The sequence below is a fragment of the Mustela lutreola genome, chromosome 1 (genome assembly GCF_030435805.1).
Source record: "Mustela lutreola isolate mMusLut2 chromosome 1, mMusLut2.pri, whole genome shotgun sequence".
Taxonomy (NCBI): Eukaryota; Metazoa; Chordata; class Mammalia; order Carnivora; family Mustelidae; genus Mustela; species Mustela lutreola.
The window spans coordinates 140,338,945-140,483,123 of NC_081290.1; the positions used below are offsets into that span (position 1 = coordinate 140,338,945).

General features: G+C 43.0%; 1 protein-coding gene across 9 annotated transcripts; it reads right to left on the reverse strand.

Moving 5' to 3' along the window:
* Positions 1–2,094: 2,094 nt before the first annotated feature.
* Positions 2,095–115,615, reverse strand: TRIM2 (tripartite motif containing 2). Of its 9 annotated transcripts, XM_059175252.1 has the most exons (13): positions 115,468–115,615; positions 56,722–56,906; positions 52,865–53,102; positions 39,926–40,077; positions 38,565–38,745; positions 36,738–37,461; positions 22,654–22,757; positions 22,244–22,411; positions 16,436–16,616; positions 15,239–15,309; positions 10,888–11,028; positions 8,106–8,206; positions 6,575–6,714 (listed from the first exon to the last, which is right to left on the reverse strand). In XM_059175252.1, exons 1-12 carry the CDS (start codon positions 115,495–115,497, stop codon positions 8,117–8,119), a joined length of 2,265 nt encoding a protein of 754 aa, XP_059031235.1. In that variant the 5' UTR covers positions 115,498–115,615; the 3' UTR covers positions 6,575–6,714; positions 8,106–8,116. The 9 variants fall into 9 exon arrangements, with proteins under 9 accessions (XP_059031227.1, XP_059031213.1, XP_059031222.1 ...); XM_059175244.1 differs by lacking the exon at positions 8,106–8,206 and having other exon boundaries at positions 2,095–6,714; positions 16,448–16,616; positions 115,468–115,614; XM_059175230.1 differs by lacking the exon at positions 8,106–8,206 and having other exon boundaries at positions 2,095–6,714; positions 115,468–115,614.
* Positions 115,616–144,179: the final 28,564 nt, after the last annotated feature.

Consider the following 144,179-nt stretch of genomic DNA (forward strand, 5'->3'; position numbering starts at 1 on the left):
TACCAAAAGTGGGGTGGCCTCAGGGGAGCATGCAGGTTTCCCCTACCCTGAGGGTTTTGCACAGGTCTGAATGGCACAGTTTCCTTTGTGGGGGTAGATGGATTCCTGTGGTGTGGCTCAGGGGTTCCCCAATCTGGAGGGCTTGGGGGTCAGACGCCTCTGGGGATGGAAGTCTGAAAACCCAACCTATGGTTAGGGTTAGGGCCTAAGGGCATGGCAGGCCCAATCTGCTGGCACTGAGGTGATCTCCCAGGGGTCCGAGTAGAGGGCACGGGACAAGTTGAGTATCAGGCTGTGGGTTTGTTTCCAGGGGGCCACCAAACGTTGGGATGAAATGTCGGGATGGCCTCAGAGGGTATGCAGATTTCTCCCACTCTACGGCTTTTGTACAGCTCCAAATGGCGTGGTTTCCTTCTGGGGGGCTATCAGAGTTCTGTGGTGTGGCTTAGGGTGCGGAGGCTGAGAAAAATTAAGGCCATCCCACCTCAGGTTTAGCTTTAGCATAAGTACAGCCATCTTAGCTCCGGCAGCCATCTCAGACCCCTGTGCCCAAGGGCTGAACTTCCCCTACTTTACTTTAGTTCTAAAGACCCCCCACCCTACTTTAGTAACAGGAACCCATAAATACCCCTGCCTTAACTAAGCTCGGGGTCCAAGTCCCTACTCCACTGTGTCGGGTTATACTTAGGCCCAAGCTTAACCCTTGCGTGATTGCATCGGTGTTAGCTCCTTGGTGGTCTCTCAGAGATGGAAAACTCGGATACAAGGGAATCCAGTGAGTTCTTGGCCTCAATCTCACAAGATCTCCTTCCAAACCCCGACTGCATGTGGCCCGAATCACCCCACAATGTAGGCCAATTCTCACCAGCTTTCTACCCAAATCAACATCGATTTGGGTAGAAAGCTGGTGAGAATTGGCTGGAATCCTCCGGTGAACTCACTTTAGATGGGGGTGGGCGGCGGGGAGCCTTCAGGGGAATCGCACAGGCTTGGTCCATAATTCCACCAGGTCTTGGCCCAAACCTTGAGAGAACTCATTCCAAACACTGAGCACATAAGGCCCAAATTGCCAGACAATGTGAACCAGTTCTCACCGAACCAATTCTCACCAACTTTCTACCCAAATTGATACAAGGCTCCTGAGAATTGGCTGGAAACCTCTGACCAACTCTCTTCCAATGGTGGGGTCACTCAGGGGAATCGTGCAGGCTCCAGCCATAATCACGCCAGGTCTCAGCCCAAACCTCAAGGGAACTCGTTCCAAACTCCACAAGGCCTGAATTGCCAGAAAACAAGGGCCAATTCTCAGAAGCTTTCTATCCAAATCGATATTTGGGCAGAAAGTTGTGAGAACTGGCTGTCGCCCTATAGCAATTTGGGCCACAGGTTTGGAGCGCTTTGTTGCGAGGTTCAGGCCACAACCACAAGGGACCATTGGTGGGGCCCAGGCGGCTCCCCTGAGTGTCCCCGCCATTGGAAAAGAGTTTGCCAGGGTGTCCGGCCTATTCTCATGAGCCTTAAGCCCAAAAAGATACCGTGAGAATTGGCCAGCGTTCTGAGGCGATTCCGACTGCGCACGCGCACTACTACTAAAGCCAGTAGTAGGATGCAGTCCCTTTCTAGTTTGCGGGCGCACCAATTCTCACGAGATTTCTGCCTATTGGTTTGTACAGAACACTCGTGAGAATTGGCTGGAAACCGCAGGTGAACTTGCTTCCCACGGCCCTGGCTCTCAGGGTAGCCACCTGGGCCCAGGCTATGGTCCTGCGCAGTCTCGTCCACACCTTGCGAGAACGTGCTCCATGTGACTGCCATGATTTTCCGAAGGTCCCGCTTGTGATTTTTAAGCATAGTGGTTTTGGTCTATTTGATTTTCTCAACATGTGCTAGGCATACTTGTCATGGTCTTCCAAATTCCTAAGATATATCCTAAATGGTAACCAAATTATTGGTATCATAAACGACAAAAATTTTACAAATTTAACAGTTTAGTTGAGGTACTGATACTTGCCCACATATTCTAGAACATTTCTTCATTCTCCGTTACTACAAAAGCAAACAATATGTAGAATAAATAAACATTCACCCTGGAAATGGAGAAAACAAGCTTTATTATAATGATTTGAGATTTTGTGTATGGTAAAGTTATACACACGAATCTTGTTTCTCCTAGGTTTTAAGACAGAATTAATTTAAAGTTTTATTGTAGACTAAAGCATCCAAAATACTGTGGTACGTATGCAGCTACGAACATACAAACACTTTGATGCACAGCGTTCATTCTTTTCTTTAAATAGGCAGTCAGCATTTCGATTCATAAAAGAACAAATGAGATATCAGTATCAATGCCAGAGAGTGCAAGACTTAGTGTTCTATACACAAAACGTATGCAACAGACCTAGAAAGATGGAATGTACAAAATTAAAAAAAAAAAAAAAAAACCGAAGCAAAAACCCTTAATACTCGTACATAGGACTGAAAGGCAATAGAATTGAGAAGGATATAAAGAATTCTATTACAAGAATACACTCTGTTGATGACAGAACATTCCTATGTCATAAAGCAAAAGCATTGAGTTTAAGGCTGTGTTGCTTTCGAAAGTTAATGGACGTGCTGTACATTCATTGGGACAACATAGCTGATTTATTAATCTATTTTAGAATATGAATAGCTCTCATACATTCTCCACAAACAGACCACACAATCACTGCCACACAGTTCATCTTCAGAACGTTTTAAGATTAACATCATGATTTGTAGCTTACTGTCATTTAAAACAAAACAAAACAAAAATCATTTATTTATATCAAACAAATCTTTAATGGGCACTTAGTTTTCTTTATGGCAATACTAGATTCCTAGTTATCAAAAATATTAAAATAATTGTAAAGTTTAAAACCCTGCAACATTGACAGAATGCAACAGTATTACGACGTTCAACTTTAAGCAAATTAGATGATGTTTGCAGCAAAGAGCTTCAATTTTATCCTACCTGGAAAGGTCCTCTTTTTAGATTATTAAACTAAAAATACTCCTCCCTCTTCAGAAGCTGGTGAATAGAGGGAATACTAGAGTCCTAATGTACAAAAAGGTATTTCCCGTTTGAAGTAATCTGCACAGTACCTAATGTTTGTTTACTATTTCCTCCAATTCCTCAGTAGGTATTACCAAAGCATTTATGTGAATCCTTCCCTGGGAAGGATCCAGAGACACTTGCTTCTGTACTACTATTCCAGTTAACTCCAAGTAAGGACATACCCTGTATATTTGGTTGTAGAAGCAAGTGTCTTCTAGTTGCATGACCTGTAGTATTCCTTTGTCTCGAATCTAGTCAAAGAATAAATGAAAATAAGGAAACTCAGGGACTTGTTTTGTTACTGGAGACAAAAGTTTGATCGAAATACTAAGTACCATTAAATCAATGGGGAACAGTCATAAAGGCTTTTTATTCACGTGTTTTCTGGATGGTCAAGTGACTACATCCCTAGAGCCCCCGCAGGGGAGGTCTGTATTGGGCAGGAATGCGGTCACTGACCTTTACATTCTCGAACTGGCAATCTTTTGCCGTTAAGTGCCCAGGGGACATTTGAATGGGTAGTTTTTCAGTGCTACTTATCATGAATGTATGACAGGTTCTGCACACTTGACAAAGAGAAAACAAACAATAATGATAATTCAGGGAAAAAAGTCACTTATTTTAAAATCCTTCTCAGTTTACCAGAAACCCTTTTCCATAGAATGTTGACAAAATTTCATTTAAATCTTGTCTATTTGTATCTTATCAGCAGCACTTCCCTCCACCCAATATGCTTACTAAGGAATACAGTAAATGCTCCTATGTATCCAAATGTGAAATGTTATCTATACTTTAACATACACAATTACATATTTTTTGGGGGGGAAAAAAGTCAGTGTTTCTTGCAGTGCCCATCACAAATGTTTTAGCAACAGATGATGGAAAAGGTCTGAATCAAAGTATCTAGTCTTCCATTCCAGTTTGTGTCAATATCGACAGATTAAAAAAAACAATTAGTCTTGTATTCAATCTATTATTGAGATAGCCAACCTGTTCTGGTATGATGGCTGGTTAATTTCTAAATTCACAAATACAATTTCAATGCTGTGAAAACAAACAAACAAACAAACATCTTTTTTAAAGTAAACTAGTCTTAAGACCAACAACCTGTGACAGAATCTAAATAAGAAGCCATTTTTACTTGTGAAAATAAACCAAAATTAATTGAACCAATATAAAAAGTTTTAAACAGTCTAGAAGCTATCAAGAGTCTAGCTTATCTTGAATGCAGAATGTTAATAAGTGGCAAAAGGAAATTCCTCCCTAGAGTGGAAGCTCCAAATGGGCAGGGATTTCTGTTGGTTTCATCCATCTCTGTTTCCCCAGTGCCCAGAAGGGTGCCCAGCACCTAGGAAGCACTCAGTAAATACAAAATGCTTTGTTTCAATTCAAAGACTTAGTTTGCTGATGTTAGGAAACAGTATCTTAGTTTAATAGTCTAAAAATGTTATTGAATTTTGTAATTTTGTCATAGTCTCAAATATTTTGAAAGCTCTAACTAAAAAAAAAAAAAAAAAGTAAACCTAAATGTAAATCTTCCTGAAAAATTTTCTTTCAGAGGTTGATTTGGGCATAATAAATTTGATAGACAACTGGAAGTAGCTAGTTTTCCCTTCTAACTTTAAAAAAGTCCTATATAAGAGAAAGACTGAATTATAAATTAATAAGCAATAAACATCACGTCATTATACATATGGGAAATGTTTTTCTTATAGTACAGTTCTAAGGTGCTTTCAGTGAAAAAGATCCCAAAGTCATTTTGAAAATGCCAAACATGACATCCTATTTGGTAGAACTGAGTAGAAAATTAAACAGTGGAAACAGACCACATCTTTTGTTACAGTATCAGTGACAGATTAACAACTGACTAAATTCTTCACATCTCTCCAAATGCATGTATACTCAAATGTAACTCAATTCATCGTTTCTTTTTCTTTCGACCTGTTTTTTTGTTTTGTTTTGTTTTTGAAAGCACAGAAGGCTGTTTTCTGGCTATAAAAGTTAGCCGGTATCATCATTACTGGAAAATGGTGAAAATTAAACCTGTTTTCAGGCTTACTCTATGAGGACGGCTTTCAATTGCACAGTAAAGGAATGTGCTGGACAATGCTTCTGTCTTTCAGAGTGCTGCCTATTTCAATACACCAAAGATTCAGCCATATATATATATATATATATATATATATATATATATATATATACATACACATATATATATATATGTGTGTGTGTGTGTATGTATTTATGTGTGTGTATATATATATATATATATGTGTGTGTGTATATATATATATATATATATATGATACATTCTACCTTACCCTAATCATGTATACATAGTCCTTTAATGCCTCTACTATTCATTAGACAATGATAAATAACCATAACATGCCCTTACCTGTAATGCTCTTGGGATAACACAACTTTGGTAACACTTGCTTTCTAAGGGGAAACCATTAATCATTCACATGCCTTTGGTCGACACCAACAGTCCTCCAAAGGGCTACTTATGGCTCTCTGTCCTAGGATACTGGTGTCCTACTACATGTGCTGACATTTTGCAGGAGGTAAAGCTTTCGCTTTCAGGAAGTGGAAGAGGAGAGACACGTGAGAACATTGGCACATAAAACGTGGCTAATTTTTTCTTGATTACATTCTAGTGCATTAGTCTGGAGTTGAGGGAGCTGTTTGTTTACTAAAAGGTAGCATTTGCTATTGTAATATGCTTTTCAAAGCATTGGGAATTTCAGGTTTCCCTGAAAATGGACTTTGTTTTTTAATACAAGGTGAGTGAGAGAAAAAGGTGAAAATAACACACAAAAAGGATTTTGGATCTAACCCAAAAAGGATGGGAAATTTGCAGTGGTTTTTAAGTGCTAAACTCAAGAGGACTGCCTAATCACAGCTGGGAGGATTCTGCAAGACAGTCTTGTTTTTTTCCTAATGTATGTGTAATTATCGATAACCCAAAAAATGTCACAGGAGTAATACCTACTGTAAAAGGGAAGTTAGAAGATCCCCCAGGTCTTGTAACCTTAGTTAAATAAAGTGTGTAACTACAACAGATTTTGTTTTCATTTTGTTTTGTTTTTGGAAATTCTGCACAAAAGCTACCATTCACAGGATTAATGAATACCTTTTAAAAGTCCAGGTTTTTTTTGTTCTATGTTTTAGTGTCTGTTCAATTCGCAAAATCAGTTCAACTACATAAATCCCTGTCCAATAAGCCATAGTTCACAGGTGTAAAACTTTGCCGTTTCCATAGATTCAGTAGAAGGGATTTCTTTTCTTTAAACCCTAAAAGGTGAATACAGAAATCAGATATGCAGTTTTTAAAGAAATAGTTACATTCAGAAATAACCTTGAAAAGTTCACCAATGATTCCTTCTAGCAAGGCAAGTCTAGTGTAATCTGGTCCCGCGTTGAGAAATCCATTCCAGTTTATAGTGCAAGACCTTTGTAAGGGGCTGTCCGGCTGCCCATCATTACTGTAAGTACCGGTACACCTTGAAACAGTGGTTTCCAGAGTCTGCAACCACGACATGGCCATCTGAAGTCAGAGCCAGGCCTTGGGGGCCGTAGAGTGGGTCAGCAGATGTGTTAATATAGGACAAAAATGATCCGCTTCCATCAAAAACCTATAAAAAAATAAAAAGCCAGAGTGCTATAGAAGTTATAGTAATATGATGAAATAGAGGAGTTAGAAAACCCTTGATGCTAATCTTTTCAGTATAAAAGCATGTGTGTAAGGGGCATGTCAGTTAGGCATCCAAATCTTGGGTTTTGGCTCAGGTGGTGATCTCAGGGTCGTGAGATCCAGCCCCGCGTGGAGCTCCGCACAGAGGACAGCTGCTTAAGACTCTCTCTCCCTCTGCCCCTCCCTCACTCTCCAAAATAAATAAAAATAAATCTTTAGAAAAACTGTGCATGTAAGTCCACAGGTTTGTTTAGGTCACTATCACATATCCACTCTTTTCCTCTACTTAACCTTGCTTTTTCCCTCTAACTCTCTATGCCCCAGAGTCACTGACAAGGAGGATGCCACTGGCCAACAGATTTCACTTACATTCTTACAGTGATCAGGTTGAGGGGAATAGCCTTCGATGGTACCTGAAAATGAATGACCCTTGTTTCTTTTTCTCAGCTTTCACTTTCCCTCCTTCCAGCCTCACATCCCTTTTTTATTCCCAATCGTAACAGAAAAACCAGCAACAGAGGTATGGTTGTCATAGTGGACTATGAGAAGATCATTTTTTTTCCTTTTCAGAAAAGAGGAGTTTTTGTTTTTTGTTTTTTAAAGATTCTATTTATTTATTTGACAGACAGAGATCACAAGTAGGCAGAGAAAGAGAGAGAGAGAGGGAAGCAGGCTCCCTGCTGAGCAGAGAGCCCGACGCGGGGCTCGATCCCAGGACCCTGAGATCATGACCTGAGCCGAAGGCAGCAGCTTAACCCACTGAGCCACCCAGGCGCCCCGAAAAGAGGAGTTTTAAGAAGTCAATGGTGTACAATGTACATTTGTGGAGTGGTTGTTTTTTTTTTTTTAAGATTTCATTTTTAAGTAATCTCTACACCCAACATAGAGCTCAAACTCACAAGCCCAAAATCAAGAGTCACATGCTCTAACAACAGCCAGCGGGACATCCCACAACATGTACATTTGTTTTGCTTTGTTTAATTTTAGGGGGAGAGAGGTAGGAGGAGAGGCAGAGAGAGAATCTTAAGCAGGCTTCATGCCCAGTGCGGAGGTCCATATGGGGCTCGATTTCACAACCCTGAGATAATGAGTGGAGCCGAAATCAAGAGTCAGAAGCTTAACCGACTGAGCCACCCAGGCGCCCCATGTCTATCTGGATATGAAGTCGTCTTCTTTGGGTCTGTAAGCTTCTGCCATGTTGAAATCAAAGGAACCCTTCTCTTTCTTAAGGCACAGGCTTATTTCTTTTGACCATTCTGTTAGGCCCACAGGTGTTTTAAAAGGCAGTGTGATGAGGCAGGTGCTTATGAGGGCCACACCCGAACAGCTTACCATCTGTGGTCTTATACTGAACTGCTTTGTGAACGTGGTTCCCTGTCTGGCTTCGGGCTTTCCAGCACACAGAGAATGCCTCTTTCAAATGTAGATGTCAGCTGGCATAATTAAGCAAGATAAATATAATAGAGAAATAAAAACATTTAGAGTTTCATTTATAGCCTCAGTCTTTCTTCTTCCTTCTTTTTTAAGATTTTTTTTTTTTTAAAGTAAACTCTACACCTAATGCGGGGCTTGAACTCACAACCCCGAGATCAAGAGTTGCATGCTCTAGTGGCTGAGTCAGCCAGGTGCCCCTCAATCCTTTTTCTGGAAGGTAAATACCTATATCAGATTCAAACTGCTGACTACTGCTGTCTTCGCAAAGACATCTGGATGCTCCTAGATTTAACCAGTGCATTCTGAGGTCCTAGGAGCTCTGCACAGGGCCACATTAGCAAGGATAAATAGGCCTGTCCACAGACGTATGTTTGGATTCATGGAGGTGTTTACACAGAGAAATCGGGGAGAAAGAATAACCTTTCTTTAGTCTGAGGATTCAAAATCTTCGTTCTTAATTTTTAAAAAAATCATACATTTTTTTGTCTAGCAAAGAAAGACTACAGACCCCGTCTGAAAATAGTGTTTTAATATTTTTTTCTAGAATGTAACCACTTTTATTATTCTTTTATACCCAACTAAAATGCCAAGTGCCATTTACGACACCATTATTGCTCAACCATGACAACGTATTTTTAAATTCATTATTATTTTTAAAGTTTATTTTTGTTAACTTTTATTTTATTTTTTAAAGATTTCTTTGAGAGAAAGAGAGAGAGAGAGAGAGAGAAGGGAATAAGAGGGGGAGGGCAGCAGCAAGGGAGACTCCTCACTGAAAAGGGAGCCTGGCTTGAGACTTGATCCTCCAGGATTATGACCAGAGCCACACAGGTGCCCTGTTTTTGTTAACTTTTAATTTTGAAAAAATTATAGATTCACAAGACATAGGAATCTGCACTGATAGTACAGAGAAATCCTGTGTACCTTTCATCTGGTTTAGTAGCACACTCTAGTAAAACTGAGTCTGGACATTTCTTCTTGGGGAGTTTTAAAATTATGAAATAAATTTCCTTAGTAGTTTTTGGGGTATTCAAAGTATTTTATATTGGGTGAGTTGTGGGATTTGTACTTTTTGAGGAATTTAAATCGTCAAATTTATGCCTGTAGAGTTGTTCACAGAATTTTTGTATGGCTGCAGGGTCTGTAATGGTATTAGTGTTCTGTGTCTTTTCCTTTATCAATCTTGCCAGAGGTTTTCAATCTTATTGATCTTTTCAGTGAACCAACTTTCTGTTTCATTATTTTCCATATTGTTTGCCTTGCATTTCATTGATTTCTATTCCTATCTTCACCATTTCCTTCCCTCGGCTTGCTTTTAGCTTGTTTTGCTCCTTGCTTCCAGCTTCTTGATGTAGGAGCTCAGAATATTGATTTCTGACTTTCTAATGTAAGCATTTAGTGCTACTAATTTCCCTCACATGCAGAATGGTGGTTACCAGAGCTGAGGAGAGAGGGAAAAGGGGAGAAATTGATCAAAGGGTATAAACTTCCAGTTAGAAGATGATTAAGTTCTGGGGATCTAATGCACAATGGGGGAATTATAGTTAATAAAACTGTCTTAGGTACTTGGAAGTTGCTAAGAGAGGAGATCTTTATGTTGTTCCCACAAGAAAGAAATGCTAACAATGGGATGGTGATGGAGGTGTTAACTAAAGTGATAGTGGTAATCGTTTTGCAATATATATCAAATCAACATGTTGTACACCTTTAATTTACACAGTGTTGTATGTCAATTGTATCTCAATAAAGCTGGGGGAAAAAAATCTCCCTCTCAGGATTGTCCTCGCTGCCCTCCAAAAACTTTGATATGCTGTTATCTGTGTTTTCCTTCCGTTCGATGTATTTTTTTTTTTTTTAAAGATTTTATTTATTTATTTGTCAGAGAGAGAGCGAGTGGGAGCGAGCACAGGCAGACAAAGTGTCAGGCAGAGTCAGAGGGAGAAGCAGGCTCCCTGCGGAGCAAGGAGCCCGATGTAGGACTCGATCCCAGGACGATGGGATCATGACCTGAGCCGAAGGCAGCTGCTTAACCAACTGAGCCACCCAGGCGTCCCAGTTCGATGTATTTTTAAGTTTTCCTTGAGACTTCCCCTTTGATTCAGGTTATTCAGCAGAATAATGTTTTTAAATGATTAAAACAAAATACATGGGGTTATAAAGGAAAACCATTATATTAAAATATAGTTATCAAAATTTTACAAAATGGCAATATAGTAATATGTGTACTTTCTTAACACAATAAGGTAACAAGAAATAGTGATGAGTCTAATATTGACTATTTTCAAAGAGTGAGATCTTGCAACTGTAATATGGAAATTTCTGTGATTCCTCATGGTGACAAAGTTATAGGTATTACTAAAACTCCTGTGACTATTGCCTATATTCATTGTTAAAGAAAATGATAGTTTTTAGTTAGAAGCTAGTAGCAATAGTAATATAATATTTTGGTTCAATGGACCTCTTGAGTTCTATCCACTACACACTTTAGGTTTCACTCTGGTAACCTGTTGATGTTTTTTCTACTCTACCTTCCTTAGTTCAGCACTTCTGGTGAGATCAAGTGGTCTATGGAGAACCTAACCCATGAAGAATGGAACACATTCTGGCTGGGAGACAGGTAATTCTTCACTTTCAACAAATAACGATCCCTCTCCACAGATACATTAGCATTTCCAGTTACCTGGATCCGGCTGTTTCCCCAGTCCGCCACAATGATGTTTCCATTTGAATCCACTGCTACACCTGTTGGAGCATTAAACTGCCCATTTCCTTCTCCATTTGAGCCGAACTTCAACATGAATTCTCCCTCCTGATTAAACACCTGTATGAGATATTTTTAAATGGTTTTTTTTTAATTGAGAACAGCTGAGCCAACATTATGAGTTATAAAAAAATATGTATTGAGCAGGTTTTTTTATAACAAGCCCTATGATTTAAGACATTCTTAAAAACAATCTACGAAGTAGACCCCACATAATTTATGCTTCCCCAATTTGCTATACAAATTTGATTTATTATTTGTTAAATCACTTATTTCTAACTTAACATCTGGTTTTTGAATACTTATATGAAAAATGCTTTTGTTATAAATTATAAAATATAATAAGTATAGGGTAGGATGAGAAAGTGGAGCTGTAATTTTCAACCATATAATTCTTTCTGCCTTTAAGTAAATAGCTAGTCTCAAAGACAGGCATCGTGTTTCTAAAGGATGGGTGATCAACAGTGGATCAGGACCTAGGAGTTTTCGTTAGGCCAGATGCTCAGAGTTTATTACCATTTTGCAAAGTCGATGTGAGAAAAGTAGGCCAGACTTCACACCTACACCAGGGGAAATGTCAGGTGTGCATATGCGCATGTGTGTCTGTGCTTAATGGCAAAGGTGAGGAATCAAAAGAAAGGCTTTTAATATATTTTTTCAAAATATATACTTAGCTAAAATAAAGAGTTTATATGCCCATAGGGCTTTGCTGGATGGAGTATACTGAGGGAAGGCAGGTTGACAGAAGTGGGCAAAAATCAGAATTCTTTGGCAAATTCTCTAATATCTGATATGGAAAAGCAATGGGTTGTTGTGGTTAATTAAATATTCTTATTAATGGAGTGTTACTGTATATGTAACAAATACAGATTATTGATTTGGAGAGAACTAAATTTTTAGTTCTTAAAATATGTTTAAATATAAGATAGAGCAAGCACAATTTTTATCTTGATGATTCAGACGATCGTTAATGGTTGTGAAGTATCTCTAGGACATTATTTTAAGCTTCCATTGTCATCTAGCCTACGTGCGTAAAAATACTCATTAACAAATGAAAAAGTATTACATGCAAAGCACCATGGAGAGTAACGGTTCCTAGTATGTGGAACTGAGGGATTTCACTACACCTGAGTGCAGATCTAATTGGAAAATGATCTCAGGGTCTTTTACAGATTCTCCTGTTGCCACTTCTGTGAATCATGAAAGATGAAAATGATTCTTCCTTTTCGTTATATGTACTGGGAAAGTGAAGTGAGACACTTCCATCTCTAAAGGCTTAAAACTTCATTTAAGATGAAAAAGAAGCACGACTGCTTCTTGAATTACCTAACTTGCCAAGTAAGCAAGCCACCTCTTTGGTTCTTTGCAAAGAATAAAACAAGAACCAGCTTTTACTAAGATGTTACAGCTTAAAAATCTTCCCTGACTACTTTTATCTCATTTCACACAAAACATTCTTGTTTTAAAGACCAGTGAGAGTGTTTGCTGGCGAGGACACAATCTGTTATTCTCTCATCTTTACAATAATCTTCTACCAATAATCTTTTTGTCTGTTTGCCCTGATCTCTCTGAGTAAGTATGTCTTCCTTGGCATGATCCAAATGGCTCAAACACTTCTGCTCTATTTTGAAATGAAGGAGAATGCCAAATTTAGTCTTACTTGTTTTGCTATGAAAAGAGAATGCACGCTGAAGGTAGCTAAAGAACTAGACCATTTGTCAGCCCTAACCTATAGGCAGAGAAGTGCCTGGGAAACTAAAGCCCAACTATTCCATAAAAGCTACATGGTAACAGCTATCAAAGAGAAGAGAAAAAACAAAATAGACTGGTCTTCTTAAATACGAGGAAAACTGAATTTCAGGAAATTCCAGTTTCAGGAAAACTGAAATAGTCTACCTCTACTGTACTGAAAACCTGAGGTATTATCAGAATCTTAGGAATTACAAATTTCTCGTAGTTTATTTTTCCCGCCTAAGACATCATTTAATTGCTTATAAATTATTCAGATGAAAACACATTAAGAGGCAGATGTGTGAGCTGAAATAGTTTTCACAGCAGTGATATAATGGCCAAGTTTTTTGGTAACTTTCATAATCCTTTCCTGATTTCAAAATCCCACTCACCTTAAATACCACCTCCACCTGGAAGTCTTCCCTGATAAGGCTTAGTTACAGAAATCTGCTCTTTGTTTTCTTCTGGATACTTAGAGACCTTTATATGTATCTCTTTTAAAGAAATCGCTTATTGCTACCTGCCTTGCATGTTGATTACTTACATCTGTTTTATTTCCTTCTACATTGTCAGCCAGGGCTGGTAAATAGGAGTCCTCCCACATACCAATGCCAGTTGGTTCATAGAGGCTGCCTGGAGCACTGGGACGGAAAGGCTCTGAGGCCACAGTTGCGCTTAGCAGAAAAGAGCAACTTGATTAATAGGACTGTCTTCGGGGGTGGGTGGGCAGCATCTATGCCAGGCGTTTGCTGGCCTTTGCTCATCTACACCGGTTATCTTCTGCTTAAATGCCCTCTAGTTGATTCTTCTACAAAGAGAGGGAAGGCTGGAAGCGTGCTACCAGACTGTGGCTCCTCTCGTCACTCTTTTCACACAGGACTGTTAGAGCCCTCTGGGAGGCCAGCCGAGAAGCCCAGTCCCTACGACCCCTTTGAGGTCTCCCTCCTCCCCACCACTACTTTTCTCACAGTCCTCTTCCGTTCACTGAGACAGGTCCTGTAGAGAGAGAGACTGAGGGCGGTGGAGGGAGTGCGGACAGAGGTCTACCACTGTGGCAGCAACTTGGGAGAAGACAGAAGGCAGAAGGCAGCCTGAGAAGTAAGCAACGGTGGGGGTCCCTTCTCCTCCTCCAGCCCTATCACCACAGCCCACCCTGCTCTAGTCTTTACACAGGGACTTGGTACCCACCCCAAAAAGCTCAAAACCTTTCCATCTTACTCAGGTTAAAGATGCCTTCAGGGCAAACTGGGGAAATGGAGCAGTGAAGGACTCAGGAGATGGGCGTTGAAATCTCATCCCTACGTTATTATCCCTACGCTATTCCAGTTATCAACAAGAACAAACTATTTTTCACTTTGGTTGCCCAATGGTCTCTAAATGCAAACTGCAGTCACTGGCCTGTATCACCTCTGCTGTTTCCTTATTATCCTTCCTTTAAAAATGCCTCACTTTAGGGGTGCCTGGGTAGCTAGGTGGCTTAAGCGTTTGCCTTCAGCTCAGGTCATGATCCCAGGGTTCTGGGATTGAGTCCACCGGGAGCCTGTTTCTCCCTTGATCTGTCGCTCCCCCTGCTTATGCTCGCGTGCACGCTATCTCTCCCCCAGACAAATAAATAAATAAGAGCTTTAAAAAAAAAAAAAAAAGCCTCACTTAAAAAAAACGTAAATGAAAATGGAAAACTTTCTATAATTTCTGTAAGAGTAAAGCAGTACCATTTGATGTAAATAGAAGGTAACCCTAAAAATAAACATATAGCTCTCCAAATAAAAATGTCTGCCAGTGCTTGGTCTGTGCCCACTGGCGTCCCTTCGGGGGAACATGTACCACACTTCGAGAAGCGTGGTCTAGAATGTGACAAAACATTTCTTCATTTCAGTAAAATGACAAATCTGTTCTGATTCATTTTTATATGTCCTGATTGGATCATAACAAACATCAAAATTTTTCCTCCCCGCTCCATACCTAGTAAGGAACCTAGTAAGGAACTATACACCAACTGTTCCAGGGAGCTGAATGGGCACTGTATTCTGGGAACACCCACACTGTGTGAGGGCATTCTAAGTATGAAATAGCTGTAGGAATGTATACAAGGGCTATTTCCCTCCCCAACTCTGGTTGTAGCAGAATTCTAATATCTAATTTTGTTTGAAAGGCATTACGGTGCAGATAATTAAAAAATAATTAAAATATGATCTAGTTTTAATTTATCGAAAAGCCACAAAATATGAAGCTTCAGAAAGTTCTGCCTAAGTTCAAGCGACTACTTTTTCAAATTTCAAATTTCATTCTGTAGTCATCACCATTTACACCTGTTTCAAATTAAGAAACTCACCAACCACCCTATTTTGTTCAATTTTCTGACTCTCCAAAGTCTGTATGTCCAAATTAAAACCTGCACCTCCGGAAGAAGCAAAATCTACTCTTTGAGGTTAACTCCTTTAGTTCCTGTACATATATAATCATTATTATATTATTTTCTCTGACTGATTTCCCAATAAATGCAGTTAAAAGATAACAATAATTGATGTGCTGATAGTACCTTGACAGAATGATTATGGAAATCCGTAACAATAATCTCATTATTGCTATTTACAGCTGCAAAATGGGGACCTGCAATAAAGGTGAAAAAAGTAAGTGATGACTGTAACGATAAAAATGATCATAGCAACACAGCAGTGACACAATTTAACCTATTTGATACTTAAGAAAGAACAAAGAATCAGTCTCCGTTCTTGAAAGATCAGCCAGAACTCTGGCTCGAGATCCCCTGGATCCTCTACCCTTCTACACTTGGGACTGTCCACTCTGGCTTCTTTTAGAGCAAGCTGAGAGCAGCAGCCCTAATGAAGTGGAATGAGCAGGAAGCATCAGAATTCATCCTCCAAGCCACCATCTGAAAGTCACATCTGCCAGCTTCCCTGAGGACACTTGAATCCTTTCAGGGCCCTCAGGTCCCCCTGAGGAGAGATGTGGTGATTCTCGGTCCTGGGAAAAAGACTCCAATATTTAATATTGTTAAAAAAGTAGAGCAGAAATCCATACTCGGTAATTTGGGGTGACATTCAGAACCTGGCAGCACTGGAGACAAAGCACAAAAAAAAAAAAAAGAAAAAAAAGATGATGCAAATTGTTGTCAAATGCCAAAAGCATCCTCTCAAAAAGAAAACATAATAAACTGCTTTCAGCCTCTTCTTGCAGATGTGAAAAACTAAGCAGCTTGTGCCTGCAAAAGGGCTACGCCAAAAAGAGAGGTAACAGAACTGCCCTTCCTGAACATTCTAAAGTCCTGCTCTCCTATCATCACCTATCATCACCTAGGAAGGTGAAAACAACTCTCATCCAGAAGCTCTTTTAGACAAAGCTACAGCTAGAGAGAATTAGGAGGAACACTACTATTCGGCAAACATCTTTATTTTTAAAAATATTTATCTTAAAATTTATTTTTACTTTTTATTTTTATTTTACTTTATTTTTACTATTTATTTACTTAATCCTATTATTCAAAGATCAGGCTTCTGAGTTGCACGCGGCTGCCAACAGAAATCACACATGGCCTGCAGCCCAACTTACTGCGGGTAGAGTCACTGAGAAGCATCTCACCATGCTTTCCCTTAGATTTCATCCCCAGTGTCTTTCCCAAAGCCGGCAGACACTGGGGATTGAGGCATCTTCCACATGCTCCAATATCATGCAAATGTGAGCAGAAGAAGCATAAAGAAGGGGGTTTACATATTACCATCGAGTGTACCTGCAAACTGCCTGTCCCCATTTCCTCGGCTACCAAACCTGGTGACTATCTTCCCATTCGGCTGGAAGATAAACACGCAGCACGCCTTGTTGTCCACCACGATGATGTGCCCGTTGCGGTCTACAGAGACTCCCTTGGGCCCCATCAACTTTCCGGATCCAATTTTTGTCTGTTAGAAACAAGTACAGAGAAGGAGGTTTAAAACACTACGGAACATGAAGGCAGACATCTGTTTTAGTGCAAATGTACCTGAATATTCAAATGGAGGGGGGGACAACTACTCATAGGTCACGGGCTTCTGTTTTTCATTAACTCCTACTAAGATTTATGCGAAATCCTTACTTTTTAAGGGGATCACCACCAAAAATGTTCTTGAATCCCCCTAGCTGAGGTCACAGTTCCCTTGTAGAGATGCAGTATGGTCTAGCAAAAGATCACAGGATAAGGAGGAGGGAGACATTCTACATCTGTTGCTTGCTTTAGACACACCTAGAATAGCACAAGTATGTTTGATTTCCTCAAGCTTTGGATTCCTTATACATCAAAAAGTGTATTAAAAAAAAAAAAGACTTCAGTAACTACCAGTGGCATTTTTGGAATACATACAAGTAAAACAATGTCAAAAGGTATTTAGTGTATAATATAGCCCCTATTAGGCAGTCGTTAAAGGGAAGCTATCGTTGTCATTATTGGGATCATAATTAATATCAAAATCACCAAGCCTCTGGCATTGGACTTCACCAGTGGTAAGTTCCATGATGGCAGGAATCATGTCCGTTTTATCCACTACCGTGTACTTAGAGCCTAGTGTACTTCCTGGTGCCCAACAGGGACTCAACAAATATTTGCTGAATATATGGACTTCAAGAGCCTAGTATTATTTAGGGTAACCATGATGATCGAATAGCTCCGGTTTTCAGTGTTTTAAGATGGGAGGAAAGCATCTGATTTCTCTCAAACACATACCGTATTCATTTTAAATCGTATTCATTTTTCTGAGTAGACTATATAAATGCCTGTTTATATACTTTTATAGCAACATTATAAAGAAATATTTTACTCATGCACCCATATAGCGTAAGTAAACGGAGCACCAACTCTGTGGCTGAGGGTTGCAGGCATTGAGTAGGCAACACCAAGACCAGCCCCTACCCTGGAGATGTCTCCGTCTCATTACAGAGAAAAATACGGTCACTGGGTCCTTTTTAAAGTGCCTGGTATTGAGTGTTGGATTTGGGAGACTGGGAGATTTGGGAGAATTCAAACAGGCGATGTCAGAAGCCAAAGAAAACAAAAACTTATGATCCTATTAAAAACTTAATAGGATGGGTCACTACAGACAAGGAGCACCCAAGGGGAGGGAGCCGCCGCTCTCCTAGGCACCGAAGCCTAGAGGGTAGAGTAGATCTCTGTGTGTTTTTATAAATGCTTCCTCAAACGTATTATTAAACAAACCAAGGTCCTGAACAATGGGTATAGTCTGAGCCCACCTGATTTAAATGGGTTTATGTCTGTATATGTATTCCTGGAAGAGAAAGTAAGAAGCTAGTGGTATTACTGCTGGCAGAAGAAACTCTTACTTTATATCTGATGCTCATCTGTAGGGTTATTTTAAAAACCTATCTGCATGTATTACTTTTTAAATTAAAATTTTTAATACCAAATTTACATTTCCATAGGTTCTGTTTTAGTCCTCTTATTTTCTCTCTGCCTGGTAGAAATATAACATAAGCCATATCTGTAATTAAGATTGTTCTAGTAACCAACATCAGAGAAAAAAGGGAAAAGTATATAAATCATATATTGTATTTGACCTAACATATGATAAACAGTTATCATTTCAGAAGGTAATATTAAAATTATGATATATTTTACTTTTTTTTTCTAGGTCTTTAAAATCCAGTGTGTATTTCACATGCATAGCATAGCTCAGTTCAGACCAGTCCCATTTCAAGAACTCGGCATCCACTGTGGCTAGTGGCTACCAAATTGGACAGCGTAATTCTCTACACTTCTTCTAAGACCTCCAAGCAATGGCATCAACTTTCACCTCTGTGTGTAAGTCTCAAATCCGTATCTTTAGCCCTGACCTATTTTGCAAGTTAGTACCCTAAACTCAACCAGTATTAAGCCAAATTCCAGCACTTAAAAAAAAAAAATTAGCACCTCCTGATTTCCTAGTTTCTTTTATGATACCACAGTTCATTCAAACTCAGGATCAAAATATCAGAGCCAAATTTACTCTTTTACCAGTTGGTACCTCAGTTTTCTCATCTGTAAAATGGTGGCTATTGCATTACTTCCTGGGTCATGCAGATTCTGAAGGACAGTGCGCCAAGCACAGCAGATGGCACAAAATCTCCTTCTCTCCACCCATTCCATTGCTGTCATACCTGCCACTCAAGTGTTAACAGAGACATGCAAGTTTGTGCAGAAAGAAGGTATGGAGAGAGGGATAGGGACTTTTTCAGAGTGGGAGTTCAGACAGTGTGGGATTTTTCATTCTTATAAGCTTATAGATGAGATTCAAATTTGTTCTCTTGAGTACGAAGAGACAGATTTACTTAGGAAGGAAACAACGGGATTCTTCCAAGGGAATCTGTTAAATAAATTTGATTCTGACTTTGTAAATTAGCCCAGAGATCAAAGAGGCTGTACCATAACGATCTGTAAAGATACTGTATTCTTTCATGTTTTAATGGAAGATATGTCAGTAGAGATCAAAAGGAAGTGAGGACCCTCTGATTATTACAGCAAGAATATTATTACCAGCAAACACTATGAACACTAGCTGTACTTTAGAATGACTCAGTCATAGAATACCAATAGATGGCAATTACATAGAACAAAGACAGAAAATAAAGGACTGATGCCATTCCATCATGCAGTAAGAGCCAGAGCAGGTCTTTTAAAAAAAAAAAAAAAGGGCAGAAAACCTGAGATGTTGAGTGCAAACCTCTTTTTCTCCTACTTTCATCACTCCCAGTGTAGCTGCACCAGATTTTACCATGTTAGTGTGAGTGTGAAAGTAATATCCACATGTTAATGTGAAACTAAGAGTTACTGCACTTGGCCTGACAACATGTCCCCTGTCTTAAACCCAATAGTGAGCAGAGGTATTTTAGACTCTGACTTTGAAACAGGTAAATAGAAGTATTTAACTCAACAAGTAGATCCTTAAATTGAAGAAGAAAGAGAGGAGATATTTTAGGATATGCTGGGGCCCCTGGGTCTGTTCTAGGGTTACAAGAGCCTCCTGAGATGGGCTGAAAGATGTAAATTGACAGAAAAGATGGCAAGGAAAAAATCAGAAGCAGAGAAGAATGAAAATTAGGGCTAAGAATTTGGTGAGTAGAAGAAAGAAAAGGGGATAAGTGGTTATGTCTCTAGAACTAACTAGGAACAAACACAAAGAATTCACCTTCGTGTGGAGGGTTTGTCTTTCTGAGCACGTGTTTAATTTTACTAACACCATGAAAAGAAAATGCGTATCTTTCAGTAAATGGTAAGTTAGATGAGCTCCTATTACAGTATTAAGGCATTTTTTAAAAAAGATTTTATTTATGTATTTGACAGACAGAGATCACAAGTAGGCAGAGAGGCAGGCAGAGAGAGAGGAGAAAGCAGGCTCCCCGCTGAGCAGAGAGCCCGATGCGGGACTCGATCCCAGGACCCTGGGATCATGACCTGAGCCGAAGACAGAGGCTTTAACCCACTGAGACACCCAGGTGCCCCAGTATTAAGGCATTTTTACTTGCTATCCTTTCACTCCCAATCAACACCTACTGAAAATAAAAAGGTATGCTGAAACTCTACCTATCCATCCTCTAGAGGGCACAAGCGTTCTTGTTTATTCCAATTACTACAACAGTATTCCAGCTGTGAGGATCTAGATCTCCCAGGTTAGTGTCTATTACATATAGACTATCGAAAAATTGAATGAAAAAGGCCTTCTCTCCTAAGTACAAAACTCCAGTTTCAAAATGTCTTAATATAGTAGATATAAAATATTTCAGTATATTAGATATAAAACTGTTGCCTTTATACTTGTTTTAGCATTCGTTTATGAAGTTAGAGACAGGTCATGATTTTGCTAGAGTATGCAACACAAGGCAATGGGCTGTCTCCAAATTAGATGGATGTTGCTGAACAGTTTTCCTTCTGTTCATGTTAAAGCTGCTGTATTTGAGTATGTCTCACCACAAATACAATTACAAAAACACAAAAAGAAGGGGAAGAAGTTAGAGATCTAGAAAGGCAAGAGGCCTTTCTGTGTACGTGGCCATCATATGGAGTCATCAAATTTGTAGTGGAACAAGGAAAAAAAACCTCAAGGGCAGCAGAAGAATTGTGTGGCATTTGAACTGAAGAATGTGGCGGAATTAGAAACTACAACTTTTGAGTCTCCTAGATCGAAAAGATGCTGCCCCACATAAAACAGAGGCTCCCATCTGAGGGTTAGTAATAATGGAAGTAACTTGTTTTAATAAAAATGAGGGCGTGACTGCAGTGATCCAACAACTTTAAAAAGGGACATATAAATTCCTCCAAAAAGAAACTACCGAGTGAACTTCGGGTAATCTTCAGGATCCCAAAATAGATTATGAAGAGCATCAATCTCTGAACAGAGATTGGTGTTCAATCTCTGTTCACCATCTGTGAAAAGAGAGTTCTGACCAAGTGCTGGCAAGTCCTGGAGTCCAAATCACAACTGATAAACAGACTTCATTTTTTGGACAGGGTTACTGGACGCAGATGCCTTTTTCATACAAGGCAATATAAAATCCAAAAATAAATCTGTAATCCTTACCCAAATCCCATAAAATATATATATTTTTAATCCAACTTTGACATAGGAGACTATCAAGGCTCAGGGAACTTATATCAGTAGTTCGTAAGGTGCAGACCTGGCATTCCAAAAGGTTGATTTGTCTGAGTAAAAGTACATGAGAAGCCTCTAGCAGGCTGAACAGGGCAATACAGGAGGCACAATGTTTACAGACTTTGAAAACATGTTTGACAAAGTATCTCATAATCTTCCTGAGAACAACAGAAAACAGGCTGCATGATAATATTCTTTGAGGACACCTTATAATAGAGATTCCTGGTACCCCTAGCGGGCTCTCTATTCTTCAGTGACTTGCTGAAGAAAGAGATGATGCTGGGGACAACAGCAAATATGTCAAGTGATGGGACCCCCCCCCCCCCGCAAAGTACAACCAAACTCCCCTTTTCTCTGTGCTGCCAGCCGCCATTTTCTTGTCCTCCCAATTCCCATTTACACATTTCACCAGTAGGTTTTCAGATTGCACCAAACAATGTATGACTGATTCGAGGCTGACACAAATGGTTTTGTGTCATTCTGGTGTCGTTTTTCCTCAAGAGGCTTATAGGTTTTTCAAAGATACAAACCAGGTCTTACAATTCTGGTTCTCCCATATCATCCTCTATCATAGGCCTGAGACAGTAGAAGGCAACTTCATGCATGCCAATCTGTGGGTTCAGTGGGGAGATATCAAGGGCCCCTTCGATACTATTTTCTAATAGCTATTCTTCATTGCATTTAGGTAAATATGATCATACGTAAAAACAAAGTGACTGAGCAACCTAACGGCTTGACAATATGAAGCCGCTATTTCCTATATATAAGATTTATGACAATATCACTGTTCCTCTCCATAAAAGTTAGATGGAACAATGTGAACAGGTCTTTGTATATGAGAACTTGTCGAAGTTCATCTTTATAGTTCCTATTTCTCTCTACCGGTTAGCAGCCACCTGGCAGCTTAATCTTACCTTAAACTTGCCATCAGAAGAGAAAATGCTAACCCACTTATTATCATAGTCTGCGATGATTATGTCCCCACTGGGATGCACAGCCACTCCTGTGGGCCGCTGCAGCTGCCCAGGAGAGCGCCCTCGTATGCCAAACCGACTTTTGAACTGGCCGTCATTGGAAAATATCTGCAAAACAGAGGACATTCCTTGGAACGTGAACTTGCACAGAAATGAGTGAGGAAGAAACAGTCAAGAACACGCCCGTCATATGTACTACAGGCCAGGACAAGCAAATCCCATTTGAAGAAAAGCCTATACCCGATTGTAGGCTTCTCTTTCTTTCTTTGTACCGTAGATCTGAAGTCTTAAGTAGGAAAAAATGCACAGGTATATGCATATGCATATGAAAGGTATATGAGGGGCCATACCTGTACACATTGGTTGTTGCTATCTGCAATTAGTATCTTTCCACTTGTAGATGCAGCTACCCCTTGGAGATTTGTAAATTCTCCTTTATTTCTTCCTTTGGTACCTAGAAACAAATTATAAAACCACAGAGATTAAGCAACAGAGAATTAGATCTTCCCGTTTCTTCAAGAGAATTAGCCAGGCTTCCATAGGGAACCTGAGAATGTATTTTTTAAAATTATACTTAAAAAAAAAAAAGCACCTCTCCCACCATGACCTAATGTATAGGCTCCTAAATATCTCTTCCAGACCAATAAAGTTTTTGTAAAAATCACTTTTTTAGGCAAATGCAATCTTGTCTTAAGCTGTAACTACATATTATTTTAATATTATATTAATAATCATATTTAAATATATGTAAGATTTCACAATCAATAAAAAACCTAATACTACAATCGATGAGAAGCAACAGCAGAGGGCCTTATTTTAGAGTTTTGCTGAAACCCCACCCTCTCACTCAGCAGCTTTTGGAAGAAACCTGACTTGAAGAAGCTTCTAAGAAGAAGCTTTCAGTACATTTAACAAACCACAGGGCCTCAGATGTTATAAAACTAGCAGGCTGATGGTCATGTAATGATTAACTTATGCATTATTTTCAAAGACTCAGTATCTCATAGCGCCTTCTGGATTAAATAAATACAAAAGGAAAGTTAATTAATCGAATAATACTCTCAACCATACTAGGCTTTTCAATGAGAGATGAGGCAGGAGGAAGAAAAAAGCCAGGGCGTCTATGGGTTAACAGAGGTCTCTTTTTGTTTCAAACAAATATTTGTAACTTATTTCAATAGGACCGTGTAAATGTGTAAATATTAAAGGACAGAAACAGATTGAACTTTGCTCAGAAAGGACCAGGGAGGAGGTTTAGATTTTCACAATTAGAGAGAAAAAGCTACATCTCAGCTTTTAGGGAGGCACTTTTTATCATTTCATTTCACCCTATCATTTCATTTTTTATCCTACTCCAAAGAGCAATGTGATCTTTTAGCTCTAGGCATGAACGTGGTGCCGCAGGCACACCGATGGTGGCTGGCGTCAGACGCGGGCTTACACACTGCTCAGACGTGGTTAGACTCTTCTGAAACAGACCTGTGGGCTTATGAAGTGACACTGGCAATGGAATTCAGCTCGGAATACACTTGACAGCAGAACTGCTGGGCAGAAACATCTTACTTGGATCACCTGGTACTCACCATGTAACCGAACCCAAGTTCATTTGCCTGATGTACAGCAAAGACAGACACTCTGAGACATGGGGTAAGCCGCAAGGAAAGGGCTACTCTAGAGGCAGCCATTGGAGGAAGACGGCGAGGACAAGCCTCCTATCTGCCTCCCTGAAGGAGGAGAGGCAAGGAAATTTAAAGGCAAACAAAGGAGGTCTGGGGAAAAAGTTGCAGCTATACTTCTTAGTCTGCAGCTTGGATCAGTCCAGTGAATGCTTTGGTTATTGGCTTCAACCCGATCCACAGCGCAGTTTGCTGTTTTACCGGAATCCAGGACCCTCCCAAGTTTACTCACCACCTCTATGTCTCATCTAATCTTACTAACACAAAAGAAAAGTTTGAGATCCAAATTCTCAACAGAACATCTTCCACGTTATGGAAGAACGAGTTCTATTTGATTTCAAACGTATCAGAAGAGATGATCTTTTATACTTCATCTTTGGAGAATCCCTACAGTTAAGCACGTTTATGATAACAGCTAACACTCTCTTAAAATGACACGTTGCTGTCTGTTTGTGGCAGGGGAGGGTGTGTTTAACTCTTAAGGAAGGCATGTGCCAACATGGTATTTATTAGCTCCTGGGCATTCCTGCTGATGTCTGAATTCAGTTTATATATATTTAAAGATTTTATTTATTTTTCAGAGAAAGAGAGAGAGAGAGAGAGCGCACAAGCAGGGGGAGTGGCAGGCAGTAGAAGCAGGTTCCTTGTCGTGGGACTCGATCCCATGACCCTGGGATCATGACCTGAACGCCGGAAGACAAGACACCTAACGACTAAGCCACCCAGGTGCCCCATATACATACTTTTTTAAAGGTATTGGGGGCAAGGTCAAGAGTTGCTCAAGAATGAGACTTAATTTGTCAGGAATATTTGATAAAAAACAAATGTGTTTATAAGCAAGAGGTTATGAGCAAGAGGAAGAACTAGGGACCAAGTAAAGAAACACAATAAAAAAGCAAGGTTCTACAGCTCAGATTGGTACATAAACAAAAGTGCCTCCATGAAGAAACACCAGGCTGTTCTAGGTCCTTCCTTATGTAAATTGGGGAGGGCACCCATGGCGTGGAGGACACACTGGGAGGGGAAAGAAATACTGAAAATGGGGAGGGGCATAAGAAACACCTGAACAGGGTAGATGGACTCTGGTGCTGTCCTTCTGGCCCAGGCAGGGACAGAAACCTGCCTGTTGCCCTCTTTTATCTAACCGTTTGACTGACCTGCTCAGGACAAAGCCTATTCTACTCAGAGAAGGTTCTGCAGGCAGCAGGTTGATGTTTGAAAGGAAGGGAAAAACCATGGGGAGAATAGAGCTTTAGCAGAAGCTAAGGGGTGCCTTAGACAAAAAGATTTCATTTTCCTTCTGCAAACGTTGAAGGAGAGAATGTACATGAGCAAAAAATACTAACACTTTCATTTTTGCAGAAATGAACATACATTTCTGAGCGTAGGCGAAACTTGGGAAGACATTTCTTTGGGCTCCACGTCAATGCCGTCTGGAACAAGGAGAAGGAAGACTCTGCCCAGTGTGAAATGAACGGAGATGCTCAGTGCCTACCAATACCAGGTCATGAGAGCAATGGAAACTTGGTGCTAAAGACCATGCTGTTAGACAGACTCTATAGCCTCTTCTAGGCTCCAGTGCTCCGAGCTGGCCCAGCTCTTATTCTCGGTCTCAAGTTAACTCGAGCTTGAGTCTGCTGCCCCACGAATAGATAAAATCACAGGGTCGAAAGAACATCCATTAGCCCAGGGGTGTGTGTGTGTGTATTTTTAAAGATTTTATCTAATTATTTGAGGGATGGGGGGAGATAGCACAAGCAGAGAGGAGGGGGAGAGGGAAGGGAGAAGCAGGGAGCCCAACTTGGGGCTCCATCCCAGGACCCTGAGATCATGACCTGAGCCAATGGCAGAGGCTTACCCAACTCAGCCACCCAGACACCCCTTGACTATATGTTTTTGAAAAAGCTAGATAGAGCAGACACTGCCATTTCAATTTTACATTTATTTTTAAAAAATCTTTTTAAGCCACGTGGCTTAGTATTCAAACAGCTGGGGTCGGCCTGACTGGTAATACCTTCTGATTCTTAAGGGTATCTTTCATCTTGCTAGAAAGTATTGATCATTTTTCTAAAAAATCTATTTGAGTTTTTAAGCATAGCAGGATCACAGTGTTATTCCTGAAGATCAAACAAAACTACCAGCATATTCTTGAGGGATAGCTAATGCTATCTTCACTAGCAGTTAAGCTTCAAAAATATCGAGGGTGTGTAATGATGTGGAACTACAGCATATTATCATGCTGAAATGCCCACAAGCCAGCCGTTTATCAAGTATGTTGGGACCAAAATAAAATAAATTCCACAAGTTAGAAATAATTTGGGATCATGCTTTACTCTTCAAGATTTTTAGTATATTCTGTTCGGACTACAGAAAATCCCCCTCCAAAGTATTCTACATAACTAAAACTAGTTCTTTTGTAATGAATATAAATGTAACATAAATACACATAGTACTTATAAAATCTTTTCCTGACTATGTTGATTCATTCGGTGGTTATGTTTTGGCTAGTAAAATGAGTAACACCAGTCTTAAAAGTAATTATAAACAATTTGGCAACAATTCCATAAGATAATTAAACTGGTTTTTCCCAGATGTTAAACTAGCCCATGAAGCATGAAATGAATATTTAAGCCAACGGCTTCTCATCCGTGCTTTGCCGGGGACACCTCCACCCATGCCCCGGGAAGATCACTCAAGGAAAGCCCCTGGACTGAAATAGGGATAAAGAACTGCGGATTTCCTCCCACCCCCCACTCCAACCTAATAGGAGAATTAACACTAAACAAATCTAGATACTCCGAATGGGATAATGCAAGAGGATGAACTCAAGCTAAAAACAGGGTCTAATAACACAGACTCTTCAAACAAGTAGGTGCTTAGCCAATAATTTGTCGAATGCGTGAGTGCACGGATGAATTATTAGCGACGGAGTAAATTACACCCTACGTTACATCATGGAAAAACAAAATGTTCAGTAATATTTACAGCATTTTCATAGTATATTCTCTTAATGCACTCCCTGGAACAATCCCAAGAGTTAGCAGGACAAATATAACTGTTCCATTTTATAGATGAGAAAATGAAGCTAGACACATCACAAAGGTAGTAAAGACAGAGAAAAGAATAAAACTCAGGTCTCCCGCTCTTACACACAGCCTTCCCTTTTTTTTTTTTTTTTTTTAATTTTAAGTGACCTCTACACCCAACATGGGGCTTGAACTCATGACCCCAAGATCAAGATCAAGACTTGTATGTTTTACTGACTGGGCCAGTCAGGACTCTCCCCCGTTTGCCTTTTTAAAGATTTATTATTTGAGAGAGAGTGATAGAGAGATAGAAAGAACCAGGTGGGGGGAAGGGGCAGAGGGAAAGGGACAAACAAACTTAAGGAGACTCCCTGCTGAGTGAGAACTCCCACGCAGGGCTTGATCTGGACCCTGAGATCACAATCTGAGCCAAAGCCAAGCATCAGCCGCTCAACGGACTGAGCACCAGGCCAGGTGCCCTAGCGCCCCTGATTTTTTCCAATTAGACTTTAGCATACCAGGTTCTTTTTTTTTTTTTTTTTTTTTTTTAAGATTTTATTTATTTGTCAGAGAGAGGGAAAGAGAGCAAGCACAGGCAGACAGAATGGCAGGCAGAGGCAGAGGGAGAAGCAGGCTCCCTGCTGAGCAAGGAGCCTGATGCGGGACTCGATCCCAGGACACTGGGATCATGACCTGAGCCGAAGGCAGCTGCTTAACCAATTGAGCCACCCAGGCACCCCAGCATACCAGGTTCTAATTAGACTTTAGAATACCAGGTTCCTGATTACCTCTGGGCTCATATGGCTCGTGCTTTCTCTCTAAAACCCTTAGGAACCCTAAGGGTTCCCTAGCACATGGCATTTTAACTGTTTAACTCTCCCTCTCTAAACGTTAGTTCTCCAAGGGCAGGGGCAACATCTGTCCTGTTTGCTGTGCACCCCATACCCCAGCACAGCGCCTAGCACTCATGACATCCCTCTTACATTATAAGAAAGCCCACTAGAATACGAAGAGTACAAAGGAGTGTTCCATTCCATTCTTCTCACTGACACATTAAGGTATGGTGTATGCATTACATAATTTGAAACAATTCAGCTGTGATTCTTTCACTCCCTCCCACGTCTTCTGGCTTCCCTTTCGTTTAATGATTTTCTTTAGTAGCTGACAAAACCAGCTCACCGCTTCTAGTCAGCAAACTCTAACAGTGCAGGGGAAAATAATCCCGCTGTTTCATCAACAGATGCTCTAAGCTACCTCCCTAAACTCATTCAGGATTGTTTTCCAGCACAGTATCAGAGTTAGCACAGTAACTCATTCACAGTGGGCATATAATTCAGTTTTCAGGCGTGGGAGGTATCAAATCTCTCAACTTTGGAAAACCATGGTAGTTAAAAGACATTTAAGATGAATAAGAATCGTCATACAATTAAAAAGGCAGGGGTTGGGACACCTGGGTGGCTCAGTGGGTTAAGCCTCTGCCTTCGGCTCCGGTCATGATCTCAGGGTCCTGGGATTGAGCCCCTCATCGGGCTCCCCCCTGAGCAGGAAGCCTGCTTCCCCCGCTCTCTCTGCCTGCCTCTCTGCCTACTTGTGATCTCTCTCTCTGTGTCAAATAAATAAATAAATAAAATCTTATAAATAAATAAATAAATAAATAAAGGCAGGGGCATCAGAGGCCCAGGTGTCTTGGGACCTGCCCTAAAGCTTTTGGAGCCCCCATTTCTTCAGGAGGAGGGATAGTTATATGTAGCGGTAATTTCGCTCTTGAGGGGTAGGAACCATGGGAAGAGCTCGGACTTGTAGCTCTCGCCCACTTCTGTAGTGTAAATGCTCCCCTCAAGGCTGATGTCCGGCTTGGTAACATGAAATCACGGAGCCCAGAGTTAGGAGGTGGTGTGCACGCCAACATGTGCCTCCTGTGTTGTGGTAGATATTCTCTGCTGTGGGGGCATAAGGAGCTGGAAGGGTGTCGTCCCTACCAAAGATTTTAAGTAAGATTTTTAGTAAGACACCACATAGAAATGGACTGCACAAAGCCTGGCTCAGAGAACGCTTAGTCCTTCCTTCTCTTCCGCTCCCCATCCTTCCCTCCTGAACCACACTGAAGCTGATGATTTAAAGTAACTTCCTTATACGTCTCACTCCCAAATGGATCTCTAGCCCTGGTTTCTTTGCTGAGCTCCAAACCTACACTCTAAAGGGCCTAGGGTACACTTCAGCCTGGTTGATCAAAACTGAAATCCGCCCCCTTTCCTGACTATCCTTACCTGGGTTGATGAGAATAATAGTAACAACAACAGCCAACATTTATTGAGTCCTTACTATACACCCAAACTCTGTGAATACATTTTACATATGTTATTTTAATCCTTTCCAGATCAAGTACACCTTAATACCATCCCTATTTTATAGATAAAGGAACTGAGGCACAGAAGGTTACATAATTTCCCCTAAATCATATAACTCATAAATAGCAGGCTGGGGTTTAAATGAGGGAGTCAGTTCTTGACTATTCTTCAAGACTTAGGTTAACTCTTACTTCTATACGACAGCGACGAATAAAATGTCAATTAGGGGGCGCCTGAGTGGCTCAGTGGGTTAAAGCTTCTGCCTTCAGCTAAGGTCATGATCCCAGGGTCCTGGGATGGAGCCCCGCATCGGGCTCTCTGTTCAGTGGGAAGCCTACTTCCCCCTCTCTCATTGTCTGCCTCTCTGCCTACTTGTGATTTCTGTCTGTCAAATAAATAAATAAAATGTTTTAAAAAAAATGTCAATTCGTATTACCTCCCTTTGCCTCTCTAAAGTGGACAGCGCATCATTCAAGTACCAGTCGTTATTCAAAGCCCCTAGGAGGCGGGTGGTTCTTCTCCTACCCATTTTATGGAGGCCTCTGAGGCACTGAGAGAAGAAACTTAGCCAGGACCCCACAGATGAGGAAGTAGCAGTGCTGGGGGCTAGGACCCAGGGCAGCCGGCTTCAGAGTGCACAGCCTTAACTGCCACTCACTCTACCCGCTCACGTCCCTACAGCACGCAAGTCACACACCGAGAATTCAGTCTGGTCCCGGAGCCTTGCCCTCTCTGTTCGGAGCATGCATGTATTTATTTGTTTGCTTATTTATTTATTTATTTTTAAGATTTTATTTACTTGAGAGAGAGAGAATGAGAGAGAGCACAGTGGGTAGGTGAAGAGGTCAGAGGGAGAACCAGACTCCCAGGGAGTCTGCTGCAGGACTCCATTCTGGCACTCCAGGATCATGACCCAGGATCATGACAGAGCTGAAGGCAGTGGCTTAAGGAAGGATCTGAGCCCCCAGGCGCCCCTTCCTAAGCCTTTATAAATTGGCCATTTCCTCTTCACTGCACTGAAACACTCTGAACCCTAGCACTTGAATTAGCTCAAGTGGACTACTGCTTCCTGGGGGAGACTTTACATGACCTAGAATGCCTCCAGGCTCTCTGGAAATAAACAACTTAGTAAGCCACCACACTACATCACCCAGCTCAGAGCCTCCCCAGAGACCCGGCTATGGGTCTCAAACTCCAGTGAGCATAAGCATCACTGCGGCTTACAGAAACCATCTCCCTGGCCCTCCCCAGAGATTGAGACCAAAGTTCAAGCTCCTTATCAAGGAAAACACGACCTTCTCTCTGCTTCTATTTCATCTGAGGCTCCAAGAGGATGGCATCATTGACGGTCTTGAACCGCTCAGCTTCTCACCTTCCTGCCTTTGCACCTGCTCTCCCTTCATCTGAAGCACCCTTTCTTCCCTTACATCTGACAGTCCCTTTCAGAGCCAGCTTAGGCTTAGAGGCTATCTCTGGGAACCTTCCGGGACTCCTTGCCACTCCAGTGTCTGTGTCTTGATTGAAGCTGAAGATACATTTTTGTACACCTCTGTCTCTTTTGGATGGTCGTCTCCTCTAAATCACAGTCAGAATCTCATCCCTTTTTGTACCGTGACCCAGCCAAGTATCTGGCACATAGTAAGGGCTCAACAGCAGAATTCCATCTAACTTGGGGGCTGGATAATTGGTGAGGAGGGTGAAAATGGGAGTCAGATTTAGCCCTGAAAAATCCCTTCCATCACCGAGAAAGTGGGGATTCACTCTCATGAGCACACAGAATCAGCACATTATTTATGGTTGTTGAATGAACCCTCATACATGTGTTATGAAAACTATACATCCTGGGGTGCCTGGGTGGCTCAGTGGGTTAAAGCCTCTGGCTTCGGCTCAGGTCATGGGATTGAGCCCTGCATCGGGCTCTCTGCTCAGCAGAGAGCCTGCTTCCCTTCCTCTCTCTCTCTGCCTGCCTCTCTGCCTACTTGTGATCTGTCTGTCAAATAAATAAATAAAATCTTTAAAAAAATAAAAAAATTTAAAAAGAAAAACAACAAAACAAAACTATATATTCTGAAGCACAAATTGAGGGCCTTGAGTATGTGTGAGACCCGTTGAGCGAACAGTAGAATCGTGGTTATCCTGCCAGGTGTATAGCTGAATTTCAGTGAATTTTGGGTTACATGTGGCAGGCTTCAACACAGCACAGAGGGACTGGTCAAACTGTGAGTTTTTTTTGTTTTTGTTTTTTAAATAACATTTTAAAGGTGTATTTTATCTTTTTTTTTTTTTTGAAGATTTATTTCTTTGAGAAAGAGAGAGACCGTGACTGGGGGGGAAGAGCAGAGGGAGAGAGGCAGACTCCCAGCTTAGTGTGGAACCCAAAGCAGGGCTCCATGCCTTGACCCACAGATCTTGACCTAGCCAAAGAGTCCTAGGCTGTATGCTTAACCGACCGAGCCAACCCAGGCGCCCCCCAAAATGTGCATGTTCTATTGTTATGCACCTAAACCTGACTTGTACAGAGAAACTTAAAGTTCGAAAACAAAATTATAGGGATGCCTGGGAGGCTCAGTCAGTTAAGTGTCTGCCTTTGGCTCAGGTCATGATCCTTGCTCAATGAGGACTCTGTCTCTGCCAGCCACTCCTCTTGTTTGTGCATACTCTCTCTCTGGCATATAAATGAATAAAATCTTTTAAAAAAAATAATAAAGTTACAATTGTAAAAAAAAAAAGTTGAAAGTCTTCTAATTACTAATATAAACTCTACCTGCTGTAGCCTACAGTACAGACGTCAAGAAGACAAGTTCTTAGAAGGCCAGCACTGTTTGTCTGACATTGTGTAGCACAGTTCCAGACATGGGGATACACGTGAATGACTAGCCTTGGGCTTAGCGCCGGGTTGTCTGGTCTGTGTGTTCTTGGATAACACTGAGGCCTGACAGTGGTGAGAGGGAAGTTAAATCACGTGGAAGGTCACAACTGGATCCTATTCAAACGAATAAAGTACTTATGCCAAGTATTCTTTGGGGTATTGCTGGACATCATCTTTGACCTCAAGCCATTTGTAATCTTACTGGGAAATGAGGCCCATGCACGAAGAGTAATCATCACAGCAGACTCCAAAGGAGAAGGTGAAACTTGGGGAAAATTGAGGAAAGAATTCAGAGACCAGGTGCCTGGTATGGCAGCCCAGAGGGTGTTCGGGGAGCAGTGGGCGCTGACACTGACTTGGCCAGCCTTATCTCCAGCCAGTGCCTTCCCCACATCCCATGGCGCCGACCTTTGCTCCCCTGCATCTTCTCACAGGATGTGTTGCTCAGAAACCTCGCTCAAGTTCACTCCTCTTCGCCAAGCCTTTCCTCCTTGCACTGGTCCTTCGACTGGGAGTGCTACTTCCACCTGTCAACCTGGATAACTCCTCTTCTTTACATTCTTTCTCCTTTTCCTAGCTTTCCACCCCCTAACCCATGGTATTAAGGATAGAGGCAGCTTTTAGGCAACAGGCTTGAGCGGTGGGAGGCAGAAAGGGCCCCAGTGAGCACCTGTTGAATACAGACACGCCCCCCAGATGACCCACTTCAAAAAAGCCTCAAAACACCCGGAGGCCCTAACTGACCAATGGGCTATTTACAACTCAGCCTGGCTCCCCAAAAAAGGAAGAGTTCATACATCCCTGTACCTCCTCAGCTTTCCTCTTTAAAAACGAATCCTACCCACTGCCTCAGTCTCAGTCCCGCCCACTACTCCAGAAACTTCCATCTCCCTTGTTCTGCCTCAGGTGAATTCTCTCACCTCCTGCTCATCTGATGGAGAGACTGATGCGACACCACATTTAGTCACTCAGTCATGCATCTACGACCCAGACTGTAAGCTCCTTGAGGGAGATCTCGTTTCTTCCACCTCTAGATTCTCATCACCTGGCATAGTGCACAGAGGGGACCAGGTGCTCTAGAAACGTTTTTTTTTTTTTTTTTTTTTTTTAAATTTATTTATTTGACAGAGAGAAATCACAAGAATCACAAGTAGGCAGAGAGCCAGGCAGAGAGAGAGAGAGGGAAGCAGGCTCCCTGCTGAGCAGAGAGCCCGATGTGGGACTCTGATCCCAGGACCCTGAGATCATGACCTGAGCGAAGGCAGCGGCTTAACCCACTGAGCCACCCAGGTACCCCCTAGAAACACTTTTTGAGCCAAATTATTGCACCATGAGTGGTTTCTTTTGGCTAGCTCTGGAGTAAAACATAAAGTTAAGGAGAAACAGGCCTGAAAGATCTGCTTTCCTTTCTGCCCTTACGTCTGGGCTGAACCCTCAAAATTCATGTTCCAATCTCCAGTACCTCAGAATGTAAATGCATTTGGAGAGTAGGTCTTAAAAGAAGTGATTAAGTTAAAATAAGGCCATTAGGGTGAGGCCCTAATCTCTCACCAGAACAGAGAAAAACACCAGGGGTTCTGCATATACAGAGGGACAACCCTGTAAGGACAAAGCAGCAAGAAGACCACCACCTAGAAGACCAGGAGAAAGGCCTCATAGGAAACCAACTCTGGCACCACCTTGATCTTGGACTTCCAGTCTCCATAATTGTGAGAAAATAAATTTCCTTTGTTTAAGCCACCTAGTCTATGGAATTTTGTTACGACAGCCCTGGCAAATTAAGACAGCATCTTTACTTCATGAATAAGCTCAGACGCAGTGCCGTATGCCAGGCACTCTTCTAAGTTCTTGACGGATGTTTAAACATTTAAACACCTTCCCACCTGTGCCAGTGAATCACCAGTGAATCCGCAATGGGCAGGAGGGAAAAGCGTACACCCTCTTCTCTGGTGGGAGCTGGGGATTCAAAATCAATATGGTGGAGGGAAACACCGAAGAGGTCAGGTGAGAATCACAGGTGGTGATGATGGAGATTAAAATTAATAGCAATAGGAAAATAACAGCTACCAGAAACTGAGCACTGGGTTCAGAAAAGGTAAGCTACTTGCCCAGCTGTTAAGGAGAATCAGAATTCAGACCCAGATCTTTGTCCTTTTCCACTTGGCATACTGCCTGGAGAAATAGGCTGGGATCACTTGGCTGGGGGAGGAGGTCAGGGGAGAAGGTTGGTGGAAAGGGTTACGCAGGAGACCCACTGAGCTTGTTCTCAATGCAGGGGATCAGTGGGGGGCAGGAAGGTTAAAAAAAAAAATTAGAAGAAAAGGAAGTAGGGAAAATCTAAGGACCTTCATTGCCTGTGCAAACCAATAGCTCTCATTTATTTAACTCCGACAGCATACCAGGAGGCATTAAGCTTGAAACTCACAATGGCTCTGAGGGAACAGAAGGCTGGCTGAGGACAAAGCAAAAGGCTGACACCCTGCAACCTTCCCCCACCCCCACTCCTGGGTAGGACATGTGACATTCTTTAGGAATCTCCCAACTATCTTAATAGCTTGCTAAAAAGGGCAAAACGACCTTGGCAATGGCAAGGGCTCTGGTATCTGGTATCTTGTAGGTCCTCTTTAGCATATGAAAGTTCTACTGAAACCTCCCTTTTCCTTCCCCCACCCCCATGGTACATAAACTGCCACCCCTCACAACCCGGGGGGCAGCAGCTCTTCCTGCCCACGGGTCCTGCCCCCATGCTTTAATAAACCACCATTTTGCACCAAAGATGTCTCAAGAATTCTTTCTTGGTCATCGGCTCCAGACCTCACCCCACTGAACCTCACCTATATTCTAGAACTTCATCAGCTCCGCGAGACAGGTATTTCTTCTATTCTCATTTTATGGACATGGAAACTGGAGCTCAGAGAAGCTGAGAGACCTGTCTAAAGTTCAAGTCGCAGAACCAGAACCGGAGCAGCAGACCTGGGAGGCTCCCACTCCTGCACCTGCCCAGGTCCTCTCCCAGTTCCTCCATCCCTCTTCAGCAGGCAGATCTACAACTTCTGCACACATGTGGCATATACAACCAGTGAAGGGAGGAGGGCCTCTGGGCTGTGAGTGGACAACTTATATGTCTCATCGTGGCCTTTACAAGATGCAGTATTAACACAAGAGCAGCAGCTGACCAAGGAGGTTCCAAGGAGCCTTTGTTTCCCAGGATGTGCCATGGAAAAAGTTCTCTGCTTAGGAAAGCTTTGTGGAAGTGCTGCCTGTTATCTTCTCCTGCCTTGGAGACTTACAGGGCACACTGGCAGATTCTAAAGGTTCCGGGGTTAAAACACCACCACCAACAACAAAAACTTTCCTTAACTGAAGCTAAGGTCTCCCAATCTATTTGAACCCCAGGCTTCATACAGTGCCCTTTCGGAGATTCTGCCCCACAGGACTTAAGAGGCAGAAAGATAAGCAGGATATGACAAAGTCCATTCTTTTTTACCTTTAGTTTGCTTTCTACTGAGAGAATCAACAGTTAAAATCGGAGGCAATAAAGCAGACGAGGGAATTTGAGATTTGCATTCTCCACAATCTATTGGCTCATCGCCTGGTTTCCGCCCCAGCCCCATTCCATTCTCCGTATTTTCCACCCACCCTCCCCTCTTTGGGGCTGCTCTCCAGCTACACACACCTGGAAGTGACCCTGACTTGCACTGCTCCGTGTCCCCCATCCCCAGCCCTATGGTACCGAAGCGGTGACAGGGAGGCATCAGGCCCTCCCCCCACAGTGCAGCCCGAGCTGGGATTCAGAGAAACAAAGGAGTGATCTCAAGTAACAATCGCTCTGCCTTTAGCTACTGCTTAAAGACATTCCTTTGGCGGGAGTTGGGGGGGTCAGGGGGCGGTGAGTTGGTCAACACGTCCTTCAAAATTTCGGGTTGAGCGCTGTGATTTTTTTTGCTATTTTCTCTTTTTGCTTATTTTCCGTTTCTAATTTTCTACAATGATAATTTTCTACAATGAATATGCAGCACTAGCGTTACAAAGGAGGAGGTGGGGAAGGAGCGGCGAGGAAAGGGGGAGAGAGGAGAGCACCTGGAGAAGCGGGGCAAGGGAAGGTGGAGAAAGAAGGGAGCAGAGGGAGGGAGGGATGGGGACCAGCGAGGGGGCCAGAGAGGGGGAAACTGAGAGATGGGGGCGGAGGGTGGAGAGGGCTTGCGGGGAAGGAGGAGGACATGGGGAGAGAGGCTGACGGGCCGGGCGAAGAGGAAGGGAGGCAGGAAGAGAAGGAAGAAGATGAGGAGGGAGAGAGGAAAGAGGAAGGAGGAGGGAGGAAAGGGGGGGGGAATAGATCCTAAAATCCCCGGATTAGACTGCCTAAGCTCACCTCATCAAATACCCCAATGTCCCGCAGCGCCTACAGGTCCCAGTCCGGACCCGCAAGGTTCCCATTTGCCACAGCCCTCTCCCCGGCGCCCCCGAACCCGAGCAGCGCTCAGACGACAGGGCGCGGCGGCGCCTTCTCCTTACCCACTCGGAAGATCAGATCGTCTTCGATGGGATTCTCTTTTCGCTTCCCAGTGCTGTACATGCTGGCGGGTCTCTTCACCGCCTTCTGCTTTACATGGCCGCTCCCCGGGGATTTCACGCGCCTCTTCACGCCCTCGGTGGTGGGAGACACGTCGGCCGACCGGATCACTTTCAGCTTGAACGGGCTGCCTCGGATGTGCTGGTCATAGAGCCGCAGCGACAGGGTGAAGTCCCCTTCCTTCTGGACGGTGTACAAAAACTCGTAGGTGCCGTTCTTGTTGTCGAGGATCTCCCCGTCCGCCACGCTGCCGTCGGGCGTGCTCAGCTCGGCGGTGATGTAGGCGTTGCCCGTCTTGCACAGCTCGCCGTCTTTGTCCTTGGTCGTTATGGTGACGGACATGGGCTGCCCGATGATGGTCTGCCGCAGCCCCTCGCCCGTGGCCACCGTCTCGGAGGCGACGGCGTTGGTGGTTAAAATCGTCCCGAGGTTGTGGATGGACTTCTTGAGCCCCTCGGTCTCCACGATAAAATCCAGCTGATCGTTTTCACGCGGGTGCAGCGGGAAGTCCTGGTCGGCCAGTTCGTTCAGCTTCTCGCTCATCTGCTTCTTCACGAGCAGCACCTCCGTCTCCGTGCCATGGTTGAGGGCCTGCGCCGTGAAGTTGCTGCAGCTCTTTATACTCTCCTGCCCCTCGAGCAGAGTGTCCAGCTGCGACTGAAGGACCTGCGGGGGTGGGGGTGGGGGGGTGGGGGGAAGCGAGGTCGGGTGAGCGCTCGCCGCGGCGCACGAGCTCTGCCCAGCGAACGCAGCGCGCCGGCGCGCGGGGGCACTGCCCTCCTCCGGCCTCCACCCGACCCCCACCTGCCCACGCCGCTGGCTCTCCCAGGGGGAGGGGGAGGTACTTAATCCCGCCCAGCGAACCCGCTTCTAAAGCCTGATTCTGAATTGCGTTCCCGGTACCTCCTCTCTCCCTTCCTCCTCGCCCGGACTCTCCCACACACATATTTGTTGGGTCATGTGTTTTTGATGGGGCGAGCGGAAACGTCACCACTAGGAGCCGGGAAAACAAATTGCTATGCCCGGCATCCGAAATATTCATTATTCAATATCTCTTCGTAAAGTCCCCAAATCCCCTGTTGCCACCTAAAGGAACAGAAACCAGACTAATGAAAACCCTCCACACCCTAATAGCAGAAGCTTTTGATCCCTGGTTTTGTGATTGGACATGTTAAAGGCCGCAGTCAGGGTTCTCTTGGAAGTTGACTAACAGGTTGGTGTGGATGAGAGAGCAATTAAGAGACTATTAGACATTATAATCAAGGAAGGAAAATAATCCAGCTTAAACCTAAATCCTGAAAACATGACTTTATATTCAATCTTGTCTTGGGTCAAATTATAAATTGGACCTTATGGTTACAGAATCATAGAACTTGGCTGAAAAGAGGAAGGAAAAAATAGCTGGATGTGCCATTAAATGAAAAGTACTGTTGGGGCAGGAGGGTGGCTCAGTTGTTTAAGTATCTGCCTTCAGCTGGGGTCATGATCCTGGGATCCCAGGATCAAGCTGGCAGCAGGCTCCCTGCTCAACACAGAGCCTGCTTCTCCTTCTCTCCTCCTCTCTCTGTCCCTCCCCCGGCTCTACTCATTCTCTCTCTCTCTAAAATAAGTAAGTAGATTGCTTAAAAAAGAAAACTACTGTTTACTATGCAACAGTGACGTTAAGGACCCATCTGAGTCCCCTTTGCTATTATTAGAACACAGTAAGCTAGTGCAGAGAGGTGCCCAGGTCTCTTACTGTGTATCTATGAGAATAGCTGGAATCTTACTTTATGTTTGAGGCCATAGTTGACTTCCAGTTCCATAAGCAGCACACTTTTGCGCACGTTCAGAGTCTTCTGGAGCTCATCAAAGGTAGAATGGATGTCATCCACAATGCTGGTCTTTTGGTTGGTTAACTGATGAATGATTTCTGAGATGAACTGAAGGGCAGAATCGATTTCTGGGAGCCTGGAGGACAGTCATTAAAGATCATTATTTAACATCAACCCAGAAACAGAGAAACATCTATCTAAACACTATGTTTTGTCAAAAAACATTTTCTTTGCCTTTCATCATCTTCAAAAAAAGTAATAGCGGAAGAACAGAATAAATAAGACATGACATAATTAACTGCTTTTGAGAGAAGAGACTTTGAGGGTCCACGTCTACTTCATCTAATCAATCATCTAATTTTAATTATTGATGGTACAAAGTCTTGAGGCTCTCTAAACACCATGGCTTCTCCTCATTCTGAAGCAAGCCGTCTCCAACTTGACACTGTAACATTATAGGCCACGTGCTTCTTTGTTGCAGGGGACTATCCTGGGTGTTATAAGATGTTTAACAGCATCCTGTCTTCTGCCAGATGCCAACAGCACCCCCACACGCAACTGTGACACCAAACTGTCTGCAGGTCATTGCCAAATGCCTCCAAGGGTAGAACTGCCCACAATTGAGAACCATTGTTCTAAATATATAGCTGTTATCTTTTCACCTAATCATATGAAAAACTTATCCAGACTCTGAGTTTCCTGGGAACATTTGCAAGCTTCCAAGTTCCTTTAATTATTATAGAATAACCACACTTTTCTCACTACAACTGTTGGTGATGATAGATTTTCAGTTGGTTGTTTACTTCCTTTCTCTTGTCTTTCTCATGTATCGCACAACTACCCTGTCCCCTCTTTTTCATGCCAAAGAGTAAGGCTGGAAGCAGGGAAACATAAGGAAAATTGAACAATCACTGGTTGGTACTATTTTGCTGGGCTCAAACAGAGACAAGCTAGTGACAGTCAACACAATGGTCCAGTATACCAGTATATGTCAGAAAGAGCAACTAAGAAAAACTCAGCCTGGTTTCAGGCATGGATTTCAGGGATCTCCCGGGAGCATTTTCCCTGAAAGTATTTTATTCTTTTAGTCATTCAAAGGTACTAAAACAAAAATGCCACCACTCATAACATAAGGAGGTTAGAATTTTACCAAGGGGCAGGGGATGACCCTTATCACTCACTAGTTTATGACTACAGATCCACCATCAAAGGAGAATTTATTTAGGTAGCGTGAACCTATTATTCCACTGAGGCCGGAGATCCAGAGGCCAAGCCTCATGCTCAGCCAGTCGGGAGTCTGGGGGACGCGTGTGCACCTTTTGTTGACAGCGTCCAGCTGGACCTGGAGTGAGGCCTTGTGCTGCTCCACCACGTCCTTGAGGGGGACTGTGGGGTGTTCCGCATGCTCCCCCTCAGTGCACTCCCGACACATTGCGGTCTCGCAAGACTGGCAGTAAAAGTCCATCACCTGTGGGTAGCACAAAAACAAGGTCTGGTTCAATACTACTAACCGGGTGCTAACTATACGCTAGGCCTTTAGTCGGCCTTCTCATGGAACACTCATGGCTTCCCCGGGATGTAGGCAGTATGTCCGATGTCACAGAAGTAAAGGAAGGGTATACTGTCTGTGCAGATCTCAAACAGAGGTGGGCCAGACTCCAAAGCTGCTGCTGTCCTCACAAAACCAGCTCTTCCGTGGCTATTATCTGAGAGCTGAATAGCATGGGACTGTGATGCTCAAGCTCTGTGATCTTAGGACACTTTCCCACTCTCTATAAATGCCTGAGGACTCCAAAGTGCTTTTATGTATGTGAATTGTATCTATAGATATTTATCTGAAAAACTGAAAAATTATAAATATTAATTTATCAAAAGCAATAATAAGCCCACTAAATGTTAACGTAAACAATATGATTCATGAAAGATAACTCTATTTGGCAAAACAAAAAAATGTTGTGAGGAGAGTGGTATTGTTTCCCACTTGTTAAATTTCCTTCAGTGTCTGGCTTAATAGAAGACAACTGGATTCTCATATCTGCTTCTGCGTTCAATCTGTTGTGACAGCACAGATCATATTGTCTCTGGAAAATTGCACTGTACACTCCTGAAAGAATGAGAGTGAAAAAGGCGTATAATGCCTTAGTATTATTATAAATATAGTTTTGATCTCTGGACTGCCCTCCCCACAAAGGGTCTTGGGTCCCAAAGGGTTCCTGAACCATACTGTGAGAACTGATACTCTTTCTATAAGAGATAAGCTATAGGGAGCAATTTGTACTCTGGCTCTACCACTTAGGTAACTTCACTGTGTCTCAAGTTTTCCTCTGTCAAATAAAGACAATAATAGTAACCTACTTCCTAGGCTTTGAGAATTCAGTAGGTTAATATGCACGAAGAAGTAGATGATGCTTGGCACTGGCACGATCAAGCAGCAGCAATGACGACATGATGATGATGATGATGATGATGAAGAAGATGATGATATCATCCGCTTCCATGAAAATAAAGCCACTTATCCTGATTATGACGAACTCTCAGTAACAATATAACATAAAGCCTTTCAAAAGTCAGTTTCCGGGTGAAGGCATTCCCCTATTCTCTCAGCTGAAAATAACTTCTTCCAATTTTGAATTCCCGAAGTGCTTCTTGGAGGGAACTTTTTCTTAAAGTATAAGACACATACAGAAAAGGGCAAAAGTCTTCCTAAAGATTGGTGGATTTTCACAAAGTGAATGTTCCCACCAAAGCACCTTTATTTATACCCCATTTTATGAACTGTTTATAAGATATTAAGTTCCTGAACATAGGAAGTCCCTTACCCAGAGCCTAAGTAATTACTTGCACAAAGTAAGTATTCAAAAATTGCTCTTTGAATGAATTGTATGCTGTCTATAAGAGTCTCATTTTAGAGTCAAAGACACAAATAGATTGAAATTAAAAGGGTGAAAAAATATTCCATGCAAAGAGTAATCAGAGGAGAGCAGGAGCGGGGTGCCTGGGTGGTTCAGTTAAACACGGGATGCTTGATTTCAGCTCGGGTCAGGAACTCAGGATTGTGAGATGGAGTCCTGGGTTGGCGAGCTCCACCCTAGGTGTGGAGGCTGCTGAGGATTCACTCTCTCTTCCTCTCCTTCTGCCTCTCCCTGCTTCCCCCTCCCAGAAAAAGAAACAGAGAGAAAGAGAGACAACTGGAGTGGCTATTCTAATATCAGACAAAATAAACTTTAAGACAAAAGTTGTTACAACAGATAAAGAAGGACATTATATTATGATTAGATGATAAATTTATCAAGAAGATATGACAATTACAAGCAAATGTGTACCCAACAACAGAGCCCCAAAATATATGAAGTAAAAACAGACAGAATTGAAGGGAGAAATGAACAGTCCAACAATAGCTGGAGATTTCAATACCCCACTTTCATTAATGATCTAACACTTAGATAGAAGATCAATAAAGCAACTAGGCCTAACAGCCATCTATAGAACATTCTATTCAATAATAGAATATACATTTTTGTCAAGTACACATGGAAAGTTCTCCAGAATAGACCATATATTAGGTCACAAAAGTCTCAAATTTAAAAAGATTAAAATCACACAAGTATCTTCTCTGGCCACAATGGAATTAAATTAGAAATCTGTAACAGAAGGAAACCTGGAAAATTAAATAACCTACTCTTGAACAATGAGTCAGAGAAGAAGTCACAAGGGAAATTAGAATATACTTTGAGATGAGTAAAAATAAAAACCCAATATACCGAAACTTATGAGACAGCACTCAGAGCAAAATGTTAGTTATAAATGCCTACTTTAAAAAGAAGAAAGATCTCAAATCAATAATCTAAATTTCAACCTTAAAGAACTAGAAAAGAAGAACAAATTAAAACCAAAGCAAGAAGAAGAAAGAAAATAATAAAGATGAAAGTGGAGATAAACAAAACAGAAAATGGAAATACAATAGGGAGAATCAATGAAACCAAAAGTTGGTTCTTTGTGAAGATCAACAACATTGACAAACAGGATACTAGGGACAGTTGTATGCCAACGAATTGAATAATATCGATAAAATGGATAAATTCTTAGAAACACACAAACTACCAAAGCTGACCCAAAGAAGAAACAGAAAACCTGAACAGACCTATAATCGGATATTGAATCAGTATTCAAAAAACTTCCAACAGGGGCACCTGGGTGGCTCAATGGGTTAAAGCCTCTGCCTTCGGCTCAGGTCATGATCCCAGGGTCCTGGGATCAAGCCCCACATCAGGTTCCCTGCTCAGCAGGGAGCCTGCTTCCCTCTCTTTCTCTCTCTCTGCCTACTTGTGATATCTGTCAAGAAAATAAATAAATCTTAAAAAAAAAAACAAAAACCTTCCAACAAAGAAAAGTCCAGGACCAGGACCAGATGGCTTCACTGATGAATTCTACCAAACATTTAAAGAAAAATTAACACCAACCCTTCCAAGCTCTTCAAAAAATAGAAGATGAGAGAACATACCCTAACTTATTCTATTACGCCAACAACCCCCAACACCAAAGCAAAAGACATCACAAGAAAAGTTCACATTCCTTGTGAATATAGAGGCAAAAATCCTTAACAAAATACCAGTAAACTGAATCAAGCTGTATATTAAAAGGATTATACAGTATGAACAAGTGAAGTTTAACCCAGTACTGCAAAAGTGGTTCACATACAAAAATTAGTATATGTAATACACCACACTAATAGAATAAAGTTGGGGGAACCCACATGGTCATCTCAACTGATGCAGAAAAAAAAAAAAATTGACAGAATCTAATACCATTTCATGATAAAAACATTTATCAAACTAGAAATAGAATACTTCCTCAACTTGATAAGGGGTTTCTACAAAAATCATACAACTAACATAATACCTTATGGTGATCCCCTAAGATAAGGAACAAGACAAGGATGACCACTCTTGCCATTTCTACTCAGCAATGTACTGAAAGTTCGAGCCACAGCATTTAGGCAAGAAAAAGCAATAAAATGCATAAACTCTGGAAAGAAAGAAGTAAGAATTTCTCTATTCTAAGATGATAAGATCTTATATACAGAAAGCCCTAAAGAATACATCCTCCACCCAGGCCTCCCTCCCCCACAAAGCTATTAGGACTAACACATGAATTCAGCAAAGCTGTAGGATACAAGATCAACAAACAAAAATCAGTTGTATTTCTAAATACTTTGCAATGAATAATCCAAAAATGAAATCAAGAAAATAATGCCATTTATACTAGCATCAAAGGACTAGAAAATACTTAAGAATAAATTTAACCAAGAAGGTTTAAGATTTGTACACTGAAAACTACAAAACATTGTTGAAAGAACACCTAAATAATGGAAATTAATGGAAAAATAATTCATGCTCATGAACTCGAAGTCTTAAAACTGTTAAGAGGGCAACATGCCCAAAATTGATCTATTGATTTAGTGAAATATCTATCAAAATTCAAGCATCCCTTTTCACGGAAGTGAACAAGCTGTTCCTAAAATTCAGATGGAATTACACGGGACCCTGAACAGCCAAAACAATCATGGGAGGAAAAAAAATTGTAAGATTCAGACTTCCCAATTTCAAAACTTAGTACCAACATAGAATAATCAAAATACTATGTTACTGACATGAGGCTAGACATATTGAACAATGGAGTAGAACTGTAAATCCAGAAATAAAACCATATGTTTATGGTCAACTGATTCTTGACAAGGGTGCCAAGACCACACGATGGAGAAAAAAAATAGTCCTTTCCGCAAATGATGCCAAGACCACTGGATATCCACATGTAAAAGAATGAAGTGGAACCTTTACTTTGCTCTAACTACAAAAATTATCTCAAAATAGATGAATGGCCTAAACATATAGGCTAAAACTATAAAACTCCTAGAAAAAAAAATAGGAGTAAATCTTTACAACTTATGATTTCGCAGTGGTTTCCTAGATATGACACCAACAGCACAAGTTACAATAACAAAAAGCTGATAAATTGTACCTTATCAAAAAATCTTGTGCATCACATTGGGGAGGAATGTGCTAAGGTGAGTGCTGTGAAATGTGTAAGCCTGATGATTCGCAGACCTGTACCCCTGGGGCTAGTAATACATTATATGTTAATAAAAAAAAAAAAATCTGGTGCGTCAAGGGCACTATCAAGATACGACCAAGAAAATAAAAAGAGGGGCACCTGGCTGGCTCAGTCAAGAGAGGATGTGACTCTCCATCTCGGGCTTGTGAATTTGAGCGCCACATTGGGTACAGAGATTGCTTAAAAATAAAAGCTTTAAAAGAAGAGAGAGAGTGAAAAGAATAGGAAAAAATATTTGCTTGCCATAAATCTGATAGGATGAAGTATCCAGAACACATAAAGAATCCCTACAACTCAAGAACCCAATTCAAAAATTGGCAAAGGACTTGGAGAGACATTTCTCCAAAGAAAATATACAAATGGTCAATTTGCACAAAAGAAATATGCTCAACATTATTAATCACTATGGAAATCCAAATCAAAACCATGAAGAGATACTCCATACCGACGAGGATGGCTAGACTCAAAAAGTCAGACAATAACAAGTGTTGGTGAAAATGTGGGAAAATCAGAACTCTCCTACTTTGCTGGCAGGAATGTAAAATGGAGAAGTCACTATGAAAACAATTTGGTGCCTCCTCAAAAGCTAAGTACAGAATGATTATGTGACCCAGGACTTCCACTCCTAGGTATATACCCAAGAAAACTGAAAACTTACATCCACACGATAACTTGTACACAAATGTTCAAAGCATTATTCACAACAGCCCCAAAGTGGGAACAACCCTAATCTCCAACAGTTGATGAAGGGACAAGTGAATTGTGGTATATCCAGATGATGGAATATTATTTAATCCATAAAAAAGGCACAAAGTTCTATATACTACAATGTAGATGAACTTTGGAAACATTATGCTAAGTGACAGAATCCAGATTCAAAACAGCCCCTAATTTATGACTGATTTATATCAAATGTCTACAATGGACACATCTATAGAGATAGAACGCACACTGGTGCTTGCCAGGGGTTAGGAGAAAGATAGAATGGGGAGTGACATGATGAAAAAGTTCTGGAATTAGTGGTGATACTTGCACAACCTGTTGAATATACTAAAAACCACTGAACTGTGTATTTTAATTTTTTAAAATTATTATATTTTTATGGAGGGAGAGTAAGTGGGTGGGAGGGGGGTGGGGAGAAGAGGCAGAGGGAGAGAGAGAATCTTAAGCAGGCTCCATGCCCACTGAAGATCCTGATGTGGGTGGGGCTCGATCTCAGGACCCTGAGATCATGACCTGAGCCAAAATCAAGAGCCGGCCTGAGTTGTATAACTTAAAATGGTTGATTACTTTTATGTTATATGAATTTTCCCTTAATTAAAAAAGAAACGCATCTTTGAAGAGATAGCAGTGTACCTGGGTAATTGTCCCCGGTTTGGTCTCCTAAGTGTTTCTTGGAAACAAAGGCCCTAGAATCATTCTGAAATGTGAACAAACGACCAGTCATTCTCAAATGCTTGTGCTCAGGTTCTGACCTCTTTGACTGAGAGGTCACTGTTCGAAGTGTGAGACTCAGCGGAGCTCATCCATTGTGAGTGACATGATGCTGGTGTTCCTAGGGTGGATGGGCCAGAGGCTAGGACTAGCTTATTTTTGTTGACAGGTAGTTACCATTTGTGAAAGTGACAAGGCAATAAGTATGCATTACTAACATAGTGGGAAGGGTGGTCAGGGCCTTGTGGCCATTCTGGAGCTTGTGCAAGTGGGAACTTGTTAGTAATAGGGCATTCTTTTTTTTTTTTAATTTAATTTATTTGACAGAGAGAGATCACAAGCAAGCAGAGAGGCAGGCAGAGAGAGAGGAAGAAGCAGGCTCCCCGCTGAGCGGAGAGCCCAACTCGGGGCTCGATTCCAGGACCCTGAGATCATGAACCGAGCCAAAGGCAGAGGCTTAACCTACTGAGCCACTCAGGCGCCCCAGTGGTAGGGCATTCTTAATAAGGCTCTCTCCTTTGCACCTCTTAACATCCTCGTTAGTAAGGTGCCTAAGCAAGCCATAACAGGGTTTAATGATCATTTGTGTTCCAGGGACCACGAGCATGAGCGCAAATGTCTGCTTTACGTGCAAAGAACCTCTTAAACCCCTGACCACTATTCCCATTCTTCTTTGTATTGGATAATACAGCCATGACAGTTTAATTAGAAGACAGATAGTGTCACAGCACTTAAAGCAAATGACAGGCTTTCATCCACGTGTGCTAATCAGCACCAGGCAGTTATGAGGACAACATCCTGCTTTATTGTTAATTATCTGATTTTATTAACCTTCAGATGCTTGAATTGTTTTTAAAGATTTACCCATGGCAATTAACTGCAGCAATTTATCTGCAATACTCATGTATTTGACTTGACTATGCAATGAGGACCCCTGTTTCAAAGCAGCAGCAGTGAACTCCTACAATCTTTGATGAAACAATAGAATGATTCAAGACACATGCTGTTAATTTCCAAGGCCTCTTGCTAGTTTATAAATTATATGATTACAGCACAGAGAAAGCACCCAAACAATGCTTTATTTATTTTTTAAACTTTTTAAAAAAGATTTTATTTATTTATTTGAGAGCGAGAGGGGGGAGAGGGTCAGAGGGAGAAGCAGACTCCCTGGGGAGTTGGGAGTCTGATGGGACTTGATCTTGGGACCCTGGGATCTTGACCTGAGCCAAAAGCTAAAGGCAGACGCTTAACCAGTTGAGCCACCCAGGCGCTGCCAAAACATGCTATTTAAATAGCATCATCTACCTCAAGGAGGTTCAAACTCTAGATAGATTTAATTTTTAGTGGATTTGATGTGATGCGTTTTTTGTAGAGGGACAAGACAAAGTTTTAACCTAAAGGATTCTTTAACTTTGCTGGAATCACCATCTCTAAGAGTGATTCTGCTTAGCAGTTTTGCGGGATCCAAGGGTCTCATTTGCTGAGCTGTGCTCAGGAAATACATCTTTTTTAGAAATTCTGTTTGTACCTCAGGTGGCACAGAATATCCTTCTCCCTTCTATACTGCATATACAGGGTGCTCTTACTCATTAAACACAAAGGTCTATATAAACACACAGTCATACTCACATATGTTACCATAACATCAATTTCAGTGGCTACCCAATAATCAGTTATAGGGACTTAACCATAACGTAACCATTTCCCTAATATTGCACGTTCAGATTATTTCCAATTTTGCTATCACATAAATTTTTCAATTAACATTCTTCTATCTTCATTCTCTTCTCCAGCAGTTTCCTCAGAAATATTTCTATTCATGGAATTACTGAATGAAAGGATAGGAAGTTGCATAAAACACTCATTGCAGTTCGACAAACTGACACAAATGTTCTGTAGAGCAATTCACACTCCCACCCACAGCATAGGAAAATGTCTCCCCTATCCTCATCAGCACTACCTATTATCTTTCAAAACCTGTACCTAATTTGAAAAGATGTGATTATTTGTGAAGTTTGACATTTTTTCTCATATGGTAATTAGTCATTTTATATCCTCTGTGAATTTTCTGAGTTCTTTGCCCATTTTCTCTCATGATATGCATAATTTTCTTTAATTATTAATGCTTACATAATACGAATTTGCTGGGGCATTTTAATTAAGAATTTTACAGTTACTGTTGGGGTGCCTGGGAGGCTCAGGTCATGATCTCAGGGTGCTGGGTCCAGCCCCAGGTCTGGCTTCCCACTTAGCAGGGAGTCTGCTTGTCCCTCTGCCTCTGCCCTTCCTTCTTCTCATGTACTAGCGCTCTCTCTCAAATAAATAAATAACTCTTTTAAAAAAATCCTTTTAGCTGTACTGATATCTCTTTATTAGTCCTCATTTGATGCAGTCACATTTCCCTTTTGTTGGTTTATCAGGTGTCAAATTATTTCATTAATTAAAAAAACAGCTCATAGATTTATTAACTCAATTGTTTTATTATCTTCAAACTAAGTTTATCTTTATTATTTTCTTGCTCTTTGGTTCCATATACTTACTTTGTTTTCCCTAACTCTTTGAATTGAACTTTTTATTTTATTTTTTTTAAAGATTTTATTTATTTATTTGACAGACAGAGATGACAAGTAGACAGAGAGGCAGGCAGAGAGAGAGAGGAGGAAGCAGGCTCCCTGCTGAGCAGAGAGCCTGATGCGGGGCTCGATCCCAGGACCCTGAGATCATGACCTGAGCCAAAGGTAGCGGCTTAACCCACTGAGCCACCCAGGCGCCCCTGAATTGAACTTTTTAAATAAAGTTTATTTTCATAAACCTATAAAATTTCCTGAGTACAGATTGGACTTTACCCTATACATTTAATAGATAAGGTTTTCACTTTCACTATGTTGTAAATCGTCTAGTTTTGCAGGGTTTTTTGATTAAATAATTATGAGCTTTTAATAAAGGTCTGGGGTTTTTCTATAATGTATGTTACTAATGCAACTTCAATGCATTGTGGTATATGAACTTGGTCTACACAAGGGAAAAAATACTGATGGATTTTAATGACCTAGTTTATGACCAATTTTAATGGCTCAAATTCTCATCGTCTTAACAGCTTAGTTGAACAGATTTTAGCATATGACGTTTTATTTGTGGGAGGCAGATTCTCAAGTGAAAGAGTACTCTCTTCCCTGAAATTCATCCTCTCTTCTCCAGGCCCATTGGTGTCATTCTCCCACCCCTTAGCATCTCTTATCTGGATCACTCAATAAACTCAAAATTGATGTTGCAGCCTTGCATCTCTGCTACTCCGTAAGTCCAGGAAAATATTCATCTCCTACTCAAAAGGTTTTCATGTTTCCCTATTGCATACGAAATTTAGGTCAAACATTTTCCCCATGATATTCATAGCTTTCACAATCTCTCCCCAGTTGTCTTTCTAGGCTCCTCCCAGTATCCTTCAACTCACCTGTGCTCCCATGGCCAGCGCCCATCTCCATGCTCTCACAGCAAGGAGCTACAGGCTGTTGCCTGAATTCATGACACTCTTACTTTCACTTATTTTTATTATTATTTTTATTTATTTGACAGAGAGAGAGAAAGATCGCAAGTAGGCAGAGAGGCAGGCAGAGGGGGAGGGGGAAGCTGAGCAGAGCCCGATTCGGGGCTCCACCCAGGATCCTGAGATCATGACCTGAGCCGAAGGCAGAGACTTAACCCACTGAGCCACCCAGGCACCCCTACCTTCACTTATTGATGTATTCTTTACAGTTGTCAATATTTCTCATTCTATACAATTGCTCTCTACATCCCAAATCTAGACCAGTGTCTAGAGTAGATCTCCTAATATTCCTAAAACTTCACTCCTCTATCAAAGCAGATTTCCAGAGAGCTCCATGCCTGGACTAACTTCAAGACAACTTTTGTACCTGGTAGAAATGCCCTCACAGTCTAGTATTTAGAATGTGAGCTCTAGGAGGAGACGGCTTCAGCAGGAGCCCTTGTGAGAGACAGTCATAAGAAGACTGAGCTGGGTGGCTCAGTCATTAAGCGTCTGCCTTTAACTCAGGTCATGATCCTGGACTCCTGGGATTGAGCCCTGCATTGGGCTCCCTGCTCCAAGGGAAGTCTGCTTCTCCCTCTCCCACTCCCCCTGCTTGTGTTCCTTCTCTCTCTCTCTGTCAAATAAATAAATAAATAAATCTTTAAAAAAAATACTCAAACTAATTGAAAACATCTTTTAAAGTTCCTTTTACAAAACCTACATAGTAATTCTCCCTTGGAGAACATTGCATAGAAAACCACGGTTATTGACAGCCTAATGTGCTTTCAATTAAATAATGAAAGATATGGAATCCTCAATGTCTCTCTTATTTTGGCTACCTAAAAGCTCAGGATTTTATTGCTTCCTGGTCTAGATTTTACGATGTGTCAATCAGCTTCGGGACTTAAAACTGTTCAAACTTCAGTTTCTTGGTCTATAAAATGGAGGTAACTAAAAAGAAATAGACAAGACAACCAGATAAATAAATAAATAAAATGAAGGTATCTAATACCTACTTTGCAGAGTGGTGTGCACAAAGTCAAGCATGGTATCTGGCGCATTCATTCAACAAATATGTACCGACTGACTTCTAAGAGACTGAATTCACAAATGGATAAAGGCCAGATCATATATAAAAATAGAACCCTAACCCATGTGCTGTCCAGGAAAGCAACCCCTTTACCTTCAATAAACAAGCCAGGAAGCCAGCCTGCTACTTCCTACAGAATACTATCTCTACTAACAATCCAAAAAGCTAAGCAATAACATCTGTGACAGTTGGCCCCAAATGGCTAGGAATGGATTATGGAGAGCTTCTGTAAATTTGTCCCCACTTCCACTTAATATTAACCAGAGAAAACCAAATATATACCCCTAGCCAGTCACATGCAATGCCCCACTTCTAGTTAGCCTGCCTCCAGCTTCCCCATGCCAACAGAGTCCAGTCAGAGCAACCCTAAAGCCTTCCCTTTTGTTTCCTGTAGAGCTTTCCCATTCCTCTGCCTGCCTTTGAGTCTCTGCCAAAACATAAGCGGCTGACTCTTTGCTATAGCAAGTTCAGAATACATGGCCTCTGTTTATTTCTATATTTCCATGTATAAGACACTGTGCTTAGTGCTAGGAATATAATGGTGAACATGGTCCCTGCCCTTCTCGAGTTCACTTTCTTTTTTTTCTTTTTTCAAGATTTTAATTATTTATTTGACACAGAGAGAGAGAGAGAGTGAGTGACAGTGCAGGTGGAGAAGAGAGGGAGAAGCAGGCTCCCCACTGAGCAGGGAGCCCAATGCAGGACTCAATCCCAGGACCCTGACATCATGACCCGAGCGGAAAGCAGGCACCTAACTGACTGAGCCACCCAGGTGCCCCTGGAGTTCACTTTCTAAAAGTAACACCAGTGGATCAACTGGCCAGCAAACACACAGATGTAGGCAAGCAGAACCCAGTGAATGGCATGAAGGAAATCAAGAAAGTGATGTAAGGCCCAGGAACTGGGTGTCAGAGGTGGTCTGCCTCAGACAGGCAGTTAGAGAAGACTGCTCTGTGTGGAAGAAATTGGAGCTGAATTATGAAGGATGAGAGTGAGCTAGCCACATAGAGAGGGAACATGGAGCACTGTAGGCAGAAGGCTTAGAGAACAGTCAAGCCCCAGGGTGAGAAACTACTTGGCAAGTTCTAGGCTGGTGAGACTGGGGTGTAGTGGGCAGAGAGAGTGGTATGAAACGAAGTAAATAAGTAATAGTTATGGCTAATAATTATTGCTCTGCTCTAACAATAATAATTGATAGCTTGCTTGATAGTGATTTTATTATCTCTAGGCCTTCTATTATAAGCAGTTTCTAATACTTTTGCAGTGGCCATGATAAAGAAAAAAAGGAATAAAGTCATTGATAAGAAATAATTTCAATAGCTAACATTTATCAAGAGCTTACTACGACGCTTTCTGTGCCTTAAACATCTAATTCTCCAAGTAATCCCACACAGTAAATACTATTACTACTTCTTTTTTGCAGATGAAGATGTGAGTCACAGAATTTAATAAACCTGGCAGAGCTGACACCGGGAAGAAGTTGAAGAGCAGAATTTGAACCAGGCAATCAGAATCCAAAGCCAGTGCTTAGGCAATGCAGTCTCTTCAAGGGGCTGAGCTATTGTGAATCAGTGATTTGATGGTACACATGGGTCCTCCTAGGTTTCTAATAGTTATGCTTGCTACTAGCAGGAAATATGTTTGAAATTCATCTATAACCTATTATCAAGGATTCACACGTCTTCAGATTCTATGTATTATGAAGGATTAGGGCTTCATGGAGCATGGGAAACATTTCCCTCATAAGAAAAAGAAAGAACTCTAATTAACATTTTAATCATCATTCTCAATTTGGAGAATTTATCTATTATTGAGTCTTTATCCATAATTTACTCTACAGATGTTTATGTGGGTCTAAGAATACCCACTTTGCAAATATGGGTCTGTCTCCTGGGTGCTATTAGACCCAACGAAGACTGATTTTATTATTTACATGCATTTGATCAGAGCACATTAGCAGGCAAAACAGTCTGAGCTTTGCGAAGAATACCTTTTAACTGCCCATTTCCGGGATGGAGTTCTGAGCGCCTAACCTCTGACTGCCTGAAGACAACCCAGCTGGAAGCCAGGCCATGCCCCCATGCACTCACTTACATTCCCATCGTGGTTTGGGCAAGAGAGAGGCTTTCCCGCAGCCACGGCGGTGACTGTCTCCAGGATGGAGGACTCCTCAGCGTCGTTGCCCGGCGTTCGCTGCAGCACGTCCATCAGGTTCGTGATGAAGAAGTTGTTCTGGAGCGCGGCCACCCCCTTCTCGGGCAGGATGGAGGTCTGGCGGCACACGGGGCAGGAGAGGGTGAGGCTGTGGGCGGGAATGTAGTTCTGCAGGCACCTGTCACGGGGGCAAAAGCAGGGGGACTGTCAGCACAAGGGGCTCATGGGCTAGAACGGGACCACCTCCTTTCACGGGTAGCACACATATCCTCTGCACCTGTATGGGCTCCTTTGTAGAAATTCCCACTTGAGTCTCCTTTTCTAGGAAAATAGGATTTCCGGAACCAACTCCCATGGGCGCTGTCAGCTGATGGGATTAGTGATGAAGCTCAAGGAGAAGCATAATATCATTGACTCTGGTGGTGTTCCATGGAGCTTCGCCATGCTCAAGCAGCACTGGCCTCTCCAGGGAGTTTGGAGGGAAGTGCAGAATCTCAGGTCCTACTCCGGGTCTGCTTGAATCAGCTCCCCGGGGGGCTTTATGCACAATGAAAGGTTGGGAAGCACTGTTGAAGAATATCCAGTGTCGTGTTCACAGACTTGTGGACTTTTACAATGGGGAGAAATGGGTCAAAATTTTCCATTGGTGTTGAAATGTTTTTTATGTACAAATGCATAAGCAGATCTCAGATGTTAAAAACATATCCTGAGGGGTGCCTGGGTGGCTCGGTTGGTTAAGTGACTGCCTTCTGCTCAGGTCATGATCTTAGAGTCCCAGGATCGCGTCCTGCATCAGGCTCCCTGCTCAGCGGGGAGTCTGCTTCTCCTCTGACCTCTCCCCTCTCATGCTCTCTCTCACTCTCTCAAATAAATAAATAAATAATCTTAAAAAAAAAAAGAAAAGAAAAGAAAGAAAGAAAAGAAAACCATATCCCGGGGAAAATACTGTGTTTGAAGCAGGGATAGGACACCCAGAGACACATCAACATGATCTTTTCTCGCCTCTACTTAACAGGCAATTGATTAACTCAGTCATATAATTAGCAAGATGCATTGTTAATAATGACTTACATATGTGTTGCTCACTAGATTCAAAGTACTTGCAATAACCCCATGGAGTAGGTACTTTAGACACATGAAGGAACACAGGCAGAGGGAAGAGAAGTCGCTCTCAGAACTCCAGTGGAAAAGGGCACTGGGCAAACCCAGTGCAAATCCAGACAACCGGGCATTAGAACCTACGGTCTCCATAACTACTATGCACAGTGTTTCCCTGTTGCTCCACCAAGTGGAATTTGAAAACCTCTGATCTAGTCTCATTCCTCTTACTATGGACATAAGGAAACTGACATCAAGAAGGTTAATTGACTTTCCTGTGTCCCAGAAGTAGCTATCTCTGAATCAATACCAGAAACAAAACAGCTTTTGCTAAGGTCACTGAGAGCATCTACATCCAGACAATAGACATTTTTTACTCCTTTCTCAGTAGCACTCATCAGACTTGACCCACTGCCTCCCAGCTATTCTCTTTTGAAACTTTATCTTCCCTTGTTTGTGACAATTCACGTACTTGGTTCTCCGATGTGCTCTGTCTTTTCTGCTGAGCCAGTCTGTGTGTGTCTCCCAGGGACATCATATCCACATGCATGGCCATACGTACAACACTCCCATATTTCTATTTCTTCCACAGATGTCTCCTCTGAGCCCCTGATCTCTACACCAACAGCTTTCTTGGAATTTCCCCTTAGACGTCTCAAAGGTCCTAAAACTTGGTATGTCCAAACCCAAAGCTATGTTCTACCCCCAAATCAGGTCCTCTTCTCTCCAATGAGCAGTATCTCCATCCATTCATCTAGGCAAAGCAGGTACTGGGAGCCGTGCTGAAAACAGTCATTTCCTTAATGTCCATTTTCCACATCCAACCCACCACTGAAGGCTGGAAATGCCTAAATACCTTCCAATGTTTCCAGTTCTTGTTATCTGATTTACACATCCTTTCCTGGGTTTTCGGAATAGCTCTGTACACTATCATGCACCCTCAAATCTTCTAACCTTTCTCCATATTGCAACCATAGTGACCTTCTCAAAACTCATTCCGCATATTACATAGGGACTTGTGATAGGATCTTGAAAATCTCCACCACCAGCCATCAGATGGAGGAACCGAAGTGGATGGGGCTAGACCCAACCAAGAGGGCTGGGGGTAGACCCAGGATAGCCCAGAAGTGTTGCTTCTTCTTCTTCTTCCTCTTTTTTTTTTTTTTTTTTAAAGATTTTATTTATTTATTTATCAGAGAGAGAGAGAGCATGAGCACACACAAGCAGGCAGAGGCCGAGAGAGAAGCAGGCTCCCTGCGGAGCAGGGAGCCCGATGTGGGACTCAATCCCAGGACCCTGGGGTCATAGCCTGAGCCGAAGGCAGCGGCTTAACCGACTGAGCCACCCAGGCGTTCCAGAAGTGTTGCTTCTTACCTCTCAGAGCAAGTAAATGGGAGTCAAACAACTGCCTGGCTGGGCACTGAGCAAGGGCAGCTCATTCAAGCTCAGACTGAGTAGCCCTCAGTGCTGTATAGAAAGAGGCCAACTGCTGCACATCAAATAATGATCATACCAACATAAGCCCAGACATTTAGCTGGTGTTCATGTTTTAGATACACCCATTAAGTGGGGAAAAATCACTCTCCATTTAGTCATTTTGGAATATGAATTACAACGTACATACATCAAAGTATAAAATGAATAAAGTAAAAGGTGCTAGTGCCCTAAATAACACCATTAAAACAAACAAAACTCTGCACACACACATACACACACCCCAAAATAACCCTCTAAAAAGCAAACAGACAAAACCCCACAATGACCAGTAACAAATCCACCTTCTCCCTCTATCCATGGCCTGGAAGGTATGGTTATTCTGTTGCAACTGACATCTTCCAAAGTAAACCACCTTTAACAAATGTATATGAAATTGATGGCAAATGTAATTAGCAGTGATTTAAAGCCATTGGAAATGCCAATTTCCTCTTCTATAATAAGAATTAAACATTTTAATTATGTCTGTTTAATAATAATAGAAAATGTATTTAACAAGATGCTATAAACCTAATTACCATATTTGTTTTTAAGGAAAAAAAATACAACCTTATTACCTACAAACTTTATATGCTTAATTGCTTACATGCTAAGTTAAATAAGAAGGTAAAGATGTATTTTGATAACTGATTAACTCAATGGAAAAAACTATTCAAGAAGGATAAAGAAATGTGTTTTCATACATAGCAAATTGCATATTCAGGTAATTTACAATTATTTCATACACACAGTCTTTTCTTCATCTGAAACATCCTATGTTCCTTAGTATACATCTTCTGAAGTATTTTGAGAGGAAGCACTCCCTTTTAACTAACTCCTCAATACCTAGATATCTTACTGATGTGTTCTTTGGAAGGAAATAACGGATTTTTAACTGGCCCTCACCAAAGATCCTCTGTGAGGGAACTGTGGTCAGCAAAAATTGTTTGACAAAGAACAAAGGAAAAATCTTAAATTTTAAAATATTTAATGCTCCAAGTCCTGGGGAGATGAATCTGTAGCTACTGGATTGCTTTCTCTCACTTATAATGATTTAAAATAGAATAAATTATTGGCAATCCATGATTATGTTTCTAGATGTCTATCATAAGCACAAAAGACTTACTGTGCCCCCAGGTAAAAGGAGACTTCTGGAAAGAACCCTTTAGTGGGTTGTAAGAGATCGATCTGTGAACCTCTCTTCTCTGGGGACAAAGGAGGCTTACCTCTCGCAGAAAGTGTGCAGACAGGGGAGAACCTTGGGATTCTTGTACCGTTCCAGGCATATACTGCAGATCAGAAACTGCTTGTCAATCTGGCGCACCACAGGACTTGGGATGTTGGTGGCTTCACTGGCCATCCTAGACCACTGACATGGGAGGCCGGCTGTCTTTGACCCTGCACGCTGCTGCTGTCAGACAGGAAAGATACATAATAACTTGTAAGTACGCATTAATCACTGGTCCATTTCCTACAGGCGTTGTGCTATGAATACAGGAGAAGTCCATGCCGGTGACCTCAAAATGACCATAACCAACCCTCAATGCCTGTTGATTTTGTAAATCAGTAAAATGGCCACATGCTCACCATGCAAACGAAACAAATTAGAAGAAGTGTGTTGTCTAAAGAGGCATGTTTGCCAGGTTTCAAAGCAGACACAGTTGAGGGGATAAATATTTATATAGCTCTGCCGGTTCATGTCTTCATTCATGACTATATTTGACTATATGCCTACAGTCTTATTAAAATATAGTCTGTGAGGCGCCTGGGTGGCTCAGTTGATTAAGCGGCTGCCTTCGGCTCAGGTCATGATCCCAGGCTCCTGGGATGGAGCCCAACGTAGATCTCCTTGCTCAGTGGGGAGCCTGGTTCTCCCCTGCCCGCCACCCTCCCTGCTTGTGCTTGCTCTCTCCTTCTGTGTGTGTGTGTGTGTGTGTGTGTGTGTGTGTGAAATAAATAAATAAAACCTTGTATATATATTCTGTATTAGGGAAACCTGGGTGGCTTAGTCCTGTAAGCATTTACCTTTGGCTCAGGTCGTATCTTGGGATCCAGCCCCACTTGGATTCCCACATCAGGCTACCTGCTAAGCAGGGAACCTGCTTCTCCCTTTCCCTCTGCCTGCCCTTCCCCTTGCTTGTGCTTGCTCGCTCTCCTACTCTCCCTGATAAATAAATAAATAAAATGTTAAAAAATATATGGTCTATATTAAATAGTATTAGTCTCATTAAGATAAAATGTTTTCCCGACTATTGTGCTTGGAGAGGATCAAAATGTCACTCCGGAATACGCCATCTTGACATAAGGATTATTTTGTGCTGAGCGATTGGAAATCAGGAGACATGGTGGGAACATGATGGGGCGGCCGGAGGGGTTGCCAGGAGAGGGAAAGGGGGTGTGGGTACTCTGCCTCTCCCATCTTCCCCAAAACAGAGCATAGACTCCCCATTTGTAAAGGAAGCCCCACTCTCGCAAACGAAAAAGAGGAGACTTAATCATCCCGAGAGATAGCACGGGAGGGGAGTCTGTGTAACAAACCTTACTAAACACCCTTATGTACCATACATTTCCTGGTCACTATCCCACAATGTACTGCTCCTAAACCCCCCTTCCCTTTGTCTGGCCACTTCTCCACAATTTGTCATCCTTTGTTAAAATAGTACATAAGCTCCCAGGTCAATCTGCCTCTTTGGGTTTTCACTTCCTTTCTGTGAAGCCCGCATGCATGTAACACTTTAAAATATTAAATTAATAAACATCCATAGTATACAGTATGTATACTATTTTGGAAAAACAAACTACCAATAAAATGTGTACACCTTTTTCTCCTGATAGTCTTTTTGTCAGTTTAATTCACAGGCTTCAGTGATAGAATTTAAGTGTGGTCTGGACCCTATGTTTAAAGCTGGGCAATCCATCAAATCACATTTACAGAATCAACAATTCTACATTTTTTAATGGAAACTCTTTTCAAACGCGAATGATAGTTCCTTCTCCCCACCAAATCACCAAATTTTTAAAAAGCATGTCAACTTTTATTAAGAAAATTCTACTATTTATATGTATTTGAGTATAATTACATATGCGACACATCCATTTTCAACTCTATGTTTCTAGATAAGCTCATTAAAGAGCATGATTAATAAACAGATAGAACCTTGTGAAAGCACCTGCTATACAAGAGTGTCACGTTCAAGTAGAACTCTCTGCATTTGTTAAAACACTGTGTGACATATCTAATTAGCCCGCATTATCTGCTAGCTCTTTCATAAACTTTCTCCCCAAAGAACTAGCATAGAGAATGATATTCATTGATTGGATTAAATGTGGCTTATCTCTTAGGAGCTCAAAATGTTGCACATCATCTGCTTTTCTTTAACCACATCCCTGTGACATCAGAATAGGGAAGGGAGGGCGCCTGGGTGACTCGGACATTAAACGTCTGCCTTTTGCTCAGGTCATGATCCTGGGGTCTTGAGATAGAGCCCCACATCAGGCTCCCTGCTCAGAGGGAAGCCTACCCCACCCTTTCCCACTTCCCCTTCTTGTGTTCTCTCGCTCTCTCTCTCTCTCTCTCTGTGTGTCTCTGTCAAATAAGTAAATAAAAATCTTAAAAAAAAATAGGAAAGGGAAGGAATGGATTTGTCTGTTTTTAAGATAAGGAAACCCAAGCTGAGGGTTTAAATGACTTGCCCAAGGTCATCCAGTAAAATCAGTGAATCCAGAAGCTCAGATTTCAAGTCTTATGCCTTATCTGATACCTAATCTTAAACAAGTTTAACACTTTCCAGTACGGGGTGTGTGTGTGTGTGTGTGTGTGTGTGTGTGTGAGAGAGAGAGAGAGAGAGATAAAAATTATGGGGTGCTCACTGCAGTAGCACTAAAATTGGAATGATACAGAAGATTGGCTTGATTGGCCTGAGCAAGGATTGGCCTGAGCAAGGATGATGCCCAAATTTGTGAAATATTTCACATTAAAAAAAAAAAAAAAAAAGCATATGAACTTTTCAGTTAAAATCAATTAAAAATAATTTTAATTTTAATAGCTTTTGAAAAGTTTCATATCGCCCTTTGAGTTTCATATTGCCCTTTGAAATAATCAGTCATGCTGAGTATTGAAAAAAGAGAGAACACATCATATTGGTTTTAGTCTTTTTTTAATCTTAGAATTTTAGAGTTTCGGCAAGGAAAAAAAAAAAACATTTGTTTTAATCAGATGATATATGTCGGCTAAATGACATTTCTATCCTCAACACTGAAATAAAAACATTTCATTCTAATTTTTATCCTAATTTTATGATCATTATTGTAGTGGGTGAGAGTAAGTCCTTGTTAGTATTGCTAATTTATATGGTAAATTAAGTTTAGTCCTGAACACTGATTTAAAATCATGACAATACTACTGATCTGTCACAAGTGACTTGTTGAAGACATCTGGATTTGCAGGACTCTCAGAATCAACACCAAAGCTTTCCAAACCCCAAAGAGTCCCCAAACTGAGACTTTGCCAGGGTAATGATCATTCCCCGAGTATAACTGGATACCCGCAACAGAAAGCCACTTTGACTGCTCCTAAAGGAATAATGTGCTGAGGAAAATGGAGGCACAGAATGTGCCAATAAGCACCGTGGGAAGCTCTCCATCAGTCTGAATACACCACAAGGAATACACATACAATGTATGACAGCCTTTAATCACAGAGTTTGGGCCCTACCAGTTTCTGGTCGTTTTGATTAGAAAAGCAATAAATAGTTGTCTAGATTCTCGGCTCTTCTCCTTTCCCCCATGTTGGTCTCTGAAGTGTCAGAGATCCTTCTTACTCACAAGGCCAGCAGAAATAAGCACGTGATAGAGAGATCAGAACACTAAATGACTCTTTTCTTGGAGGCTCGCAAAATCAGTTTCTGGAGGGGCGCACCCCAAATTTACCACGGATGGACTTCTGTCTCTCAAGGAACCTGAGTCCTTTTGGATGTAGGAACTAGCACCTCACATACTGACAAAAGGCCAATAGAAAAGAAGTAGCAGAGGAGGGGAGGCAAGCCGAGCCATTTTTAAACTATATAAACAGCCCACATAGTGTGCTGTTGACATTAACCAGCCATGAGAGCTCTCCCTGAGTGGGGAGACTGGCTGAGTTTCCTTGTCAGGGGAAAACCAACAGCAATACTGCTTACAGCCCCTCCCCCCCATCCCCTGGAACTTGCTACCTCCTGTCCTTGCTCTGTGTCTCTCTGTAGCTCTGGTCACTTTCCGCTATAGTACGTAATATGCTTATCTGGCGCAGTGGCTCCTCCTCGTCTCCAGGATGTAAGATTCACGAAGGCAGGGATTTTTGTCTGATTGCTCACTGCAGAAGTCCCAGCACCTAGAACTGTTCCTGGAACGTGACAGACACTCCTTTCTTTGAAGGAACTGAACAAGTCAAGTGTCCCATGGGAATGGACTCAGTCCCAGTAGCAGAAAAGAGTGGCATGAGCTGACTTACACGACAAAGAGCGTGGTTGTCACCAGTCACGTGAATGTTTTCATTTGACATCAGACATTACCTGCCTTCCCGGGTGATCATCTAATCTCTAGCAAGATAAGCCATCAGCCGGAGGGTAAATAGTCAGGGACATACCTTAACACACTCACAAATGCAGAAAAGAAATTGAGAACCACTGAGGACACCTCCGCAAGGAAATACAAAATCTAAGGTTGACACATAAATTCCTCATTAGTGGGGTGTGCCAACCCAACAGCTTTTGAGGGCAACGGCAATGCAATGGGCGTGTAACAGAATCCTGGGGCATAGAAAAACCCCATCTCTGCATTTCTTGCTTCATGTCATCTCTGGTTTTTTTCCTGGCACACGTTCTCAAATCTCCTAGAACTTGATGGAAACTACAACCAAGTGGAAAAGCAGAACTTGAGAGGATGGGAGGAAACAAAAGCAAAATGCCTGTGTCCATAATTCTAGGGTTGAGACCACAATTCCCACCCCAGATTATACCATTTAGATCAGAAAATGATCCCAATGTTTTATTGCTGACACCAAAGTGAGGAAGAGCAGGAAGGGAGGGTGGAAGACCAAGGACCATCTGAAAGCCCTCGTCTTGAGAAGGGGAGAGAGTTGGTGACAACTTGTTGGCTGGGCTCGGAAACATGGTTGGGAAATAGGTCAAGATTCCTTTAGAAAATAAAGGTTGAACATGTGATTTGCGGGTAGGAGGCAGCATATTTGATTATATGCCATCGTAAAGGCCTTGGATTCCATTTCTATTTAATTTTATGCCATTTGTGGGTGACTGCTTCTCTTTGTCGCCACTTAGCCGGCTTTACCTATTAGCAATGTTACATTTTTGCTATTCTTGGACCAATGACGATGGTGCAGACACACTAAAATCAGCTTCCCAAGAAGTTAAAAATCTGACGGTGGATTTATAGAAAGAAAATCTCAAACTATTAGGATTATCTGTAACTCACAATGTTCTATCTTTTACCTGCCAGGACAGGCAGTACCTAGAACTCAAAGCACAGGTGAAAACAAGATTAGAGAAACAAGTATTCTTAGATTTCAAAATTTATGAACATATTATTATTCACCTGCAACTGAATTTGCATTGTTACAGAGGACTTGACTAGAAGAAAGAAAGGAGGACAATCTTCAGTGAAATTAAAACAGGGTGACCTATTTCTAGTTAAATCAAGTATCTATCCCAAATGGGCCACTTTGTAAATTAGAAGGCCAGATGCAATATCTTTTCTGATAGTATGTGCATAACATGTGTGTCTGGGGATAAGTGGGTGTATATTCAGGAGGCCTTCTGCTTTAACTTCCGTCTCCCCGCAAGGCGGTGCCCGAGCTTTCCAAGGGTTCCTCTTGTTTCCAGGATCAGATGTATGACAGCTTCCTCAGGTTGCTGGGTCTTACCATAGGGAAGCTGAATTTTGCCAAGTCCCCAACTTGTCTTTAGGAGATTTATACCTATTTCCTCCACCTCTTAGTATAGGTAACTGTTTCCCATTGCCTCCTTCATAGAAGTCCTCACCTTTTGCAACACCATGAAGTCAGTTCTTAAGATCTGCTTTGGGTTTTCTAAGTTGCAGAAGGAGGGATCTGTGTGATGGAGTGTTAAGTGGTCGAGCTAATTGACATTCATTTTACAGGGCCCTGGGACAGTCAAGACAGTGGGATCTCCTCTCTCCTTGCCACGCCTCCTCCCTTGCTCGCCTTTGGGACTACAAGGAGGCTGCATATTCTGGGACCACAAAAGAGGCAGAGGACGGACAAGGCTCTAAACTCTGGGAGTTGGGTGAGGTTAGCAAGAACGGGAAGAGAAATGTATTCCACATCAGAACCTCACAAGGCATAGTCCCACACAACAGCAAACCCCCTTTTGCCCCTGGTGGATAGGAAGTACATTATTTAATTCTATTGCTGATTAGAATAAATGTTTACCTTAATACGTTTTCAAGAAGAATAAAAAGCACTTAATGGAGAAATGGAGGCGACTGCAAACATGAGGGCAGGCGAGGGTAAAGTAAAAGAGAGTAGAAAGACTAGCACGCAGATAGCAGTAATAAAGCTATCCTCCATGGTGCACTTTGAATAATTACACTGGGCTCATTTTTACCTCAGTCTCCGGTTTAATCCAAGCCTCCACATTCGAGGAAGAAACCTGATCTGATCATTTCAGATAATCCTCACAATAATAATATTCAGAGAACTCCAATAGCCAACCCCATTATAGAACAAATTCTGTTCTGACACTAAAACCCTTACATAAGTAATAAAGGGCACAGATGGCATCAGACATTTAAAAAAAAAAAGCGATCACAGGTGTGTGCAAATTATAATTATGCCACAATTAGAAGTAATTCAGTCACATTTTTTAAACAAAAGAAGGAACTATGAGAGTAAATAATTTGGCAGCAAATTTTTTAAAGTTTGAAAGTATTTCTCTTCAATAATACATACAAATATTTTGTTAAAATCTTAGTTTTAATCAAGAGATAAGGAAGACAAGCACAAGGGAGTCTTAAAGATTAAACCTAGGTTAAATTTTTTTAAATTGCTACATAGTTATAATTTCTTTGACTTTAAGGAGATAGAAGAATCTATCTTTAAGTCAAAGAAATTATAACTATGTAGCAATTAATCATAAGTAGCAATTAATTCATAAGTCTGGAGAAATTAATGTCTCCAATATCCAAATGAAGTACATTTTCAATTCTTAGTAAGACAAAGAATGAATATTTTTATGTATTTCATAAGCAACAAAATCCACGAAGCTTTTATCATATAAGTTAAAAAAATAAGTCCTCTCAGGATTATAATATTAACTATGGTGAAAAATATGTTTGATTTTACTCTCCATTTTTAAAATATGTGGAACATATATCATGCATTCACACTTCTTGAAATAAGCACATTCTATCAGAGAACGTTTGTAGATTCAGTCCTATTTTAACCTTTCCAATGCAAATCACTTGGGTCTTTCTAGGAGAAAACTGGAAAGAAATACTTAGAGGTTTAGGAAAGGCCACTACTCATGTCTTTGTAACAAAAACCTGCTTTCACAGCACACATGAAACTTCTCATTGTGTGCTTGCTCGGGAGGGGCGTGCATTATTTAACATTACAGAGGGTTAGGACCTATGCTGCTAAAGCATGTGCCCGAAAATAATGAAAGGCACCAAAAAATAGGTTCACACTAAGCAGAACTGAATCCTAGTACTTAAGAAATCATTTTAAGAATCTGGACAAACAATGCCTCTCCTTACGTATTCTAATCTAAAAAAAAATAATAATAATAAACAAAACCATTAACAATTTATTCACAAGGAATAAAACCACAGTAATCCGATTGAAGCCAAAGAAACAAACTAATAATTTTTAAAATGCTTCATTCTGAATCTAGGTCTGCTCCTTAAAGCAGTGACATTGAATCTACCTTAAGACAGAAATATCATTTTACCTTTTGGTGCAGAAATCTGCTTATTAACATTCAGTATTTAGCTTAAAATAAATAACCTTTCTACTTGCTTTCCTACCCTCCCAAAATAAGGAATAATGACAGGGTGGGGCACACTGGTAGAGAAAGCTGTCAGAAAAATCATATCCAGTGTTTCAGGAAGCAAACCTACGGTTCAGACAGAGGATTTCTTTTTTTCTCCTGTGTAAAGCTACCATTGAACTCCACCCAGATTTGAGTCTACTTCAGCAGCAGGAAAAATGTCAAAAACACACACACAAAAAAAAACCAAAACAAAAACAAATCATCTTCTGCATATTTGCTGAACATCAATGGCATTCAGAATTCAGAGGGTCAGAGCCATGCATTATGAATGAATGGGTTTCCAATGGTAACTGCCCTCAACCCCAGAGTTCTCCGACAGAGGGACCGGGTGGGGGAAGGGTCGAATCTCACATTTTCCTCCCCCCTGGAGTATGGAGGAAGGAATCCTGTAACTAAAAAATTTCATCCCCATCTTCCCACCCAACAGAGAAATGCTAGGGATTGGGGGAGGGGGGGATTTTCTATTTAAAATAAGCTGAATACACATTAAAATGGAAGACAAGTAATAAAAATCTAATCAGATCACACTAGGAACTTGAGAAGAAAATCTTGCACGACTTTCTCCCTGTTCTCAATTTGGTGCCTTTGTTTAAGCAGAGTGGTCTCCCTCTGTCTGATAGTTACAGAGCATGCAGCATCGCCGAGACAGAAGGGCGGGGGAAAAAAAAGAAAGAAAAAAAGAAAGAAGGGAAAGAAAGAAAAAGAAAAGGAGGGGGAGGGGGAAAAAACAGGATAGAGAGAGCAGGAGAAATCAGTTATCCACCTGGCAATATACTCAGCCATCGGAACATTTAGGACCTACCCATTTCTGCAGACAGACTAATCAACGAGGCAAAGAATTAAATCCTCCCAAAGCCTGTCGCGGCAGCTCCGCGGCCATCCACAAGAACAATGCACCTTCTGCTAACCTCCCAAGTTTGGAAGCACCATGCAAAGAGACTGGTTAAAATTCCCTACCACGCAGTGCAGCCATCATCAGAAGCCCGGCATATCTTCTGCTCTATGGAGTGATGTGCCAGCTGATGAACAGAACAGAGGAGAAGAAAAATGGAGGAAAAGAGAGAAGGCTCAGGGAAGTCGGCAGGAATGTTTCTGGGTCATTAACAAGTGGGAGACCCCTTTCGGTCTTGAAACCAATCAATCTTTCTCTTACAGGACATCTTTTTCTCACTCAGCGTCTGTTGAAAAGACTGCAGCAAACCAAGCAAGGGATTGTGGGATAGGGATGCAGCAGCGAGCTGCAGTGAGATTCGCGGGTGGCTGGCTTTCCCCTCTGAGTCAGCAGTCAGCTGTTTCCACGCTCTCGCGCTGGGCCGCCCAGGTCCATCGCCCAGCATGGGGCTGCACGACGAACCCCGGGAGAGGCACCCCCACACGTTTGCCGGCGCCACGCAGCAAGGACAGGCACCCGAGTTGCCAATCAAAGAGGGGTCGCCGATGAGCAAAAAGGGGGGTGCATCGAGAACGTATTCTAGAAGGAAAACCAGGTAAATGAGGCCTCAGTTCCAATTTAGAGGTGTGTTTTGGGAGTGTGTGCGAACACATGCTTACTTCCCTGAGTTAGGAGAAACGCATCATCTGTTTCCTCCGGCTTTAAGTAGCTTGAAACACAAATGGAAATGGATAGAAATGCAATACAGCCCCGTTCAACAAGCATCTACTATCTTTTCCCCTCTTGGTATGTACCCAGAAACGGGTCTATAAAATACAGTTCCCCAACATGGAATAATGCAAATGGCATTCTTCTGCTTTTTGTGGTTCTAATCATTTGACAAAAATCATGCGGTGCATTCATTTGCTTCAGGGGGTAAACAGAACCGGTTGTTTTGCTGTTGATGGGAAGGTTTTTCAGTTAAGCGTTGAGAAACTTGACAAACCTTACATACATACATAACTTGCTTTCCTAGCAGGTGACTGAACTTATTTTTTAGAAGGTTTTACTAAAATAAAAATGATAAAGTAGCCATATAAAAACAATTAGATCCTCATATAACAAGTAATACTTTAGAATTTAAAAAGCTTACGTATCGGAATGGAACTTAACAATAGTTCCATTTTCTAGAGGAATGGAAGCAGGGAACTATATTGTATTCTATACGTTGCTTAGTTACTAGCTTAAAAGTGGACACTCAACATTTTATCTAATAATAAAATCACTGGGGCGCCTGGGTGGCTCAGTTTATTAAGCGTCTGCCTTTGGCTCAGGAAATAATCCCAGGGTTCTAGCATTGCGCCTGGTGTAGGGCTCCCTGCTCAGCGGAGAGTCTGCTTCTTCCTCTCCCTCTGGCCCTCCCCCTGTTTGTGCTCTCTCTCTCAAGTAAATAAAATCTTTAAAAAATAGTAATAATAAAATTGTTAATTCTCATATTTGATTACATTAATATTCATCACATTCTTTCCATGCAGTCAGGCACTGCATTGAGCCCTGTGATGGGGCAGTCAGCTCTGCAGAGCAGTTACAGTTTCCCTCCAGGGAGCAGGTCATAGAGAATCCAGTGAAATCGACAGACCCAGGACATGCCAATTTTGCCATGCTATTTCAGATGGTACCCAGTTCTCAAAAGCCCGGGTTAATACCCTGTTTTAGAAGTTATGTTCTGTGGGACGCCTGGGTGGCTCAATCAGTTAAGAGTCTGACTTTTGATTTCCGCTCAGGTCATGATCTCAGGGTTGTGGGTTCGAGCCCCATGTCAGGGCTCCCTGCTGAGTGGGGAGTCTGCTTGAGATTCTTTCCCTCTGCCCTTCCCCTCACTGATGTGTGAGCTCTCTCTCAAATAAATAAATCTTTAAAAAAGGAAGTTTTGTTTTGTTTTTTAATAACTTTACTGGGATATAATTCACATACATACAACTAACCATTTAAATTGTACAAGTCAATATCTTTTAGTATATTAACAGATGCAGGCAACCATCACCACAGCCAGTTTTAGAACATTTTTAACATCTCAAAGGAACTCTATGCCCTTTAGCTATCACCTCTACCTTCCCACAGCCCTACAGTCTTAAGCAACCATGAATCTTCTGTCTCTAAGTCCCCTCTATAGATTCTGGACATGAATTTGGAATCCTATAGTGGTCTTGGGTGTCTGGCCTTTTTCACTTAGCATAATGTTTTCAATGTTCATCCATATTGTACTATCAGGATTTCATTCCTTTTTATGGTTGAAAAATATTCCATTGTACGGGTTTAGCCTGTTTTGTTTATCCATCTATCAGATGATGGTCACTTGGGTTGTTTCCGCTTTTTGGTTATTGTGCATAAAGCTGCTATAAACATTCCTGTACAGGTGTCGGGTGGACATATGTTCTGTTGTAAAAGTTTACAATTTAAGTAGCACTGACTCCTAAAACTACAAGCAGGCTACCCCTGCTCCATTTTACCATCCTTGTCTTAAGACAGTCCAGCACAAAGGAGCCTAACCTGCATGATGGGAATGTCCCTCTTCTTTCCACTTGTGCTGCCACTGGCCCTTTCTGAAGCCAAACTCATTGAATGCTGACCTCTCCCCCAGAACATCCTTTTGGACTCTCTCCTCCTCTCTCTCCACTCAACCCAAACTCTGGGGCACACACCTGGAGAGCATCTCTCTTCTCAGAAGATGGCAGGAAAGCAAAAGAGATCCTTGGTCTTTTGGCTGGGCTTGTATTCACAAAAGGCTCACTTACTCATGTGGTCATTCATTCCAATGAATATTTATTAAATGTCCAGTGTGTGCCAGGCCCTGAGCAGGCATTGAGCATCTCAGCCCTCAAGAAGGTTGGTATCTGGTGCGGAAGGCTGATGGGCAAGCAGGCAACTGCTACACGGAGTGGTGAGCGCTTTGACAGGAAGAAGTGGAGGCTCTGGGAGCCCACAGGAGGGACACGCTGGGGCAGGGAGGTGTGGGGTACATTTCAGGCATAAAGCACAGACGGGCAAACACTTGACGGCAAGAGATAGCTTGCATGACTTGACAGCAGTAGTTCAGTGTGGCTAGAACCTTAGTTGAAGGTAGAATAAATGGTGGTCAAATGTGTTTCTGATCTTTTACCCAGAACTGGGAATATCTCTTTCTCAGAAACAGCATTATATAGGACAGTTGGGTTCCAAATACCTTCAGCACTATGGCTTCACTACTGTATGGGTAAATGGGTTTGGAGGGCTCAGTCTGCAACCTAACAAATATAACATTGTTTACTATAGGAAGATGCAGCCTCGTTTTTAGTGCATGTCTTGGCAAAGGACTGTAACTATTTATAAACTGGGCCTTGGGTTACCACGGGCTGTGTCAGCAGACCACAGCATCTTCTCCTTGGCACTCCCTGGCAACAGGTGGATGTTGGTGGTCGTAGCTGGTGGGATACCACGGCTCTCAGGTTCTTTCCGAGATGGAGCTTGCTTAACTGAGGCCTCACACAGCTAGACTGGAAGGCTGCAAGGGCAGAGAAGCGTCAGATCCTTGGGATGGAAGCTGCCACACACCTCCCTCACTTCTTGGAGCTGTCTCGCCCTTCCCCACTGTTTCCCTCCCATTGAACAGATATTAGTGAGTTAACTGTCATCAGCCACTTTGACCGTGATGTACACTCAGGAAGTACACAGAGAGTGAATATGAAAAGAACAGAACATGTGTCAACTAAATTGGGCTTGGCAAGATTCTGGGAGACAGAGATCCAAAATGTACTGACCATGTATTATGGGCCAGGTTCCACCCAAAGCCCTTTATATACAGCCTACCTACCCTTGATCAAGGAACTTTTTTCTAGAAAGTAAACTCCTTAGGATGGCATACAAGATTATTTAGGATCTGGACTCTGACTTCCCCAGTCATACTCCAGCTCCAAGACATGCATGCCACCATGCTTTCTTTAGTAGTGGCTCTCAACCAGAAAATGATACCTCCCCTTCATGAGGTGGTAGGGTACGCATTTGGAAATGTGAAGGGGCATTTTGCATTGTCATATCGATTGTGGGCTCAGGGAGTGAGCTGGTACTACCAACATTTAATAACTGGGGCAGGGATGCCAAACATCTTCCAATACATGGGAGAGCCTCATACAAGTACATTTGTGCCCTCCAATTACCAATAGCCCCTTTAAGAAACGCTAATCTCTCAGGGCGCCTAGGTGGCTCAGTCTCTGTCAAATAAATAAATAAAACCTTAAAAAAGAAACGCTAGTACTGGGAATGCACTTATCCTTTCGTGACTCCTTTCCCTGTTTAACCCCACTGAATTCTTCAGAACTCAGCAAAGACACCATTCACTTTAAGAAAAAATTCCCTGACTCCTTCTCCAATTCCAAATCCTCCCACCCCCAGTCTAGATTGGGATGACAATGGCCAGCAATTGACAGTCTTACGTGCTCCATAGCATTCTCTGCTAAAAACTACTGATGGCTTCATATTTTACCTCTAACTCCCCAGCCCCTAGTGTAGTGCCCGTCACACAGTACGTGCCCAGTAAATAGATACAGAACGACAAAAGTCCTAGAAACAAATGAGTAACATAATATGTTACAAAGGTAAAATTCATCTCCGAACTGGAAAATAGTTGGAGCATTAGGAAGAAGCAGCTCTTCATATCTGACTGGTGGCTTATAATTTATTTTTAAAAAATAATTATTTATTTATTTTAGAGAGAGACAAAGAATGTGAGCAGGGGGAGGGGCAGAGGGAGAGGAAGACAGAATCCCTAAGCAGATACCTGCTAGGCGTGGAGCCTGATTCAGGATCTGATCCCAGGACCAGGAGATCATGACCTGAGCTGAAATCAAAAGTCCAGTGCTCAACTGACTGAGCCACCCAGGAGTCCCTGATTGATAGTTTATAATTCAGAAATCGCCTTCATAATACCTTTTCTCTTGATCTGCAAAGCTATTCTAGAAAGAGAGGAGGCATCATCATTATTATAGTGGAAACTGAGATTCAGAAAGCTTACATGGGGCATCCGGTTGACTCCATTAGTTAAGCAACCTACTCTTGATTTTGGCTCAGGTCATGGTCTCAGGGTGGTAAGATGGGGCTTTGTGCTGGTTGTGGAGGCTGCTTAAGATTCTCTCTCTCCCTGTGCCCCTCCCAGCTGACACAGTGCTGACCCACTTTCAGAGAAAAGGAAAAAAGAAATGAAAAGAAAGAAAGGTTATATGACCAGGCATGGTGGAGTAGCAGTTGTGTGTAAATGTGAACTGGAGTTCAGCAGGGTCAAGCTCCCTCCAAAGACTTTAGGGGGCGATCCTTCCTTGTCTCTTCCAGCTTCTGGTAGTCCCAGGCACTCCTTGGCTTGTAGGGGCATCACTCCAGTCTCTACCACCGTTGTTACATGTCTGCCTTCTCCGTGTGTGTCTCTGTGTCTTCACATGGTGCTTCCCTGCCTTCTCTCTTTTTCCTTCTTAAAGGACCCATGTCTTACGGGATTAGGACCCACTCACATGAAGTATGACCTCATCGTAACTTGGTTGCATCTGCAAAGACCTTATTTCCAAGTAAGGTCACATTTACAGGGACAGTGTTCGGGACTTCAGCCTACCTTTCTAAGGGACGTAATTCAACTTACAACACCAACCATGGGTGAAAGGTTAACATGAGGCCTGGGCTGATGCAGGCCTGCTAGAGAATAATCTGGTTTTCCCACAGCAGTGTTCCTTTGAGAGCAGTAGAGTTAAGATTAATGGGGAAAGTTATGTGTGCTTCCTTTCTGGGGTTGCCAGTAAGACTGTGAAGTGGCTACATAACTCGAATGATATAAAAGACTGGTGGGAGAAAGGGGTATGACCCCCATATACCTTGGCTCTCATCCCTGGTACGTACCCTAAGTTGGTAAGGGAGCAAAGGAAGCTGCTTTGTCTCCAATGGGATAAAGGTGCCATGTGTCCTGGTCTGTATTTTATGCCAATGTTTCCTAACCATAAAATTATGTTAAAACTGTGCCTTGTGAGTCTGATTGGCAGCCGGAACCCACAACCACAGCTGCCTGCTGGTCAACCCAGTCTGACTTCCTTCCCATTGATCCTCCCAAGCCCCTTCTCAGACTGAAGATGTCCCTTACAGAGAAGCCTGACAAAAAACGCAAGGCTCTGCCATCCATGGATATATCAGACTACCCAGCGCCACACTCCCCCTTCTTATTCTTTGTCTTGCTCTGACAATCGCAAAAATAAAAAGCAAAAGCAAGCAAAGCACTCTTTTTCTGCCATTGTGTGGCCTGGATAATTCAAAGTTGACTTTATCTATCCTGAGTTCGTCCGGAAGATAACCTCCCAGTCTCCACTGGACATTACATTAATGTCCACACTGATGGGCATTATCAGTATCAAGTGCTGTTTTTCCCTTCAGCGGACTTTCATGATCACACTTTTCATTCTGACAATTAAATTCAAGGCGGTGCCAAGTTCCTGCGTGCTTGGGTGGTTTACCATGTTTAATTAATCAGTGCAGGGACTCAGACTAGCAGGTTGGGATTGAGCTAAAGTCGGGGACTCTAGACCGCAGATGTCTCTCGCTGGCTGAGGCCAGGCCCAGATCTGAGCAGGACCGCGCGCAGGAAGCCCGCTGGTGGACGTGGGCGCGCCGCTACGCAGGCCTCGCTAGGCACTGCCTCCCCTTTCCCCACATTGTTTCTTCTCTACCCCCATAGAACGGACTATATGCAAACCAGCAGGTAGTGCAGAGGGAATCTGGGAAATGTTCATATCTGTCGACTGGATGGTGCCATGGGTAGCACCCTATTCCAAGGTAATAGTCACAGGCACCGGACAGTCTCACCCCACCAGCTGGGCTTCCCAGGCTCGGCGGAGCCCCGAGAGCATTCAACGCAGGGCGGGGCGCCGCCTGCGGTGGTTTCCAGGGTAACAGGCTCCTCCCCCAGGGCGCCGAACCCCGCCCCCGCCGAAGAATAGCGTCTGGCCTTCCCCACTCTGGCGTCCAAAGCTGTGCTTGCATTATGAATCTCTCTTTTCCCCCTTTCTCTGTAGGTTTCCTCCCCCCCCCCCTTTTTTTTTTTTTTTAAAGATTTTCTTTCTTTATTTGACACAGAGAGGGATAGCAAGAGAGGGAACACAAGCCCAGGAACGGGAGAGGGAGAGGCAGGCTTCCTGTCCAGCGGGGAGCCCGATAGGGGCTCCATCCCCAGGACCCTGGGATCATGACCTGAACCAAAGGCAGACATCCAAGGACTGCGCCACACAGGCGCCCTGCAGGTTTTCTTTTGTAACCTTATTTCTCACCGGGGAAGAGGACCACTCTGTAACTGGTTCAAGTGCTGGCAATAGGAAAGCCCTGGGAGAGAAGGGAGTCAACCCGGGGGTGACAGCAATAAAAGCTGTGAGCTGGGGGATCGCCCTGCCTGGCCACCCTCTGCATATGGGTGTCCCAACTGTGGCCCTTTCCCATTTCCTGGGACGGCGGCTCTCCTGCCTCGAGCCCTCCTGCGCTAACATGACCTTGGTGGACAGAGTTCACATGGGACTTTCTCCCGTCAACACGCCTGCATGCCAGCATTTAAGAGGACTTCTAGAGCTCAGTGCTTTAACCTGGATACTAAAGTAGGAGTCTGGGCACCTCGTTGAAGAAAGGTAATATGACGATATAGGAACTTGACATCACCGGTCAAAGGCTGCCTCCCCCATACATGGTGGAATCAGGCGAGAGTAGGATTAGAATCAAACTACCGTCATACCCTAATTCAGGCACAGACTCTGGAGACACATCTGTATCTGATCTCTCTGTAGGTTGCTCATTGCCTCTGTAAGCTCGTTTATAAAATATCATCTCATGAGGTTGTCCTGATGGTTAAATAGTATAGCATCAAGGGTCTCAGCACTGTGCTTAACACACAGCAGTCTCAGGTGCTGTTATGCGAAGCTGTGTGGTGTTGACTATGGGCCCCAGTGACCAGCTGGGTTTGAATCCTGGCTCTGCCACTTATGACTTTGAATAAGTAAATTAACCTCACTGGGCCTCAATTTCCTCATCCATATAGTGGGAATAATAACCTACTTTGCAGTGTCATTGTAAGAAATAAATGGTTTCATCTGTGGAGAGGACCTACCATAGTGCCTGATATATAGTAAGCAGTCAATACACATCTTATTATAGTAGCAGTCCTAGGAGTATTGCCACTAGGAGATTTCTGAGTTCTTTTAGAAATGCCTAATGATTTACTTTTGAATTTCTAGAACCTGGCTTATGTAGGGGTTCAATAAGCATTAATTAATTAATTTTTAGATGAATGAATAGGCTAGTTAATACACTACTCTCCATTAATTCTTTTCTTCTGCCCAATAAAATCAATCAATCAATGAGAGTGGGCAGAGTCATGCAAAACCAGGAAAAATATATCTATACACTATGTTATCACCCTCGACTGGACACAGCCTCCCTTGGCCTTCTTACCCACTTAGTGCTGGCTTGACACAGTTAAGTGAGAGGCTGGAGCGCTACTTTGTTGCTCTTAGTGAGTCCTTACCCTAACTCCGAATCCCAGGCCAGCCCCAGGACCTGCTGCTTGTTCTTTTTTTTTTTCCCAAAGATTTCATTTATTTATTTGACAGAGAGATAGAAGGAGAGCACAAGTAAGCAGAATGGCAGGCAGAGTGCAGAAAGAAGCAGGCTCTCCGCTGAGCAGAGAGCCCGAGGCAGGGCTTGATCCCAAGACCCCAGAATTGTGACCTGAGTCAAAGGCAACCACCCAACCAACTGAGCCACCCAGGCGCCTCTGCCGCTTTGTTCTTATGAGAAACAAGCTCTGTTACTTTGTGCTATTCATGGGCCCTTGGAAGTGAGTCCTCCCTCACCAGCCAGCTTCTTGCCTGTAGAGTGGGCAGCCTCCTTGGAAATATATGACAAGAATCGATTCCTTATGGTACCTTTCCGGAGTCCAAGTTTTCCCCTCTGATGACAGTCATCATCTCTGGACATGAGAATGGGAGGCCTTGCTTTCTTGTCCTCCTCTGAATGGACATGTTCTAATACAAATACTAACTTGCCTAGCTCTATATCCGGAGGCTTGCCAGTGTGTCTAGGCCAGATGCCAGGAAGCTATGGGACTGCTGGAGGCAAGGGGAGCAGGAGCAGAATAGTAGAGGTAGGCCAGGGCAGAGGGCAGGGGAGGTATGCACATGGATCAAGTTGGGCCTACCAGGCCCAGGGTATCATACTGACACCTGTGGGCCCTGGTATGTGGTGAGCCAAGTGTAGCCATCCATGGACGGGGGTCCAATGATGGGGGCACCTCAACTCTTCCTTGATAATATTTTCCCCCTTTCTCTCTCTTCTTCTCCATTTCTCCTGCCCTCTCTCTACTCCCTGCCCACTTACTCTGCTCAGCAAGCTTTTAATTTAGCGTCTACTATGAGCTGGGCACCGCACTGGCATTAGGTCACTATCGTTAATGAACATATGCACACTCGTGAGAGAGACATAAACATAAATCTCAAATAATAAATTGACCAAAAAAAAGTTTGATCTCAAATAAACAATTTTCATCTGCGGCCACCACCTCAGACCTGCTTCATGGGTGTTGCTCCCCAATGGGATGGTTTTCTGTGGTGGGAGTATCTGGACTCTGGAATCAGACAAATTTGGGTTAAAAAAAAAATCCCAGCTCTGACACTGACCAGCAGTGTGATTTGGGGAAAATGACACAACCTCTTGACTCTGCTTGTCCTCATCTGTAAAATGACAGTAAGAGTATACATCCTAAGGTCACTCTGAGGATTACATAGGACAATGTCTGGAAGCTTCTTAGCATAGTGCCTTGCTCGAAAGAGTCAATTGCTGTTGTTCTAATTACTCAAACCCAGTGGCCAGGAAACTTTCTCTGTATATGGCCCCCATTTCCGTTACAGGTTTTGTGGGCCAAACAGCCTCTGTGACAACCATTCAACAATGCCGTTGTGTGAAGGCAGCTGTAAACAGTATAGAAAGGAATGTAGCTGTGTTCCAATAAAACTGCGTTCACAGAAACATATAAATTTTTTATAAATTTATAGAATATCATTTCCCTTTCAGTTTTTCACCAAACATTTAAAAATGTAGAAACTGGGGCACCTGGGTGGCTCAATCGGTTAAGTATCTGACTCCTGATTTCAGCTCAGGTCTTGATCTCAGGTTCATGTGTTCTAGCCCCGTATTGGGCTCCACCCATGCTGGACCTGCAGCCTACTTAAAAATAGATAGATAGATAGATAGATCGATCGATAGATAGATAGATAGATAAGTAAATAAAATTCAGACGTAGAAAGTGTTCTTAACTAACAGGCTAAAAAAAAGACAGGGGGCGCCTGGGTGGCTCAGTGGGTTAAAGCCTCTGCCTTTGACTCGGTCATGATCCCAGGGTCCTGGGATGGAGGCCTGCATCAGGCTCTCTGCTCGGCAGGGAGCCTACTTCCCTTCCTCTCTCTCTTCCTGCCTCTCTGCCTACCTGTGATCTCTGTCAAATAAAAAAAAATTTAAAAAAAAATTTTTTTTTTAATTTTTTTTTAAAAAGAAAAAAAAAAAAACAGTCAGTGGGGCATATTTGAGACACAAGTCATAGTCTGACCACCCTTATCAAACCTAATGAAGTGGCTGGCACTGCCTTTTATGGATTTTGCTTCAAGGGACTGGGTCCATAATACCCTAATCCAGAGTCTGAATATTAAGACACAGCCTGACAAACTTCGACAAGCTTACAAACTAACGCAAGGACAGCAAAAATCTCATAAAAGAAAAATAATAACTGTAATTTATTTGTGCATAAACAAAGACAATTAGGTAATCAATACCCAAATATCTGATTTATTTGTGCACAGGAAATGGAAAAGATGATCATTTCCTCAGATGCCCCACCCCCTTATGTTCCGTGGATAGAGGCGAGCTCTTCCCCACAGGTGTAAGGACTGTCTACCTCACTTCTCAGTGCTGTGCACCGAGAAATTCAGGTGTAAAAAACATCATGGAAGATCCCCTAAGTTTTATACTTGGAGGATGAGAGAAGACACAGGTATAGTGGGCAAAGACCGGGGAAATTTTAGGAGGGCAGAAAGAAACTACCAGAAAAGAGGCCAAGTCCCACTGCTGTGGAAATCAGAAATCAAGTGACTGGGTTGGAAGACAGTCACTTCCATGGCAAATAATGCCATATAATTTCTAATTCCTTCTCTCCTCGTCTCTGCTCCTACATTCTAACTATCTATGAACGGAAATAGGGACATTTTGCTTTACTTCCCATGGCAAATTAGGAAGATTTTTACTCTCTAGTTCATATCAAATTCCTCACAGGCTAGAAATCCTTTCTCTAATGCTATAAAAAGGCCATATTCCAGACACATTGCAATTAATAATTCAACTTACTTCCCTTGACTTAAAGGAAGTGCAACGGCTATCTTATAAAACTACTCCAAGAATCAATTCTACTCTTGTACATCTTTAAAAAAAACTATCCATGTCTTGCTTTCATTGCCAGATAACAAACCTGCTAATCCAACCTCATTGGAATGTTGAGCAGTCCACAAAATCAGATGTCCTTATAATGCCCTCTAACTTGGTGGGAATTCTCCTTCTGGAAAGAACACAGCCCAGGCACAGGTGTATATACAGCTCGAGTCACAGAGATCATCTGCTGGCTCCCTACAGAATCGCCTCTTTGTTTTAAGTGCTATCTGATGTGGAAAGAAAGCAGGACTTTTTGAGAAAGGAAAAAGTGAGGAGCTGTGATCTGTCAAAGGACCTTGGCCAGGATATACGCAACAGCACCCAATGTTCCTTCCCTACCCATCAAGAAACACAAGCCTAAATTCGAAGAACCTGGTACTGTCTTTCATCTTGACCCAACCACGTGGCATGACATTTGTACTCTCCAAAGGAATATGAGCCACCAGCTGTCATATTGGCTCTTTAGTCTCAGACCAACAACCGGATTCAAGAGCACAAACTCCATCATTTTCTAATCCCATGGGAGACTCAGTTCACTACCCCAGCTTCCCTGACTGGCTCCCAAGTCACCTCCCTTCTTGCTCAGGCAGAGCCTCTCAGGCAGCAACTGGAAGCAGCAAGGCACAGGACTGTCATCCTTGCATACAACCTGAGGTATTTAAAGTTGCAAAGAACAAAAGAGATGATACAGTCTCATTCCAAGAATTCCAAAGAATTGGGCCTGGGCCCCGGGGCCCTACCAACACACTCACCTCTCACTTTGCCGTCTTCCCCACCTCCACCCCGCACCGTGAATCTCTTCAGAAGACCTGGACCTCTGTGGTCCTATCCTGTCTGATCACCATCTTGGAGACAAAGAAACAAGTCTGGGGAGGTGACGTGACTCCCCCCAGCACCATAAAACTAGCAGGTGGCAAAGGCTGACAGACTCGGGCCTGACTCTGAGCGCGTGTCTCTCCTCTCAGGCAGGCCTGGGGACCTGGCGATCTTTGCAGGCTGTGTGAGGTTCACCATGACTACATTAGTTCTTTTTCTTTTCTTTTTTTTTTTTTTTAAAGATTTTATTTATTTATTTGATAGACAGAGATCGCAAGTAGGCAGAGAGGCAGGAAGGGAAGCAGGCTCCCTACTGAGCAGAGAGCCCGATGCGGGGCTCAATCCCAGGACCCTGGGATTATGGCCTAAGCTGGAGGCAGAGGCTTTAACTCACTGAGCCACCCAGGCACCCCCACTACATTAGTTCTGTAGGATGGTTCAACAGAAACAATTAGAAACACAAGCACAGGTCTCACTAGATGAAAATAGAAAACTGAATTGAATAACAAAGAGCCCTCACAGCCCAGCTGGTCTGCTTTAAGAGTTAATGGTTTCAAGGGGATGGACACGCAAGCGCCACAGTCAAATGGCAGGAGTTCCCAAGATAGCAGAGAAACAGGAACCCATCACAAAGCCTGAGAGGACTCAAAGGTTAAGACTCTGGCCGTCCACGTGGCAAAGGGCAGGGAAAAAATAAACCACGACATCCTGTTAGAGGGGGGAGTCACAGAGAAGGCAGACTCCAGGGAATAAAAAGAAAAAAAAAAAAGGGATAAGACATAATAGACCAAGACTATTTACCAACTTTGCCTAGTTGAGAAACTGCAGATCTTCAGAATGACCTTGACAATACAAATCCAACCCCAAAATAGACACAGAGGACCAGAAGTCATTAACCAGTTGTACAGACTGTGTGTGAAACCCCTCAGTCTAGTCCAATTTGAGAGTTGGGTACAGTAAGGAAAGCACAAGGAGTTACTCAAAGACCTGCCTTGTTGGCATCAGATGGCCAGTGCCTTCGGGCCTTTCTCTTTCCTGTTCCCTGCTGGGCCTCGGAAGAATTTCCATTCTATTTTTAAAAAGATATTAACACATGTTTGTTTGTCCCCAGAAATGGAAGTGGAAGAACCCAGCCTTAATTTAGACTTGCCCAGAAACTTATTTGTGATAAAAACAAGGTTTTATTTCTGGTCTTCTATTTGTTCTGATGGGCTTTCCTAACAGCATTCTGGGACCTTTATCCAGACTTCCTGTGGCCTCTGGATCCTGCTCTTCCCCCCCCCCCCCAGCATTCTCTCTCCACTATTTCTGGCTTTTCAATAATTGGTGGACCTTAAGTGCAAAATCCTAAGATCTTACACCCAGAAAGGGAGGCTGCCTCCTGTTGGTAAACGGCAAAATCGCTGAGTCTTCATGAGAAAGGGCACCAGCTTTCAGGGGTGCCTTGTGCTGCACCCCACCTCCTCCCCCCACCCCAGCCTGGAGGTCCTGCTGCGAGGCTGCCCCTGTGCCCTCAGCTCACTGCCCAAAGGCTGCCTCCTCTCTGAGGCCTTCCCTGCCCCTCCCATCCTAAGTGCCCCCCTTTATTACTTAGCACTCCACCGTATTTGAATACTTCATGACAACTGTCACAGCTTGTAATGACGGATCATTGGCTTGCTCGGTTAGAGCTGCTTCCCACCAACCTGCAAACTCCACCGGACAGGGTCACAGCCCAGGGCTGGTGCAGTTCCTGTGCATGTGCCTTCCGAGAATGCGTGCTGAAGAATGACTGAGTGTCAAACCTGCCCGGACACGACCCCGGGCATTGCGATCAATGCTCCTCTGGAGAACACACTCTCGCTGGCCAGGTCCTTGGGCGACACACCTTCCACACTAGTTGTTATGACTGAACCTCAGTGAAAGGTTACCTGTGAGTTGTACGTGTAGAGGGACTCTACTAGAAAAATGGTGTGAGAGAAGATTTCAAAATGGAACCAGAGGGGGCACCTGGGTGGCTCAGTGGATTAAAGCCTCTGCCTTCGGCTCAGGTCATGATCTCGGGGCCCTGGGATCGAGCCCTTCATTGGGCTCTCTGCTCAACAGGGAGTCTGTTTCCCCCTCTCTCTCTGCCTACCTCTCTGACTGCTTGTGCTCTCTCTCTGTCAAATAAATAAATAAAATCTTTAAAAATTAAAATAAAATGGAACTGGAGCGTATGAGATGGAGAATCTCACCCACATGCCCTCAGAAGAACAAAACTGAAGAACTGAGGAACTGGTTTCTGGTTAAGGCCTGCCTTGCCGAGGACCAAGTCTCATCTCCTGACCAACACGCATCCGCTAAGAGTCTCTCCCCATCCTCATGCCAATGAACCTACTGCTTGGGCTCTGGCTGGACTTCCCCGCCTTTGGTGCCTTGCCCAGAAACACAGCCCACCCCAGACCCTCAACAGATGGCCTGTAGCTCGCTACAGCCTGTGTTTCCCGAATTGCAATTCTTTGGCTATTCCCAAATTAACTCAATTTCTGGCCGTTTGAGCTTGCCTTGATTTACCTCTTTATCTAGGCCGCCAGGTAAGCAAGATTATCGGGATCACATACCCTGCCTGAGAGTTTGATATTCTACAGTGAAAGATTTTCAACATTTGATATATATATATATTTTTTAACGTAAAAGAAACAGACTTACTGCTTATACAAATGTACAGTTTTGAAGGAGTAGTTTAAACTACAATGTAAAACCTCTTCCTTCAAATGGGGAGTCTAAAAACATACTGGAAAGAAAACACTATCAAGTAAGATGTGGGATCCCGCTGTTTTTATTGTTTGGCCTGAAGTATTTGCAGTAGGATTAAAGGAAAACATTTTCCAAAGTAGTCTAGCAATCCTAATGTGCAGTTGGGCGGTAATAATCTTTTGCACAGAAGCCAAATAAGGAATTAGGGCCATGATATTCAGCTTTTAGTGGTTCTCCCTACCACTGTGGGAAGTTCAGATGCTGCTGTGCAGAGACATTTTATGTTGCTCTAAAATTTTGCTTCCCGTTAAGCCCAAGATGGACAAGGGAGATATTCCCTGATAAGAGGCATGTTTTTTGAAGAGAAGAGAGGAAGGTAAAGAGAAAAGATGGGGTGCAGGCCACTTTTTTATGACATCTCTTCCTTCCACTTTCATGCAACAATAATGGGAATGCGCAGTTGGCCCAAAGTGGTTTTGCACTCAAGGGAATTCAAAGAGGTTTTACAGCAATTGCATTCTTTGATAATTACAAATAAGCAGATAACTTTTTTCCCTTCATCAGAAAGGAACAGAAAGAGAATGACAGAAAAGCAAAAAGAAAAAGAGAGCTATCTTTATGATAAAATCTCCAAAACCATTCTATCAAAGCCAAAGTTATTGTCTAACTAGAGCCTGAGCACTAAACCCATCAGAAGACCCCACCCTTCATGGCTTCATCAAACCCTAATTTTCTCCCCCAAAGCCTCATCCCTGAATATCATCACACTGGGCTTAGGGTTTCAACATAGGAATTCGGGAGGGGAATCAAACATTCAGTCCGCTACAAGGAGCCTTTAAGGTTTTGTGCAAGAGGGTCTGGCCCTTTTCTGCCTCTGTGAGCCCATCTTCTGGGCCTCATGCTATGACGAGAGCATCCAAACCACTTTTGGTCCCTGGATACACTGAGACTCCACGACCAAACCATGGGACATGGGATGTCCCATGGGACATGGGACACTTAAGCCCAGCAGCTCCAGCATATCCAGATGCAGCTGGAACTGCTACACTTGCTGGACCCAGGCTTGTCCCTCAACAAGTCTTCCTTAAAGAACTTGAAATGCACTCATTCTAGGCCTCCAGAGAGTCCTGAATTACTCTCCTTCCCCTTGTGCCTTTATGCATGTTATCCCTCTGCCTGGAAGCCAAACCTTTCTCCTCTTGCTAGAGATTCAACTGATACGTCACCACTGTTTTGAAAACTCTCCTGATAATCCTTTAACTCGGGCAAGGTATTCACCCCTCCTTTGAGTTCTCGTCAAAGGAGACTTTGACGACTTCTATTGTACTTACCACTCTCTGCAGTAATTACTAGTTTAAATGTCTGCCTCTCCTATGAGAGAATGAGCTCTTGGCCTATACCTTGCCTGACTTTTTATCTCTGGAAATAGCGGGGCCTACATACAAGTAAGTGCTCAGTAAATATCACCCATTTAGTCTATGAATATTACTTTTTCTCTATACACATTCTGGTTCAAGGTATATGAAGAGGAAAGGAACTCACACTTATTCAGTACCTACTATAAAGCAGGTTCTACGTTCAATAGCCCATTTTGTTTTCAAGACAATTTTGCAAGATAGGAGTTACTGGTTTGAATAAAACAGATTGAAGAACAGCCTTATTAGAAACAAGAAAAGAGTATTTATTCAACAATCTATTTTGGGTTGATAACCGTTTCTGGAGCTTAGTTGTCTTTTATTTATTTATTTATTTTAAATATTTTGTTTACTTATTTGACAGAGAGAGACAGCGAGAGAGGGAACACAAGCAGGGGGAGTGGGAGAGGGAGAAGCAGGTTTCCCACTGAGCAGGGAGCTCAATGAGGGGCTCAATCCCAGGACCCTGGAACCATGACCTGAGCTGAAGGCAGATGCTTAACAACTGAACCACCCAGGTGTCCTGGAGCTTAGTTGTCTTAACTCTAAAACAGTACAGCTGGGGGTGCCTGGGTAGCTTAGTCAGTTAGGCGTTTGCCTTCAGCTCAGGTCACGATCTCAGAGTCCTGGGATCCTGCTCAGCTGGGAGCCTGCTTCTCCCTTTCCTCCCTGCTTGTGCTCTCTCTTACTATCTCTCTCTCTCTCTCTCAAATAAATAAATAAAATCTTTTAAAAAAGACAAACAAACCAGTACAGTGATTGAAAATTGTGCTTTAGCAAGTGACATGTTCTATGTGTAATAGAAACTCGACGTCTTAGCATAGCTTAGACCTACCAAAATGTGTAAGTGACCAAGAACAACCCAACTCAGCATTAACAGTGAGCCTCCCATGACGTTGGTGGTGCAGTTGTCTGAGATCCGGTTTACCGTATTATCCAATGGATCCTGCCATTTGCTTTCAGTCACTTGCAGCTGTAGACCGCAGCGTTACCACTCATACTGTTTCTTAGAGTAAATGCTCTGCCATTATTACACTGGCATGATTTTTAAAATTTGGATGAAAAATCCTTCAAAAACAATTCCACTATTTGGATGCTTCTGGTGTATATACATATATATATATATATATATATATGTATATATATATATATATATATTTTTTTTTTAAAGATTTATTTATTTGAGGGGAGAGGGGCAGAGAGAGGAGACGCCATGTCAGGCTCCCTGCTCGGTGGGGAGTCTGCTTCTCCCTCTCCCACTTCCCTTGCTGTGTCTCTCTCTGTCAAATAAGTTAATAAAATCTTTTTTTTTTTTAAGTCAAAAAGCAAGAGTTAAACCCGAATTCCTCCTACCTTAGTCCCTTAAAGTTAAATCGGCGAGCAAAAAGGAGAACCAAATTTAACTGATTTCCAGGTCTGCTCATTTCCTCACTTATGAAAAGCAGTAAGAACGTAGTATTTTAGATGTCATTAGGCTTACAAAGATATTTAAGACACAATCCTCAGAGTCAAAGAACTTGCCGTCAAAAACAAGTATGTAAATAAGTTGGCAGATAAAGGGCGATCTTTCTTTAGGATAGAATTCCATGGCAGATTGTATAGGGTGCAAAGGAGGATTGAGGAAACGTACTTTTGTTTCAAAAATGCCTGCTTCCCCCTCTTTCTCTGCCTGCTTCTCTGCCTACTTGTGATGTTTCTCTCTGTCAAATAAATAAATAAAATCTTAAAAAAAAAAAAAAAAATGGATCAAGGGCTGGCTGGCTCGGTTGGTGGAACACGCGACTCTCGATCTTGGGGTTATAAATTTGAGCCCCATGTTGGGTGTGGAGATTACTTAAAAATTAAATATTTCAAAAAGAGAGAAAAAGGATCAAAACAGGTTCTGGAATTGTTGTATGGTAGTATTTGAGGGGGTTTCCAAGGTTGTGGGACTGTGACAGGTGAAGATGAGCAGGTGAACAGTAGGCCATTAAGACATCAGTGTTTCCACAAAGAATGAGCCAACACGAATAGGCACAAAGGGAGTGAAAACAGCCGAGTTTTGTATAAGATACAAGATATGGGGAAAATAAAAGAAAAGGCTGGAACACTAGATAGAAGCCATCTTGTAGAGGGCCCTAACTGCCAATGTTAGTAGAGTGCACTGACAGAGCAAAATTTGAGAAGTACAGGTGAGTGACAGAACTCTAACTTAAGAGAACAAATTTGGTCGCAAGGAACAGGATGAGTTTCTTCAAAGAGAGAAAGCAGGGGCACCAGTAAGGAAGTAATACAAGAGTTTGCTCATTCATTCATCAAAGAAAAATTTACTTATCAAGTACTATAGGGCAGGCACATGCGTGCACTGAGGAAGCAAGGAACCAGGCATGGAGCCCTCAGGAGGCTTGAAATCTGGGGGGAAAGAGTATATCACCATTCAGGCAGCTAAGAACTCTGAAGGAGGTAAGACAACCCTGAGAGCCCAGGGGGTTGCGAAGAATCCCCAAGGAGGTAAGCCTTGGGTTAAATCTTGAGAGACAGGCAAGGGTTGGTCAAGGGAAGAAGAGAGGGAAGGAGAGTCAATCGGGAAAGACAACTCAGCTCTTGAACAACCTGACACATTCAGGTCTATCAGATGCTCTGGGCCAGAAGGAAGTGAGCCGAGACTTTTTTTTTTTAAATTAAAAATAATTACTATAAAGAAAATAACAGTCAACCATTTATTTACTAAGTACTTATTAAGCATGTGCCCAACACTGGTCTCTACACATGATCGTTCATTTAAGTCTCACAACTCTCTGAGTCAGGCATTGTGATTTGCATTTTACAGAACTACCCACTGACTTCAGCTGCTTCAGAAATTCACTTCTCAGAATCACATGGCTATTAGCTATTGATTGGGGGGCTTCAGACCTAAGTGTCTCTGACTTGAACATCAGTCTGGAGCCGTGAAGGCCAAGTAAGAGTTAGCCATACAAGGAAAGGTGGAACAAGCTGAAGGTATGTGTGTCAGCAGGGGGAAGACTGACCACAGGCTGTTGGGGATCACGAGCATGTGCAGTACGAGGCTGGGGGCAGGAGATGAGGGTGGAGGAGCCGGCAGAGGCCAGGCCACGATGGGCCTTGCTTTGTAGGCTGAAAGTATGAACTTTGGCCTGAAAGCGATGAGAGCCCTGGAAGACTTAGAAACATGACAGATTAGAAGGGACGGACACACTCCAGTTGAGGTGTGGTGAACGGGGCAAGACTGGGGGCAGAATTTCAGAAGTCTAGTGCGCGATGATGGTGATCCAGGCTTAGAATGCTCTGATGAGAAGCATTAGGAAGATGATGCTCAGGCAACCTAGGTCGGGGATGAATGGCGACCCCCCACCCCGCCACACACACACAGAAAAGTGAATTCAGGAGGAGCAGCAGAGGAGTCTGCCTGCTTGGAGACAGGACAGGGAAGGGGGTGGTGAGGACGGGAGAGAGAAGGTGGAGTTAAGTTCAAGTTTGGATGTAGAGATGGAAATGACTGGGACCACCACATGGAGATGTCAAACAGGCTGCTAGGTTCACAGTTCCAGGCTCAGAAGAAAGGTCTAGGTAGGAAACAAAGATTTGAATTGGAAATTTGGGCAGGAAAATAATTAGCACTGACCACTAACCAGGTACAGTTCATAAAGCTTTTCTAAAAATATTTCATTTGGGCGCCTGGGTGGCTCAGTGGATTAAAGCTGCTGCCTTCGGCTCAGGTCATGATCTCAGGGTCCTGGGATCGAGTCCCACATTGGGCTCTCTGCTCAGCAGAGGGCCTGCTTCCCGTCCTTTCTCTCTGCCTGCTTCTCTGCCTACTTGTAATCTGTCTGTCAAATAAATAAATAAAATCTTAAAAAAAAATACTTTATTTATTTATTTGAGAGAAAGTGACAGAGAATGAGAAATAGCATGAGCAGGGGGCAGGTACAGAAGGAGAGGAACAAGTAGACTCCTCACTGAGCAGGGAGCCCAATGGGGAGCTCGATCTCAGGACCCTGGGATCATGACCTGAGCCAAAGGCAGATGCTTAACCAACTGAGCCACCCAGGAGCCCCTCATAATGCTTTTCATGCATTTTCTCTTTAATCCTTTCAACAACCGTATTAGATACAGTTGTTATCCCCATTTTCCAGACTATGGACCTAACTAAGCCACAAGGACGTTCAGTAACCTGCCTAGAGCCACCCTATTCTTGGAGGATCCATATACTTCTACACCTTTACTTGCCAAATGTTTGTGCCTGTGATCCACGTAGAGACATCTCTTATGTTGCCGTTCAGTACAAATATATATTCTTCCCTGAAACCTAAGTTGCATGTAATCATACTGAGTCTTCTGCTGTTTCTTATTCTGTTTCACTTTTGAAGTAGGCTGGTTACAGCCCATGGTTTGATTCCCCAGCACTCTTGAAACCCACAGTTGGGAGACTCCCACCCCTGGCTCCGGCAATGGCAGTGGGACAGCCGAGGTGACATCACAGATGTTGGGTGGGAAACTGACTTCAGGGTGATTTTTAAGTTAAAAGCAGAACAAGATGAGAAGCAAATCTCTTCCACCAAATCACGCCCGGAGGACATGTCTGTGGAAGGTCACTCTTTAGCACTGAGTCATTTACGGCTGTCACACGCATTTATGGGGACTAAAGCCATTTCTGCTGCCAGGGTTTTCCACTGTGAGGAACAGGAAAAGATGCAGATGCCCTTACCTCTGGGGAATGTTGAAATGTTGGTCCTACAATCGCTCCAGTACTACAGGGCGGCAGGATTTGGGCACACAGCCCAGAGAAAAGCAGCCGTGGGTCTGCCCTCTGCTTTGATGTAATTCCCGTGGACAGTAATTGCAATAGGAAATAATACCGCCACGGCGGAAGTTATGGAATATGACATTTACCATCTCGCTCAGCAGGAAACAGCTTTGTTGGCAGGACTCAAGGAATTCACCCCCCCAAATGTATCACAGATCCTGAACGTACACATGTGTCTTTCCTTCCACTTCAGAGGAAGGGGGGAAATGTTCCTTTTCACTAGAATTAATGCCTTCTGAGGGACCCATCCACCTCCTCGCCACCTCCGGGGCCTCACTCCCCTGGTTAAGCCTTTCTTCCCTCTTTAGCACCATCACTTTCTCCTTCGGCAGGGCTCCCCTCCCCTCTGGCTTCAAACACATATGAGTACCCTCTAGAAAAGCCCCTCGGCACGAAGTCATGATGGAGGTGACGTACTGTTCTCTGTCTTGAGAGCGGCGCTGGTTCCCCAGCCACAGGCAGTGTCGAAGCTCCCAGAATTAACCACCAGGAGGGGGGATGTTACTCACTCTCTGCAAACTCTATCTCAGAAACACGACTGCAAAATGAAAGCCTCTTGACCCTTTTCCTTGATCCTGCCACCCGTGAAGGCCGTCCTCTCCCTCCTTCCAATGCCCAACGTAGATAAACCCCCAAGTCTTCCCCACAGCTGGTTCCTGTTCTCTTCCCACCTTCCTGGGGCTCCCGGCACTGAAACTTCCGCACGAAACCGTCTTTCTCTTCAGCTTTGGAGGTAGAGAACTTTGCCAGTTTCTCCTCTGCCTCTTTATTATTATTTTTTTAAGATTTTATTTATTTGTTAGCACAGGCAGGCAGAGTGGCAGCAGAGGCAGAAGGAGAAGCAGGCTCCCCATGGAGCAAGGAGCCCGATGTGGGACTCGATCCCAGGATGCTGGGATCATGACCTGAGCCGAAGGCAGCTGCTTAACCAACTGCGCCACCCAGGCATGCCCTGTCTGCCTCTTTATTATTATTATTATTTTTTTTAATAAGCATTGTGATTTATTTTATTTATTTATTTGACAGAGAGATCACAAGTAGGCAGAGAGGCAGGCAGAGAGAGAGAGAGAGGAGGAAGCAGGCTCCCCGCTGAGCAGAGAGCCTGACGTGGGACTCGATCCCAAGACGCTGAGATCATGACCCGAGCCGAAGGCAGCGGCTTAACCCACTGAGCCACCCAGGCGCCCCGTGTCTGCCTCTTTAAATGCTGCTTTGACTCACTAGTAATCCTCTAACTCTGGGAATGTGCCCAAATACCAAGCCCACCGCTTTCTCTAAATTGTATCCTGCAGAGATCGCCCCACTCCCAAGGCCTAGGGACCACTTGAACACACCTGACTCCCCAGATCAACAACTCTGAGAAGAGACACATGGTTCAGATCACCAGTGACTGCTGTGGACATCTGCACTCAGCTCTGTCTCCACCTCACATGCTCCCTTTGCCAGCTGCCCTTAACGATGCTAATGACCTCCCCTAGGGTCCTTCCTCCAGACCTGAAACCCCAAAGACTCCACTCAGCCTTTTGTATCATCAAGACCAAAGGAGGTAGAGTGCTCTGTAAACTGTCCTGTTCTCGACTTATAATGTATTAGCATTGCAACTACTTAAATCTTTTAAACTCTTTCTTTTAAAATGTCTGCCGATTTTACTCACTTTTTCTCCAACCACTCCCAGCCCATGGCTCCCTTCCTTCCCCACAGCGTGTTCCACATTCCGTCAATAGTGCATCTTTATGAAACAACCTTTTTTCTCTTACTCTGCAACTTAGTACTCTTTAAAGGCTCCTGTTACGGGCTGAATTTGTCCCCCTGAAAAAGATATGTTGAAGCCCCCAGTATCTGAGAATGTGGTCTTATTTGGAAATAGGTCTTCACAAAGGTAATCAAGTTAAAATGAGGTCACTTGGGTAGGTCCTAATGAGGTATGACTGATGTCCTTATAAAAGAGGGGCACTGGACACAGAGACATCCAAGGAAGACAGTGTGAAGACACAAGAACACCCCCTCCAAGCCGAGGAATGCCTAAGGCCACTAGAAGTCAGGAGAGAGGCACAATAGATTTTCCCTCACAGCCCTCAGAAGGAACCAACCATGCCCACACAGTACAGCACCCAAGTACTAGTTCACATTTCTCTGTCTGGCACAACAGATCCTCTTTGGTGTGGCCCCGTCCTCTTTCTTCAACCTTAGTTCTCCAAGACTTCCCTACCTAGACCTACTGGTCGGTCCTCCTCCAGTCAAAGGTGTCTCCCTGCTACTCTCCACCTGGGCTATAGCTCTCTACCCTTGCTTGGGATGTTCCCAACCTATCATGCCCTACCCACCTCTCTCTTCCACCTAAATCTTGACATTCTTTAAGCTCAAACTTTCACCCCTCTTCCCCAATTAGACTGTCACGGCTTGGCCTATGTTTTTTCCTCTCTCTTCTCTGAGTCACCACTGGACTTCTCATCTGTATCATATAAATTGACTCTTGATTATGTCTTGTTTACATAGCTCCCTCGTGGCTTTTTTGTGTGGTATTCTCAGATCTGGGATTAAATTTTAAGTGACTATTCTCTACTGGAAACCACTTTTCCAGATACCTTCCTAGATTTGTTTCCTTGAGAAAACATCCTTTCATCTAGAGATTCTCACAATTTTTGTATTATTTTATCATATGTCATCCAATCAAGTTCTACTGCGCATTTTGGTCCAGTGAGATCGACACTGTAGGTGTGAGTCCCAACTCTTCCTTTCTTGGAAAAGTCACTGGACTTCTTACAGTCTTGGTTTCCTCCAGAGCCATTGTAAAGGTAGGATGGAATAATTTATGTGAAAGTGATTGTTAAAAGGTAAAGATGTGCTCAAACATGAGATTAAATCATTATCATCATCTCAGTGCCAATTTAGCTCAGCTAGTTAGCTGCCATGCTGATGAAATCATGCACATGAGCCAAGTGAGCTGGTTCACAGGGACCAATAATTTTCATTACTAATACAGAGTGAGCAGAGAGATGGAGAAAGCTGCAAAGTACATCCTGGTTCATCAGCAGGGTTATCTTCTTAAATAAAAGATAGATAGTGCCCTCAATCTACTTAAGGCATGCAGGATCCCAGGATTTTGGCAGAAATAACAGACAGGCCCTGTCATCATCAACTCTGGTGCATTAAATCCACAAGATAATATATTATGCCTAATTCAAGAGTTTAATGAGTTGTTTTGCTTTGTTTTGTTTTTTGCCTTGGTAATTGTATTCTACTGGTTTTAAGACTGAAAGATAACCAAGAATTGCTATATCTGCCTGCAATACAAAAAGCAAGTCAATCTCTCTCAATTTAGAATTATTCCAATATGGCTCATCCCATGGGCATATTGAAACAGGGAAGAGCCAAACCATTATTCCAATTCCCAGTGAGGACGAGATTTAGTAGTATACAGACTCCAAATGTTTGGTTAGTATTCGCATCCTAAACCCCCCAAACCTTCCCTTCAAAACCAGCCATATGAATTTAGACTTCTTCTTCTTGTTGTTTTTAAATTAAGGGATTCCAGTAACTTTCTCTTTTACTTCATCTTTCGTATTTGTCCCACGAACTTTAATACACTGGCCGATGATTCAGGTGAATCAAGTGGTCATTCTTAAGTTGCAGACACCAAATACAGCACGTGTGGTAAAAACATTTAAGTATTACAGCAGAGATTATTTGTAAAATCTAGAAAGCTGAGCCCTGGGTCTCGGGGGGGGGGGCACCTGGGAGACTCGGTTGGTTGGGTATCTGCCTTTGGCTCAGGTCATGATCCCAGGGTCCTGGGATCAAGTCCTGTGTCTACATCCCTGCTCAGTGGGGAGTCTACTTCACCTTCTGCCCTCTGCCTCTCCCTCTGCTCATGTGCTCACTCTCTCTCAAATAAATAAAATATTTTTTTAAAAAGGAAAGAAAATAGATCTATGGGGTGCCCGGGTGGTTCAGCCGGTTAAGCATCTGCCCTTGGCTCAGGTCATGATCCCAGGGTCCTGGGTCCGAACCCCACATTGGGCTTCCTGCTCAGCGGGAAGCCTGCTTCTTCCTTTCCCACTCCCCCTGCTTGTGTTCCCTCTCTCACTGTGTGTCTCTCTCAAATAAATAAATAATAAAGAAAGAAAGAAAGAAAGAGAAAGAAAGAAAGAAAGAAAATAGATCTAGGACAAGAGCTGGAAGTCTGAGTGTCTCCACCTGGAATGACTCCTTCCCTCTTGATCTGCTGGTGAACTCCTGGGCACCCCCCAGACTAGCCATCAACAGATTCTAGCAGAATGGCTGAATAATGAAGACTGAAGACCAGCCTAGTTATAGACAGATCTGGCAATACTTTGGTGAGGGGATTTATCCAAGGGACTTGGTGAAGGGAAAATGGCTTAGGGGGAAAAAAAATCTAGGAAAAGAAATTTAGTTCTATCTAGATTTAGTCCTAGTGGGGAGCATCCTCTACAAAATAAGTCCCAAATATGCCAAGAATATTTTGTACTGCATTACAAATGAAAACCAGCTCCCATGCAGATGGAATGAAGAATTTCATAACCCAATAAATCCGCCTGCCTCCCAGGACGGAAACTGCTTTAACTACTCCAAACAAATTCTTACAGATTTCCCACTCTTGATGTGTAAAGGCTTTTTAGAAATTCGGCTGAATTTGGTCTGTGATAGATGCTTATTAAAAATTCAGAATCTTTGTTTAAGCCAAAACAATGTATGTGGACCCCAAGTAAAATCCTTGTCGAGGAAATCCCTGAGAAATCTGGGGTTTTTTTCTCTCAATGAAGTTATGTTAAAAATGAAGAACATACGTTCTTCTGCGGGATCTGTAGTTGAGGTGGGATATTGCAGTAAATGTCAGAACCCCCACACCCTTCACTCCCACCTCTTCCCTTCCCAGGCTTCTCAATATTTTCATGTTGTTTTGGTGGGTGGTTCGGCAGCTTTTGTGGGCTTTAGACTTCAAGCTCCCATTACTTTGTACTTGAGGTTTCTGGATTGAGAGGTTTGTGGAGGAAAGTGAAGACAGCACTTCACTCCAAGGGGAATTTCTCCTTAATAGCCCCAAATAGGGAAAAATAGCAACAGGGGCGCCATTAGCCTCCGCTCATCCTTCCTCTAAGCAAATGGCACCCATCACAGATCCTGATCAAGCAACGTGATTGTGTGGCTTCTGTGTGACCTCGGGCAAAACACTGGATTTCCTATTTAAGGCTCATTTGTGGTAGAGCGTATGGCCCATCAGACCCAGGAAGCACACGTTGCTTCTCTAAAATGCAAAGAGCTTTGTAAAGATTTTAATGGTACTGGAAATCTGGAGACCACGTTCTGGAACTACTAAATTTGGTTTTCATCAGCGGCTTCATTGTTGGCTGAGATTTAGAAGCAAAAGGCCCCTATTTTTTGCCATCTGTTTTCTGCAGCAATCAAGGCACAAACATCCAGCCCATTCGAGTACCCTTTTATCCACTTTCCTTACGGGGACCTCTGATTAACCACGCTAAATACGGGGTTATCCAAGGAACACTAACATTTCATGAGAGGTTCATTTTTTTCATCTCCTTCTTTGACTATAGTGGCCATTATTTTGCCTTTCCTAACAAAATCCAATGCACGAGTAAGCAAAGGAAACCCCGAACACAGGCTGAAGGATAAAGGGGGGCCAAGTGGTCCAATGCTGCACCGAAACGATTCACTCGCCAACACCACTGTGGAGACTGCTGTGCACCGAGGTAGCCTGTGCTGTTGCTAAGGCCAACTACGCCACTGATTTTGAATTACAAAAGCACTTTCAGTTCTAAAATAATTAAGTCATGGAGATGAAAAGTACAGCGAAGAAAAAAAGGGGGTGGTATTAGACTGACCCCCAAGTTCCCGTTCTTTTGCATCTGCTAAAAGTTCCTATCTCTTTCCTCCCCCGCCACCCCACTCTCATGCTTCTAGTTCACTATTTTAATTCCCAGCAGAATCATTAAGTACAACAGGCTGCCCAGCTACAAAGCTGGACGTGCACACTCCCATTGTGTCCTGTAGTCGAGGACACGCAGGCAAGCTAACAAGATGCAAATCCCATTCAATGTGGCCAATGTCTTGTTCTATCCCTATGCAAAGGCCCAGAACACTCATTCTTTTAGGCAGTTTTATAATCTGGCTCTGACACCACTGCTGAACGTGTAACACTAATTTAAATAAACCACAGGTGGTTAGCAAAAAAGAGACAGTTCTGTCTTTGTTTAGTCTCAGAGGTTATTTTCACGATGAAAGAGACTGGTTGCATGTTCTTAGGCGAGGTTCAAGGATCTCTATCATTCACCCTCCAGGAATGTCCGCATTGTGAGTCATCTGGGTGCTAGTCGGGTTCCTGCTGAACTGCTTGGTGACTAGGGAAGAAACATTCTAGGAACAGAGGCACGCATCGAATAGGGGTCTTGGAATTATGAAGCAAGTGTCACTTCACCCAGGTTGTGTTGAAAGAGGCAAGAACACAACTTACTCTGCCAACGGAAGCAAATCTCATGTGAATTACCATGGTGATTCCCCCAGGATGTGGTTGTATGTAGCTGAACTACAGACGGGGTTCTTCCCACAGACTTGGACCTGCTTTCCCAGGCGAGGAACTCAGTGCACAGGTGGGACAATGCACACTAATGCTTAAAGTTACCACTGAGGCTTGAAACTGCTTCCATGGCAGATGCTCACCTTTTACTCAATTGTACATTACAGATCATAAAGCAGGGGGCTTGAAACACAGTACATGTTAAACAATACCTGTTCGCTGACAAACTAGGCTTAAAAACACCTTTCCTTTCTTCTACCTGATTGGACAGAATAGTCGGAAACATAAATGGGTCTAGTCTTTCACATTTTTGGTCTCATGTCAGATCTCTCTTTTCAGGAGTCTTAATCAGAAAGATTTTTCCAGTTGGTTTACTTCCTGGTCTTCAAAATCATCATTCCTGAAGGTCTGTATTGAGAGTCTAAAGTGCTAGTCCTGGGCGCCTGGGTGGCTCAGTGGGTTAGGCCGCTGCCTTCGGCTCAGGTCATGATCTCAGGGTCCTGGGATCGAGTCCCGCATCGGGCTCTCTGCTCAGCGGGGCAGGGAGCCTGCTTCCCTCTCTCTCTCTCTCTCTCTCTCTGCCTGCCTATCCATCTACTTGTGATTTCTCTCTGTCAAATAAATAAATAAAATCTTTAAAAAAAAAAAAAAAAAAAAAATAAAGTGCTAGTCCTTTCCCTAACTGGAGATGAGCCAGTCAGCAAGACTTTAATGCCTTTCTGGATATTTTGGTAGGAATCAGTGACTATATTTAAACTAAACAAGACGTCCCTCAAACAGCAGACATTCTGAAACTTGGCAATCATTTACAATAAGGAGACAGCAATTTAAAAGGCTATTCTCCTTCCAGAATTATAACTGCCTCCAGCATAATTCTACAAACTGCTCTGGTTCCTGAAGTCTGCACTTCTTAGGTTCCTTCATTTTCCTGCAGTTAAAGCAGAAGGAAACTTGTACCCACAGCTTCTATTTGAACACTTCTAAACTGTCCTAAGTTAATAAAGATGCTGACATAGTGTTTTTGTTTGCCTCAAGGACACATCCTAATCTTCCTGGCCAGCCCTTCTGCCTCCATAAATTGCATCCAGACATCCAATATGTTCAGAAAAAAAAGAATGTAGTGAAAATTCTAGGACGGGGATATTTCTGTTCAGGGATTAAGATGAGATTCACAGGCAGGAAAAAGCCAGCATTTGTATGACAAAATATTTGCCCATGAAAGCTCAGTTTCTGAGGTTCAATTTCCACTAAATTCTCAAAAAAAAAAAAAATTTAAAAAACCACATAAAAGCTGAGTGGCTAGTATCCATGGTTCCATATCACTAGATTTCCTCTCCTTCATTCCCCCTCCACTTGCTTATCTCAGAGGTCGCACTTGTCAATTCTTCTAGAGCCAAGACCAAATTCTATCCATGTCAAAGACCTACTAATCTCTTCCAGAGAAAATAATGAACTAAACTCAACAGACTTGCAGGAGCTTTTTCCGACTTTCCAACTAGCAGGTCCGTCTCAAGGTCTAATATATAAGGGCACAAAAAATAACGTTGATAAGGGAGTATGATTATACATCAGCCTTGACTCAAGGCTTTTTGTTTTTAAGATTTTATTTATTGATTCTGAGAGAGAGCATAAGTGAAGGCAGAGGGAGAGAGAGAATTTCATGCAGACTCCACGTACTCAATCTTAGGACCCTGAGATCTAGGCCTGACTTGAAATCAAGAATCCGACTGAGCACCCCTCCCCACCCCGCCTCCTACCTCAAGGCTTTTAAGATAACAGTCTCAGAGAGGCTTCTCAAACAGACGTCTAGGAATATACATCTTCTCATGAAACCCAAAAGAAAACAGTCATTGTTCCTACCCACATCATCAGCAGAAGCATCAAAAGAGTCTTGCCTGTACCTGCCAGCATAAACTTTTAGGGCCTGAATAAATCAAGCTAAAAATTGTCTTTAGGGAATTTTTAACCCAAGATAGATTTGGGGTGAAGCGAGCAGTGGAGTGATGAGATGACAAAGTTCTGATAATGTTACCTCCCCAGAATTCCAGGATAGCATTTTCTTTCTTCCTTCTTTCCTTCCTTCCTTCCTTTCTTTCTTTCTGATTTTATTTATTTATTTGACAGAGAGAGACACACCGAGAAGGAACACAAGCAGGGGGAGTGGGAGAGGGAGAAGCAGGCTTTCCGTGGAGCAGGGAGCCCAATGCGGGGCTTGATCCCAGGACCCTGGGACCACTACCTGAGCGACTGAGGCACCACTCAGGATAGCATTTTCAAAGGTTCCTTGGGCATTACTGTATTATCCAATTGGTTTATTTCCACTCAACAGGCAAATTCTCACCAAACAGCTCTAGGAGAGTAGTGAATTACAGCTACTCTGAAAAGGTCAAATAAACAGATCACTCCTGAGCCCCGAGGTAAATATGCAGCTCTTTCTAGTGTAGTCATTGGACAGAAATTCAAAGGACAGAATTCAGTCCAAGGGCAGACCAAAGAAAAGGTCAGAGTCTATGCTGTTAATTCTCAGGAAGACTCCCTACCCCATTTATATTCCGTGTCCTATGAGAAGTTCCTTCCACTTGTGTTCTAATACGAAGCAGAAATAACAAGCTGACCAGGCAATTAGGAAATCAGGGAAGAAAATATCAAAATGATAATGCAAGAAAAACAATTCAAGATATAGACGCCAGCGTCGCTTTTGAAAGATACAGTGGAATTTCCAATGCAGGATTTAACAGACATAGAATTTTCTAGGAAAATAAAGATAAGATTTGGGGAAACCTGAGATGAACGCTGTCATCTAAACAAACCTTGACGCTGAAAAGTAATGATATCCTAGAGTCCATGATCCAAAATAGAGTCATGTATGTACTAAAAGGAATCGTGTAGAAAAGGGTAGAAAGAAAAGCAAGCGCACAGGGAAAAAAAAAATGTGCACATATGAGGGTGAGTGAGGGGGTGGGTGTGGTATTAACCCTCTATCTAGTCCAGAATAAGACTGAGTGATCTCACAGTGAAGACTTTTCATTAATGTATGTGGCCTCACCGAACTCAGCCAAATTCCTACTTACCTTAAGGGAGGAGGAAGGCAGAGGGTTTTTTTTTTGTTGTTGTTATTTTAAATTGATCCTTGATTGCTAACTGTACCTAAATTTGCAGAGGAGGGAAACATAACGTGGGTCATAAAGAATTCAATCAAATTCTTTGCCTCTTTGGTGGAGGTTGTGATAGTCAAAGTGTTCTGATTCCTGCTCTTTGTCTCAGGTGAAGGACAGGTACTACATCTGCCAAGGATGAAATCAAGTGGAAATCTGAAACTAGAGGTCAAGCAGGGCCAGGAAGTAGTGACCCGGGGCACAGTCCGTCCTCCAATCCCCTGGTAAAGGAACCGGGAAATACAAGTTATTGGGTGTCAATCCCATAACCGCATGCTAAAAATCTGATGAAAAAATTAATCTCCATTTTAACACACCAAAAATTGTCTAGTGAAAAAAGCACTGGGGTGCGTAGGGCACAAGAACAGCCATGCCTCTTTCCCTAGGGGCTAACCTCATCTTTGGATGTCTGGAACTCTAAGGACTTTAAAATTAACTAGGTAAAAAAAGCACCGAATCTAAAGCTGCCTCTGTTTCATAATTTAAGGCTGGCGATTTCCTGAGGGAATGGAGCAGCAAAAATGCTACCAGTTGCTCTATGGGGTTGGATTACGGTGGGAACAAATTTGGGGTTTCCAAGAAAGCTTTGGATCTGACAGGCGTTTCATACGACAATCGTTTCTCCTTACCCCGATTTGTCAGCAACATAGGGTTTTCAACACGGGGCATGCGTGTTCGAAATAAACCATATCCACCAAAAAGAGCCCTGCAAACCCTCAAAAATCAACATGTCCCTCTTCTGATAAGCTAGAACTGTAACATGCCCTCGAGTTGCATGAAAGCTAATAGGAAGGAAACCTATTTGAGTGGTTTTTGCAAAACGACCAAAATTTAAGAGAAACAGGGAAAGGAAACCCCGTCGTTTAAAAAATAAATAAATAAAATCATTAAAGCAAGCCTTTTTAAGATCGCAGAATATCCATTTTCCCCCCACCTCGGTGCACAATGACGTGAACAGTTTTACTTCCGAAGCTGTGCACAGATACTGCAGGCAGGACAGAGGGGCCCGGTTCCCCCCGGGGGACCTCGGCCGGCCCGGGCCTGAGTGGACGCCGAGTCAAGGCTCAGCACCCTCCGCGGCCCGACAGCGCCGGCCGCCGCGCGTCCCCACCGGCGCCCGCTCCAGCCTGGCATCGCCGCACCGCCCGCAGGATCCGGAAGCGGACCGGCGGCCGCTGCCCTCGCCGCAGTCCGCGGGGACCCGGGCCGGAGCGGAAGGCTCCGGGCGGACCGGGCCGCGCCGCCCCAGCCCCGGCGCTGACTTACTGCCCGTGGGCGCCTCGCTCCGCGGAGAACCGGCGCGCTGGCGGGAGGCGGCGGGCGGCGGCTCCGCCTCCGGTCGGGCGGCGGCCCCCTCCAGGGCCGGAGTTTGCTCGCGCGCGGCCCCTGCGGCGGCGGCCGGCGACCTTGGCTGGCGCGCTCCTCCCGGAGCCGTATCTGAAGTGGAGCCGCTTCAGCGCCTCGTGGGGTCCGAGAGCGGGGCTGAAGGGGCACAGACAGGCGAGCGGGAGCAAAGCTGCCTCCCAGCTGGCTTCTGGAGGCCCTGGACTCGGTGTCCCCGGTTCCAAAAGGCTCTCTGGTTGGTCATTTCCATTCGGTGCCGAGGCGCGGAGCGGCGAGACATCTGTTTTCCATAAGCCGCGAGGCAGGGGCAAATCCTGGATTACGGGTTGCCCGGCCCCCGCAGCATTCCCAGACCCCGCAGGGCAGCTAATCCCCGCACAAAGAGCAGGAAAACAACACGCAAGTTGGTGCCCAGTTCCAGAAAGATTTCCCAGTGCGATGACTAAAGGCTCTTGCGCCCAGCCTCCGGGGAAGGGCCAATCGCAGCCCGGGGGGGGGGGGGGCAGAGGAGAGGGGGTTGGCTGGGTTCGCAGGTCTAGTCCGGCGAGCGCGTCCTCCCTGCCAGTCCTGTAAACACAAATGCAAACTCTGGCCCTCGGGGGGAAACGACTTGAGTTGGACGAGGCTGAGACAACCCAAAAGGGCCAGCGTCCATTCTTGGGACCGTTTACGCCACTGAAAGCAATCATGACTCCTGAATGGGAGACAGGAAAAAAAAAAAATCTCTGCGTTTACTTTAGTAAATTCTGATAATGAGTCACTGCGACACCATCATCTCTGAAAATGATAAGAAATGACTGCCTCTTGGGGACTTATTGTTTATTCTGTAAAATAGGTTTGGGTAGGAAGTATTACCCAACTCATCATCCCCGAATTCCTTGCTTCCTTCTAGAAATTTTTTTTTTTTTAAAGATTTTGTTTATTTACTTGACACACACAGAACGAGAGAGAGAGAGAGAGAGAAGGAGATCACAAGTAGGCAGAGAGGCTGGGTGAAAAAGAGGGGTAAGCAGGTGTGGGGCTCAATCCCAGGATCCTGAGATCATGAACTGAGCTGAAGGCAGAGGCTTAACCCATTAAGCCACCCAGGTGTCCCTCTTCTAGAAACATTTATGAGTGCCTCCCATGTGCCAGGCACTAGGCTGAGAACAGAAAGCTGCAAAAAGCCTTCAGTCTCTACTCTAAAGCGCCTTACTATTGAGAGACTGAGGGGAGGTGGGGGCTGAGAGGAGGCGGCCAACAATTTCAGCCCATGGAGAAATTCCTATGATAAGAGTGTATGGCCAGAGGGTTAAGGGAACATAGAAGCGGGCTTTCGATCATGCTAGAAATTAAGGAAGGCTTCCCACAGGAGGATGCATTTGTGTTTTGAAGACTAAGTAAGCATTAGGCAGGATGGAGAGAGAGAGGCAGGGAAAGATCTGAATTTCTGTATGGCTGCAGAAAACAGGTGAGAGGAACAGAGGTGAGAGACGTGGTTATGGAGTCAGATGATGACAGTCTCATCTGCTAAGCTCTGGGGTTGGACCTTTGGAAGCTGTGGGGACCCTTGTGCTTCACACAGATTACTGAGGAAGGCATATGGAAGGAAGATAGCCCAGGACCGGGTGTAGGTGGGTGGGGATGGATGGGAAAGTCTCCAAAGATGTGAGAGACAACACCTTTAGGACATGGAGGGGAACAAGGAGGGGAGTGAAGCTGGAGGCTATCACCCTGACATGCATGTGCACCAGGGTGGATGGAGAGTACCATCTGCCAAGACAGAGAAATGAAGGGGGAGCTAGTGGGACCAGAGAAAGGATGAGCTGAAGTTTAGACAAGTTGAGTTTATGGCTTTTGTAGGATATCCAAATGCAAATACCCCAGCAGGCAAGCCAGTCCCATGGATCTGTAAGGTAGTTTGGACCTTGTGGACTAGCAATGCAAATTAGAGAGTTATCCATCTTTATGTAGAAGGAAAATACAGGAGTAGAGAACAATTCACTTCCTCTGCTAGGCTGCCATAACAAAGTACCACAAACAGAGGCTTCAACAACAGAAATGTATGGTCTCACACTTCTGGAGGCCAGATAGACAAGACCTGTGCCAGGAGGACCACACTCGCTCCGACAGTGCCAGGCAAGGATCTGTTTCAGGACTCTCTCCTCACTTCTAATAGTTCCTTGGCTTGTGGTATCATAAGTACAGTCTTCACGTGGTACTCTCCCTGCATGAGGGTGTCCACATTTCCCCTTCTGTCAGGATACCAGTCATATTGGATTAGGCAGCCCCCCCACTCCAGTGTGATCTCATTTTTAACTAAGTACCACGGTCCTTATCTTTATTTCTTATCTGGAGATTACCTAATCTCCATATAAGGTAACGCTCTGAAGTAGTGCCAGTTAGGACGTCAACCTATGAATTTCAGGGGGACACAATTGAACCCATGACATCCACACAATTTGGATTGAGTTACTCAGAGCAGGACTGAACATGTCAGTGAGGAGAAACATCAGCTTTAAGGGGCAAAGAGAGCAGCTCCAGACAGAAACAGAAAAAACTGATTAGAAAGGTACAGGAAGGCTGACCCACACACAGGGAAGAGAAATGTTTTTAAAAAGAGTGATTAGGGGCGCCTGGGTGGTTCGGTGGGTTGAGCCTCTGCCTTCAGCTCAGGTCATGATCTCAGGGTCCTGGGAACAAGCCCCGCATCGAGATCTCTGCTCAGTGGGAAACCTACTTCCTCCTCACTGCTTGCCTCTCTGTCTACTTGTGATCTCTCTTCAAACGAATAAATAAAGTATTAGTAAATAAATAAAATAAAGAGTGGTTAATAATGAATAATGGAACACTACATCAAAAACTAATGATGCACTGTATGTTGACTAACTGAACATAAGAAAAATAAATAAAATAAAATTAAAAGAAAAAAGAGTGATTAACGTTGCCAAATGCTTAACAAGCAAGGAAAGATAAAGCTAGAAATTGCCCATTGTGTTTAGATTGTTGCAGTCGTAGGACCAAATGGCCAGCCTAGTAGCTGAACTTCAAAGGACCCACTTAACTCCAACATTTTATGACTTTAAAACCACTGCCCAGGCAAACCCATTGAGAGAAGTGTGGGATAGTGAACATTTGTTTGAGTCTCATCTCCCAAACCTCTGCCCACTTTCTCAGCCTCCCTTGCAGGTGGGGCTTGAAACTGTGATGTGGACTCTGGCAGTCGGAGGGATAAACATTAGACTTCCGTTGGGATAAAGGCAATAGGAGAAGATGGACCCCAGAGAAGCCATTTTCTGTCCTGTGGCAGAACTTGGCAGAGATATGGACCCTAAAGGGCCAAAGGTCCAACAGAGCGTCTGTGGTGGCTGTGTTCAGAGGAACAGAATTAGGGCTCATTCTGGAACCATCTGTGGTATAATTTAGGTATTACTCTCAGCTGAGTAGCCTCCGAGCCTGATTCTCTAGATTTCTTAGAGATTCTCTGAGCCACTTAATATTCTTCTTTTTCATTTCTTTTTTTTAAAGATTTGTTTTTATTTATTTGTGAGAGAAAGAGAGATAAGAGATAGCATGAGCAAAGGGAAAGGGAGAAGCAGGCTCCCTGCTGAGGCCGGAGACTGATGTGGGGCTCCATCCGAGGGCCCTGGGATCATGACCTGAGCCAAAGGCAGATGATTGACCAAGTAAGCCACCCAGGTACCCCAGTATTCTTCTTATTGAATAGTTTTATTTAAATAAAATTCACATACTATGAAATCCATCTATTTAAGTGTACAGTTCAGTGGTTTTTAGTATATTCACAAAGCTGTGAACTATCATCACTATCTAATTCCAGAACATTTTCATCATCCCAGAAAGAAATCTCATACACACTAGTGGTCACTTCCCATTCCCCCGTTCTCTCAGCCCCTAGTGATCACTAATCCACAGTCTATCTCTAAGGATTTGCTTATTCTGGACATTTTTTATACATGGAATCATATAATTTGTGGCCTTTTCATGCTTCCCTTCTTTTGCTTAGCCAATTTTTTCCAAGGACTATCCCTACTGCAACACATTCCAGTATTTCATTCTTTTTTATTGGCAAATAATATTCCATTGCATGAATAAACCACATTTTCTTTATCCGTTTATCAGTTGATAGACATGTGCATTGCTTCCGCTCTTTGGCTAGTATGAACAAAGCTGCTATGAACATGTGAATACAATTTTTTGTTTGGACATGTATTTTCATTTCTCTTGGGTCTATCTAAGAGTAGTGTTGCTGGGTCATAGGATAATCCTGTGTTTATAATTTTGAGGAACTTCCAGACTATTTTCCAAATCAGTTACATCATTTTACATTACTGCTCACAATATATGAGGGTTCCGATTTCCTAGTGGGGGTGAAGTGGTATTCATTATGGTTGGGATTTGATTTCCCTAATGATGTTGAGTATCTAATACTAATATCTAATATCTAATACTAATAATATTGAGATTCTTTTCATGTGCTCATTGGCCAGTTGTGTATCTTCTTTGTGAAGAAATGTCCTTTGAAATCTTTTGCACGTTCTATTTTATTTTAAAGATTTATTTATTTTAGAGAGGGCACATGCACCTGGGAGCATGTGCATGAGAGGGGAGAGGCAGAGGTGGATGGAGAGAGAGCAGGAGAGAGAGAAGCAGACTCCTTATTGAGCATGGAATCTGACACCAGAGTTCCATCCCAGGACCCTGACACTGGAGCTCCAGTCCAGAACCCCGAGATCATGAACTGAGTTGAAATCAGAAGTCAGATGGTCAACTGACTGAATCCCCTAGGCACCCCAGAAATCTTTTGCACATTTTGCAAAAATAATTTTTTAAAATCATAGTTAAATATACATAGCCTAGAATTTACCACTTTAACCAGTTTTATGTGTGCAGTTCAGTGACATGAAGTACATTCACAATGTTGTGCAACCATCATTCTTTCCCCATTAAAAATAAATAAATAAATAAATAAATAAATATTTATTATATATATATTTATTATATATAAATATATAATAAATATATATATTTATATATTTATTATATATATATTATATATATATATATATATTTATTTATTTATTTGACACAGAAAGAGAGAGAGAGCACAAGTAGACAGAGCGGCAGGTAGAGGGAGAGGGAGAAGCAGACTTCCCATTCAGCAAGGAGCCCAATGTGGGGTTCAAACCCAGGATGCTGGGATCATGACCTGAGCACAAGGAAGACAATTAACTGACTAAGCCACCAAGGTGCCCCTCTTCCCCCATTTTTAGTTGTCTTTTACAATTTATCTTTTACTATTGAGTTTTTTTATTCTGGATACAAGTCCCTTATCACCTATATGATCTGAAAATATTTTCCCTTATTCTGTAAGTTGTCCTTTCACTTTCTTGGTGGTGTCCTTGTATTTTTTTAATAAATTCATTTTATGGTCAAACTAACTAGAGTAGTTTCTGTTGTCAGCAGTTAAGAACATTGACAGATGCACTGAGTTCTACTAAAGACAATCCTTTTACTATTTTGTTTTCTATGATAACCTGTCTCATTTCACATCTTCTATCTAATATTGTCTTAGAATTTTGGGTTTTTTCCCCCCTACAGCTTTCCTCGTTCTATTTTTTTTTTAAGATGTATTTAGTTATTTGGGGGAGGGGCAAAGGGGCAGGGGGAGAGGGAGAGAGACTCTCACACAGACTTCACACTAAGAGCTGAGCATGTTGTGGTGCTTGATCTCTTGACCTTGAGTGACCTTGAGATCACCACCTGAGCTGAAACCAAGAATTGGATGCTCAAACGATCATACCACTCAGGCATCCCAGACCTTTTTTTTTTTTTTTTTAAAGCTTTTAAAATTCTATCTGAATCGCACTCACCCACATCTTACATTTCCGGGGCAATAGACCCAAAAAATCCATGACCACCCCCAACACAGTTATAGCTACCAGCAGCCCTCCCAACTATTCCCATCTCTATCCAGCCCTGACCCGGAACCTTGGAAGTCCTGTGTTCTTCTTCTCCCCAGACCCCTCCTCCTCCTCCCCTCCCTTCCCTGGGTTACACTGCCGCCAGCAGGTGGGATGTTATGAATGAGCTCAGTGTCACACCATCCACAGTGCCCAGGACAAGGCTCTGCAAAAACCTGGAACACAACATGTCAGGTTAAACTGAATCTTGCTACCTATTTCCTCATTTTTATATTCTAAAACATTTATAAAATCTGATTTTAAATTCTTCTCTTAATGGCCACATTTGCAGGACTAGGGCCTAACGTGGGGTGCAGAACAGATCTACGGTGCTCAATTTATGACTGGAAGAATGGAATTCTTTGGGGAATTAATCTCTAGGAGTTTGTGAAATGGTGAAAAAAGGTAAAGCTTCTAGAAAAAGTTCTCAGGACTCAGAGAGGAGCAAAGACTATTATCTGGGGCACCATGAGTCGAGGTGAATGCATTTCCTGGCAGATTTTTCTGGTGGATTAGGCTTCACAACTGCCACTGCACAGTGCTTTGAGTCTGCTTAGTTTTTGTAAACTCTCTTCTCCCACCCCCTGTCCCCACGCCTGTAGAGCAGCCTTAAACATTTCAGATTCAAGGCTAACTGAAAGGCACCTGTTTGAAATAGCTGGAAGGGGCCCCGGTTCATTCAGTCATAAATCCAGCTCATGTTTACGGAGAACACACTTTAATGCAAGGCACCTCTCTGGGCACAAAAGGGAACAAGGTTCGTTTCCGTAATAAGGAGTCGGATGATGAATAGGCGGGCAAGACAAATACAATTAACCATAACCCAAAGCTGAATTAAAGAGGCATAGAAACCTGTTTTGAGGACTCACGGAAAGAACTCACCCACTTTTTCAAGTAGCAGGAGAGGCTTTATGGAAAAGGTGGGGAAGGAGAGCTAGGCTTTGCTTATAAACTTAGGACCTCTGAGCCTAGTCCCTGTTCTCGAGGAGCTTCCATACTAGTTGGGAAGAAAATCACATGTACAAGCAGCTGCAATTCAAGTCCATATGTGATAAAAGGGATTTGAAAGTCAGCGAAAAGCGAGAGATCATTTCCTACTACAGTAACCAGAACTTTATGGCAGGGTGGACTTGGGCCCTAAGAGATGAAATGAATTTATTAAAATGCATATTTCAGGGGCACCTGGGTGGCTCAGTGGTTTAAGGCCTCTGCCTTCAGCCCAGGTCATGATCCCAGGGTCCTGGAATCGAGCCCCATATTGGGCTCTCTGCTCGGCAGGGAGCCTGCTTCCTCCTCTCTCTCTCTCTGCCTGCCTCTCTGCCTACTTGTGATCTCTGTCTGTCAAATAAATAAAAATAAAATATCTTAAAAAATGCATATTTCAAATAAAAGCCAATTAGATGCTCTAGATAATTTGGAAAACCCAGAAAAATATAAATAATAAAACAGAGGTCCCTTGGTGGCTCAGTTGGTTAAGCATCTACCTTCAGCTTAGGTCATGATCTCATGGTCCTGGGTTCGAACCCCCTGATAGGCTCCCTGCTCAGGGGAGAGTCTGCTTCTCCCTCTCCTTCTGCCCCTCCCCGCTGCTCATGCTCTCTCTCACGTGCTGTCTCTCTCAAATAAATAAATAAAATCTTTAAAAAAAAAGAATAAGGCAGAAATCTATCTATAGACCTACTACCTACAGATAAATAAATTGCAAGACATATGCTTAGTACATATTTGAATATGAATAGAGCTAGTAAATGACATTACCATTTACTGTCTTTTTTTCTTATGCATATTTTTATTATATAATTTGGAAACTTTTAAAAAAATATTTCATTTATTTATTTGACAGAGAGAGAGAAAGCACAAGTAGGGGGAGCGGCAGACAGAGGGAAAGGGAGAAACAGACTCCCCGCAGAGCAAGAAGCCTATGTGGGGCTTGATCCCAGGATCCCAGGATCCCTACCTGAGCCAAAGGCAGATGCCCAACCCACTGAGCCACCCAGGAGCCCCGGGAGTCTGTTTTTATTTTTATTTATTTATTTTTTAAAAGATCTTATTTATTTATTTGACAGACAGAGATCACAAGTAGGCAGAGAGGCAGGCAGAGAGAGAGGAAGGGAAACAGACTCCCTTCTAAGTAGAGAGCCCGATGTGGGGCTCGATGCGGGGCTCGATCCCAGGACCCTGGGATCATGACCTGAGTCGAAGGCAGAGGCTTTAACCCACTGAGCCACCCAGGTGCCCCCACAAGATACTCTCTTATTCTGCATCCTTTTAAATCCCCTGTTGCAAAGCAATAAAAACTGATAGAAATTACAACTGGATTCCAGGGACTGAGAAACTGAATGGCGCTAAGCGATTAATTTTAGATCAAATACAAAGTCAGGAGAGGGAAATAAGCACTCAAATAATGTTTCAAAACAACTGGAAATCTGACAAGGAAATTGCCACTGGCTTCCATGAGAGTAAGAGACTACTCTCTTATAATGTTTTCTTGATGATATATTGATTTTCTTGAGCTGATGCATTAGCCACGGAAAGATGTTCTGAGTCTCCAGGGACATTACTCGATCTGGGCATCAGGCCAGATCACAGAACCACACATGACTTCAAAACCAAGTATTAAGGAAGAACACATTAGAAAGCCAAGAGAAAAAGAGAACAATTCTCTCTGGGGTCTTAATATTTGTTCTCAGTTCCCTGCAAAAACTCACTCACCATAAACTGCGTATGTTAAATACGTGTCATGATTTTGAAGTTTCAAACAAAAAAAATCTTACTCGTATGAAACAAAAACAATAAAGACAGGCAAAGAGATTTTTGAGGACCCTACTTCTTGGAACTCTTATAATTCAATGTCTTTTCAATTCTTGCATTAGTAATTAAAAACAAAAGAAACCATGAAAATGTTTCTTTCAAAATTTCCTTTTATCCAACATGAGGAGAAAATATGGGGACGATTGAGTCATTTTCTTATCCTTTATGATAGATTTCAATGTATTCTGTGCCTAACCTCCAAAATATCTATATCCGATACATAGATTCTTTTTTTTAAATTTTTTTTAAAGATTTTATTTATTCGTCAGAGAGAGAGAGAAAGCATAAGCAGGGAGAGCAGCAGACAGAGGGAGAAGCGGGATTCCCATTGAACAAGGAGCCCGATGTAGGGCTCGATCCCAGGCCCCTGGGGTCAGGACGTGAGCCAAAGGCAGAGGTTTAACTGACTGAGCCACCCAGTTGTCCCCAAATAAACTTCTAGGGGCATGTGGGTGGCTCAGTCAGTTAAGCATCTGCCTTTAGCTCAGGTCATGATCACAGGGCTCCTGGATCGAGCCCCATGTTGAGCTCCCCGCTCAGCGAGGAGTCTGCTGCTGCCTCTCCCCCTGACTCTTGTTCTATCCCTCTCGATCTCTCTCGTTCAAATAAATAAATAAAATCTTAAAATAAAATAAAATAAACTTTTAATAAGTATAAATTACAAACAGGAAAGTGACCAAGTTCTAAAGCGACAATTCAATGAATTATCAAAAAGGAACCACAACAGGGTAAGCGCCAGCCAGATCAAGAAACAAGAAACCTTACCAGCAATGCAGATGTTCCTTTTCAAGTATAGTTTTAGGCTAGACATATTTTTTCATAAAAATATTATTAATAGATAGTAAGTGCCTAGATCAGTCCACAAAAGCTAAAAATGTTTATGAATACACTGCCCAGGGGCTAGAGGGACATCTCCACTTACCAGGGCCTATTCTAACTTAGATTCCTTGGTCAATTGCACGGCTCCTGGGAACATAAATTAGTATAACCACCCAGTGTTAACTGGAAAGTAGTTTACGGATATATATCCAGATCCTTAAAAATATGCGTATGTTATGCCCTAGTGATTCCAGCTAAAAAATTTTTCTCCAAGCAGTATCACAGGTGTGCTGATGGATACTTGTCCAAACAGCATCATAAGAACAGTAGCCCTGGGACAGCTCTGTCACTTCCTAACTGTGTGATCTGGGACAAAATATCTCATCAACTGCTCTGTGCCTCAGTTTCCTCATCTGTTAAATGGTAATAAGAGTAGGTTGTTTCAAAGAGTTGCATAAAGAACTTAAAAGAGTGCCTGTCACACTGGTTTAACATTTGTTAAGAACTTAGTTATTATTACAAAACCATTCATCACGACATTATTCATAAGAAAAAGAATTTTTGAAAGATATTAAATAGGGCAATGAATGCATATACTTTTGTGCATCCATACAAAATGTCTCCCTTGGGGGATGGCACAGGGTTTAAAAATGCAGACTCTGGAACCCAAAAGCCAGCCTGGCCCTGACCAGCTGTATGACCTTGGACAACTTTCTTAATTCTCTGAGGATCAGTTTCCTCATTTGAAAATAGAGACTAAAGGGGTGCCTGGGTGGCTCAGTCATTTACACATCTGACTCTTGGTTTTGGCTCAGGTCATGATCTTAGGGTCGTGAGGTCAAGCTCCGTGGCTGGCTCTGCACTCAGCTCAGTCTGCTTGAGTTTCTTTCGCTCTGCCCCTCCCCCTGCTTGCTCTCTCTCTCAAATAAATAAATAAATAAATATTAAAAAAGAAAAAAAGAGGGGTGCCTGGGTGGCTCAATGGGTTAAAGCCTCTGCCTTTGGCTCAGGTCATGGTCCCAGGGTCCTGAGATTGAGCCCCACATCGGGCTCTCTGTTCAGCGGGGAGCCCACTTCCTCCTCTATCTCTGCCTGCCTCTCTGCTTACTTGTGATCTCTGTCTGTCAAGTAAAAAATAAAATCTTAAAAAATAAAAAAAGAAAGAAAGAAAATAGAGATCAAGAGACTTATCTTGGAGTGTTCAGTAGCTCATAAACATAAAGCACTTAAAACAGTCCCTGATATATAGTTAGCGCTTAAGCAGTATTGGTGCTCTCCATCGTTAAATTGATGGCCTGGTGATCCACCAAATGCACAAAGCTTTCCGGTCAGTGGCTGAGAAACTACGTGCTCTGCGAGGAGAAGACAAACAGAACAAAACCTAAATCCTTTTCAGAATTAATAGAGGGAATTACAGACACAGGCCTGGGCCTGGATGCTACGTGCACGATTTCCGTGTGAAGGAACTGGGAAGAGTTGTTCTGCTGGCAGCACCAGAATGCACCGCTTTGGCTAAAAGGGGAAAAAAAAAATCCCCCAACAAAAACTCCCACCACGCCACGGCAACAAACAAGTCTTGGGCAGAGAAAAAAGCTGGGTGGGTTTCCCTAATCTCCAGCATCCCTCACCCCCTCTTTTTGTCTCCCTGACCCCCTCTCCTGACCCCTTGTCGCTTTGGGCTTCCCAGGGACTGCAAGACTGGGAGTGGAGATTTCCATCCACTTGGGGGAGGAGGCATGCATACAACAGCTCCCACAGAAACATCTGGGGGGGGGTGCTGCGCTGAGGTGACCCCTGTCCCACTTTTAAAGCCTTTGGTGTGAGTGTGGACACAAGCCAGACATGCTTTTGTTCTAAAGGAGCAGGTTTCTAGGCAGCCTTGGAAAATCACAAGGTATGGCGACATTGCTCTGACCCAGTAACCCCAATTTCTGAATAGGACAAAGGCCAGCAGTCCCCAAGCCCTACTCCCTTCACTATCAGCAGCTCCCATCCCCCAAGAACCTTGCTCCTCTAAAGGGACACCAGAAACTGTGACACCACCAGCTGTGTGTGCAGAGGGTAGCCGTGGTGCCCTGGGCACCATGGCCTGTGAGATAAAGGAAGCTTTGCGCTGGAGGCCCTTATTCCCTGAATACCCCTGGACAGCAATGGGGCAGGCTGGGCGGCTGCCAGGGCCCCCTCCCAGCCCTCCAGTGACAGTTTGGACAATGGCACCGCTTGGTTCGCTGCGGGCACTGAATGTGGGAAGAGAGCGGCTTTGTTCAGGCCTTGTCACTATCTTTCCTCGCCACTGTTCCAACCAGGCTTCTGGGGCCTGTAGGGTCACTGCTACCTTAGGGGTCTTTTCCATTCTACTTTCTTAATGGACTGGCATTAATTAATATTTAGTCTGTGTCCCCAGTATGCCCAGACCACAGATAGCATCCAGAAGACCCAATAGCTATCCTCGAGGAGGAGATGGTTAAAAGGGCCATGTTTCTAAGAAATCACTGATCATTGCTATGTTTTTGTTGTGGTGGTGGTGGTGGTTGTTAAAAATGCCCTTAAGGAGGGGCACATGGGTGGCACAGTTGGCTGAGCAACTGACTCTTGGTTATGGCTCAGGTCCTGATCTCAGGGCTATGAGATCAAACCCTGGGTTGGGCTCTGTGCTCAGTGCAGGAGTCTACTTCAGAAACTCTCTCTCTCTCTCTCTGCCCTGCCCTCTCATTCTCTCTTTCTCAAATAAATAAAATAAATCTTAAAAAAAAAAAAAAATGCTCTGGAGGAAATAGAATGGCCCAGTGAGGAATGCAGATCAAGAATTGTGTTCTGAGAACCCTAGTTCTTGTTGGCCGGGTCCCAGTGGAAGAACCTAAATGTCAAATAGATTGGGCTCTCCTGGGTGTTCCTAAAAATGCAATTATTGCCAGTTGCTGGGGAGGCACTTGTGGGCCCCAGAAAGAGCCAGCCTTGCAGATTTCACAGGACTTGTATAAAAGACAGAAGCTCCTCAGCAACATTTTGCTTCAAGCTCTCGTATTTAAAATTAAGTCATCCAGGGGTGCCTGGATTTTCCACATGGAAAGATTAATTCTCATCTGAGAATTAATAGATGGGCCTGAAATAGTCTCCTGGAATCTGCTCATTTGAGAGTATCCACAAAAAATGTGTTTCTTACTTTCTCAGGAGATCACACATTCAAGTCGGTTACTTTATATAACAGGAAGGCACCCATTTTTTTAAAAAAATTTTATATATTTGACAGACAGAGATCACAACTAGGCAGAGAGGCAGGCAGAGAGAGAGGGGGAAGCAGGCTCTCCACTGAGCAGAAAGCCCGATGGGGAGCTCGATCCCAGGACCCTGGGATCATGACGTGAGCCGAAGGCAGTTGGCTTAACCCACTGAGCCACCCAGGCGCCCCAAGGCACCCATTTTTTAGATGACCCTTCAGATGTTTGAAGATCATTGGGAAATTAGTTAAACAGACATGGTTTTCTGGAGGCAAAAATGGGGGCAGGTAGAATAAAACCTCAAAGTAGGGGAGGATCCTATGTGTGTTCGCAGGTGCTAGTCTGGTATTTTCTTTCCCTTTGCCCACCTTCTGGCTGGTGTAAAACTCATGTGTATAATGGCAATAGGTCTTGTTATGCCAAACGCTCCCAGAAGAGGTGTGAGGGGCTCCTCATATTCAGAGATCTGCAGGGTTAGGAACTCAGGTGGTGTCACGTCCATTCCTTTCTCTCCTGTTACTCTCTTCCTCTTCCTCTCTTCCTCACTCAAGTGTTTACTGATCACTAGTCAGTATGTGCTAGTCTCTGGGAATATAGAGCTCAAAACCATGGTGCTGGCCCTAGAAGAATCCACATTCTATTGAAGAATTCCATGGGGCGGTGTTATGACAGACGTATGTACAAATGCTGTGGGAGGGAGCACCCTTAGCCAGACTTGGGACATCGGTGAAGGCTTTGTGGAGGAACAGATGATGCTAGAAGTGAGGGAGTATGGAAGATTGAGGAGGAGTGTGTCAAATGGTGATGGAGAGGAGGGTGATTAGTGCTTGAAGTTTCTGATTCGGTTGGTCAGTGGTGGGTCTTGTGGACAACAGTGTATCGGGGTGGAAGCCACTGAGTCAAGGGGATCAGCCAGTGCAAAGGTCCAGAGGCAAGAGACAATATTCAGAGAACAACCAGTTGTTTGGTCAGGCTGACACCCAGCATGTAAGTGAGTGAGCGATCCTGGATGAGATGGAACTGACAGGAAATGGAGCCAAAGAAAACTGTCTTACAAGGATGAAGCAAATGTGGCCAAGGTCTTGAGTGCTGACTGTTTTGGGATCCATTGTACCATTAGGTCTATTTCTGTGTTTATTACAAATACTCATAGTAAGTTTTATGGAAAAGTAGAATATCCCCAAAATGCACCAACACCAGAATATCGCTCAAACGGATCTGAACTTGAATCACAGGTCTGCTGGTTTCTAGTGACTACTGAGGACTCTGGGAAGTTACTTAACCTCTCCAGTTCTCATTTCCCTCACATGATCATGGGATAATAATCATGCCTACCTTCTTGGGCTTTTATGAGGACTGAAGAAATAGAACACGGGGAAGGCCCTCCACAGTATTTGGCATGAGTTATCCCTTTTCTATCACAGAGGGATCATCTCATTCATTCTGATTGAGATTTTTGGGTGATGTTGTGCGGGGTGCCAAGCAGAGAATATTTAAATATTCCATAAATTTCAGAAGTATAGCCTGCAAGGCAAGGTCTGGAGCTGGAAGCAGACCTGGGGCAGTGGTGTGGAATGAAGAACATAGCCACACCACAGACTCAAGTGTGTAAGTTCAGAGGGGTTAGCCCCTGCAGATGATGGCTGAGGAACAGAGAGCCTGCTGAGCTCCCTAAGTGCAGCGATGGAACACTGATTGCATTCATAATCCTTTGCATTCCCTGTATTTTCTGTTCACATAAATTCTCAAACGAGACACACCGACACCATCACACATACTTAGTAGATAGGCTATTTTGTTATCCACGATGTTAAACGGACCCATCAAAAAAGATGGAAGGCAAATCTGGGACTGTATGCTCTGGGGAACCCCTGGGAGCCCTTGAGACATAGCTCATCCCCGATCACACCTGTATCACACCTGCAGTCCTGATCAGCTCTTCAGGGAGAACGGCTCCTGGTAGGTCTTTAACGACCAGGTGTGTTTGCCCACTCTCAGCCTGCACTTTCTAGTACCATACCTGACAAGCTGACAGGCACACTTCACATTTTGCAGCTGAGAACTGCAAATAGAACTTAAGCAAAATTACTCAAACAGTTGGGCCAAAGGGCCCACCTCTGACTTGACAAACAGCAGATATGCTCCTGGACACCAATCTCTGGAACTCTCTTGGAAAATGCTATGTATCTCTAAAGGGGTGTGTAGGAGGAAAACATTTAGATCTGTGAGCTCAGGGTAAATAAACTCAGGGCTGGCAGTTTCTGTGTGTTCTTTGAAGTGTTAAAGAGCTAAATACATATATCCTGAGATCCGACTGAGGACCCTCCAAAGATGGAGTGCTTACAGCGTGGAAACTTTCCTTCCAACAACCTCTCTGCTCTTCCCAGAAGGGTAAAACACAGTGTTAAAATTGAACTTTGAAGCTGTAACCTGACTTCAGAACTGTTTACCCTAAAGAGTGCCATGTTCTTTTCCAAGATAGCTTCAGATCATATAGCTCCCCAAGGCATTCCCAGTTGCAACATTGGAAGTCTTAATTTTATTTTTTTTTAAAGATTTTATTTTTAAGTCATCTCTATATCCAACATGGAGCTCAAACTTAAAACCCTGAGATCAAGAGTCACTTGCTCTATGGACCAAGCCAGCCAGGTGCCCCAAACACCTCCCCACAACTGGCCCTTCCTGGCCTTCAGCTCAGTGGGGCAAGACTACTTAGGCTTCAGCGCTTTAAAGGAAGTTGTTTAAAGGAAGTTGTTCTTGGCTTTCCTTCCCGATTGCTAATTAGCTTCTACAGGAGGCCACATTTTGGTACCAGTCACTAGATGAATTCTTGAAAAGCTATGAATATAAATGCCAGCTCTATTCCACAGGAACTCCTCAGTTCATAACACAAGGCTATGTCCTGGACCCCTTCGTGGTGACTCACACTTCAGGTGGCTTACTGGCTGTGTGACTTTGTCCAAGTTACTTAACCCCTCTGCTTCAGATCCCTTTTCTATAAAGCAAGGAAAGGAACCGTTCTGACTTTAAGGAGTTGGTGAGGACCCAGTGAGATAAAGGCCTGGCACATAGTAAGCGCTCAATAAATCATCATTGTTATTACCGTTGATACGTGCCATTGTCACAGTATTTCATCCACACATGCTTTCATGTTTGATTCTGTGGACCCATGAGAACAGCCCTTGGTATGTAAGAGCTGTAGAATATTGTTATTGTAAATCTCTTACGTGAGCATTAACTTATGTAAATTCTGCCTCTGAAATGCCAAGAAACTGGCATGTCCACCATTCTGATAAAAGATGCTGGATAACAGCTATCTTTGTGCCTTGTGGGGTCTCCTGGTATTCTCCCCATCTTCTCTCTCACTGGTCCTCCTCTTTATCCTTCCTCATTCTGCTGTCTTGCCCTCTGGAGGTGCTTGCCCAGTGAGAATGGAGAGTGCACTGGTCTGTCTGAAGGAGGAATGAGTCTCTGCCCTGCCTGCCTGTCCCTTTCCAATACCACCCATGGGGCAACTCATCCTCCTCCTCCTGGGCTCTCAGAGCACTTCAGGAAACCCTGGCTTCACTCAGAGACCTCCTGGTATTTTCATACACTGAGCTGAAATGTTCAGGTTGCTTTGGGTCAAATTCATTTAAAAACCACCTCTGCATCTGAATTAATTCCTCCAGGAGCACCCAAATATGTTGGCTTTAAATGTGGTGTATCCAGATAACAAATACAAAGTCTGGGGCTTGGGAGAAGTGGGAAGATTTAGAAAGCACCAGATGTATTCAAGTCCCATGAGTCACCTTTAGTTTCGCTAAAAGTTAAACTTCACCTTTTCAGGTTTTCTGGCTCGTGTCCATATCAAACACTGACCGTGAGTTCACGGACCCCACACCCTGAGGCTCCTCAGAAAGGACAGAACAAAATTCTCTGATCAAAGCTGCCATAGGTGATTTTCCGTTTAGCAGGAAGCAATTATTCCCAAAGCAATTCCCAGGGCTCTAGCTGTGCCCTCCCCCTTGCGATCTGAGACACAGCACAACCCCCTCCCTTGACCCCGCGCCCCTCTGAACCATGAAGGGCGTCTTAGCACCAAATGGAATAGCCAGGACGATGACATCAGTCAGTAAAGGCTGTAGCTGAGCAGTTTCCTTCCCTCACTCATTTATTTACCAGCACGAAACCAGAAAGAACACTCAGGTGGGCTGGCTATGCCCATTCTCATTTCACCTCCTCTCCCATGGTGTCCTCGGGCTCCACCGCCTTTTCTCTTGGGTAGTCAAGGACAAATGCTCTAATCGCCTGGGGCTGTTCCTCCATTGCTGAGCCCCACTGCAGCAGGCAGAGTACCCTCTGAGCACTTTTATGGGCAATAAAACTTTATAGCATGCCAACTTCAAACCGTTCCCACATTTCTGAATAGAACTATTAATGACATACAAGAAGACTACGGTTTGCCCTTTGAAAATACCAGCAGATAGGAGACCCCTTCACAACAGGGTCGGCTGAGTTCTACCCGCTAACAGCGGGCTTACAGAAACCCCACCATGGCAGAGCCCAGCTCCTGACTGTGAACACTTAAGTTAGGAAACGAAACAGCCTCTGAGCCTCACAACATTACCCACACAGCCGTGAGCTTTGCCTCTCCCCTGTTGCTTTGCTGTCAAACCCACCTGTGTCTCTCCTCTCGTTTTTTTCCTTCCCTGTGCATTTCTTGCCTGGGTTGACCAGAATCATTATGAGCCTTGTCAGCAAACCCCAGAGAAATGACTTTCTCCTTCCGTGGTTAGCAGGCAACAAATGAAAACCAAGAAAAAGCTAGCAATTCAATAGCAACTTGCTTCTCTTAAACGGTGCCCAGGATTAACCAGCGAGCCCATAAAAAGCATCATCACACACTCCGAACTGTCCTTACCCGTGTTCCATAACAGCCGCTCCTGGACATCAGAGACTGGCCCCAGCCTCCTCCGATGTGGGGACTCAGCTCTCTGCAGCCCACAGACAATTGGGCCCATTATAGTCATCAAGCTGCTGAGTTAAAGGGTGGCCCTTACAAAAATATAAACAGCTCGTCAGCACAAGCCAAAGGGGCAGGGCTGCAGTATCAGGGGACAATGGGAGCCAATGACCAGCCTCTTCGGGCTCTGTTAGCTTAAGATATTAGGTTTCATTCTGAAGTCGGGGAGACCAGAGAGCTGGAGAGGGAGCCAAAGAGGAACAGCCAAGTCCTCGTCTTTATAGCCAGCAGCATGAAAGGAGTCCAAGTTGAAAAGTTTAATCACTGCCTGCAGACCAATTTCAAGGAAAAGTTCGTATGTCTCCCACATAATAATATACATTTTAAAAGTCACAAACATTGGTGTTGCATTAGCCATCTTCATTCTTCTGGGGTCAATGAATGGTCTATTTATTGCGGCCTGTAGGAGCTTTCCAATCAAAGAACAAAATCCAAGGAGGATGCCTTTATGACATACTTATTCTGTGGAATAAAGTGTCTGATGAGAAGCCTTCACTACCTCCACAGAGAAAATGTTTGATTTTATAGGTATGCCTTCAGAACCCAGAGAAATAGGCTTCTTTTTGTCCCCAAATAGAAATGGCTCACATTCTTTTTTTTTTTTTTTAAATTTACTTTTTGACAGAGAGACAGCAAGAGAGGGAACACAAGCAGGGCGAGTCGGAGAGAGAGAGAAGCAGACTCCCCACGGAACAGGGAGCCCCATGGTGGGGGAGGGGGAACTCGATCCTAGGACCCTAGGATCATGATCTGAGCCACCCAGGAGCTCCTACATTCATTTCTTAAATACCTACTTTATCCAATCATACATCTGTGCAAACACAGCAGAAGTTAGCTCAGTACATTTGGAAGAAGACAGGATAGCAATGACTTTTTTTTCTTCTTTTGATCTTAACTAAATTTTGCTTTTAAAGCTACTATGCCAACTTAACCTTTCAATACCCTATGATAATAACCAAGAACAAGAAAATAAACTGTGCCTTTTTTTTCTGTGTATGATTTCTAAATAATATACTGAGGTAAAAATAAAGTTAAGAGCTATTTGGTTGATTTGTGGCATTGCATAAATTATAGCCATACAAAGTTTCAGAAAAGTACAGTCATTACAGTTTGGAACCGTCTCATTATTTACATAGGGAAGCATAGCCACTGTCAAAATTAACTAGCAAAGAAACAGAAAAATGTTGAAATATACTCATTTTCCACAAATTCTGTATGAAGCCCTTCTGACTTTGATCATAAAAATAATAATCCAAAGTCACTGTCCTTTATAATCTCTGTCAGTTTAAAAATATTTATGATTCTGCCACTGATATTTAATTCGTATTAACGTAAGATTCCTCTGGTGGCCCTTGCAAATAGGGTATGAAGCTGTCTTGGATTCTTCTCTTCTCCTAATGATTCCAAAGGAGCTGTTGTATTTGGACGCTCATAGCTCTTGACTTTAAAGAACAGGTTAACTTTTGGAAAAGGTCTAGTTTTCCTCTAAAGTCTTATAATCCTGCCATTTAAAAAAAAAAAAAAGCTTCAGGACACCAAAAGGAAAAATATATAAATTGGACTTCATCAAAATTAAGACATTTTATACATTCAAGGACATTATCAAGAAAATAAAAAGGTAACCTACCGAGTAGGAGTAAATGTTTGCAAATCATATATCTGATAGAGGGCTAATATCCAGAATATATAAATAATTCTTAGGACTCCACAATAAAAAGAGAAACAACAACCCAGTTAAAATATGGACAGAAGTCTGGAATAGACATTTCTCTAAAAATGATCTACAAAAGGGGCGCCCGGGTGGCTCAGTCGGTTGAGTGTCTGTCTTTGGCTCAGGTCATGATCCCAGGGTCCTGGTATCGAGCCCCACATCAAGCTCTCTGCTCAGTGGGGAGCCTGCTTCTCCCTCTCCCTCTGCCTGACTCTCTGCCTACTCGTGCTCTCTCTCCCTCTCTGTCAAATAATAAATAAAATCTTAAAAAAAAAAATTTACAAAAGGCCAAAAGCCCATGAAAAGTCAGATACTCAGTATCATTATTCATCAGGGAAATGCAAATCAAAACACAATAAGGTACCACTTTACAACCATTAAGGATAGCTATTTAAAAAAAAAAAAAAGGAAAGAAGGAAAGAAAAAGTGTTAAAAAGGATGAGGCAAGGGTGCCTGGGTGGCTCAGTCATTAGGTGTCTGCCTTTGGCTCAGGTCATGATCCTAGGGTCCTGGGTTCGAGTCCCATGTCCACATTGGGCTTCCTGCTCAGTGGCAAGCCTGCTTCTCTCTCTCCCACTTCCCCTGCTTATGTTTCCTTTCTTGCTGACTCTCTCTCTGTCACATAAATAAATATAATTTTTTAAAAAAGGATGAGGCAAAACTGCAACTCTGCTAGTGGGGATGTAAAATGCAGCAGCTGATGTGATAAACACCACAATTCTTCAAAAGGTCAAACAGAGAGAACTACCATATGACCCGGCAAGTCAACTCCTCTGTATATACCAAAAGGATTGAAAATAGGATTGAAAAAAAGGACTGCATAGGACTGAAAATACTCAAGCCATTACCTGTACACTCACATTTATAGCAGCATTATCCAAGATAAAAAGGTGGAAACAACCTAAATGTCCATCCACAGATCAATGGATAAACAAATTGTGATATATACATGCATGGAATAGTATTCAGCCATAGAAAGGAACACACTGATTCATACCACAGCATAGACGAACCTCAAGAACTTTGGGCTAAGTGACAAAGCCAGATGTAAAAGGTCACACATTATATGATCCCATTTGTATGAAATATCCAGAATAGGTAATCCATAGGGACAAAAGCAGATTGGTGGTTGCCAGGGATTGGGGGTGGGAGTGGGAATAGGGAGAAACTGCTCAGTGGGTGCAGGCTTTATTTTGGAACTAAAGAGAGGGAGTGTTTGTATAACATTGTGAATATACCATGTATAGCGGCATTGTTCACTTTACTTTTTAAAAAGATTTTATTTCTTTGTTTGACAGAGAGAGACACAGCAAGAGAGAAAACACAAGCAGGGGGAGTGGGAGAGGGAGAAGCAGGCCTCCCCCTGAGCAGGGAGCCCGATGTGGGGCTTGATCCAGGACCCTGGGATCACGACCTGAGCCGAAGGCAGATGCCCAATGGCTGAGCCACCTAGGTGCCCCTGAATTGTTCACTTTAAAACGGTTAATTTTATGACTTTTGTTTTGTTTTGTTTTTTTAAGCCTCAGTATCTTCTGGGTTCAACAGGATCCTTCTTTGTGAGGGCATTCCACAAGTTTACTGAAGGTATTTTTTTAAGATTCATCCATCCATTCATTCATTTATTTAGTATTTATGCATTATTCGGCATCTATTAAGCGCCAGATACTGTAGGGCAGCTGGGGGCCAGGAGTCACCCTTGCACCCTCTCTACCAAAAGTGAGAAAGAGTAGGAGCATCTGATGGGGAAGGACAGTGGCAAGCAGGGTGGCAAGAGCAAACCCATGGCTGGTAAATGGCTGCTGCATGTGAGCTCATCTCATGTTTGATTCCACTGACTGGTCCAACCAGTTGGAGGAGTGGTGGTAGGAATTGTTATTCCTGTTTTATTGTTACAGAAACTGAGAATCAGAGAGTTTAATTAACTTCCCAAAGTCACCCAGCCTGTAGGCAATGAAGCCCAGTCCTTTCTCTTCCACCATGCTGCCCCCTGAGCAGAGGTGCGTGAGGAACTGAATCTGCGGGGAAAATGATGGTTCTCAATGTGACTGAATGAAAGCAACTTGTTAAGAAGCATTTTAGGTATCAAAAAGAGCAGTGAGACTCTCTTCCTAGTGGGATAAACACACAAACCAGGGTAAAACAAAACAACAACAACCAATTTGTCAAATTTTTCCTCAGAAAGTTTCATTTTCAGAAAACAACCATGGAACTTCAGAGATTTTCTAAGTAATCTGACCAGACACCCTCATTTTTCAGATGGAAAATCTGATGCCCTACACAATTAAAAGACATGCCCAGAGTTACATGGCAAGATCGTTACAGAACCAGAGCCAGGACTCTGGTGTCTTAGATCCTGGTTCAGGATTCTTTCCACTATGCCATACACAAAAATTTAGAAATTGATCCCAGATTAATCTTCTACTGAGCAGATCTCTAATTCTCTACCTCTCCATAGAATCAGTAGACAAAATTCCTATTCTCCATAAACTCTTGAATGTAATGACCTGCAGAATATGTTTGACATTCTCAGTGAGTTTACTATTTCTTTTATCACATCTTTTGTTAAAAACGAATAAGGAAGAAAGAGATTCATAAATTGTGACTTGGACAGGACAACATTTATCAGTTAATTTAGACAAAGGTAAATCTTTTGGAAAGTTAGAATAGGAAATGAACTGAGAACAAGGAGGACAGGAGGATTTGAAAAACGTAAAGGACTTGGCCAGAAATTCATCAGGAAAATGCAGCTACATAGGACTGAAACTCTGGCAAAGCTGTTGCACACATCCCTGACCATCATCTCTCCCTTGGTGTTGGTCTACTGCTGTTATTAAAAATAATAAACAAAATAATTACAGAGGGAGATGCATGTCCCTTAAAACTTGGAGAGATGACATCATTACTTTCTACATTTCAAACTACTAGATTATGCAATTCAGAAAATTGCTATATGCCCTTTGAGAATGCCCATCATCCAATTAAAATGTTGCCCTTGATCTGCAACAGTCACCTCTTAGTCACCCACCACTTGGCAACCTGAAGCTTCAATTACCCATAAGGTAATCTTCACCTAACCCAATGATCTTCACCCAACCCTTCGAAAGAGCTGAAGCCCCAATTAACTGACTTAGTTCAACATCCCACAGTGCATTCATTATCAAGCCCCTAATTTGCCAGCATACAAAACACTGTACCGAAGGGAAAATATCTAATTGTCTGCTGATATTTTTTAAGAAGTGATACACACATAATACTAGATTCTTATCTTAAGAGATCATGTAATAATACAGTTAATAGAATGGGGTGAAATCACATCAGAAGCTGTTTGGATAATATATGGATGAATGGCCAGACCCCTGAGGCTTCTTGGATGATTCTAGAAATTACTAACTCCAGGACCTAAATTATATATTTTTAAAATATTTTACTTTCTTTTTTAAGGAAATGAAAGGGATGCCTAGCAACGTGGCTTAATAAAGAGGAGAAACTGCAGACTTAACCATCAATGACATTGAAGGACTTTGCAGAAGGAATGAAAGCTACAGTCTTTCTTCACTTTGGCAAGGGTTTTGATTTTGTTCTGCTTAGCTGTTTCTAGATGCATTGTAAACTATGGCTAAAAATCACTTACTCTTAGGTCAGCCCACAACCTGAAATGAAATTAAAAGTTCTAAACACATTCCATTAAACTTTCGTTATCTTCAAATGCATTTATTCTTTTAAGATGAGGAAATTAATAATTAATTATGTGGATGTTCCATTTTCTTATTTTATATGATTTCTTTGTACCTCTCTGAGAAAGTTAAGGCTTAAAGTCAGATATTGTATGAATTTAAGCTATGAAGTGGACTTGGCTAACCACCCACCAACATAAACATACTTTTATTTTTCTGACCATGCCAATGAATTTTTACAAGCCTCTTATAGTCATTTGCTCTATCCCTACATGATCCATGGCCCACAATTGCAAAATAATGCTTAAAGTCAGGCTGTACATGGAAAAGAGCAATAAACTTACTTATACACTGGACCAAGCAATGGCCTTGGGCTCATTTGCTCATCACCCAGTCCATTGAGCTAAATCATGACAGGCTTCAATACCACAAAAGTTTTTCAATTAGTTGGTGAAGACCATGAAGGAATTTGCTGAATACCTAGTTCAGAATTGATCCCTTGAGCCCATAAAAGGGTCCTTCTAGACCCAAGATTAATGCAATAATCTCAATAATCTAAATGATAGAAGAAAATGTGCCATTAATTTTGAAGAACATACAAGCTGAGCCACCTCCCTCAGAACTGGGGGAAGAACTTAATAGTAATAGTAATAATATATATCCAGCATCTGCTGCATGCCAGGCACTGTGTGTGTACACGTATTAGCCTATTTAATCCTCCCAATCAACCCTAGGTGCTAATAGACATATTTACTTTACAAATGAGAAAAGTGAAGATTAGAGCAGTTAGTGAACATCCATAAAGGAGAAGTGGCCAGATACCAAGAGGGGAATATTCTATCAGGATTAGTTTGGAGAAGGAAGAACAAACAGCAAAAATAAGATATGGAGGTAGAATTAATTGAGGATAGTAAGGAGTAAAAATACCTAGGGATGCTGCATTCATTTGCTAGGGTTACCATAACCTATTACTACAAGCAGAAAACAGAAATTTTTCTCACAGTTCTGGAGGCAGGAAGTCCAAAGTCAAGGTGTTCGTAGGGTTGGTTCCTTCTGGAGGTTTTGCAGGGGAATCTGTTCCACACCCCTCCCACCTTCTAGGGACAACTAATATTTCTTGGCATTCATTGGCTCACAGCCACATCAACCCAATCTCTGTCTCTGTCTTTACAAGGTGTTCCTGTGTCTGTGTTTTCTCCTTTTATGTGTCTTATAAGGACACTTGTCATTGGATTTAGTGTGGGTCCTAATCCAGGATGTTCTCATTTTATGATCCTTACCTTAATTACATCTGCAAAGACCCTTATTCTAAATAAGGTCATATTTTGAGGTTCTAGGTAGATATATCTTTGGGAGGGGCACAATTGAACTTACTGCAAGCCCCAAGAAACCTCTGGGGCCAGGGAGGTTTCCTCATGTAGGAAAGGGAGACAGGAGCAAGTATAGTCAACCCTGTACAGGGAAGATATGCTGAGCAAAGAAAGGTGTTTTCAACTATTACTCTTCACCCCCAACTTAGGGGGAAAAAAAAAAAGGAAAAGAAAAAAAATATTTATTAATCTTAGGGAAAGATGAGAGTTCTCAACTTAAAAGCCTTGGGAAAATCTTTCCAAAGAACAGATTTATAGATCCAATCACTCCCATTTTTTTGTGTATTTTTTCATGAATTTTGACCCAAGTGTATTCCTTTGAAACCATTACCACAATCAAGACAGGAATACACCATCACCTCCAAAAGCGTCCTTATATCCCTTTATAATCCCTCTCTTCTGGCCCTTCCTGCAGCCATACTCTTAGCCCCAAGAAACCATAGATCTGCTTTCTGTTACATGGATTAATTTGTTTGTCTAGAATTTTATGTAGGTGAAATCATACAGAATAAACTTTTTGTTCGGCGTCTGTCTTAGCCCGTTCATGATGTTATAACAAAATTCTGGAAGTCCAAGATCCTTGTGCCAGCATTGGAAAGGGCCCTTTTCCAGGTTGTAGACCTCTCCTGGTGTCCTCACATGGAAGGGGCAAGGGAGAGCTCTTGGGCCTCTTTTATAAGGACGTGAATCTCATTCATGAGGGCTCCACCCTCATAATCTAATCAACTCCCAAAGGCTCCACTCCTAATACCATCACCTTAGGAATTGGGATTCCCACATATGTATTGGGGGTGGGGGTGGTGGCGGGGCTGGGGGTGGTGGCGGGGGGTGGTGGTGGGGGTGGTACACAAACATTCAGACCATTGCAATTTCTTTTATTCCACATTTTTTTGAGAGTCATCCAATGTTTGGGGGGGTGTATCACTAGTTCATTCTTTTTAGGCTGAGCAGTATTCCATTACAAGAACATACCACAATTTGTTTATCTATTCACTGTTTGTTTTTTTTTTTTTTAAAGATTTATTGATTCATTCTAGAGAGAGGGTATACACAAGCAAGCAGAGAAAGGGGCAGAGGGAGAGAGAATTTGAAGCAGAACTGCACAGTGCAACAGCCCAATGTAGGGCTCCATCCCAGTACCCCAAGACCATGACTGGAGCTAAAAGCAAGATTTGGACATTCAACCAACTGCGCCACCTGGATGCCCCTACCCACTCATTTCTTAAAGGAGTTTTAATCAATAAATTGATTCGATATTCCAAGATGAGAGGAAAGGTGAGAGAACATGAATGATAATTTCTCAGAATCGAGGTTTTCTTCTTTTTCTCCTCCTTTATGGTCTCCCCACCTCACCTCCGAAGTCCTCTCATGTGCTTAGCCCCAACCCATACTACTTCCTTTTTTTTTTTTTTTAAGATCTTATTTATTTATTTGACAGAGAGAGAGAGATTGACCACAAGCAGGGGGAGTGGCAGGGAGAGGGAGAAGGAGGCTCCCTATGTGGGCCAGGGAGAAGCAGGGAGCCCTATGTGGGGCTTGATCCCAGGACCCCTGGGTCATGACCTAAGTCAAAGGCAGATGCTTAACCAACTGAGCCACCCAGGCACCCCCATACCCATACTTCTTTCCTCAGTCCTCAGTTGCTGAAACCATTGGCCCAAAGTTGACCCTTTGCTCCTGAACTCCAAGCTGGAGTGATGAATCCCTGTGGGACACCAGCTGAAGTCTCGATTGGTTCCTTCAGGCTTCTTGTCAGCCTCTCCAGTGACTGCCCTTCTCTCCAGGGATACCATGTCACCCCCACCCCCCACATTTCTGATCTCCCTCTTATTCTTTTGCCTCCTCCCTGTCTCTGCCTTCTACTCTCCTATGCTTGGATGGTACCCACTGCCTCTTCTCCACTGTCTGTGCTCCATTCACCTGGTCCAGAAAGAACTATAGGTTGGCCCCAGCACAAATCTGTTCGATCCTGGGTTTCTGCCAAATATATTCCAGTTATTTAATTCAGGGAGGCAGCATGGTAGTGTCTGAGAGCACAGACTCTGGAGCAGGCTGCCACGTACCAGCTGTGACTTGGCCATGTGCCTCTGTTTCTTCACCCATAATTGAGGACAACAGTCCTCCCTCCTATGACTGTCATGAGGTTTAAATGAGATAAACATTATATACACAATCCATAAAACAGATACAAATAAACATTCAAGAACTCTTACTCACCACAAAAAATTCTACTTGCATTCAGAGATTTATTCAGTCAAAGATGATTTATCAGAGAACTCTCTCTGCTGGGAACTCTTCTCAAAAAGAGGGAATAAAGTAGTGAACATAGCATATACAAACTACATTCTACTAGGGCAGACAAACAGTACAGAAATTGACAACTAAAAGTATAGACCATGTCTGTTAAGCGCCATGAAAACCTACAAAGTAGCCTAAAAGCAGGATTGGGAATTTCCAGGAGGGGGTCTGAGTGGGCTGAGCTGAGTAAGAGAGTTGCAGTCAGGGTGATCTGGAAAGCTCTTGTTGTCGACAAGGCAACCTCTGAGAGCAGACCTGACTGGTTTCAGGGAATGTGCCATAGGCCCATCAGGGGAAAGAGCATCCTTGGAGGTAGAGACAAGTGCAAAGGTCCTTGCAGCCTGGCCGTCCAGCAGCTGTTGTAGATTGGTTGACTGCAGACGCATAGACTATGTTGAACTTCCATTAATTTCACTCATTCTACTTTTAGTTAGAATCTCTCGAACTTGATGTATGTTTTTTTCCCCCAGAATGTTCAGAGATGGATACTTTGGCTGTGAATTTAGAGCCTCAACACTTTTTAGCATACAGATACAATGCTGGTTAGGGTGGAATCCAAAGGAAATGGATTGGCCTCATCACCGCTGTGTTTAGACAGTCACCATGATGCTGGGATGCTTGGGGAGCAGTGGGCCTTAGGGAGCACCCTCCCTCATTGCCCTAAGGGCTTTGCTAGGAGTCTGGCCACTTAGCTCTGGGCTTAGCATCCAAAAGGGGATTGGGAGAATGCTGAGAGGCTTCACAGAGAACAACCAAGGTAATAAAAGAATCAGAAAATGAACCCAGAAGAAACGTTTCAGGAACTGAGCATGCAATTATTTAGTTTGAAGAACAGATGCTTATATGTTCCTTTCCTAAGCCTATTTCCTGAAAGAAAACAGGCTTAACTTGCAGCATGATGACTTTACAGATGTTTGTGAAAAACATACCAAAAACAAAACCCAGAGCTTCCTTATACAAAGGCTTGTTAAACAGTGTAGAGTGTTTGAATCCCAGACTCTGAAATTATTGAAAGGAAGAGGACTATGAAAGAAAAATCCCCCACCTGTAATTTTTAACCTTGTTGACAGTTTGACTTGTTCCCATAACTGTATCTTCATGAAGCAATTAGTTGTTTTAAAAAACCCAAAACCTACAAAAATAGGAAACTGAGCTAATATCTTCCTAGACTTTCTGCCAAACAGGTCTCCAGTCCTTTTCTGGGATGGCCCCTGGTGGGTGGGGTGGGGGTGGGCACTGGTCCTCCTCTGCCTTTGGATGGACTCTCAGGCAGGTGCCTAGGAAATTTTCCAGTTATTCTTAGGTAATCAAAAGTCTTCTGAGCACTTTCAATAGAGGAAACAATCTCATTTCAGTAATTTGAATGTCTCATTAAAAAAGCATAAATAGAGCTTTCTCAAATTTAAAAAATCTGTTCTTCAAAAAGCAACACTAAGAAAACGAAAAGGCAAATCACAGACTGGAAGAAAATATTAGGAACATGTATCTGACAAAGAATTTGTGTCCAGACTATACGAAGACTCTAATTACTGAGCTACATACCTCAATAGAAAATAGAAAACTAATAAACCAATTTTCAAAAATGGGATAAAATATTGAAGAGACATTGACAAAAGGAAATATACAAATGGCCAATAAGCACATAATCAAATGTTCAACATCATTAGTCATCTGGAAAATGATAATTAAAATTGTAATGAGATATCACCACACAACCACTAGAACAGGTAAATTTAAAAATCTGACATGACCAAAAGTTGTGAAAGGTGTGGAACAACTGGGATTCCCATACACTGTTTGTGGCAGCAAACAAATGGAACAACCATTAAAGATGAACATGTGGCATTTTGTTATAAAAGTAAATACCCATCTACCATCTAGTTCAACAATTTCCACTTGTAGGTAATCACCCAGAAGAAATGAAAACATGTCTGTGTGGAGACTTGTAAAAGAATATTCATAGTTTACAAATAATAGCTCAAATCCAGGAAAAAAGACAACAAATGTCCATCAGTAGGTGAATGGAAAGTAAGCTATAGTATACCCATTTAATAGCGTACTCTTCAGGAATAAAAAGGAACAAACTGCTGATACACACAACATGGATAGATCTCAGAAATTTTATATGGAGTAAAATAAGCCTAATACCAGAATGAGTACTGTATGAGTCCATTTATATGAAATTCTGTAATTTTCATTTTTTTATAAAATTAAAATTAATCTACAGAGGCAGAAGGTAGATCAGTGGTCACCTGGGCTGGAGGAGGATGGGGAATGGCTATTAAGGGACACAGGGAACTTTCAAAGATGATGGAAATATTGTATGATGGTTATGCAGTCACACATGTGTCCAAACTCATTGAACTGTCCATAGAATGGGTGGCCTATTGTATGTAAGTTGGACCTCTTAATAAAGGTAGTTCTAAAAATAGCTCATCCAATATAATAACAACTCCAACTTCTTATTTCATTCAGAGCTTCTCCTTCCACAAGTTCTTCTACGCTTTCACCCTGGAAGCCTGAAGTGGTGCTACGAAGGAAGACTGGATTTTATTCTTTCTTGCAGACTCTACTTCTTCCTCCCATATCTTCTGTTTCTGACCTTCCAGATTTGGGCTAAGGAGGGAGAATTCGGGAAAGATGGTCATGGCCTTTGGGAACAGACATAACAGGACATTTGCACACTTGGGAATTGGCAGATGTCTGAAGCTGGCACTTAGTCTCCTGGACAGCTTTTGTGGTCTGGGAGATTGCTCTGTTGGGCACCCTTGCTGAAATTCCCAAGACATGGCTGACATTGAGCCTCAGCGCATTACCATACACGGATGTACCTCACACAGACTCTTCCTTTGTCGAGGCCCCATCACTCCTCCACACAGCCCTCCAGGACAAGGCTCTCTTGAAATGACTCCTCAGTGAACCCTCAGGAGAGGTGGCCTTGGCACAGTGGAAAACGCTGCATTCTTGCCCCCACCACTAGGGGGAGCAATGATGGAAACGTGGTCTTTCTCTCTGAGGTCTTACACTAACCCTCATACTCTCACAAACTTTGGGATGAGTGTTAAGCCTCTTGGTTTTTCTTGAATTCCCCTTTGTTACTTGGTTTCAGATGGGGAGGAAGCACCCTTCACCTCCACCACTGGGTGGGGTGGGACAGGAGGCTCACACACTGATAAACTCTCCAAAGATCCTGAGAAAGCCTCATCACAAAACAGTTCCTGGCTGCCCCCTTAGCAAGTCCTTCATAGTGGACTTACATTGCTTTGGCTCCTGAGTGTAGACGGCTACTATTCATTTTTTCTTGACCTTTGGGGCCTTACATTGGTACAAAAAGCATTCTGTTTTAGAATTCTAATTACATATATATGATTTCTGAGGGTAAATACCTACAAATAAATTCTGATCCTTTATGAAAATGTTGCTCAAACATTCTGAAATTCAAATTTATCATATTATGGCATGGTACAAAATCCTTTTTTTAATTTGAATTTGACTTAGGTAACATACAGTAAATTATTAGTTTCAGGGTAGAGTTTAGTGATTTATCAGTTGCATATAACACCCAGCGATCATTACATTACATGCCCTCCTTAATGTCCATCACCCAGTTAACCCATCCCCACACCCACCTCCCCTCCAGCAACCCTCAGTTCGTTTTCTAGAGCTAATGTCTACAGTTTGCTTCCCTCTCTGTTTTTATCTTATTTCCTTTTTCTTTACTTTCCCCCTATGTTCCTCTATTTTGTTCCTTAAATTCCACATATGAGTGAAATCATATGGTATTTGTCTTTCTCTGACTGAATTATTTTTCCTTAGCATAGTACCCTCTAGTTCTATCCACATCGTTACAAATGGCAAGATTTCATTCTTTTTGTTGGCTGGCAATATGTACCACATCTTCTTTATCCATTCATCCATTGATGGACATCTGGGTTCTCTCCATAGTTTGGCTATTGTGGACATTGCTGCTATGAACACTGGGGTGCATGTGTTCCTTCAATCACTATTTTTGTGTCCTTTGGATAACTACCGAGTAGTACAATGGCTGGGTCATAGGGTAGTTCTGTTTTTAACTTTCTGAGGAATCTGCATACTGTTTTCTAGAGTGGCTGCACCAGCTTGCATTCCCACCAACAGTGCAGGAGGGTTCCCCTTTCTCCACATCGTCACCAACATCTGTTATTTCCTGGGTTGTTAATTTTAGCCATTCTTACCAGTGTGAGGTGGTATCTCACTGTGGTTTTGATTTGTATTTCCAGTAATAGATCCTTAATTAGAATTATCTTCATATAGAATTTTTTCTTTATAAACAGCATGTTTTACAAGCATGATTTGAATTTTTAATGTTGGAAAAAAGTTTTAACAGTAGGAAAAAAAAAAAGCCTTTACTATTTTGTGGACAGGGATTATTAGAAGATAATGCTTTTTCTGGAAAGTACTGATAAACATAATATGACCAATCTACGGGCAACACTAACAGTTTATGCTTCTTTAGGCCTAAAGACATTTAAGGAGCTTCCCTGAGTAGGCAAATGTTGTTTTCTCAGAGTTGCCCTTCTGTTCAATTTTTACAGTCTAGAAGAACAGGGGTCTTTTGATACAAAGAAGACCTGTGGCAGACAGGGTGTGACTCGAATTCAGTCAGAGGACATGGAAGAATGGCCCAGGCCAGGGAAGGCTGTGCTTCCCCTTTCAGGAACTTGGCAGCTGAGACAATACTTGAAAAGCGGCCCTCAGGTGTGCCTGGCTGGCATCTTAATTTCTGTGAAATTCTAGAAGATTCTGCTCTGGACTGTCCCTTGAGCCCCAACAAGAATTCCTCCCATAGCGACAAAGTAGGAGAACAAGGCTCTTCCAGTTTCTTTTACAGGTTTTTTGTGGATAAAATGGTTCTAATTTTTAAAGATTCATCTGAGGTTTAAGCACTATTTCCTGGAAAGTCTCCTAAAACTCCCCATATTTCTTTTGCTTCTTCAAAAAGCACAAAATTCTGAAGATATTCACATCTCATCTTTAATCTCCCATTTGTTAGCTTCATTGAATCACAGAATTGTTAGAGCCGCATGTAACCTAAGAGCTTGTTACATCATAGATAAGTAAATGATGACCCAAGGAAGTGAAGTGACCCAGTTCCCACCACTCCGACCAGACTCCGGACTCTCCCTCAGGCTCTCGCTGGGTTTCTCAAGCTCAGGACCATTAACATTTGGGACTGGATAATTCTTTGTTGTGAGGGGTCATCCTGTGCATTGTAGGATGTTTCTCAGCATCCGTGGCCTCTACCCACTGGGTGCCAGAAGGACCTCTTTGCCCTCCTTCATTGTGACAGCCAAAAATATCTCCAGACATTGCCCAAGTGTCCTGAGTCTGTGTGTGTGTGGGGGGGGTATCTTCTGCTGGAGAACCACTTGTCTACCAATTTCCTCAGCCCCCTACCACAGTGAGCTAGTGGACGATCATTTTTAATTACAGCAGCTGTCTGTAAAAGGGCACCTTGCTTGCTTTGCTTCTCCCTCTCAGCTGCTAATTGAAGCCAATCTCTTATCAAATGCCTCCTCAGTGAGAGAGAAGCTGTGCTCATGGTTAACAGGTCCACAGGAATCATGAAATCCTTTTCTGCTTTTGCAGTTCCCCTTAGGTAATTTCCAGTGTTTCTGTCCTGCCTCCCAACCCCTTTCTGAGCTCTCTGACAGTGGAGGCGTGTCGTCCCTGATTGGCATAATTCATCCCAGATCGACAAAGCAGAAGCACAGTAAGTGCGATAGGCTAAACAACTCTTCAGTGAGGCTGGCTCTTGGCAAACACAAAGGCACAGCTGCTCCAATGTTTCCATGTGCAAACGTCAAAGCGAACGTACCCCGAAAGTGACTAAGCAGCAGTCCCCTCTGTGGCTCAAGATCACCAGCAGAGTCACCCCCAGAAGGCCGAGTGCTATGGAGCCCGGAAGGCTAAACCCTCTAGGACTCATGTTCTTTTTTGTTTTCTTTCTTTTTTAAGAAAAGATTTTATTTATTTATTTGACAGAGAGAGATCACAAGTAGGCAGAGAGGCAGCAGGGGTGGGGGACAGGCTCCCTGCTGAGTAAAGAGCCTGATGGGGGCCTCCATCCTAGAACCCTGAGATCATGACCTGAGCTGAAGGCAGAGGCTTAACCCACTGAGCCACCCAGGTGCCCTGCTTTTTTTCTTTTCTTTTCTTTTCTTTCTTTTTTTTTTTTTTTTTTTGCTTTCTGTAAGTGAGATTGGAATGGGATAAACTTGGGAGTGAAAGAGACCAATGTAGTGAAAACAAAAATATTCCTGAGGTTGCCACATCTATGTCTTAAGTGACTAGCTGTTTTGAGGAGAAGCCTGTCAGGTTGGGTGCTCTTTTGGCCAGAATGCTTCTATGGAAAGAGAGAATAAACTCTGCTCTCAGGTAACTTACGGTCAAAATGAAAGAGACTCTGATCATAAGCCGACTTACTGCAGTGATCGTTTCACAGTGGATATCATTATTAAATTATTATACTGTACATCTGGAAACAATATGATGTTATATGCCAATTACACTTCAATAAAAAAGACCCATTCATTCACTCATTTGTTTTGTAATTTATGCAATAAATACATACGAAGAATGTATGTATCAAAAATGGGCACAAAGGCAAACCACTGTGGAACAATCCCACCGAGGGAACATCAAGAATGCCTCACAAATAAATAAATAAATAAATAATAAGTTAATAAATAAAATGCCTGGCTAGGGTATCGCCACTCTGAAAAACAGTATGGAGGATCCTTAAAAATAGAACTGCCGGGGTGCCTGGGTGGCTCAGTGGGTTAAAGCCTCTGCCTTCGGCTCAGGTCATGATCCCAGGGTCCTGGGATCGAGCCCCGCGTCGGACTCTCTGCTCGGCAGGGAGCCTGCTGCCTCCTCTCTCTCTCTCTGCCTGCCTCTCTGCCTACTTGTGATCTCTGTCTGTCAAATAAATAAATAAAATCTTTAAAAAAAAAAAAATAGAACTGCCATACCATCCAGCAATTCTACTTCTGGAAATACAACCAAAGAGGAGAAAACCATGAATTCAAAAAGATACCTGCAGCTCCAAGTTCACAGCAGCATCATTGACAATAGCCAAGACACGGAAGCAACCTAAGTGCCTATGAGTGGTTGGATGGCTAAAGAAGTTGTGGTACAGTGGAATACCATTCAGCCATAAAGGACAAGGAAATCCCGGCATATGTGACAACATGGATGGAACTAGAGGACATCATGCTAAGTGACATAAGTCAAAAAGAGAAAGTCAAGGGGCACCTGGGTGGCTCAGTAGGTTAAAGCCTCTGCCTTCGGCTTGGGTCATGATCCCAGTATCCTGGGATTGAGCCCCACATCAGGCACTCTGCTCAGCAGGGAACCTGCTTCCTCCTGTCTCTCTGCCTGCCTCTCTGCCTACTTGTGACTCTATCTGTCAAATAAATAAATAAAATCTTAAAAAAGAGAGAGAGAGAGAAAGACAAATGCTGTATGATCTCACTGATATAGGGAACCTAAAAAACAACTAACCAAATTCATGGAAAAAGGAACTGCATTTGTGGTTACCAAAGGTGGGGATGGGGTGGCTGGGTAGGGAGAGGAGCCCTTTGAGGAAAGTGATCAAACGGTACAAACTTCCAGTTCTAAAGTAAGTAAGAACTAGGGATGTCCCGTACAACATGAAGACTACCGCTGGCTCTGCTGCGTGACACACAGGAAAATGAAGAGAGTAGATCCTAAGAGTTCTCATCACAAGGAAAATAGTTTTTTCCTTTTATTCTTTCTTTTTATAGTAGCTGTATGAGATAGCGGATATTAGCTGGACTTCTTGTGGTATCGTCCCACAATGTATGTCAATTAAACCGGCAAGTTGTATAATTTCAACTTACACAGGGATATATGTCAATCATCTCTCAAGAAAACTGGAGAGAAGATTAATTAATTAAAAAAGAAAAAGAAAAAGAACTCTTGGCGAGGGAATTTGTCCTAGAAATGGTTTTTGGGTGGAATAGGACACTACGGCACTCCAAAAAGAAGGAATGGCTTTCCCCAGCACAGAGATTGGTGATCTCTGACAGGGGCCGATGGAAGCTCTGGATGGAGATGGGTCACCAGGCAGGAAGGATGGCAGCCGAGTCTGCAAATCTGATGAGGTTTCTCCTATCTGAGAGGCCCCACTCCACTTCCTGAGGACGGAGGAAAGCAGTATATAGATGGTCATGTCCCAATTCTCAAAGGGCCGATCTTTGCTGGGCACACAGTGGGAAGTCACCACAAGGCCAATCACAGCTGAGCAAGGCCCCGCTCGTCCATCCTTACCCTGCGCTCAAAAGCCCACCCTGGCGACAGGTGGGGAGAACAGGCTGTTCTCGAAATGCCCAGAGGACTTTGTCACTCAGGTGTTCCCTTATCCTCCCATTACACACTGGATATTTGTGCCTCCGCCACCCCACCTCCCTAACTCGTATGTTGAAACTCTGACCCCAGCGTGACTCTATTTGGAGCTGGGGCCTCTAAGGAAGTAATTAAGGCTAAATGAGATCATAAAGCTGGGGCCCTGCTCCAACAGGACCATGCTGGCCCCTTGATCTCAGATTTCCAGCCTCTAGAGCTGTGAGGAAACACATTTCTGTGGCTGAAACCACACAGGCTATGGTATTTTGTTATGGCAGCTCGAGCAGGCTAAATTACACTCTCTCTCCCCTCCATGAGCTGGAATCCCTGACCAAGATAAAAAGGACCTTGGTCCACCCATTCTGTTCAGGAAGTTCATGACCATTCAACTCTGCTTCCCCTTGTCACAGATAGTACATCATTGTGTAGTTCTCTGTGCTCTGCCTCGACTCTGCCATTTAATCTTCACGAGGTTGCTGATTGTTCTCCTCATTTTACACATGAGGAAGGTGACACCCAGAACAGTCAAGAAACTGGCCCCAAATAAGACTAATCTAAGTGGTGGAGATGAAACCAGGCCACAGATCTGAAAGTTCCTTATGATCGTCTGACATGCACCTGCAAGGGATCCTAATCTTTGCTTAAATGTTCCTGCTATCACCAATCTCTGACCTTTCGTTTTTACTTGGTTGGGTTGCCCTTGGATCTTTCTCCTCCAGGGCCTCTCTCTTGAGTGAGTTCACGAACACTCTCATAAACTCAATGAATCTGGCCCTGATCCCAGAGCCTCCTTCCCCTGCCACTGTAGCCCTCTGGACCATGCTGTCCCACCCCTTGGGTGTAGCTCAGGTTCCCAGAACCTCCGTGCAGAGCTGGGGCCTCAGACACTGCTCCCACCTTTGCTACAGCTCTCTGCCACCCCTCATACACACCCTAGCAGATGTCTCTTTTTTCTACTTTACCCAACACACACTCCCCAGGAACATTTATCATCCAGCTGGGGCCATGGGGCCTTGTCACGGGAATGGGAAATAATGCAATCACTAAACCATAAAGGCAAGTGTGAGGGGTGAGAAGTGGCCCGTACAACATTACCCAGGGATGGTACAGACCACAGAGGTTGTGTGTGTGTGTGTTCAGGGGAGAGCAAGGTCGCTCTGCACCAGCAAGGGCAGGGAAAGTTCTGGAGCAAGTGTCATCGGTAACAGCATCAAGCGGTGAGGCTCAGGCTTTGGGGCCACACATCAAGAGCCAACCTTGTCATTTACCCACTCATTCATTCATTTATTCACTCATCAGATCTTTATTATGTTCCAGATGCTGTGCTGAATGTTGAAGATAGAGCAGGGAACAAGCTCCCTGGGGAAGTCAGACGATAAGTAAGATCATGGGCTGGGACAATAACTCCGAAGGAATAAGCAGGGTGATGCAATGGAAAGTATCAGGGGAACAGGAAAGGTGTCTTGAGGAGACAGGGGGAGGGGGGAGCACCCTAGGCAGAGAGAAGGAACAGCCCTGAGTTAGGGAAGCACTATCTGAGAATGACTGCGTCCAAAAGAGGATAAGTGTGCCAGGGACTCATCACTGCCACTCCCCACCTTCTGCTTCCTGGCCCTAAATCCAGACAGGTTATCCTTGGCGGAGGAGGGAAGGTCAAAAGCCATAGCTGTCTTCAGAATGGGAGGTGGCTGGGTATGGGGCCCTGAGCCTCTCACATTCTGTAAGGTCTTTGCTTGGGATAAGTCTGCCTAATGTGTCCATGGAAGGCAAAGGGGTCAGTGAGCTCCTCGTTCTGTTCAAATGGCACAGTTGCTACCTTGTGTGCTCAAGCCACTGCCTTTGCCTGCCACTTGTCATCAGAGCCCACTGGGCTCCCAGAACCATTTCTTTTCCTTCCCCTGCCTTTGAGAGGTTTTCTAGAGAGGCATTATGCCTAATGGTTAGTACTAACTGCCTGGCTGAGTTCCCACCTATTCTGTGTGAACTGGGCAGCTGAACCACTATTTCCTCATCTGTAATAAGGATTAGTAATGGTAGCCACCTCAAAGAGCTGTTCCGAGAATATCTAAGTCAGTACAGTTTTTAAGCTTCTTTTAGTAATCTCTACACCCAACATGGGGCTTGAACTCACAACCCTGAGATCAAGAGTCACCTGCTCTACCAATTGAGCCAGCTAGGTGCCCTGTAAGTTGGTACTTAGAACGGTGCAAGGCTCATTTAATAGTTAGCTCTTATTATCATTATTATTACAATTACACCTGTTCATCCTCCTGAGATCCTCTCCCTCAACCCCTGCCAGAGGGCTCTATGTGACACTTGAGACAAGTACATAAGCCTATCTCTATGAGAACAAGGGCATATCCAGTAGTCAGGACAAGGCCTCATGCAAGTGGGTACTTGATATGTATTTGTAGAGTGAATCAGTGAATGAATGCATGAATGCCTTAAGGAGCAAGCAGGAGTGGTTAATTAGTATTTTTCCCAAGGGATGATTTTCTTTTCCCCCTAGGCAAGACTGCAACACTGAAAACTTGCCTTTCAAAGGCCATGTGCTAGAGAGCTAACACTTGGGACCAGGGAGTTCTTGCCTCTGCTTCTGGCCATCTTCCAATTAGCTGCACAACCTGAGGGCTGTCTAGAGCCTCCATTTTCCTGGTAAGAATAATAATACAAACTTCCTAGGGGTATGGTAAAAATTAATGAGATGGCATGTGAAATGTGCCATGAACGTCACCCAAGAAAACCTTATGTTACAATACTGCAAGATTATTTAAAATGTACCCAAAATGCACTGAGTTAATGGGGCTCTTAATTTACTGAGGGCAAAGTATTCCTCCTGTTTAGTTTGCTTCACAGAGGCAAAATGACGTTCATCAGTTAGCGCTCTGAGGACAAAACAAGTTCATTTTATTCACGGCAGGTTTCAAATGGCAAGGAAAAATATCTGTCCTCGTCTCACCAGCTTAAATAAAACTCAATTGAGTATTCTGAGAATTTGGCATGATTTGGAAGAGAATTCCAGGGCTGTGATGCTTGTCCAGTTAACCATAGAGATCTGGCAACAAAAGTCTATTATAGTTAAAGGTTGTCCTCCTCCTAACTAGCATCCAAAACACAGAGCAGCTGCCTGTCTGCACTCAAGTCCCTGCTGGGAGTCGGGGGGGGGGGGGGGGGAGGGAGGTGGGGGGAGGGGGCAAGGGGGGGGAGGGCGCTGACGCACCGAGGCTCACGTGCACAGTGACCATCTCGTCTTGCTGTGATACTACACAAATAAGGTGTTGACTTTCTAAAGATCCCTTAAAAAGCTCTTAGGTGTCAAGCCACTGATCCCCACAGGACTGCTTCCATTTGCTTCCAAATTCAGCCATCTGAAAAAAATCCTTATCACTATGCTTAAATGGGGATTGAAGTCCCCTTTACTGTGAAATACGAAGAAGCGGAGTCTGGAATGAGTTTCAGAATGAAGCGAAAGGCAGATCAATATGAGCTTCAAGACTCAAAAGATGCCTTGGCAGAGCATTTTCCACGGTAGTCTCTCCAGGAGAGAAGTAAATAAGTGACGCCAGGAAAAAGACAAAGTTGTAATTAAGTTGGACGATTCTGGGGGCGCCTGGGAGGCTCAGATGGTTAAGCGTCTGCCTTCCGCTCAGGTCATGATCCCAGCGTCCTGGGATCCAGCTCTGCATCGGGCTCCCAGCTCAGCGGGAAGCCTGCTTCTCCTTCTCCCCACCCCCTGCTCATATTCTCTCTCTCAAATAAATAAATACAATCTTAAAAACAGAAGAAAAAAAAAAAAAGACTGGACGATTCTGAATGAAAAGACTTCCTTACTGCAGAACTTCTCAGCGCCCTTAACATATTAACATGTGTTGTGAATATCCAAGAGAAGATTACAGTATCCATGATTGTTAAGTTTGTTTGACCAGGAATCATTTCGTATTGCCCCTTGCCTCAAAGTCAACATCTCAAGGAACTAGAAAAACTGCTTCTTAGCATAGCAAACTCTCCCACAAAATAGGCCTCTTCACCCTCTCTCAAATGCAAAATAAATATTACTCCTATTTCCCTGTAAGCATGGGAAGCAGCCCAAAGGCACTACAGCTTTTATTCTGGCTCACAATATCCTCTCCATCTTTTTTTTTCCTTTTTTCTAGTTTGTTCTTTCAGACCAAAGCCATTTGAGGGATTAATCTTCAACAAGCCCAGTAGTCGGTCATTAGCAAATGGGTCTATGACAAGTCCACAGGGTTTGGCTATTTGAAATGAAATGGTGGCAGACTATGCAAACTATAGCCTACAAACATTGCCTGCTACGGTAACTGATGGCGTTCACATGGTAGGCCCAATCCAATGTCCAGCAGGTTCTTGGATCACAAGTTTATGGAGGCTGCTTGGGCAGAAGGTGGCTTCTTTAAGGTGACTTCATTTGGTTGAGACTGTTAATGGTTGGTCCACCATCATCCTCCCTTTCTTCCAATGTTGGAACCCCTGCTATGTATGTGGTCCAGGAACACTAGAATAAAGGTTTCATTTCTTAGGTTCTCTTGCAGCTAACTGTGGCCATAAGACTATATTTTGACCAATGAAACGCATATGGAAAGACTGAGTGACATCTTACAAGAAACCTTGTGTTATCACAGCTGACATGGACTTTTGGGTCCCCCTTGCCATTTTCTTCAAATCTTTCTCCTTCCTGCTGGCAAGAATGTGGGCAATGGCTGGAACTTAAGCAGCCCTCTTAGACCATGAGGTGGAAGCCAGTTACAAGGGTACACAAATAACAAAAGTAATGGAGCCTCGACACTGACAACTTTATGAATTAGACTAGTCACCTCTGGATTCCTTCTGCCTGAGAAAGAAATACATTTCCCTCTTGTTCAAGCTATTGTGAGTCTTCTGTCACCACTGAATGAAGTCTTAACCAATACAACTAAGAACACACAACAATTTTTTTATTGGGAAATAATTTTAGACTTACAGAAAAGTTGCATGAATAGTACAGAGAACTCTGGTATACCCTTTATCCAGGGTTAGTAATTACTAGCATTTTTCCACATTTGCTTTACTGTTCTTAATTTTATCACACAATTTTTAATCATTTTAGAGGGAACTGCATACATCATGTCCCTTTACTCTTTTTTTTTAAAGATTTTATTTATTTATTTGAAACAGAGAGAGAGAGAGAGAGAGATCGCAAGTGGGCAGAGAGGCAGGCAGAGGGGGAGGGGGTAGCAGGCTCCCTGCAGAGCAGAGAGCCCAATGTGGGGCTCGATCCCAAGACCCTGAGATCATGACCTGAGCCAAAGGCAGAGGCTTAACCCACAGAACCACCCAGGTGCCCCATGTTCCTTTACTCTTAAACACTTCAAAATGAACAAGGACAAGGACAAAAGGTACCACACAACCGTAATTACCAAATTCAGGAATTCTTCACTGATACAATACTGCTACCTCATTTAATAGTTCATATCCAGTTTTAACCAATTATCACAATAATGTCTTTCTCAGCCCAGGATCTAATCAGAATCACACATTTCTTTGTCATGATTCAGATACAAAATTTTAAGGGAATATTTCTTCTTCTTTTTTTAATTTAATAAAAGGAGAAATCCAAATTTAAAAGAAATCATATTGTTTGCATTTCTAGCTTATTGCCGCTTCTACCTCTTTTCTCTTTAAAATTCATGAATCTGCCATTCGCCTCCTATCAGGCTTGATTCTAGGCCCCTGAATTGCAGTGGCTTCCACCAGTGTGTTTTCCTAGATTTACAAGACAAGATTCTTCTCTCATTATTCCCCAATTCTGTTTCGATGACTTCTGCCCTTTCCAGTCACAGTGAGGTCATCATTATTGCTGTTAGAAATCCTTTATTGCTATTAGAAATCCTCACCTATGCAGTAGTCAAGAGTGGAAAATAGCCCACTGTGCCCATCATTTCCAATAACTGCCTGATAGAATCAATACACTAGAAAAAACTGCACAGGCCCTTGACATAGAGGTGGGAACACGGATCATTTAGGCCCTCTGAATGTAACTAGCCATTAAGTAGTTGAGTTGTGTTCGGATACAGTAGCAATCAATATCTTTCAATGAGTTTGATAAAGGTGACTTAGAAGATACAATTTATTCGTTCTTGAGAGTTTATTTGCACCTTATCTGTCTTTATGGCAAGAACTGGGTTTGCTGATAGCCTATTTACTGATATGCAACAGAACTCTCTGCAAGTTCATTGAGCTTATTCATTAGGCACTGGCCAATTACCTGCATTTTATAATGAAAAAAAACTATTGGGACGCCTGGGTGGCTCAGTTGGTTAAGCAGCTGCCTTCGGCTCAGGTCATGATCCCAGCATCCCAGGATCGAGACCCACATCGGGCTCCTTGCTCGGCAGGGAGCTTGCTTCTCCCTCTGCCTCTGTCTGCCATTTTGTCTGCCTGTGCTCACTCTCTCTCCCTCTCTCTCTCTCTGATAAATAAATAAAATATTAAAAAAAAAAAAAGAAAAGAAACTAATCAAATTAAGGTGAGTAGGTAACTCTCTTACCAAAATAATAAAAAATAATCAGCCTGTACTTAGTAAATAGTTACTAAGGGGTCACAGCGTTGGGGGCTGGCCATCAGTCTGCTGCTGAGGGGTGGAAAGTCTGCCTGATACATGGGCTAGCAAGAACCACTCCCTTCAGACACCCGTGGTGGGCCTGACGAGGAGGTAGGGAAGCCCCACACCTAAGATAACCGCATCTGTCCGGACAGATACTTACATCGCTCCACTCTCCATTTAACTAGGGTCTCGCAGCCGACTGATTCCGAGTGGGAAGAGATTTCCAGACAAGCTTCTGAAGACCAGAAAGTAGAGAGAAGAGGTATGGAGAGTGCAAGGAGGAGGTGGGAGCACCAGTCCGAACACGACTGGCAGCTGGTGGGACTCCTGCTGCTGTCCCTCCTCTGGTTCTGGCCACCATGAGAATGTGTCGCCTGCATTTCTTTTCTTAGGCCTTTGAACCTGCCCATGGAGACATCAGTGGTCTGTCTTCCTTGACCTAGCTCTCCCTCCTCAACCCCTAAATCTCACTACTTTGAGGGAACATGTCCACCTTACAGGCCCTGGACCCAGACCTGAAGACTGTCACTCCACTCCAGCCTCATCCCCGTGCCTTCCCCGAGGCAGGGAATTTTTAAAGCCGCTTTAATCAGGGCTCATAACACATCAAGAGTCATCTGTACTCACATTAAAATCCATTCTCCTCCCAAGCCCCCAGGGAGAAGCCCCAAGGAGCCCTCCACCCTCCCCGCACTTGCTCACTGCCCTTGCTTCCCCTGCCCTGACCCACTTTCCGAGGTCCTTTCGTCCCCAAACACTCCACTCCACAACTTCGCTCCTGAACCCTCCAAACGTCCCCTCAGCATTGCTTCTCACACTACCCCAACTCAAGGGCACACACAGTCTTCCTCTTCTGAGCCTGGTGGTTCTCTGTGCTCTCAACCTGCTTCTATGCAACTCATCACTGCAGCAGAGCGGGCACTGGGATGCGCGCTATCTCCGCGTGGCCGCAGCGCAGGCACACCGCGGCCTTTCAGTACAATCTGCGCTCTGAGGACACAGGTAAGATGGAATCCAGAATCTATCTCATCAGCACAAACACCGTTCGAGAGGCCAGTGGGAATGGAAATCTGAAAATTGGTACCATCAGCCTCCTTCTGGAAGTGTTCCCAGAGCCAGTTAAAAATCACTGTAATGGGCAGGGGCGCCTGGGTGGCTCAGTGGGTTAAAGCCTCTGCCTTCAGCCCAGGTCAGGGTCCCGGGATCGAGCCTTCAGGGTCCCGGGATCGAGCCCCGAACTGGGCTCTCTGTTCAGCAGGGAGCCTGCTTCTCCCTCTGCCTCTGCCTGCCTCTCTGCCTGTGCTCGCTCTTGCTCTCTCTGACAAATAAATAAATAAAATCTTAAAAAAAACAAAAACCAAGAGAAAGAAAGGAGAAAGGGAAGGGAAAGGGGGAAAGGAGAAAAGAAAGGGGAAAGGAGAAAGGAAGGGAGAGAGAGAAAGGAAGGAAGGGGGGGGAGGAAGGAAGAAGAAATGGTAGGAAAGAAAGGGAGAAAGAGAGGGAGGAAGGAAAAGGAAAGAGAAAGAAAGGAGGGAGGGAACGAAAAAGAAAAGAAAGGATAGAAAAAGAAAAAGTCACTATAAAACGGGGGCAAGTGGAACTATAGAGGAAAAAATACAAGAGACTTAACAACCAAATGCAGGGCGCCTGGGTGGCTCAGTGGGTTAAGCCACTGCCTTTGGCTCGGGTCATGATCTCAGGGTCCTGGGATCGAGTCCCACATCGGGCTCTCTGCTCAGCAGGGAGCCTGCTTCCTCCTCTCTCTCTCTGCCTACTTGTGATCTCTCTCTGTCAAATAAATAAATAAAAATCTTTATAAAAAAAAAACAAATGCAAAGGGCACATAACTTCCATTCTGATTCCACATACCATGAAAAGATGGCTTTGAGACATTCAATTTGAATATGGATGAGGTATTAAATGATATTTAAAAATTACTGTTAACATTGTTAGGTATGATAATTGAATGGTGGTTATGATTGTGATTTCTATTAAGTCGTTAGACAAATTATCCATACCAAAGTATTTTAGGTGAAATGGCATATCTGGGATTCATTTTAAAATATATCAGCAAAAAATAAAACTGCAAAAAGTTGTGGAAGGAGGGACAAGGTTGGCCAAAGGTTGATAAATGTTGACACTGGGTTTGGATTCGTGAAGGCTTATTACACTCTTCTTCCTACTTTTTGTGTAATTTTGAAATCTTCCAAAAGAAAAAAATATCTTGAAAGTCACTGAATCCACAATCTCCAAACCTTGAACTAGGAATTACCACCTTTTTTTCTGTTAGTTAATTAAATGCATATTTATTGAAACTCTGCTATGTGGGGCATAGGTAGGTGGCTCAGGAGGTTAAGCATCTGCCTTGGCTCAGGTCATGATCCCGATCAAGCCCCGCATTTGGCTCCCTGCTCCTCAGGGAATCTGCTTCTCCCTCTGCCTGCAGCTCTCCCTGCTTGTGTTCTCTCTCGCTCAGTCCCTCTCTCTCTCTCAAATAAGTAAATAAAATCTTTTAAAAAAAGAAACTCTGCTATGTTAAAAGCATTGCAGCAGGAACTATGAGAGGTACAGAAAACACAAGACACAATCAAATATCAAATATGTACTGGGTAAATATCTATAATGGCTTCTATTTGGCTACTTGAACATGGGAAAAAAAACCCTTGCCCCTTCTCAGATAGTGGATATGCTGATCTGTAGTCTGACAGCCTCTGTTCTAAAGCTGGTTACACCCATACTGACCAGGAGACTGTGGGCATGCCACCTCTTCTAAGCCTCCCTTTCCTCATTTATTATACCCTTCCTCCTCTTCCCCCCTCCTCCTCTGCCCTCTTTTCCTCCATCTTCTCCTTTAATTAAAAGGCTAACACTGTTAACCCCAGCAGTTGGGCCATTCACTTCAGCATATACTTTGCTACGCAGGGGGTTGAAACGTACCATCCACACATCCCAGCTGCAGGTGCCACTAATGCCTCCACGGGCAGTGACACAAGCACACAACTGTTTTGTACATGCAGACGGGTCTAGAACATGCCTGCCTGTGTGGATGGCATTACTGCGTCCTCACACTAAGGACCTCCCTCACACTAAGGACTGAGCTGTGGAGGGAAATGTAAACAGTTTACATGTACCATATTTAGGCATGGAGAGCTGCCAGACATAGACATTGAGAAGTCAAAAATCCAAACACATTCCAATTACAGACAGTCTGGAAAGCTGGAGAAACACTGCACAAAGCTGGCACTTTTGTCAATGTTATGGTGAAGGATGATGGGGAACCTTCATCAATATAAAAATCTTTATAAATGCTGTGGTTTAGGGATAGCTTTCTGAGTTAAACATCTCATGAATACTTATAGACTCATATATGCACTATACATATGCATATATATTTGTATATGTGCATAAAACTTGAGTCACACAAGAGAAGTGACAGGTAAAAAAAATACTACCTCAGTCACATAGAATTATATCAAAATTCATATATCAAGGTAGAGTGCAAAAAGCAAGCAGGGATATTACACAGTTTTCCTTCATATAACAAAGAAAACAAAGACTGTTGCCTCCCAGATAACAAGTGTAAGGATAATTAAGTAAAGCAAACAAGATATGCTCAATCTGTACAGTAAAGCATGGTGTGTGAGTCTGCATTTTCTTTTTTTTATTATTTTTTTTATTATTATTTTTTTATTTTTTTTAAAGATTTTATTTATTTATTTGAAAGAGAGAAATCACAAGTAGATGGAGAGGCAGGCAGAGAGAGAGAGAAGGAAGCAGGCCCCCCGCTTGAGCAGAGAGCCCGATGCGGGACTCGATCCCAGGACCCTGAGATCATGACCTGAGCCGAAGGCAGCGGCTTAACCCACTGAGCCACCCAGGCGCCCCAAGTCTGCATTTTCTTCTTCCTTTTTTTTAACTATGTTTTATTTATTTATTTAATTTTTTTCATTATGCTAAGTTAGCCACCAGACAGCACATCATTAGTTTTTGATGTAGTGCTCCATGAGTCATTATTTGCATATAACCCCCAGTGCTTATTACAACACATGTTCTCCTTTATACCCATCACTGGGCTAACCCATCCCCCCAACCCTTCCTTGAAACCCTCAGATTGTTTCCCAAAGTCCTCAGTCTCTCATGGTTCTTCTCCCCCTATGATTTCCACCTCTTTCATTTTTCTCTTCCTTCCCCTAATGTCCTCCGTGCTATTCCTTACGTTATGCATATGAGTGAAACCATATGATAATTGACTTTCTCTGCTTGACTTATTTCACTCTGCATAACCCCCTCCAGTTCCATCCATTTCAATGCAAATGGTGGGTGTTCATCCTTTCTGATGGCTGAGTAATATTCCATTGTATAAATGAACCACATCTTCTTAATCCATTCATCGGTTAAAGGACATCTCGTCTCCTTCCACAGTTTTGCTGCTATGAACACGGGGGTGCAGCTGCCCCTTCTTTTCACTACATTCGTATCTTTGGGGTAAATACCTAGTAGTGCAATTGCTGGGTTGTAGGGTAGCTCTATTTCTAACTTTTTGAAAA

What these genes read in the sequence shown, in the direction of transcription:
- TRIM2 (XM_059175230.1), bottom strand. Translation starts at nt 115,497, where the DNA reads ATGTCCAGGAGCGGCTGTTATGGAACACGG. An exon ending in CTGCACACTTTCTGCGAGAG is followed by an intron (nt 53,103 to 56,721) that starts GTAAGCCTCCTT and finishes CCCCCGTGACAG; the next exon opens with GTGCCTGCAGAACTACATTC. An exon ending in GTTTGCAGGTACACTCGATG is followed by an intron (nt 15,310 to 16,435) that starts GTAATATGTAAA and finishes CCTTTATTGCAG; the next exon opens with GTCCCCATTTTGCAGCTGTA.